We start from the raw sequence: 144,179 nt of genomic DNA on the forward strand, positions 1-144,179 counted from the left end.
CAAGTAAATACCACCAAAAAAAGCTCTATTTGTGGCAGCTGGGTGAATCTGAGGTGGGCAGGGAGAGTGATTAGCATGGTGGGGGGGGGGGGCAATTACTGCAACAGATCTCCTGTATGGAGATGGCTTCTTCTCCTCTCCCTCCTGCTGTCTTTCAGCTGCTGCATAGAGCCATACAGGGGATTGGTTCCAGTAATTTTCCCCTCTACCACATAACATACGTGCAGCCCAGGCCCCCCTGTGTCCCCACCCCTGTGGTGCTGCTGGCTTCCCTCCTCTCCTTCCCATTGGAGGCTGCAAGCACACGATAGGATCCTTCAGGATGGAGAGTGGGGAGAAAATCCAGTAAATATGTCACATTTACCAAACCCTTCAATTCATGAATGAACACAATGAGTGGTCGGTACCAAACACTCACTGTGTACATTCTGAAGCACAGGGTCCTCCCCAAATAAACACCGTATACTAACAGCAGCCCTGAATGCACTCCATGATATTTCACACTCTCACTGGGATGTGATCTCTCGTATAAAGAGGTCCCTTCCCTTCATCAGCTAACGAATCCAAAAAAATAGAACATTCAACTTCATCACTATAGGAAACAGTAGTGACGTAGAGCTTAGTGAGAGGAATCAGTGCCCAATGGATAAAACTTTCTGATACAGCCAAAACTGTTAGATAACAGCTACAGTAACCACATTTATAAAGAGCATACTAAAAAAGTTGTAATCAATTATGAAGTGTTTTTGCATGGCAAGACCACTTACTGTTATCTCACATATATATTCTTATTATTAAAGCCAAATTTACCACCCTAACTCCTCCCACAATTTTTACACTACATAGACAGTAATATACCGAAACATGCGGATTGTTCCCGATTGGTTTGCTATTACTTTGTGGAACATTTCGCCGAATGGTTCGCGAAATATCAGAGTTTTTGTGGTGAAATTGGTCTCATAGGAATGAATGGCGGAATGTTCAAAACTAGAGTGGGAGCTGACAAAAGCTAGAGTGTGAGCTGAAAAATCAGGACATGATTTCTAAACTGCCATCACTCCCTCATTTTCAAGCCCACCTACACAAATCTTATATCAAAACGTTCAGCTATCCCTGCTGCCACTAAAAATGTACACGGCTAAGCCATAGTCCTGATAGCTTTCACAATATGACCATTTCTTTGTAACTCACGCCGCCCATTGACATTCCTTGAAACTCCACTCTAGCCACCTCAAATTTGAAGGGCAATTTCTAAACTGCGACTGTGCCTTCATTTTTAATATTTCAGAGACATACTCATCAAAATGTAGGTCTTGGTCTTGTGATTCTCACAATATAAAGCTCTTCGGTGTAGGATTTATAATTTTTAAACTACAACCGTTTGAAGATGGCAACCGCCAGTGAAGTGAGCAAGTTGGAGCAGTTTGTTTTTAACCGCTCTTCTCTGCCCTTGCTGTAGAGTGAGTTGCCATAGGAACCCAGGTGTGTGAGCAGGCAGCAGAGTGACAAGCCACTCCACCCAGTTACTCCGCCCACTCCAGTTGTAGACTACTGGTGGAGGCAAGAACACTTCACACAATTTCCCCAGAAATTGTAGCTTTTCTAGTTATTTTTATTCCTGCTTGGAGTTCAGCATTAAGGTAACCCTTCGGTAAGAACAGGTGGTCTGCCAATGATGACCTGTACTTCTAAAAATACAAGCTGCCCATGGGCGATCCTTATATTCCCGTCATGGCATGTTTTCTGCTTTATCAGCTCATTCACTTATAAAGTTGGCATGAAAAACAATCATTAAATGTCTACATTTTCTATCATATGCTAGAACAACTATAACTGTAATGAGATTTTTTTTACTGTAGGAGACATTAAAGTTCTAGTAGATGTTTTTCTTTAATATTTCAGATGGAAAGACTTGGATTCATTGGAGTGATGGAGATAGTGAATGAGGTGTATACGATCCCTGTGTTAATATCCAAGTGGATGTTACAGCTCTATTCCAGTCACATGGAGATCTTGGGTGCGGTCGGAGTGTGTTTCATCATGTGGAATGTTTTCAGCCTACTTTGTTTCTGGTATTCAGTGATACAACAGTATGTCATTCCTTGTTTTGTAAGCCGGAACAAGCATATCAGACAATATGGAGAATGGGCTATAGTTACTGGTGAGTGAGAACATCTGAAACATAAAAGCACAGAACTGAACTATGAAATGTCCATGACAACTCTTATAATAGGATTCTCCAGTCTAATAGAAAAGTGTTCATTTACTTCTAATCTCCTCCTTCCTCAGGTAACAGGAGCTATGATTCTATATTTAAAGATTTAGGGCTCATGTATGTAGCAACCGTGCACACAGAGATGGATGCAAACCTCCATTTTGGCAAAGGCCTCCATCTTCGATCATTTTCTACTCCCAATTCAGCTTCCCTCATCGCCCCTCCCTCTCTGTTGAGTGACATGTGGTCTGTTTGATGCAGAGATCAAAAGGCAGCAAACTCATTGGGAGGGCGTTATGGTTATAAACCCCAATTAGCCTGGCTCCTCTATTTCTGCGAGACTCTTGCTGGAGAAGGATCGTAAAGCCATAAACCAAGTCCTTCACTAGTTCAAAGACATTCCAGCTAGCTGTGAAACAGACTTACATTTAAAAACCCAGTTTTCCACATAATTTTATATCTCCAAATAGTAAATAATTACACAAACATGGAGCACATATTCGGATGGCTCACTTTAATACAAATCGCCTGATATATTACACCCCCTAGCTGACAGCTCCAGGAAAGCAGAAAATGATATCTTCTTAACCGTTACAACAGGTATGTCATATTTCATACCTAGACGTTCAGCAAATGCGTCTTCATATTAATCTGCTAGTGGCAAGGCTGCTAAAATGCACCAAGGGTAAGTTATGGGCCATTATATAAGCTAGGAGGGATTTTTGTTCTAGCTGGGGTCTCCACCTACACCTCCCTCCCCAAATGAGGCAATTGGTTCTCTGCTTCAAGGAGACACCCTGCTGAGTTGCTAGAAAAGCTGTTATGCTTGGAGCAGAAAGCTAAGCTAAGCTGAGTCGAGCTAAGTTGAAGATTCTCCCTTGTAACATCGGAACCAACTCTGGGAGACGGCCCCTTTGCTCTGAAACTTGAAAGCTGCTTAACCCAAGGCTTTTGGCAAGTACTTTTATCTATCTAAATTCCTTTCCGTTATCTCTTTGCTGTGCTATTGCTCTTTGTGTATATATATATATATATATATATATATATATATATATTGGCTACATCTTTTCTGTAAATATTTTTATTGCACCCTTTTGACCTTTTAGTAATAAATCTTACTTTCTGAAAGTGTTAAACTGTTTCTAAAGCTCTTTAATGCAAACTAAGAACCCCTGCCTCTGAAGAGCGCTACTGTGTGTGTTTTAAACTTTGGTATATCTCTGCCTGCGGTGACAGTGGTATACCGATGCTTATGCAAACATCATAGTGTTATTGCTGATATTGCAGAGTTTCCTCTTTCTCTGTACAAAAGGGAGGTGGTGGCAGTGTGAAGGGTTAATTGCGTAATTAACCTGACCCAGTAACAATCGCTGCCAGGCTGCAAGTACACAGATTGTGGTCCATTAGCTGGAAAATCTTTGTGCAGCAGGGCGTTGCATTGTTACGCATGTGACAGCACGGTTTTAGATTGGCTAGTCCTTTCGGTCATGAGTTTGGTGAGAAGGGCTGGGGTCTGCCGCTGCGATCGTCACAATGTACACTGCAGCTGATAAATTCATGTTTAGAAGCTGTTCAGCTATTTTTTTTTTTTTCAGCAGCCCCTGAACTCACCCTAATGTTTCCCTATGTGTCCATGTACACAACTTCATTTACAGGCAGTTGAGTTTACAGTTGTTTTTTTGAACGCCGAAAAATTGCGTTCAGAAGTCGATTTTAGCAGTGTTTCAAATGCAAAAGGTTTGTAAGCGCGGCAAACCGCGTTTTATAAGCATTTGCGTCTGAAATTTTTTGTTTAACTCTTCCAGTTCCCAAGGCTGTCCAGAGCCTTTTTTCATCATGAAAAATGCATGCAAAGCATTTTCAAGGTACTCAGATGGACAAAACACTGAACACAGGATGTTCCTACCAAGCTTGTCACACATTGTAATGATCAATTCACACTTTAGACCTCTCCCACCCTTGGAAACAAAATATAGATTAATGACCATTCACACTTCAAATTCCTCATGAAGACCCCCTGCAAGGTGACCTTAATGACTCCCTCCACCAGACACCTTTCCCACCCTTGGAAACAAAAGAAATGTTAATAAGAAACTCACACCTAATTATCTCAACACATACTGCTGTCTCTTCTACTCTTTGTATTTCTCTGAAACAGTCTGAAATAGTTAATAGTTTACCACTTTTCAGTGCATTCTGGGCATTTGGGAGGTTCTCCTGTGCTTATCTTTATAAGTTTCCAAACGCACATATACGCGGTATGCTTACGCGACTAAACAGACGTTTTTTAACCTATGTTTTCCAGCAGTCAGTTTCCATTGTTCAGAAGTGTCCCGTGTACATGGAGCCTTCTAATCATATATTGTTTTACTGTTCTGTCCCCTATAGAACAAACTACATGCAGTACTTTATCCCAAGCTGCTGGATGCTTCCTAACCCAGCTCTGAAGTCTGAACTGCACTTCCTTCTTTCCAACCACAGCTAGGAAGGAAATGGCTGCCTCCACTCTGAATACTTTCCCAAGAAAAGCAATGGCAAGAAGAATTCAGAGAAGGCACACATCAGCCTCTGCATTACTCTTGCCTCTGCTTATCTCAGGAAAGTACTCAAAGTGGAGACAAGCTGTCATCATGAAGCAGCTGTCTCCTTGGTTTTTGTCAGATATGCCGCTGCAGGAGGTAAGGGGTGCAGTTATGAGTTCATAGCTAGGGTTAGGAAGCATCTAACAACATGGGGCAGCAGAGCGGACTGCCCTTTGCCAGGGGAGCAGAGGCTTAAGTAAGTAAAAGTGCTTTTCACATCCCCTAAACCAGGGTTAGGCAACCTTAAAGAGGTGGAGATCTACCTGAACAACATGGGAGAAGTCAAAGATCACTGGGCACAGTGTCACCTCCTCACACCTGCTTTAATCCTTTAATTGCCATACTACTGTCTCGCAAACACGTGCACTGCATGGCAATCATTGGTATCAATCAAATGGTGAGGTGGTCTCATTCACTTGAATGGTTCACGCTTGGCAGGTGCTACACCCACCAACTATGACAGGGAGCATACAGTAACTGCGGAATGTGTACACCCCTGGCCATTGCAGCTACAGAGGGTGTGGTTGGGGTAGTAAAAATACATCTTAACTATGGGGATTAACCACCCTCCAAATCTAAATGAACCCTTACTGTTCTTAGCCCCCTATAAGGCTGCTTTCGCACGGATGTGCTGTAGTTTACCTGCACCGCGGGTGCAGTACATCTGCGACTTTCCTTGGTTAGCTGTGCTTTGCCATAGACTTCTATTATATCCTGCAGGTGTGGTACACTCCTGCATTCAGGAGTTTTGGTGCACTTTCAGAAAGTGCATCAAACCCGCAGGAAAGCTGCAGGTACACTGCACCCACATTGTGGGTAAATCGCAGCACATCAGCAGCCTTATATTATTATGGCCAGTGTATTGCTTCACACTGACCTGAAGATCTCTTCTTTCCTGCTGCTGGCACTACCCTGGAGACTGCTAGCCAGGATAAGAGATGGAGTGCAGTTGGTATCACTCCGCATGGGACAGGAGCCAGTACTATAGAGGAGGTATCAGCTTATGCAGCTCTTGCTCCCTACTACAGCTCCAGTTTTACAATTAGTTCCTCTATATTGCACCCCATTTGATGCTCTGGGATGGCAGCTCAGCTAGCCTAGACCGTGATCTACTAGTCACTTAGCCATGATCTACTGGCTGACCCCCACTCTAGACTAATTGTCTAATTAACCCTTACAGTGCAGGCACAGCTCAACTACAAGGGAGGACTTTTTAGTTTTCCACAATCTAGCCTCTAATATTCATTTTCCTATTTTCATTAATATTATCTTTAAAAGACTATCTTAAGAATATCTTTTCAGTGTAGCATCAATGTGTCCAGCAGACCAATTTTGTTTATTCTATCACACTTAGGCTGGCCATACACTATACAATTTTTTGCCCAATTTCCTTTAGATTTACCTTCAACTATGTAGTGCAAGGGCCTTCCTAATTGGATACATTTGAAAGTGTTGTTTAGGTTTGACCTCATATTATATGGTTTTTGGTAAATCTTAAGCAAAATTTTCAAGAAAATTGTATAATGTATGGTCAGCCTAAGGCTGTATGCACACGGGGCATTTTAATAACACTGGTAAGGTTGGCTGTATAAAGTCATATTAAAAACATGAGCTATTCAGCGTTTCTTAGGTTTTTGCATTAGTGTTTTGTCGCGTCTTTTCACGTTTGGATTGTTTTGTTTTGCTAAAAAAAATCTAAAAACGCCGCTTTACCATATTTTTTCACGTTTTACTGCGTTTTTCAGTGTTAGAGCGGTTTTCCTCCTCTAGAAACCCAGTAGTTCTGGGGTTTTTTTCCAGCCAAAAAACGCCACTGCCAAAAAATGCTGATTGCAGTTTATGTGTGCATGGACACCTAGGATAGCATGCTGGAGAGTTTACTGGCTGTAGAAAAAAACACCAAAAGCAAAAAACAGCTGCTGTAAAAAACGTCCCGTGTGCATGAAGACTAAAGCACAGCTTAACGCAGCCTTTTTCTAATAACTGTTGTTCATAATTTCTTTTCCACAGGAGCCACAAGTGGCATTGGTAAAGCTTATGCAGAGGAACTGGCAAGTCATGGGATGAACATCATCTTGGTCAGTCGCAACCCTGAGAAGCTTCAGAAAGTATCTGAAGCCATTGCTGCAACCTACAAAGTAAAAACTCGTTTCATAGTGGCTGATTTCAGCTTGGGACGTGAAGTCTATCCTCATATTAAGGAGGCTCTGAGAAATGTGGAAGTGGGTATTTTAGTTAACAATGTTGGAACATTCTATGATTATCCACAGATCATCACAGACGCTCCAGAGGACAAATTATGGGAAATTATTCATGTCAATATTGGAGCAGCTGTCATGATGGCTCATATAGTTCTCCCAGGGATGGTACAGAGGAAGAGAGGAGCCATTGTCAATGTGTCCTCTGCGACTTGTTGCAAACCCACACCTCTAATAACCATGTATGCAGCTTCCAAGGTAATGTATCTACTTGACTATCTGTGAGCGCACTGCTGGAAAATCAGTATAACTTACTTTTCTAACCTTGATTTAAAGTATATGTAAACTCAATAATTGTGCTCTCAAATTTGCTTTGCCATGATCGTTTCACAAGTTATTTTATTTTAACCACTTGCCTACCGGGCACTTATACCCCCTTCTTTACCAGGCCAATTTTCAGCTTTCAGCGCTGTCGCACTTTGACAATTGCACGGTCATGCAAGATTGTACCCATATGAAATTTTTATCATTTTTTTCTCACAAATAGAGCTTTCTTTTGGTGGTATTTAATCACCGCTAGGCACTTTACTTTTTGCGCTATAAACAAAAAGTGTGCAAATAATTTGGAAAAAAAAAAAGTTTCTTTGTTTCTATTATAACATTTTTCAAACAGGTAATTTTTCTCCTTCACTGATATGATGAGGCAGCACTGATAGGCAGCACTGAAGGGCACTGATAGGCGGCACTGATAGGCAGCACTAATGAGGTGTCACGGATAGGCGGCACTGATGATGGGAACTGATAGACAGCACTGATAGGTGGCACTGACTGGCATCACTGCTGGACACTGACTGGCGGCACTGCTAGGCATTGACTGGCACAACCGCTAGGCACTGACTGGCAGCACTGCTGGGCTGCATTGATGGGCACGGGTGGGTGGCACTGGTGGGCACAGGTGGCTGGGCACAGGTGAATGGCACTGCTGGGCACAGGTAGGTGGCACTGCTGGGCACAGGTGGTGCACTGCTGGGCACAGGTGGGTGGAGCTAGTGGCGGCACTGCTGGGCACAGATCGGCAGAACTGGTGCGTGGCGATGCTGGGCACCGATCATCAGGGCACTAATCATCATTGCCCTGATGATCGGTGCCGATCCCCGCTCTGACAGCTGCCGGTTCTCGGCAGTACTTTCCTCACGCTCTGACAGCGTGAGGAAAGTGCAGCCGAGAACCAACAATTGCATTTCCTGGTGATCAGCGTGTCATTGGACATGGCTGATCACGTGGTAAAAGGCCGCTGTGATTGGCCTTTTACCACATCACGTGTTCAGCTGTGTCCTATGAACACAGCAATCACGGAGATCACCGGGTGCGTGCCCCCGGGGGCGCGCAGGAGAGCACGTTCTGGGAGGACGTCATATGACGCCCTCCCAGGACTAGCCGGCCGCAGTGTAGCCATCATTCAGCTATCTGCAGTTGGCAAGTAGTTAAGGAAACACACACTGTGCTTAGTGTTAAATAAATAAAATCTCTGTAAAGATACAAGATAAAAGCAGCACTCACAGATATCACAATACTATGATACCTAAATTACTACATATAAACAATGTGTTTCGCTATTTTATACTCCATCAATACTATGATAAATACAATAAACAACCTCCACATCCACTGCTTGTGCGTGCTCCCTGGGAGCGTGCAGCACCGCGATACGGTGCCCGCTCTGTCCGAACACCGATCGCTGTATGGGACCTCTGTGTGAGGTCCTGATCATGTGATCACTGACTGGCCAATGAGTGATCACATGAACAGTAGTAAACATGATGTCACTTCCTGACATTGCTTACTACATGTTAAATCTGTGAATGATCACAGAGCTCACATGGTACAGGGCCATTCACAACAGCCCTGTACCATGTGACAAACTGATCAATCACAGCTCTCACAGTATTTCTCAATGGCTGCAGCAATGCAGCCAGAGAGGAGAAATGATTGCTTTTACACCTATAAAGGCTGTAAAAGCAATCAGTGTAAAGAAAAAAAAAAAAAGGAAAAATAATCTTCATCACCCCCCCACAAGTAGTACAGTGTCACTATGGTGATACTGTACTGCTAGGGTGACGGTATGTTAAAACAACAAAAAACAAATAATATGAAATTGTAGAATTTTTTTTTTTTTAAAAAATCATAATTTTTGGTTCTAAACTAATTAGTTTTTTTTTGTTTTGTTTTTTACTAAAAAGATAACTGAATACATTTTGGCCAAGAAGAAAGATTATTTGCAAAATTTTAAGAAAAACACTTTTTTTTTTTCAAAATGTTTGGAATTTTTCATTCTTATAGCAAAAAAATAAAAATCTGAGTGGTGAATAAATACCACCAAAATAAAGTTTTATCTGTCTCAAAAAAATGCTAAAAAATTCATATGGGTACAGTGTTGCATGACCGCGTAATTGTCATTCAAAGTGTGATAGCACTGAAGGCTGAAAATTGGCCTGGGCAGAAAGGAGGTGAAAGTGTCTGGACTTGAAGTGGTTAATAAAGCAAGTCCACATAAGCAGTCCAAAGGTGATTATAAAGTGCATCGACTTGTGAAACTCAGCTATTTGAATCACCTTTACCAACTCCAGTGCTCCACCGACCACAACATAAACATGCTCACCAGAGCTCAAGACAACACAAGAGGTCTAAGATCTCTTTAAATCTCTCACAGGGGGATAGATGGCTTCACCTGTGCAGGATATCGGTCAAACGAAAGCCCAGTCTCACAAAAAAAAGAGAGGGGGAACCACATAGTGTAATAAATTTTTTCCCGCTTCTATTAATTGCCCTCCTGAGGATTTATGCAGACGATAGACAAGTTAAAAACTGGACGTTTTTTTTTTTTTTAAAACGAAAAATCGGTTAATTTTTACCAACAACGGTAAAAAAATCGGCCGATTTTCGTCCCGTCTACGGCTGGCATTTTTACTTCTGTCCCGTGCAGAGAGCTCTGCTATTATATTTTACATGAAAAAGTCTTGCGGTTGCAACAATGTATCCATTTGTATCCATTTCGGATACAGATGTTTTTATTTGGATACAAATAGACACATTGTTGCAACCGCAAGACTTTTCATATAAAATATTATAGAGGACTGGAATCTCCCTCCTCCTCCATTTTTTTTTTTATCGGTAAAACAATCTGCCAATCGTCAAAATCGGCCGCGATTTTTCCAACCGATAAAAAAAATGTTCCAAAACCCCTAAAAATGGCCAACCAATTAACCCACTAATGGTGCAAAAATCGGCCAATTTTTGACCCGTCTGTACCCCCATTCCTGACCAGGCCACTTTTTGCGTTACAGCACTGCGTAACCTTAACTGACAATTGCGGTGACATGCAACGCTGCACCCAAATGAAATTTACATCCTTTTTTTCCCATGAATTGAGCTTTTTTCAGTGGTATTTGATCGCCTGTGCATTTTTTTGTTTTGTTTTTTGAGCTATAAAAAAAGACAAATTTTGGGAAAAAAGCTATATTTTTGACTTTTGCTATTAAACATGTCCAGTAAAAGAATTAAAAAAAATCAAATTTCATCATAAATTTAAGCCAAAATGTATTCTGCTCCATGTCTTTACTAAAAAAAAATTCCACTACATGTAAATGAATTGGTTTACGTGAAAGTTATAGCATTTAATGGCTGTATATATACTGGGTTTTTTAAAATATATTTTTAATAGTAATGGCAGCAATCCGTGATTTATAGCGAGACTGCGGGACAGTATTCTGACATGGGGGAAACTGACTTGGTGTCACTGACATCCCCAGTGACACCAATACAGTGATCAGTGCTAAAAAAAAGCACTGACACTGTACTAATGGCACTGGGCAGGAAGGGGTTAACATGAGGGGCGATCAAAGGGTTAACTGTGTTCTGTTTTACACTGTGTCCATGTGCTTCACTGCAATCACACTGCTTTGCATGGCTGTGCTGTGCACAGCCATCTAATTCAGTGTGCATGAGCCGACAGGGAGGAGAATTGTTTTGTTTACCAACAGTTCTCCTCCCCGTTAGATCCTTGGAAATCACCAGCGCCAGCGAGTAATCACTGGCCGGGACCTGATGATTGACAGCCGCGGCCTCCTACCCGGAAATGCAAAATCACGTATGTATACGTGATTTTGCGCACCCGTGCTGCCCTGTAGCAGTATTTCTGCTATAAGGCGGTTGGAAAGTGGCTAAAATCCAGATTGCATACTCACACAGCAAAAGGGCAGCCAGGTGTTAACAAGAAACAGCTGCCGCTCATCCAAGCTGGCGTGATGACTTCATCGCTTGACCCTGCCCTTACGTGCTATATTACACAGAATATCATCCGAAGGATGCCAGAGTAGCTACTGTGGCATCCCTCAGATGATGTTCTGTGGAATGAAACCAGTAGGGGCAGGGTCAAGCAGTGGCATCATCATGCTGGCTTTCATGAGCGGCAGCTGTTTCTTGCTAATGCCTGGCACATGCATGTTCCACAATGGTCATGATTAGAAAACTCGCAAAAAATTACGTGCAGCAGATGCTGTTAGCATGCATTTAGGCAAGAAGTGGTTGTAAAGAGGCTGCCGGAAATCATCAGTGATTGTTTTCTCTCTCCAATCTAAGCATTGAAAGTGTGATCTCTGTAACTTACAGTTGTGATGAGATAACAATAACTTGAATCTCAGTTGGATACCACAGTCAGTGACTCAATCAAGGTGATATCTTGTAGATCTTGTGAAGTTTATTCAATAAACTGAGAGAATCTTACAACAATGAACATCTGATAGGTCAAAAGATCATAATGTATAAAATGGAATAAAATCAGTGAGCGCTTTAGAACTAGCTGCTGAAGCACACAAAGGTAACCTAGTAAAACCTCATAGAAACTAGTAATAAAAAAGTGCAGCGCTAGAATAATAAACACTGATAAAAGAGCAAATAAATAAATAATGTGACAGTTCGTGGTAAAAAGTGCTTGGTACAAAGGTTGATAGTGACTTCAAACTTCAGTGGCGTGTGAGAAGTGTGGTAAAAATACGCACTCACCAGATGCGTATTTTAAATACACATGTAAATAATATAGCCAGAGGTGCAACTCTCAGGATGCATGAGCACTTTTTACCACGAACTGTCACATTATTTATTTGCTCTTTTATCAGTATTTATTATTCTAGTGCTGCACTTTGTTATTAAAAGATCATAATGTTCCCGGCTGAGACATGAGGCTTGCTGCAATGCCTTACTGGGAAAAGGGGTGGGCTATCTATACAGCATTAACTAAACCAAAGGAAAGGGAGGAGCACAGACAAAATATAGAAAATACTTAAAGGCATATGTGAAACATGACAGTGATGATATGCAACAAAGGATGAAATAAATCGCATGTAAATAAGGAAATGACGGTTATCAGCATTCCTCTCCTCACGAGCTGTCGCACTGACAGCTCATGAGGAGAGGTAAACCGGTATTCGGCATTCCTCAGAGGGGACCTGTACGCTGATCATCAGGGCACTGATCATCAGTGCCCTGATGATCAGTGTAGCCCCATCAGTGCCACCTGTCAGTGCCCATCAATGCCACCTGCCAGTGCCACATCAATGCCACATATCAGTGCCTACCAGTGTATATCAATGCCACATATCAGTGCCCATCTGAGCTACCTTTCAGTGCCGCCTATCAGTTCCAGTCAGTGCCATATGAGTACTGCCTTTCAGTGCCCATCAGTGATGCCTGTCAATGCCCATCAGTGCCACCTACCAGTGCCTCCTCATCAGTGCCCATCAGTGCAGCCTCATTTAGAGCACATCAGTGAAGGAAAAAAATCACTTATTTATAAAATTTTACAACAGAAATTAAGAAACTTTTTTTTTCAAAATTTTCAGTTGTTTTTAGTTTGTTTAGGAAAAAAAAACAGAGGTGATTAAATACCACCATAAGAAAGCTCTATCTGTCTCCAAAAAATTATAAAAATGTCATATGAGTACAGTCCTGCATGACCGCGCAATTGTCATTCAAAGTGCTACAGCACTGAAAATTGGCCTGGACAGGAAGGGGGTGAAAGTTCCTGGTAGACAAGTGATTAACAAACTTTAGATTTTAAGTACAGGGCCGTTTTAGCATATGTGACCCATAGTAGACCTATAAAGGCCCCTTAAAGATTTATAGTTTTGGATAGAGTAAGTTGAAGATAACATCCTAATTAATTTATTTTTTGCTGTCCTTGGGGAAATTTCACTTTCAGTCTCAGGTACATAATAGGAAATAAGATAAATTCTCTACAAAGAAAGGGAACTCCTCTCTTAGACAATAGAACATTTATCATCATGTCCTGTTCTGGTGACAAATCAAATTTTTTGGGATTTCTAATCTTCTTTCTCAAAGACAATGGTCAACAGGACTAACAGAGAAAGTTAATCCAGCTTTGATACAGACAGCAATAAAAATATGACAGAAGTCATAATCTTTCCCTTTCCTTGAAAAAAATGTTTTTACTATTTATACACTTTATTTCCACTGAATGCAGCCTTTTTGTTTTTGCATTTGACATACTTGTGACTGAGTATAAGTTTTATTTATACAATATATACCAAATCAGATTAATGTTCTCTCTTTACAGTCTTTTATGGATCAGTTTTCGCGAGCACTACATTATGAATATGCTTCCAAAGGAATCTTTATTCAGAGCTTAGTCACATATTTTGTAAAGACCAATTTGACAGATTTTAGTACATTCTTGAAGACAAAGCCATTCATTGTTCTTGACGCTAAGGATTATGCTCGTCAAGCTGTAAGAACCATTGGAATATCATCAAGAACAGCAGGACACTTGTCTCATTCTATCCAGGTGAGGATTATTGGAAGTACAAATATGGGTAATGGTAGTGGTGTATTTTAGTTTTGTGCTGCCCTAAGCCGGTCTAAAAAAATCGGGCGCCCCCCATCTAAATTTGTCCCACCCCTTCCTGTTCAAGATCCATCTCTTCATCTGTAAACTCTGACCCTTCCTCTTCAGGCACCAGCTCTTCCTATTAGAGCTCCACCTGAGGAGTTGGTCAGAGACTGCAGACAGGATACAGGGGAAGGTCAGAAACTGTGGACATGATACAGGAGAGGGTCAAAGACTGCAGACAGGATATAGGAGAAGGTCAGAGAATCCAGACAGGATACAGAAGATGGTCAGAGACTGCGGACATACTACAGGAGATGGTCAGAGACTGCGGACATACTACAGGAGATGGTCAGAGACTGCAAACATGGTACAGGAAATGGTCAGAGACTGAAGACATACTACGGGAATGGTCAGAAACTGCGGACATACTACGGGAGAAGGTCAGAAACTGTGGACATGCTACAGCAGATGGTCAGACCTGAGGACGCATGGCAGTAGTTGCCTCGGAGGGCAACATGCCCTCTCCCAGGCTGGAACAATCCTATACAGGAAAGACCCAGAACTTAGTGTGCTCACAGAATATATACAGTTACCCAGCATGCCATCAGAGCCAGTCTCTCTGGGATAGGCTGGGGCTGTATCAATATTAACACTGCCATCTGCATAGCTCCACACTTATCATCCAGAAATCTCTCATGTTTCCTGGATAAAGAGGAAGCTATAGGCAGACTGGCAGCAGCTGGGCACACAGAGCAGACCTAACTAAATAAACACAGCTCACCAAGTACAGTGATCTAAGTAAGCTTTTACCTAACAAGTAATTACAGCCACTACAGAATGACATCTAAATTTACCTATCTAAACCCAGCGGAAAAGTGGTGGAGCGCAGTTCCGGCACCTCCAGCACTGAATATATGCAATGGCAAAAGGTGTGCTGGAGGGTCTGTTGATGCTGGCTGCTGGGGCATCTATTGTTGCTGGAGGGGATTTAATTTGGAGTGGAGTCTATTGTTTCTGGGAGGCATCTACAATTGAGGGAGAGGTCTATTGATGATGGATGCTGGGAGACCTGTTGTTGCTGCTGGGGGTTTACTGTTGCTGGGGTGGTATGTTGTAGAGGGGATCTATTGTTGCTGAGGAGTCTATTGTTGTGGGGGAATCTTTTGTTGCTGGCTGAAGGGGATTTATTTTACTTTATTTTCTTGTTATCATTAACAAATTGCATAGAAATTACTTAGCACCACAAAATTATACTTAGATCTGTATTCTCTAAAAAGGGTGGTACTGGGAAGTGGATACGGGTGGAACCAAGGAACGGTGAGGTAAGGGGGTGGAGACAAGGGGTGATTCAAAAAGGGGGAGTTCCTTCACCTATTCTCTGAGGAAAAAAAAGCCCTGTCTAAACACCTATCTAGGACGGTGCTACATATGTATTTCAAATGTGTATTTAGCTTTTTCTTTAGGCTACGTTCACACTAGCCTTGTGTGCAGGCGGCAGAGAGGCGTTTGGGAAGCGTTTTTACCGCTTTCCAAACGCCTCTGCCAATTCTGCACATTACAGCACATGGTGCTGTTCTAACGGGAGCGTTTGCGTCACGTCGCGTTGCGTCGCGGCAAAACGGACGCCTCTGGACGAGTCAGGAGGCTTTGAAGCCTCCTATTCTCGTCTATGGTGCCGCTCCGCAAACGCCCGGCCGGCGTTTGCGGTGCGGTTGCGACGCGGTTGCGGGGCGTTTGCGGAGCGGTAACACCACTCAAACTGCATTATAGGCGTTTGTGGGGCGTTATTAACGCTCGGCAAACGCCTAGCAACCGCCGCTAAACCGCGCATGCGGCGTTTGCGGAGCGTTTGCCGAGCGTTAAAAACGCTCCACAAATACCGGACCAACGCTTGCCAAACGCTATAGGGGCGTTTGGCAAGCGTTGGCAAAACAGCCTAGTGTGAACGAGCCCTTAGAGTTCAGCTTTCTAGCAGTAGTAAACTCTGCTTTTCAATTTGTACCTAAAGATAATAAGAGTGACCTGTAGGTAAGGTGAATGCCTCCTAAACTTGCTGTGTTGTTTAGGAGATATTCACACTTGAAGCAGCATTGCCTGCACATGTGTACTGAATTGACAGCACATTGAGTGTGCCATCAATTCAGAGTGATGTACTGCAGCCGTAACTCCATTGCTCATGTGTGGAAGTAACGTCATCATGGCCGGGCGATTCAAACAGCCGGAGAGTGTGAACCTTGATGGAAGACCAGGTGAAGATGGAAGCGTCGACAGCAGTGATCGAACACCGATTAGAGTATTAACCACTTGAGCTCCAGAGGATTTACCCCCCTTAATGACCAGGCCTCTTTTTGCTACTCGGCGCTGCACTAATTCAACTGATAATTGCGCAGTCATGCAATGCTGCACCCAAACAAAATTTATGTCCTTTTTTTCACACAAATAGAGCTTTCTTTCGGTGTAATTTGATCACCTGTGCGCTTTTTATTTTTCACGCTATAAACAAAAAAAGGCCAAAAATTTTGAAGAAAAACAATATTTTTTACTTTTAGCTATAAAAAATATATAGTAAACACAAAGTTGGTTATAAATTTAGGCCAAAATGTATTCTGCTACATGTTTTTGGTAAAAAAAATCCCAATAAGTGTATATTGATTGCTTTGTGTGGAAGTTATAGCGTCTACAAACTATGGTATAAATACTGCAATTTACGCCATTTTTCTGCTATACAGCGCTGCGCTAGTTTAATGGACAATTGCGCGATCATGCAATGTGGTACATAAATTAAATTTATATCCTTTTTTTCCCCACAAATTGAGCTCTCTTTCGGTGGTATTTGATTGCCTGTGCGGTTTTTATTTTTTGCGCTATAAAAAAAGGCTGACAATTTTGAGGAAAAAAAAAAACAATATTTTGGACTTTTTGCTATAAAACATGTCCAGTAAAAAAAAAATGCAAAAATCAAATTTAGTCATAAATTTCTGCCAAAATGCATTCTGCGACATGTCTTTGCTAAAAAAAAAAACCCAATACGTGTAAATTAATTGGTTTACGTGAAAGTTATAGCGTTTACAAATGGTGGGAAAGGTACTGGGATTTTTAGGGGTTTTTTTATACTAATAATGGCGGCGATCAGCGAATTATGGCGGCGATCAGGGACTTATGGCAGTGACCAGCGACTTATGGCGGGACTGCGGCGGACATTCTGACATTGGGGGGTACTGACTTGGGGTCACTGACATCTCCAAAAACACTAACACAGTGATCAGTGCAAAAAAAAAAAACACTGACACTACTAATGGCAATGGGGAGGAAGGGGTTAACTTTATTTTGCAGGGAAGGGTTATAGGAGTGAGGGGAGTGTTTTACTAGGGGGCGGGGGTGTGTACTGGACGGGATAAGGCTGATCAAGAAAGAGAAACTGTTCTTTCTCAATCAGCTCATCCTCGAGCTGACAGGGAAGTGACAGACAGCACAGCTACTGCAGCTGTGCTCTCTGTCACTGTTTGCCGCCGATCGCCGGGACATAGCCGCTAAGGAGCGGCTGTAACCCGGCGACTGACATCTGCGGCGGTGATCCGCGGGACAGATAGGGCAGCGGCGCGCCTATTTGTTTACAAAACACACATTTTAAAACGTGGTTTTCCCTGCGAGTGCCGCCCTGCCGCCGTATATGTACAGTGGCTGGGCGGCATGTAGTTAAGGTAAGTCTGTCATAATGTGCTAGTATGCAGTGCAAACTAGCACATTATAGCTTAAACTGCCTAGGGGACCTTTTTTTTTTTTTTTTTTAATTTTACTACTTTACTTATAAAAGAGTATAAGACTTTCCATCAGATGCACATACAAAATATAAAAAATAGATGAGCTTGCAGTGCTGAGGAGAAGCTGTTCTAGTAGAAGGTTGATTTTTGTTACCTTTTTCCCCACAGCTATCATTAACTTATTGGATTCCGGAACGGTTCTGGGTTTCCATATTTATCTTTCTCAGCAACATCTTTCGCAAAGAGAAAAATCAAAAACCAGTGAAGTTATAAGAATCCACCACTCCAATTTCTCTACTGTTGTATATGTCAAAAAGACGTGTAAAAGAGATCTTATTCTATTTCTCATTTAATTGCACAAATTATATTGTAAAAAAGGGACCCTCACATCCCAAAATTATAGCACCAATAGGAAACAAAAATGTTTAAAAAAAGCACACTTTAAAAGCACAACACAAGGCGAACGCATTCAAATCCAATAGTTTATTGTACATATTAAAATATTTTACACATAAAACCTGTCACTAGTGTGAGATACATTATATTTCCCAACTCTATAATAGAGGCGAGGGACACCTAATTATCATTAATGATACAACTCTGCTTAAGTATAATAATGTATATACTAATATATTATCCGCGCTTATGGATCTGTGAATATGAAAGTGTAGCTGCCTCCCACTCTTCTTATATCCTGAAATGGATATAGATAACTAAAACTATGAAAATTTTAGTGTGGTGCTACCCAATGTTTTAAGGTTAGTGATAAAAGGTGTGCTAAGAAATATACATATAAAGTGCTATAAAACAAAAGCACTTTATATGTATATATAAAGTGCTATTGTTTTATAGCACTCTTAACGGAAGAGTTAAGGAAACAGTGGAAGTTGTATCAAGTGCATATCACTTGCCTGTAAAAAGGGAGTCTTGGAGTTCTAGTGAGTGAACCAAAAAAAGGAGGGAGTACGAGTGTCACACGGAGGAACGAAGAACCTATTTATCATTTTAAGAGCACTTTATGTGGACTGCACCATAAGAGCACATTCTTTCAAGGATTCGCTGCTGGGATTGCATAAACTGTGTAATTTGCATAAGTGGATGATTTAAATATTTATAATTGTATAAATTTCACACAGGAGTATGTGTTTAGGTAGAGGGAGGTGTTCTGTATTACATTTTATACCAATTTGGAGGAGGATGCACTTGTAATGTAATGCACATATACATTTTAGTTTGAAGAGGATGCACTTAAAATGGAGGGAGGTGTTTTCCTCTTAATAGCCTTCAGCACTTTATATTTATATTTCTTAGCACACATTTTAGCACTAATCTTAAAGCACTGGGTAGTGCCACACTAAAAGTTTCGTAATAATAATGTATATGACAGTCACAAGGGTGCCACAAGTCTCTCCACATGCAGATGTCAACGCATTTTGTGTGTATTATCACTTCTTCAGGACTGGTTGGGTATGTATATCATTAAAGTTAAGAACAAAATACATAAATATATAAATACATATAACATATATACTGTACATTATAATATCAAATAGTACAATATAATATTCAAAAGATGCTTGCCTATTCAGACACTATGGTTCATACTTGATGGGCAGCATAGAAATTGGCCTTGAGGGCGCACACAGGAGCCAAACAGGAAAGGGCGCAAAACACACCGAGACCCCACTAGGAATACCTCACATAGAGCTCAATACCTATGTAGATAAATGAACAGACAAAATGGAGTACCATAATAAATCCCAGGTATATATCCCCTCACCAAACTACCATTATGTCCAAAGACAAAAACGAGCATGCACTTACCAGCCACGTAACCCAAAACAGCAGAGCTCGATGTTGCCAATGTGGTTATTAGGAGACTAGAAAATGGAGAAGCTAAAAGCCTAACGACCCCCAAAAGGCCGAAGGTGAAGTCTAAGAGGAATTGCTGTACTTTTAAATATTCCCAGGATATGAAACATAAATGCTGTTCCACAAAAATAGGCCCTAAAGAATAAACTGTAGGTAACACAGCAAACAAAGATTGTACAAACAATTGACTCTATAAATTGGGATAAGGAATATTACATCGTACAAAATATTGTAATTCCGCATTACATTTTCGATATTCTGTTCAGGCCACTAGCAAAATATATTGCATTTATATTTTTCCTTTTTACACTTATTATTATTATAGGCTCTATTCACTTACTTTTATCAAGTATTGCACGTATTTTACTCTTCTTTTGTCATTATTACTAACATGACCATTGGCCACATTTAAAATGGATATAAACCCCTAGGCCCCGTTCACACTTGCACATTCTGGAAATGCATGCAGAAACATGTGGTTCTGTTCGTGTTCCCGAAAACATGTGTAGCGCTACCTTCTTGATGGCCACTGAGTTTTGGGTCCCCTCTAAGCTCTGCACAGCCAGGCAAGAAGCATTTTCCATACTTCCATCCACAGTCAGTTAACAGTCCTCAAGCTTTTTTTTTGTTATTTTATTAGGGGAAATAACTTGGATAGGGTAATAGGGATTATGGGATGCCCAGCTTGATTAAACCTAGGCACAGGGACAACTTCCTTCCTATGTACAGAGAAAGATCCTGGACTGTTCTCCTCCCTGAATACGATCAGTCTTTATGGATCAGAAGCAAAGATCCTTTATGGACTAAGGACTCTCAGCCCCTCTTTGAAGGTTAGCACTGATTGTTGCAAACTACATGCTGAAGTATCTCCTCTCCCCTGTGGAAGTGCTCCCAGCTCCCCATCCTGCTGGCACTACCATCCCTCTGGCTGCTCTGAAGATCTTCAAAGACAAGGATAAAGGGTTAAGCACAGTGCCATCCCTTGAAAGCTTGCTGCACATTGAAATCTCTTCCCTTTGAATCCTTGGGTGTGCTGATGTATTTACTTGGTCCTCTTTGCTCCTTGCTACTCTTTAGGCGAGATTCCTCCTCAAACTGCACCATTGCTGAGATCTTGCCAAGCCTGCCTGAGCCTAGCCTGGAGGTAAAGACCTCCTAGACCAGGGGTAGGCAACCTGCGGCTCTCCAGCTGTTGCAGGACTACAAGTTCCATCATGCCTCTGCAAGTCATAGCAGTAACTGTCAATTTTTCAATGTCTCTAGAGAGGTGCAGGATGCCTACCCCTGCCCTAGACCTAAGGGATCCCTCCAAGGCTACCGACAGCCTCCTCAACACTCCATCTTTCACTCGAGTTCCCAGCTAGTATGACTCTCTCATATTTATGAGCTAGTCTTATCACACTACCAGGGCCTCTTAGCCTGGTCAGAATCCCATAAATATCCAGATTTATGTCTCCACCCATTCTGATCACTGGCTTCTGTAAGCTTCCATGGGCCTCCAGAACAATGTGGAAGCAATAGAGTCCCAACCTGCTGAACCACCGCACCTGACTTGCAGTAACCTGCCCTAATTACAGCCTCACACAGTTACCATGAGTCATACCACAATAAATGTACCTACACTAACACTAGCAACACACTAGACAGGGTGCTACAAATGTGAAAAATGTGGCAAAATGTGCATTGCCCCCACATCACATGACAAGACCCGTGGGAAATATGTGGTGCTCACCACCAAAAAAGGTGTAGGAGCTGCTTTGGTAGGTTTGTTGTGTGCATGCTGTCACACAACAAAGGTGCAAAAAAACCACACATAAGCATGATGCGCAGGTGTGAATAAGGCTTTACATATACCCACTTAAGTAACTAGTCTAAGGTGATATACAGAAATTAAACAAAACCCACTACATAAGTTGTACATGTTTTTCTGCGGCCCTCTCTCCTCCAGATCCAAAGTAAAGAGATCAAAGGCTATTTCATAACCATAGAAGGCAAGAGGTGGGGATCTGCCATTGCACACTGCACTGCTAGAGCACAGGACTTCAGTGTAATCTGAGAGCTGAGTAGAGAGAATGGACACACCCACCCCCTATACACTGATTTATAGGGAAACATACACAACTGAGGCTGTCAGTCACCTGTTGTGTACTAGAGGGGGGTGGGACTGTCACCTGGGATTCTTTTGTGTCAGCATAGATTATTATAAGTGAATCAGAGGGAAGAGAGTTCAGAGAGAAATGACACCTGGCTATTTGAATTGAGCAAGTACATACTATAGAAGGATATGCTTGGGTTAATTTTCACCAGGGGTTTATTTCCACTTTAAACAGTTTTTATCACAATTGCAAATACATTACCTTTTATTTTCACAATCTTTTTCTGGATTACTTTTTGGTTAATGTTGAAAACTGCCTTTGTTTTATTTTACTAACCCTTCTTTAAAATGCTGGTTAATTTGCAATATGGGTTAAATTACAATAAAATAAAAAAATATATAAATGATCAAATGGCCTGGGGTTGCTTTATGGCTGTGATAATGATCACCTACATGTTGTATGGCTGTCTGCAGACCTACAAGTATAGTTGGACGTATATTAACACATTGACTATTCCTAGGCAGAAACGACCATCAATAATATTTACCAACTATGTAGTATGAGAATCAAAGCAATTCTTTCTATTCATATCCAGTGTGACAACGCAGTATAGGAGATCAGGATTAGAGTTTAGGGCTCCACCCTCCTGAGGAGTCTATGTGTGTGCAAAGGGATAGAGAGGTGTGCATGTCTGCCCAGGGCTGTCAGGGACAGGACAGACAGAGGCCAAGACTAGGGAGACAGACCAGCAGAGAGCTCCAGGAATGTGACAGAGAGCTGACAGAGGTACAGCATTTGGGCACGAGCACTGGGACATTGTGTTAGATGGTCAGAAGGACTGAGGCATGAAGCCTAAGCAGCGGTGCTGTTTGAAGATCATTCATTTTTAATTGATAATGGAAACCCCTGCAAGGGAAGCTGATTGCTGTGAGCTTTTCTTTATGTTTTAAATAAAAGTGGGCAGAAAAAAGCCCTGAAAAGGTATATATGGCATGGACGTAACGCACTGGTGAGCAAAACATTTGAGCTAAACAATCCCCAAATTGTCACACCAGGGAAGGTAGGCTGTAACAGTGAGTCGAAGCATGCATTCATAGTATGGTGATACCCCTGAAGGTGGCAGAAAGTACCTGGCACCTAGTTATTACTGTTGGCCGGCTTTCAGTGGGGCCCTTTTTAGATGGTGCACTGTCCCTTTAAGAGTATTAGTAAAAAAGACATAGTGGGTGCGCTGCTAAGTAGGACCAGTCTCTACTTGGACTAACAGTGAGGTCTCGGTTTTTAAGATGTGTAGTTCAGCTCACCACTTCCTGGCAGGTGACTAATCCAATCCCAATGGTTAGGCAATCAGCAGTTCCCACTGATGAGATCTTGGACCCTCACACAGACCATTCTCTAAAATGGTAAAACATTTCAGGTTTTTGAAACAAATGTAATAACAGTCAATGTACTGATTGCTACAGAATTAGAAATGTCTGCTTATTTGATTGGCTTAGTGTGTCTTTACAGAGCCTAAGATATCATTTCAGGCACACCAAATACTTTCATTAGGTGTTTGTGAACAGCAGCAGCGCTTAGAATACAATGGGGTTGATTCACTAAAACTGGAGAGTGCAAATTCTGGTGCAGCTTTGCAGAGAGACCAATCAGCTTCCAGGTTTTTTTGTCAAAGCTTAACCGAACAAGCTGATGTTAGAAGCTGATTGGCTGCCATGCACAGCTGCACCAGAATTTGCACTCTCCGATTTTAGTAAATCAACCCCAAAGTCAACAAGCCATCAGCTGCTGAGACTCTAATTCGGAATCTCTCCAGTCCTTGATAGACAAATCTATCTTTTTCCTTCCCTCAGAAACAGAAAGTGACTGTTTTGGCCACTTTAATATTTAATGTTGAGTCTGAAGCATTTATCACAGCTGTCTTTCTATCTAAGATCCCTTAGAGGTCTTAAAACTCTCAAGATCTTTGCAGTGCACCCACTTTTCCTTTATGGAGACCAAAAACATCCTGACAAGTTTTTGTACCTCCTGCATGCCTATCAGTCCTGTACCTAATTGAGGAGAACTTTGTTAAAGTTGGCTTCAGTCCTGGATTCTCCCAACTCTTCACTTCTGCATGAAAGTCCTAGGGCTGATGGCAGTGTAACTCAGACTGCTGTAGAATTTCTTCCTTTGTGGCTGCTGTTTATAGATTGTCTGCAGTGCAGAAGACAGCCATCCTGGCTGATTCTGGTTCAGTTCGTAAGGACAGTGATTGGCTGATGCAACGGAGCACGGATGGGGTGTCTGCAGGCTGCTGAGAAAAAAAGGGAGGACAGTCTTAAAGCTATCAGGGGTGTTAGAAAAGACTGGGCTGCTGCTGGTGGATGAATGGAACCCTGCCATAGATGACCACAAACAGGAGAGACTGCTCATTACACACGACCTTGTCTCAGAGACGGGAGCTTTCTTCCTGGGAAGGTATGAGGTGTGACTTGGATAAGGAACATAGAGAGCAGAGCACAAAAGACCAGCAATGGCTGGCAATGAGTCCAGATCTCAATCCCATAATGCTCCTCTGGAGAGATCTCAAAACAGCAGATGGGAAAAGGAACCCTTCCAATCTAAGAGACCTGGAGCAGTTGGCAAGAGAAGAGTGGTCCAAAATTCCAGTAGAAAGGTGTAAGAAACTCATTGATGGTTACAGGAAGCCATTGATTTCAGTTATTTTTTCCAAGGGGTGTGCTACCAAATATCAAATTGAGGATGCCAATAATTGGATCCAGGTCAGTTTTGGGGTTTTGTGTGGAATGTATCGGATTTGGCTTTTTGTTTCTTCACTATTTTTTTTCAAACCAATACACACAAAAGAAATAAACATGAGAATTGCTAAACATTTGTAATTGCAATAATTTTCTGGGCATTATCTGACAGTAATTAAGGGGGGCAATATTTTTGGCCAGGACTGTATATATACAGTGTATACGCTATATTTCCAAATGTTTTGGGCCAGCCCTCCAAATCATTGGATTCCGGTGTTCCAATCACCTCCATAGCTACAAGTGTATAAAATCAAGCACCTAGGAATGGAGACTGCTTCTACAAACATTGTGAAAGAATGGGTCGCTTTCAGGAGCTCAGTTAATTCAAGCGTGATATTGTGAACCTGTGGACAGGCGGAAGGTCAGCAGTGGCCGGTGAAGTGCATCGGAGTGACGGGATCACGAGGAGGGAGCAGGAGGCGGTGGCATTGGAGGAGAGGGGGACGGTCAGAGAGCCCAGGTGACTGCTCATTTAACAACCCATGTGACTGTGATGGTGACAGGAAGTCCCAAAGGTATGGGAGAGCAGTGAGGCTCTGTGGATGAATAGGAGGCAGAGCACTGGAGGTGTCCGTCCCCTGTATCGAGACAGCGTCCGCGGGTGCCCGAGATACCCAAGGTCACCTGAGTTTGAGAGACCCCCCACTAATACTGCGGGAAGTTTGGTGCGGAGGCCACAACTGGGACCAAAAAGTGTGAACTGGAACAGAACAAGATATCGTATGTACTCTCCAGCGCCTCAGGATATGCACAGCCAAAAGGGAAGCCAAGGGTACCAGGACAGTGACAACCAAAGGAAATGCTCCAGGGGTGCAGCCCTCCTCAGACGGGGAAATCAGCCACTAGATAGAGAGAAAACAGGTGGCGCACACACCTAGTGCATTATCCAAGGTTTATTGTAGGAGTGAAATAATAAAAACATACTCACAGACGAAGCATGTATCTAAAAATCATAGAAAAATGACAATGGCCACAACGGCAGGCAAGGTGTTCTCACTGTCAGTGCGGTCAAATGGCTGACGCGTTTCGGGGACGAATCCCTTTCCTCAGAGCTGATGACCAACCTCTGATGCTGATGTATGATGAATGGAAAGTAAGAGCCTCGCTGTTGATGCCTCTGGAACAGAACAAGCCTAACCTGCAGGAGGGCGGTGGTGAGTTGCCATGGGTAACGGCAGGACATTTACATTTATTTTGTTCACGATGTAGGTGTTGTAATCTAAAGCATACCTGAGTAGTGGGGGGGATGAAGGACTGTATTGCCGGGGTACTCCGTGGCTGGAAGAACAATTCAAATAACTCCTGCTCCCAAAGTAACACAGTAGGGGTTGTAAAGGTCACTAGAAGGAAAAGAAAAAGGGATTTTCCCTGCGGATGATAATATAGCATCCGTGTTTCAATAGACAACTCAGTGGCAAAGCCTAAAGAGATGAAGAGTAGATCAGCTAAAGGGGGGAGGGAGCAAAAACACCCCAATCAAACACAAACACTAGTACAATGAGGAAATATTTGCCCCTGCAAGAGAAATATTTGCCCCTGCAAGTCCGGAGAATTTACCCCCCAATAAGCAACAGGCGAGAACTAGAAAATGTGCTGGAGACCAATCTAGAATGTCATTCGGGACAGGAGAAGTGAACCAGACTAATGCATCGATAAATGTGGATAGTGTAACAGAACAAAGTGTCACGGAACAACAGGGAGCTATGTCACAAATACCTACAAAATCCAAAATGGCGGAAACGTTTGTGAAACTGGAGATGTCCATGAAAAGTGAAATGGCGACAATTTGAAATGATTTGGGTCAAATGTTGACACGAGTGGAAGAAGTAGAGGGGAAAATGGAGACATACAGTATGTGCAAGTAATCACTAAATTGGAAATGCAAGTAGGAGATATGCAAAGAGAACACAGAAATCTCTCCTTTAAACTGGAAAAACCAAGAGAATAGAGAGAGAAGAAATAATTTAAGGATCTAGCAGAAGAGTCCGAAAGGGAGAACTTGCGAGATAAAATAAAGAGAGTGTTTAATCCATTGATGGAGAGAGTACATAGGATTAGGCAACCGCAAGGAGTGGCGGCAGATTCTCCCAGAGATGTGATCGTTTGATTCTACCACTATAAGGACAGAGAAAGAATATGGTAAAAACTGAGTGAGACCACTGAAATAAAATATGGAAAAACAAAGCTGCAAATTTACACTGACATGGCATCCGAGCCATTAGCCAGAAAAAGATCTCTGAAACCTTTGTTGGAAAAGATGAGGGAGAAAAATGTTTGATATAATTGGGGCTTCCCGGCATGTTCGATATAACTGGGGCTTCCTGGCATGTTTAATTGGGCAGTAAGATGGGAAATCGGCAAGACTGAGATTCCCAGAAGAATTAAGTGACTTCTGTGAAAAATGAGACTTACAAGAAATACACATTGCAGGGTGGACAGGGGGGCTAAAGAGTGCTCAAGGTTTGGAAAAGAAAAGTGGCAGAGGGTGACTAAAAGGAGAATGTGAACTGGTGTGGGACGGGGAGAGGACAGGGGGGAGAGGGGTGGGAGGGGGATTTCCCCAGTCACTCCTAGGCCTCCTTTTTTTTTCTTCTTTTCCCCTCTTCTTCTCTCTTTACCTCTCCCCTCTCTCTTTTTCCCACCAGTGTTACGATTCCCTCGTTTGATAACGTAGGAGGGCTAGATAAGCATTAGGAACTACGAGGAAGCTTAGTAGTAATGGCGGGAAGTTTGAATGCCAAACTTGCTCCTAAACTCTAGATACCCTATGCTTTGAGATAGGGGGCTGAGTAGGTGTGTGTGTTCAGAGCCACACCTTAACATAGGAATCGATAGTGGGAATGACCCACAACAGATTCTAGGGCAATATCTAGGCCAGGGGTTGTTTAACCTCCCTAGCGGTATGATTATTTCAGATTTTTGGTGCTGAAAGCGGTACCATTTTTTTGCATGGAAATATGTAATTTTTTTTATTATAGGCATGTAATTTAGAAATAACTCACTGAAATCTGTCCGAACAAGAGTCTAGTAAACATTCCGGATATGATAAAACTTGAAACATGAAATCATAAATTATAATTTAATAAATAATCATAAAAAATAATAACATAATAATAAATTGAATTCAATAATATAATCAATCCAAAAACACTGAAATTTGAAATATAGCGCCAAGTTCGCACATTGCTGAGCAAAGTCGCAGAATCGTTTTCAGTGTCTGATGACGAATTTCCCCACGAATCATTATCACTCAATTATGCAAGTAGTTCTGATTTACTATCGCTGTTCTCTAGCTGGCCTAAAACCGCTTTTGACCTAAAGGGACGCTTTTTGGATGCCATGGAATTGAGTGATGATTCATGGGGAAATTCGTCATCGGACACTGGAAACGATTTTGCGACTTTGCTCAGTGATGTGCGAACTTGGCGCTCTATTTCAAATTTCAGTGTTTTTGGTTTGATTATATTATTGAATTAGATTTATTATTATTATATTATTATTTTTTAATGATTATTTATTAAATTATAATTTATGGTTTCGTGTTTCAAATTTTAACATACCTGGGATGTTTACTAGACTCTTGTTCGGACAGATTTCAGTGAGTTATAAAATTACAGGCCTACAATAAAAAAAATACATATTTCCATGCACAAAAATGTACCGCTTTGAGCACAGAAATATGGACATAATCAGACCGCTAGGGAGGTTAATAGGGTCTCAAAAGATTACTATCAGTGGGGGAATCAACCAGGGAAATACCTAATGAAAAGATTAAAGGAAAATAAATCAAAGAATTATGTAGAAAAAAAATAAAGATGTAAAAGGATAATTGGTATATTCCACCACTGATATTGCTTATACGTTTCCAAAATATTATAGTAGGTTGTACGATGTAAAGTTTTGGGGCCAGAAAGGAACAGAGGATGAAAGGAAGGGAAAAGGGCAGAAATATTTAAAAGAGGTTGGCCTACCAAGAATCCCAGAAGAAAAGCTAGAGGCCCTAGAGAGAGCTATCTCCCAGGAGGAAATTATTTTGGCATTGAAGAGTATGGCAGCAGGAAAGAGCCTAGGCCCTGATGGATATACGGTGAACTACTACAAGAAATTTAAAGATATACTGGTTCCTAGGATATGCACATATATGAATGCATTAGGAGAGTGGCTGGGAATGAGAGAAGAATCACTGAAAGCATATATAACAATCATACTTAAAGAAGGGAAAGAAGGGACTCAATGCGCCTGCTACAGATCTATATCACTACTGAATAGACACAAAATTATATGTGAAAGTTTTGGCAACTAGGATGAAAGAACGGATATACTTGGACCAAGTGGGATTCATTCCTGGCAAAGGGAGGGACAATGGCCTGAGATCACTGTTCCTCTTACAAAAAGTAAAGAGAGAGAAGCTGCCGACAATAATTTTGTCGATTGATGCTGAAAAAGCCTTTGATAGGGTAGATTGGGGATTTATGATGTATATGTTAGAGGTTCTGGGATTGGGGCCCAAAATGTTAACATTGATGAAAGGGCTTTATAATGGCCCGTCAGCTGCTGTAAAGATTAACAAGTCCCTTTCACGGTTCTTTAAAATGTTTAATGATACAAGACAGGGATGTCCACTTTCTCCTTTATTTGTAAAATCCCTGGAACCCTTACCAGCGATGGTAAGAAAGAGTGTAGATATAACAGGAATTAAGATAGGCAAAGTGGAACATAAGGTAGCACCTTACGCAGATGATCTGTTGTTCTATATTGTGAATCCCAGATTATCATTACCAAACTTAATAAGACTACTAAAACAATACAGAGAGTTATCAAATCTGAAGATAAACCCCTCAAAGTCGAAGATCTTGAACATCAGTCTCTCAAAGATAGAGAAGCAGGCTATACAAAAAGAATTCCCATTCTCATGGAGGGAAAGGGAATTAAGCTATTTGGGAAAAAAATTAACACCATCAATCAGGCAAATTATATCCCATTAATAAATGAAATAAGGTGAATTGGTGAGACTTTCTAGGGGTTGGGCCTCTTGGATAGGCCGTATAAACTTGGTAAAGATGGTGATAGTGCCAAAAATCCTATATACGTTTCACATTCTCCCATTACATATACCAGGGTCTTTTTATACTTAGGTTTATATGGGCAAATAAGAAACCAAGAATTAAATATGAGGTCTTGTGCAATAAAAAGGAAAATGGGGGGTTAAACTTGCCTAATTTTAGTAAATATTATGACTCAGTGATTTTGTATTTTAGATGGATACACGAGCACTTTGGCACGTAAGGTTCTAAGAGTGTGGGATGCATTGCACAAGCCAATGGGTTGGAAATATAACTCAGTATTGATTTCTCTGGTGGGAACGGAGTATTTCCCACAAGGGAAAGATAATATTTCGGGGAAATGAATTAAATATAGAAATGCATGTCTGAAGGACATAGTAGAGAAGGGGAAACTGTACACTTTTCAAGATTTAAAGAAAAAAAAAAAGATTTATTTTTCACATTAAACGAATGGCGGTACTATCAACCAGGAGATTTTGTTTTGGCGCTTCCACAACCACTGAGAACGTTGGAGGATATATATCTATTTGAAAAAATGTTGAGTTCAAACACAGTACAGAAATATGTTACCTCCGGGATTTATAAGATCCTTATTGATTTGGAGGGTTCTGATCCTCCTCCATTCTCAGAGAAATGGGAAAAGGGGCTGGGAACAAAATTGAATGAGCAATAAAAAAATAAGATATTTAAATTAACACACGAGGTGATGAATATGAATACAGTTGAAATGAACTGTAAGTGCTTAGCAAGAAGGTATATCACATCGAATGTGGCACATAAACAACAAGTACATGTTTCGCCATTATGCTGGAGAGGGTGCGGCAATAAGGGAACAATGGCACATATATGGTGGGTATGCCCTAAAATTCAGAACTTCTGGCAGGAAATAATCCAATATACACAGGAGATATCAGACTGTACAGAGGGACCCGTGGGTTTGTATATTTTATAATACAGAGACTTTTGTGAAACAATACAAAAATAGCGTATTATGTGGAGTGACAGTTGACTAACAAAAAAGAATGCCCATGGAGAATAATGGGAAGCAACATGTGACCTGGAATCAGAACCAACAGACATATCACATAAATCCTTAGCATTAGTCATTAGGTGTATAAGAAAAAAACGTTAGCAGACATACTCTCTACATTCAGTGACAATGTATAAAATTGAGATTATGCAGGATTATCATTGTATTCTATGGAATGACAAAGGTGAATGACAGAAGGAAATGCCCATAGATTATAATGAAAAGCAAAATATAATTTATTATATATATAATATATCATGCATTTTTACTACCCCCCAAGTTTTCCCCCTTGAAGAAATGAAGGAAGGGAGGGGTGGAAGGAAGGAAGGGGTGGATGGAAGGAAGGGTTGGTGGAGGGGAGGGGTGGATGGAAGGAAGGGTGGGTGGAAGGAAGGGGTGGATGGAAGGAAGGAAGGGAAGGGTGGATTGAAGGAAGGGTTGGTGGAGGGGAGGGGTGGATGGAAGGAAGGGTGGGTGGAAGGAAGGGGTGGGTGGGTGGAAGGAAGGAAGGAAGGAAGGGGTGGGCAGAAGGAGGGGTGGGTGGAAGGAAAGAAGGGGTGAGTGGAAGGAAGGAAGGAAGGAAGGGGAGGGTGGAAGGAAGGATAGGAGAGGTGGGTGGAAGGAAGGAAGGGAGGGGTGGGTGGAAGGGAGAAAGAGAGGGGCGAGTGGGGGGAAGGAAGGGTGGGTGGATGGAAGGGGTGGGTAGAAGGAAGGGAGGGGTGGGTAGAAGGAAGGAAGGGGTGGGTAGAAGGAAGGGGTGGATGGAAGGAAAGATGGGTGGAAGGGAGGGGTGGGTGGAAGGAAGGAGTGGATGGAAGGAAAGGAGGGGTGGGTGGAAGGAAGAGGTGGGTGGAGGGAAGGAAGGGTGGAAGGAAGGAAGGAAGGAAGGAAGGGAGGAGTGGCAGGAAGGGAGGGGTGGAAGGAAGGGTGGGTGGAAGGAAGGAAAGGAAGGGTGGGTGGAAGGAAGGAATGTGTGGGTGGAAGGAAGGGGTGGATGGAAGGAAGGGAGGGAGGGGTGTAAGGAAGGGTGGGTGGAAGGAAGGAAAGGAGGGGTGGGTGGAAGGAAAGGCTGGAAGAAGGGAAGGGGTGGATGGAAGGAAGGAAAGAAGAGGTGGATGGAAGGGAGGGGTTGGTGGAAGGAAGTAAGGGTGTGTGAAAGGAAGGGGTGGGTGGAAGGGAGGAAGGAAGGAATGGGTGGGTGGAAGGAAGGAAGGGAAGAGAGGGGTGGAAGGGAGGGGTGGGTAGAAGGAAGGAGAGGAGGGAGGGGTGGGTAGAAGGAAGGAAGGGGTGGATGGAAGGAAGGAAAGGAGGGGTGGGTGGAAGGAAGGAAAAGAGGGGTGGGTGAAAGGCAGGGTGGGTGGGTGGAAGGGAGGGGTGGGTGAAAGGCAGGGTGGGTGGGTGGAAGGAAGGAAGGAAGGATGAGTGGAAGGGAGGGGTGGTGGAAGGATGGAAGGGAGGGGGGGGGGTGGAAGGAAAGAAGGTTAGGTTAAACTCACCAAGACTCCTTCAGAGGCATCAGAGCTGTGACTGTCGGTTGCTGTGTTCAGTTTCCCGCCCACACCTCCTCTGAAGCTGCACAGACTGGCGTGTGGGTGGGCACAGGGGGAGGCAGAGCAGATCCAGCCTCTCTCCCCTCTTCTCCTATTTGTGCGAAGGATGGAGGGAGGGGCTGGGCACTGAGAAGAACACTGCTAGTTGGGGGGCAGAAAGAACACTGAACCATTTTGTGCAGCAGTGGGGGGCAGCGAGCAGTGTCAGGACTAGGGGTGTGTGAGAGGGGTGGCGGTGACTGTGGTGACAAGCAGCGATCTCCTGTATGGCTTTCAGTGAAACAGCTGGAAGCCACATCTCCTCCTCTCGCGGCTTTCAGCAGGTTCATTGAAAGCCATACAGGAGATCGCTGCTTGTTAACACACCCCTAGTCCCGGCACTGCTCGCCGCCTCCACCTTATTTCCACTCACCAGCAAGTGGAAATTTTGAGGGCTGCAGCCCGCAAGGATGGTTGGCAACTCTCCTCTGGAGGGGTCAGACCCCCCCCTTATCTATGGTCCTGGCTGATATATACTGTATATATATTCACAATTGGTATGTCAGATCCATCAGCACCACGTCCAAATATAACCATATACACATATAAACAAAGGAGTGTAGGACTTTAAAGGTGCTTATATACCCTCAGGATGAAAATAAATGTATAAAAATATGTTTTTATTACACATAAAAAAATGGAATATTTGTTTGTTTCTATATATATATATTATATATCTATATATAGTCATGGCCAAAAATATTGGCACCCCTGCATTTCTGTCACGTAATGCACCACCTCTGTCAGATGTCTTGCAAATCACACCTCGAATCGGCATGTCATTCCACTTTGAAATGGTTCGACTTCACTGTAAGTCGCACGATTTCAAAGTCAGGATCGGTGTGGCCGGAGTGTAAAAGTTCTGATGTCAAATCGCATCTTACTTCCCATTACACTCTGTGGGCATTCCATTCTGTCATTTACTTTTGTCATTCCATAGAAATGAGCTATAATCCCATATAATTTCAATCTTCCAATCTGATACTCTATTTGGGGGTCACCTGTGGTAAATGGCAAATTGCTATGGTTCTCAGATTTGCCTGCAAATGAGTTTATATTTTGTGTTCCATTGTGTCCTATGGGCATTCCACCGCCCTGGTAAAGTTTATGGACATTCCATTTAGTCATTCCTCTTAGTATGTCCCGTTAAGAATACATGCTTGAACTTTGTCTTTCTACACAGTGCCACATTCTGTAGGTGTTATACAGAGGTAGGCCCCTTTCACACGGGTGTTCTGTATGTCCATTTTTCATCTGTCCATTTACAGATGAAAGACGGACACCCATGTGTTTCTATGGACTAGCAGATGTAAACGGATGACCAACATCCGTTTTTTTGAACTAAAGAAAACCCTATTTTTTTTCTGTAAACAGACCCAGAGCGGCCGAAAAATGGATGTAAACGGGCAGAAACTGATGTAAACGGACAAAAATGAATGTATACGTACAAAAACGGATATATAAGGAAGAAAAAAAACAAAAAACGGATGTAAATTGATGAAAAAAAGTATGTAAACTGATGAAAAACTGATTTAAACTGATGTAAATGGACAAAAATGTATATAAATGAATGATAAAAAGGATGAAAAAAGGATGTAAACTGATAAAAAAAATGGATAAAAAACAGATGTAAATGGGCAAACTGATGTAAATGGATGAAAACAGATGTAAACCGATGAAAAATGAACGAAAAACGGATGTAAAAAGTTGGAAAAACAGATGTAAACTGATGAAAAACTGATGTAAATGGACGAAAATGGATGTAAATGAATGGGAAAAAAAGGTGAAAAAAAGGATATAAACTGATGAAAAGCAGATGTGAACTGATGTAAACGGACAGAAACTGATGTAAATTGATGAAAAATGTATGAAAACCGGATGTAAATTGATGAAAAAACAGATGTAAACTTATGAAAAACTGATGTAAACTGATTACAAAAAGGATGAAAAACAGATGTAAACTGATGTAAATGGACAGAAACTGATGTAAATGGATGAAAAACGGATGTAAATGGATGAAAAGTGAACAAAAAACGGATGGAAATTCATGAAAAAACTGATGTATATTGATGAAAAACTGACGTAAACTGATGTAAATGGACGAAAATGGATATAAACGAACGATAAAAAGGATGAAACAGTTGTAAACAGATGAAACAATAGATGAAAAACAGATGTAAACAGACAGAAACTGATGTAAATGGATGAAAAATGGATGTACATGAATGAAAACTGAACGATTAGAGATGTAAACTGATGAAAAACTGACATAAACTGATGTAAATGGACGAAAACAGGTGTAAAAGAATAGGAAAAAAAGGATGCAAAACGGATATAAACTGATGAAAAACAGATGTAAACTGATGTAAACGGACAGAAACTGATGTAAATTGATGTAAAAGGCATGTAAACGGATAAAAAATTATGAAAAACCGATGTAAATTGATAAAAAACAGATGTAAACTGATGTAAATGGACAGAAACTGATGTAAACGGATGGAAAACGGATGGAAATGGATGAAAAGTGAACAAAAAACTGATGTAAATTGATGAAAAAACTGATGTATACTGATGTAAATGGACGAAAATGGATGTAAACGAACGATAAAAAGGATGAAAACAGATGTAAATGGATGGAACAATAGATGAAAAACAGATGTAAACAGACAGAAACTGATGTAAACGGATGAAAAATGGACGAAAAAGAGATGTAAACTGATGAAAAACTGACATAAACAGATGTAAATGAACGAAAAAAAGGATAAAAAACGCATGTGAACTGATGAAAAAATGGATGAAAAACAGATGTAAACTGACAAAAAAAGGATGTAAATGGCCGCAAAACTGATGTAAACAGATGTAAAACATGTAAACAGACAAAAAAGGATATAAACGGACAAACTGATGTAAACGGATAAAAACGTATGTAAATGAACAAAAATAAGAATGTAAATTGATGCATAACTGACGTAAACAAATGCAAAACAGAGGTAAACTGATGCATAACTGATATGCACTGATCCGTTTTTTTCTTCGAAAACTTTTGAAAAAAACGGAACGCCCGTGTGAGAGGGACCGTATATCAGACTCTGGGCCGGGAAGGAACATCCGGGTACTGTGGCTTCACACTATAGAAGGGTGCAAAGAACCTTTTCCAATGAAGAGTAGAGATCTCAGCAGTTCCAGTTCTTCCCCTCTGGGTGGCAGCAGATGACCCAAGCCAACATTGAGTTCTCTCCTCAGCACTCCCACACTTCTAAGGCGCCCATAGATCGCGGGGAAATCTCCAGACCGCGCTGCATTCTGGGTCCGATGGTTGCTGGTTTCTATGGTGACAGTAGACGCACTGCTCCGTGGACGGTGCTCAGTGTGTGTGGAAGCGGCGTGCGGTCTGTTTACATTGTGTTTTTCTCTCTCTTACCCACCTGTTTGTGGCAGCAGAATGCGGTGACTGTACTTTTCTTTTCAGGTGTTATAATGCTGCTGTGTGCGGGAAAGTGTACAGGTGAGGAGGGACTACAGGCTGCACTGGGGGCGCCCCCACATGGCCAGATCCAGGACATCACTCCAGGTAAGGCGCTGCAGCTGCTCTCAGGCCATGCTGGTATTTGTAGTCCAGCTGGTTAGCCCCACACTGTCCTACTATTGGTTCTATTACTGTCGCAGAAAATACTGGGATACATTCACATGGCTGTAAAAGAAAAAAAAACATAAATGAGTGTGTTTCAACCCCTTGCCCTCCAGAGGATTTCCCCCCTTCCTGACCTGTCATTTTTTGCGATATGGCGCTGCGTTACTTTAGCTGACAATTGCGCAGTCATGCAACGCTGGACAAAAATGAAATTTATGTCCTTTTTTCCCCACAAATGGAGCTTTGTTTCGGTGGTATTTGATCACCTGAGCATTTTTTATTTTCTGCACTATAAACAAAAACAGACGGGCAATTTGGGAAAAAAATATTTTTGCTATAAAACATGTCCAGTAAAAATTAAAAAATAATTTCATCATAAATTTAGGCCAAAATGTATTCTGCTACAGATATGTGTAAATTGTGTGTAAATTAATTGGTTATAGCATCTACAAATGGCGATATAGATACTGGAATTTTAGCAAAACATTTTTTATACTAGTAATGGCTGCGATCAGCAACTTATAACGGGACTACCGGTGCTGGGATTTCTGCCACTGGGGAAGGGGGGACTGACTAAATGTCACTGACATCCCCAGTGACACCAATACAGTGATCAGTGCTAATAAAAAGCACTGACACTGTACTAATGGCACTGGGCAGGAAGGGGTTAACATCTGGGGTGATCAAAGGGTTAACTGTGTGCTGTGTGTGTTTTAATGCATGTGTTGTGTGTGTTTTACTATGTAAACATGCTACTGTGTATTTCTGTTCTGTGCTGTGCAGAGAAGTACACAGCAACATGTTACTGCTGGCAGGAGAGAGACCTGTGTTGTTTACACACAGGTCTCTCCTCTGTCAGTGTTATTCATTGATTTCTGGGTGCTGGCTGGGAATCTCTGGCCGGGACCCGGTGATCGACTTATGTAGCTGCCAATGGCAGAGCTGGTAGGTCGGCACGCGCTCCCCCTACCTGGAGAGGTAAATCACGTATATTATTATTATACAGGATTTATATAGTGCCAACAGTTTGCTCAGCGCTTTACAATATAACGGGAGACAATACAGCAACAATACAGTTCAATACAAGAGGGTTAGGAGGGCCCTGCTCCTTGGAGCTTACAATCTAGGAGAATGTATATATACGTGCTTTTGCACAGCCTTCCGCCCTGTAGCAGTATTTCTGCTATAGGTTGGCAGGGAAGCTGTTAAAGTGGTATTAAACCCACAACAGTAAAATCAGTCTGTATATGCAGTAAAGCATGCTTGTTATACTCACTGTGGAACCTAAGGGGTTAATCATCTGCATTGTGTAAACGTACTATTTGATCCTGGCTTCTCTGATCTTCCCCTTCTTCCAGTGCACTCCTCTTATCTTCTCACAAGACATAGTGTGGGGACACTCTGCACAGTCTTATATGCTTTATATTTAATGGTATACCTTATCTAGATTTACTATATGCTATCAGGTCTCTGTGGACTATGAGATCTGATTTATGAGCGCTGCATAATTCTATGACACTCTGCACATGCTCAGTTTGGTGTGCATTGCTAGAGAGGTTTTTTTATTTCTTGGGAGATTGCTTTTTTCACCTAATGGCTTGTATACAAGTTTTGGGCAATTTTTAGACATTTTGACAAGGCACCCCTGAAGAAACCTCAAGGCACCCAGGTTGAGAAAGACTGGCCTAGAACAACTGGTTCCTCCATAGCTATTCCAAATATTTCTGAGAATGAGACTTTTCATCTATCATTCATAATTGTTTCTTCAATTTACCTCAACAGAATGCGGTAATCAGATTTCAGGAAAAACATCAACACACACCAAGATGGAGAATGATAAGGACAGTGGCTCCAGGTAATTATGATAACCCTGTCAAAGAATGAACTGTATTCGCACTGCAAGGATTCACATCCAGGATGCAATAATACGTTACTTTGTAATTGTACTATGTACTAAAGGTGCCTACAGGTATAAGAGAATGTTCACCCAAATTGGCTGTTTACATTTGGATTGGTGAATGGTCATGTGTTTGCAGTTTTCTTCTTGAAGCTGACAGATGTTCACTGGTTGACCTACTTGGGATAAAGTTGAATAGCCAGCATAGATTTTCCCAGCTAAATTATTTTGTTATCCTTGAGAAAACCAGTGTCCTCAGCACTTTTCTGCCTTCCTTTAGTTCCTGAGCCTGTCTTTGCACAGACGTTTCACCACATTATCACATTCAGCTTTGTGACAAACAGACTGCCCAACTTGGGCTACACAGGCTCCTGCCTAGTTACACACAGGGGGGTATTTACTAAAACTGTAGAGTATAAAATGTGGTACAACTCTGCATAGACACCAATCATCTTCCAAAGCTTAACTGAACAATCTGAATTTAGAAGCTGATTGGCTCCCATGCACAGCTGCACTTGATTCTGAGTGCACCAGTTTTAGTAAAACTCCCCCCCCCCCCCTTCCTTTCCCATCTCCTAGTATCTCTTCAGACGACAACTTGGTCAGATCAGATTGATCAGATTGCCTCTCCTTGAGGCCAGAAGACACTTTCCCAGTGCCTGTGCACACATGCTGCTACTTCAGTAGCTTGTTTCCAGTGGAAGAAGCCCTGACCCATAGACTGCTCCATGACTTAAAGTACTGAACACAATGAGCATGCTGGTTTCCTTTTAAATGTGGACCCAAATTAGGAATGATCAATCCTGGATAAAACTGCAAAACCTGTTTTCTCCACTCAGAACAGACATCCCAGAGCCCCTCAAACTCCATATGTTGGAACCCTGGATGACATCTAACACATCTGACACCGTGACAAGGTGCAGCACTGTCACAAGATACATAGATAGATATGTGATTTTTGCTCTCTCCTAACTGGAACCTGGAATCCACACCACCAATATGTTGTATGTGACTTACAAAACCTTATAACCCCTAATTGTTGGCTTTCTCCTATTTTTTCCTCTTATGATCGCTACGAGTAAGTACAGAGATTCCAAATAAACTGTTCTGAAATCTGAACAACTCAAAAGCCAGAGGTGTGCCTTATCAAATTGTGAGTGATGCTCGAATCAAAATAAATATGGAGCTGGTAATAGGACCCATAGATTTTTTAAAGTAGACATGATCTGACCATCCTCAGCCTGTCTTAAAAGTTTCTATTAATACAGACAGGGGAAGCAAAAAACATGACACCAACTGTTAGAGGGGGACAGTTGTGATTGGAATGGGCTTTGTAACCCGTCTGTTTTCTAGTCTCCCATCAACTGCTAGTCCGCATTATTTTTTCCCAGGTATGTCTGAAATTGCCCCTACTCCAGCCCCTGTAGGCATGACTCTGGGTGATGTTCAAGGACCGTCTAAAAAGAAATCTTTGCCCAGGCACGGTCTGATCGTTCTTCAGTGTCTGTAGTTAGCTTTCGATATGAAGCTTACAGAAATCTCCATCCTTCTCTTATGGGTTCATATGGGTTCAGCTAGATTAGCAAGGTTACTGAGGTGAACTGTAAATTGGACCTCTGTAGATTGAGTCCCCAGAGTAAATAAATCAGATTTTTGATTGGATGCACAGATTACCTAAAACTCAGTGGGGGAGATTTACTAAATCTGGAGCACTCAGAATCTGGTGCAGCTGTACATGGTAGCCAATCAGCTTCTAACTACAGCTTCTTCAATTATAGGACAAGTATAGTCAAAGCTTTTTTGGCTGTACTTCTCCTATGGATCACAGACATGCAGTGCTGAAGCCCGCTGTCGGCTGATGTCACAGAGCCACTCTCGGCTCTCTGCTCAGACCAGAGGGGAGAACCGAGTGATCAGCGGTGTTTGATCTCACTACAGAGATGGCGGGGAACAGATACATCATTGGATTAATAGTGCATCCACCCAGGTGAGTGTAAATGTTTTGTTTTTTTCACAAAACCATACTTCTGTTTTAGGCTGTGACAATAAAACCTGGAAGCTGATTGGTTTCTATGCACCAGATTTAGCACGCTCCACTTGTAGTAAATCTCTCCCAGTGCGTACCCTGATTGAACTGTTTTATGTGATATTAATGAATTTTTATGGTATGTAACTAAGATTAATTACATGAATACAAATTATTTATTAAATTGTTCAAATATGTTTATTACTGGTATTGTATCTATTCTTGTCTCAGATTAACCAAAAAGTACCTGCGAGATCTATGCAAGCAGCAAAAGCTTTATATAACTCCATATCTAAATGACACTCTATATTTACATTATAAAGGTAAGTGATATCACTAATCAAGCTATTATTTCTGAAAATATCTAATATATAAATTGACGTAAACCCAAAACCCACAACTACAGTGATAAATCAAGTCCCAAAGGAATTACCCAAAAAATTGTTATGCAAACATAAAACAATCTCAAAATAAAAAAATATGCATAAATACAATAAAGTCCCAATACATAAAGTGTCCAAATAATATGTCCAAACTAAGAACAATTCTTGATATAGTTTGGACATATTATTTGGACACTTTATGTATTGGGACTTTATTGTATTTATGCATATTTTTTTATTTTGAGATTGTTTTATGTTTGCATAACAATTTTTTGGGTAATTCCTTTGGGACTTGATTTATCACTGTAATTGTGGGTTTTGGGTTTAAGTCAATTTATATATTAGTTATTGGTACTTAAGGGAAGGATATTGATATGACTTTAAGGGATTTTTGAGGATTTTATGTTTCTATGTGTGTTGATTTATACTTATTTCTGAAAATATGTTTAGCACTTCCAGTAGTACAACAGTAAAGAAATAGGCCTTGGTTTAAAGAAAAGTGAGGAGTGAGGACTGAGCCATAAGTAAGCTTGGTTTAACTAAGGATCCATTCACACCAGATGCACTGACATGCATTGATCAATGCATGCTAGTGCATATATATAGGAAAAATAATGTACATTTCAATAGGAGCAGTTCACACCAGTGCATTTCTCTGCTGTGCGCATCCCTGCGCTGAAAAAAGTAGAATTGACACTTTTTTTTCAGCGCAATCCAACACAATCTGTGTAAATGCATTGCACATAAACGCAAGAGTAAAAATAGTTAATTGAAGTTTTCTTCACAAATAGCTCTTAGTGAAGTTTAAAAAAAAAATAGAAAAAGAAGTATAGCAGCGTGCTTTAAAATGCAACAAGCTTGCAAATGCATGTCAATGCATGTGCGTTTACATGTGCATAACGCACACTTTGCGGTGTGAATGATCCCTAAAGTGCTATTATCTATGGGCTAATGCAGCTTGCTTTCAGGTGCATTCAGCCTGCATTTCAGATTAATTTGAGACGTTTCTGTAATCATTCACAGTTTGTTGACAGCTACAGTTAACCTCCTTCTGACCTGTTGTCCCCATCAATCTAAGCTGTTTTTGCCTTCTCATTGACTTTAATGGGAAGAGAAACAGTTCAGACAAACAAAAGCCTGTTGACACAGGCCCTAAGTTGCTTTCACATGGATATGTTATCATAGTGAGGTAGCTTGTTAGAAATAAGTGCCTGGCAAACGCATACGAAAACGTCCAAGTTTGTCTATGCCAACTGGTATGATTTCTTTATTAACCATATTTAAAGTGATTCTAAAGGTTGGAATTAAATAAACATGTTATACTTACTTTAATAGAATAGTTATTTGTGAGCCACCAGGAGTTAACTTACTCTATTATTAGTGTTAATTGTGTGCTTAAGTGAATATTTATTAAATATTGGATCGCCAGGCACTAATTACACCCTCTCTAGGTGTATGAAATTAAACTATGAATTCTGATACTGTACCGCGCTCCAATATTATCAACCTTTTGTGATTAACCTTTTTTGGTTGTGTGAATTTCTTAATATACCACCTATAATCCTATCATTACTTACTTCTATGGTGCTTAAATATACAATTAACATAAATTAATTTATAAATATGAATTAAAAAATTATATGTGATTATAACAAATATTAATAAAAAATTAATGAAAAATTGGAATGTCAATTCTATGTGAATAAAATAATAAAAAATTAATAAAACATTAAAAAAAAAAAAAAAGGGAATGTCAATTATTTTCTTTAAATTTGAGATGGTGTTGTTATTCAATTTAGTTAATGTGAGAAGTCTGTGTTGGCAGCGAGTATATTTACTGCAAGCAAACACATCAGCCAGGCTGTCTGAAGCATGATCTTGATACATTGTATGCAAAGCGTTATTTACATTTACACAATGTGAGTGGGAGATCAAAGAGCAATAAATCACTTATATCCCGGATAAGACACTATGTTTCTTTTCCCTTCTCTGCATGTTCCATATATGGAGGAATAAACAAAGCAGCCAGTGAAGAAAGCACAATTGAGAAAGCTGAGCTGAGGAGAGAGGAGAGGAGACGAGGGAGAGGTTCAAGCTGCCAACACAGACTTATCACATTAACTAAATTGAATAACAACACCATCTCAAATTTAAAGAAAATAATTGACATTCCCTTTTTTTTTTTTTTAATGTTTTATTAATTTTTTATTATTTTATTCACATAGAATTGACATTCCAATTTTTCATTAATTTTTTATTAATATTTGTTATAATCACATATAATTTTTTAATTCATATTTATAAATTAATTTATGTTAATTGTATATTTAAGCACCATAGAAGTAAGTAATGATTGGATTATAGGTGGTATATTAAGAAATTCACACAACCAAAAAAGGTTAATCACAAAAGGTTGATAATATTGGAGCGCGGTACAGTATAAGAATTCATATGTTATACTTACTTGCTCTGTGCAACGGTTTTGTATAGAGCAGCCTCAATCCTCTCCTTTTTGGGTTTCCCTCCAGCGGTCCCGGTTCCTCCCCCCTGCCAAGTGCCCCAACAGCAGGCCTCTTGCTGTGCGGACACTTGGACAGGCTCGCTTCCGAGTCACATTGCTGTGATAGGACATTGTCCATTCACACACAGAGCATGGCTCGTCCCCGCCCCTCCACCCAATGGCTCCCAAAGCTGTGTGAGCCAACAAGGAGAGAGAGACCCCAGAGAGCTGCTGCTCTCATGCACATCACCTGAACGAGATGGAGCTCATGTAAGTATAAGGGGAGCTGAGGGGGGAGCTGCAACCAGAAGGTTAGGAATCATTGTGACTTTCAGGTGTGTAGATTTCCCCTCCATGACTAGATGATTTTAAAGGTGAAATGGATGAAGCAGAAGGCATAATTGTAAAGAGCTGTAGAGAAGGGGGGGGGGGGGGGGGTTCACTTACCTGGAGATTTAAAGTAGAACTATAGGAAAAACTTTTTTTTTTTTTTCATTTTTCATTTTGTCAGATGTTTTTTTTTTTTTTTTGCCATCTGTGTTCCATTGCAGAGATTTCTCTTCATTTCCTGCCCCATAACAGGAAGTGAGAGGAAATCCCTGCAAATTAAGAGAGTTTCTTGGGGACCCCCAGGTCACCAGAACTATTGTCCCAGTTGGAAGATTTCCTCTCTATTACTTTTCTGGGAACAATCCAAAATGTGGGATTTTCTTTTACTTTCAATGATAATGGTAAACAGGACAAATAGGATGACAGACAACAATAAAAACTGACAAGAATTTTAATGCATCTCCACCGTCGGAACTATTCTGGTCTCACAGAATTAAACTGGAAGGCCTGAACTAATCTCTATGTAATGTAACATGGTCATGCTGGAAGCCAATTTGTTCTTTATATTCTATTTTCATGGTTTCTGAATGTTTAAAGTTCTGACACCACTGTATCCAAAACTAAAAAAAGAAGTTTTGCCTTTAGTTATACTTTAAGGCAGTAAACAAGACTGTCATTCCTAGGGTATCCCTGATAAAAGCAGTATAGTGTGGTGTAACATTTTAATGGATAATTCTGTAGGGGCTCATCTGGAATCTTCCTTTGCATAGAATAGTACACCATTCATACTATTTATGTAAGGATAGTTCTGACCCTGTGGCATCCTTCTGAAGTTTTATCAAGGCTCTGGAAAGATGCCATATGGTCGGGAACCATGTGTTGGGTAACTTGTTTAAAGTAGAATTTAAAGCAGAGCTCCACCCAAAAGGGAAAGTTCCCTTTTAAGGACTGCTCCCCCACTCCCCATTAAGAATTGGCACCTTTGCGGAGCTGGTACCCGAATTTGACAGGTACTCGCTCCCACTTCTGGGCCGATCACCTAGGTGATCGGAAACGGAAGGTGTCCTCCCTCCCTCCCTGTAGTCTTTTGGGACATGTGACAGGTCCCAGAAGACTACAGGACCATTCATGAAGCGCAGCTCTACTCGCGCATGCGCAGTGGGTACCCGGCCGCAAGCTATCACAGCCGGGTGCCCACACTGAAGATGCTGGCCTCCTGGAATACAGGGACGGCTGGTGAATTGGGCTGTTGGGCACACACCACGGGACCGAGGGACAGGTAAGTGGCTGTTTTTTAAAGGTCAGCAGCTACAGTTTTTGTAGCTGCTGACTTTTATTTTTTGACAGGGTGAGTGGAACTCCGCTTTAAGGTTATATGACAGAACAATATGGCCAAAAAAAAAATATTTGCCATTGTGAGAAAAAGGTATTTTTAGGACATATAGCTGGATCTCAAGAATTGGATGATCTTCTGTAATATTTAGAAGTGGCGGTAAGAATTTATCCTACATATTCTGTAAAGTACACAAATAGTCAAAATCTACAGTAAGGTTCAAGTGTTTTAATATGATACATATAAACCACTTAACACCTGTATACGGAGAATGTGTTGGAATGCAGGATTTTAATTTTGCCAGGACTAGATATAAGCTTATGATTGAAACCTTTTGGATCTTCACAGTGTAGGAAAGTTGTACTATATAGAGAGTGTGACTGTCATGCATCCAAGTAATATTGGTGTTTCAATAGTGTGGGCCTGAGAAAGGTGTGTAGCTATTGCTACTTCACAATTAATTTGTACACTAGGTACAGAGCATCTCCCAGGTTGTTTTGTATACAAAATATTTTTCCTTATTAGTGGTATAAAATAAAACATACCAGGAGTTCCATTTAATATAATCTATAAGTGCCAGTGCTATGAGAATGACCTCTAGGTAGTTTCAGTGCTCATCCTTTTAATTTGCAGTTTTGCTGTCTAGTAGTAAGGTGGAAGGAGCAGGGCCAAGTCAACCATTGCAGCTGTTTGAAATATGCATACCAGAGCACCCTTGGATTCAAACCAACTGGGGGCAGAACACAGAGAAACTAAACAAATATGCAACTACCTGGAGATACTGGCCAGTAGTGCCTTACAAATGTGAGCGGACTGGCCTTGTGAAGTGAGCACTTCAGTTTTATTATATCAAAGTTCAAAAATACCCACAGGTAAAGATTAAACCAAACATATCTGTTATTTGTAAAGTAAATCCTCCATTATACCCTTGACAATGTAATGTTTCCATGAGCTGACACATGGATGTACACGCCAACGTGTTTCTGGTGCGGAACCCCTTTCATCAGACCCACTAAGTTGCTAAGCATTACACCATTTTACAAATTGTTCCTTGTTTAATTAAATAAGCTTGATTGTTAGTAGTGCAAAATTGACTTTTGACTTGAACTTGAAGGTGATGGTCAAAGAAACAATTGTAGTATTATTTGAAAACTTTGTTTGGGAGAATATTCATGCAGGAGTTAAAGACTTAAAGCCATTAGTAAGCACTTAGTGATCAACAGCTTTTAAAAGCAGTAGTAAACTGCCACAAAAAAAAAAAAAATATATATATTTTCCCCAGCAGGTTTGTCCCATAATGTGCTAATATGCACCGCATGCTAGCATATTATGACAGACTTCCCTGTAAACGGAGGCCTCCAGTGCAGTGCTGTCACTTCTTCCTCGATGTTTCCATCTTCACCCTGTCTTTCTTCTGGGTTCGCCGGCTCTGGCTGTTTGAGAGGCTGGGGCCATGATGGCGGCATGGCGCTCTGCATTCCATGGCATACTCTGTGCCCTGAATGCAGAGTATCACTGTGCATGCATGGGTGATGTCATCGGCTATTGCCGATGTGAAAACTTTCCCAAACGGTACACATTATTCATTGTATCTACAGGTAAGCCTGATTGTAAGCTTACCTGTAGGTACAAATTCAAAAAGAGAGTTTACTCCTGTTTTAACACATTCTGTCATCTCTCATCTTTTTCTTGTAAAACATTTTTCATCCCTAACCTTTTGGATTTCAGCTTATTTAGCTACTTTGAGATAGAATATTATGAAATGTTTTACTGAAAAGTTAAAAGTCACGTATGGTCATTCTGAGCTTGCACTGCAAGTGCTACATTGGTTAAATTAAAGTGAAATAATACCCTTTTGCAGCACCCCACCATTTACTCTCATTGTTAAAGGTTTGTGAATGTACACAGATAACCTGCATGCTGGTGGAGGAATTATAATATTGGAACTAGATGACGGGAATAAAATATTTTGGTCTCAAACATAACCAACATCTAAACCATTTACCTACCACTTAGATGTAAAATTCCTGCTCCATATGAGCTGCCAATGCCCCCCTTCCCAATTAGATTATTCAGATGTCTCAACATCAATGCCTACCAGATACTACAAACATTACCCATTTATTAAGATGCTCTAAAAAGATATTAAAGATATTAAGTTGTTATGTTTCTTATAGGATCCAGTTCTATTATTCTTTTTTTTAATAAGTAGGCTAGCTCTTTTACAAATAAAAATTGCAGTTCTGTCTGCAATATTTGCCATTTCACCATTGTCTATTATCATGCATTATTCCTCCTGGAAAGGCAAACTGGAGTAAATGTATATTGTATATTGATTTCTTTACTGTGCATTTGTCATTTCTATTGACTTTTGTATTTAAAAACTATTTTTACTTTTTGTTGTTTTTAAGGAATTACATTTATTGAGAATCTTGAGGAGTATACAGGCTTGAAATGTCTTTGGCTGGAATGTAATGGTCTGCAAAAAATAGAGAATCTGGATGCTCAGACAGAGTTATGTTGCCTTTTCTTACACCAGAACATTATCAATAAAATTGAAAATCTTGAACACCTGCAGAAACTTGATTCGCTTAACCTTTCAAACAACTACATCAGGACAATAGAAAACCTGTGTGAGTAGCTTCAAGCACAGCAAGTACTATTGATAAGTGAGAAATGAAATTGTATGTCTGGGGCTCAGTGAATAATTTTACACAGTTCAATAGGACCTCTTAAAGTGTATGTAAAGCCAATACTATTTTTTAGCCAAGTTAAAACCCTTGTCAGGTTGTTTTTTTGGGGTTTTTTTTGCAGTCTGCGTCCAATTAGGGAGATCACCTTTCACTTCTGGTCCTGGAATTGCAACAGGAAATTAGGGAAAATCTCCAATTTGAGAGTATTTCCTGCATAGACAGTGTCACCATTGGAAAATGTACCTCTTTTTGCAGGTGACATCTCTAAAATTAAGTATTGTCCTCACTTCTTTCTTAGTGACAAAGATCAAAAGGACAAATAGAAGGGTCAATTTCTCCAGCAATTAAAAAATGTTGTTTCTCCATATACTTTAAATAGAAGTATCTGATAGAAAATATTTAACAAACTACACTTAGCTTTCTAGTCTGCCCTGAAAACAGGAACGAACAATAATGGATTTTCCAAGAAGCATAAGCAGTCTTTCTTTTAGCCATTTTTTACTAGCAAAACTTATAATATGAAGATCCTTGTATGGGATGATCTACCTATCTTTTTCTCTAATTGTGCTCCTGCATTGTTATTCTGCCCTGTGCTCTTCCAATGCGGACTAGAGGTGGCCATACCACATTGTCAGACATATTGCGCCTGTACTGAGCAAAGACATACAGGCAGTGCTGGAACAAGTGATTGTAGAAAGGGAGTGGCTGCAAGATGGTTGCAGAAGATCAGCAATGTCGGGATACAAAAGGTGTAAACACCATGTTATAAAACACTAAAACATAATCGCTGTTTAGGATACAGATTGATTTAGCAGACTAAATGTCATATAGTTAGAGTTTAGATCTACTTTAAGCACAATGAATACAGGCATTGTCTAAGATGAAGGAAGATCTATAAAAACCTGGAGTGCCTATTGGTTATAATTGATGATTAGAACATTTGATGTATGTTAGGAATTTAATAGCCTCATTTTTTTTTTTGTATTCCAGCTTGTCTCCCAGTTTTGTCAACCTTGCAAATTGCACACAACCATTTGCAAACCATGGAAGATGTAAATCACCTTCAAGAATGCTTTAATATCAGCGTTCTAGATCTATCCCATAATAAGTTAGATGATCCTGCTGTAATTGATGTCCTTGAGAAAATGCCAAAACTGGTATGTATATAAAAGTAGATATACATTGTATCCAAACCTAGCCACAACACCATAGCATTTTTGGCACATACAGTATGCACATTACCTTAGGCAGTGCTAGGCATATCACATGTTCTGAAACTTGGTAACGTATAAATGTAGCAGTAACATAAACCTGTCCTGGGAAAATTAATGCAAATAAATCTGCCCTGTATAGAAGACTCTGTATAGGGGAATCTCTCTTCAGGGGGCACACAGCAATAAAAGTTCTTTAGAATCATAAAGAAGGGATATCCATTTTTTTAATGCTTTTTTTTACTGTTTATGACCTGTTGAAGCTATTTCCTCTTACTTCCTGTCCAAATCAAAGGGATAGGAAGTAAGGAGAAATCATACCAACAGCTGCTAAACCACAATAAAAAAGTGTTCCTATTCCAACTGTACAAGAAGAAAAAAAGTCAGAAAGCAATGTTTTGGAATAATGCCAGATCTTTAAAGTGGTTCTAAAGGCACAAGGTTTTTTAGCTGCACTCAGAAGGTAAAACACCTTCTAGGTGCAGCTCCCCTCCCAGCCCCCTTTATACTTACCTGAGCCCCATCTTGATCCAGTGATGTACATGAGAGCAGCGGCTCTCCTGGGTATTTCTCTCCTCATTGGCTCACACAGCAGCGGGAACCATTGGCTCCTGCTGTTGTCATTCTCAACCAGTGAGCCAATGAGAAGAGATTCGGGCGGGGCTGAGCCACACTGTGTGTGAATGGACAGTGCCCATTCTCAGGAGTGTGGCTTGGGACTGAGCCTACCTGAGCACCCCTATAGCAAGAGGCTTGCTATTGGGGGCACTCTGCAGGGGGGAGGAGCTAGGACCGCTGGTGGGAGACCCAAAAAAGAAGAGGATTGGGGCTGCTCTGTGCAAAACCATTACACAGAGCAAGTAAGTATAACATGTTTGGCATTTAAAAATTAAAAAAAAATGCAACCTTTAGAATCACTTTAAGGCAGTAGGAATGAGCTTGCACTTGTTTGGGCCTGAACCCAGGAGCCAGCTTTCATTCTTGGTCTGATGAGCTGCGGGCAAAGGATTTCCTGTCACACAGCTGATGTAACAAAGGGGTAGGAATGCTTGTGACATCATTCACCAGGTGGTCATAATAGGTCAATGATCTCATGAGCATCCATGCCCTTTTTTAACGTCAGCTGCTCTGTGGGGATGCTCTTAACATCACTGACCATGTGGCCATATTAGACCAATGATCTCATGAGCATCCCTGCCTCTTTGAAATGTTAGCTGGACCTGTGCCCAAACAAATGCAACCTCATTCCTACTAGGCTCCTACCTGTATGCTAACTCACTGCTGTTAAAGGATAACTCCACTTTTGTAGGAAAAAATAGCAATAAAAAAATAATATAGCATATACATTTGCTACATAAGTCATATTGTAATTGAATGTTAAATAAAAATTGCCTTTCTTTTTTTTAATCTGCAGCACTGTAATTTTCTGTAAAGTGCAGTGCAATATGACAACCTGGAGCCAATCGCACCAATGGTGTACGGTGCACCCCTAGAAATATAATTTCCTGCTTGTGCGATTGGCTTACTGACTTTCCCAAAAGGCTGACCTAAGATACAAGCAGGGTTTAGGCACCTTTTGAAACTAAAATTTCATTTTTGTTTACTCCCAAAGGGTTAATCATTTCTAAAGAGATGCAGACCCTTCACTTTCCTCATTAGAACACTGCAAGAGCATAAGCCGATTACTAATAAAAAAGCCAGTCCTACTCAGAAACAGGTAGGACTATGCTACAAAATTTGTTAAAATCCCCACAGTGTACATTGACCACCCAGAGGAGATTGCTTTTTCTCATAAAAAGTGGAGTTACACTTTAAGTAAAATCAGCACAGGTAAGCCTAAAAGAGTGTATATGTTTATATACCTGTTTCTACAAAGAGTGTGTACACCACATAACAAGTTGCATCTTTTCATGGTGTGTCAGAACTATAATGTGTCTGTATTTCTTTGTAGCATGTCTTAAACCTGATTGGAAACGAACTCATTAAGAAGATTCCCAATTATAGAAAAATAGTGACTGTCCGCCTAAGAGGGCTAACTTACCTGGATGATAGGCCAGTGTTTCCTAAAGACAGGTAGAAATACCGCATACATTATCTTCTCTGTAATAAGATTCCTTTTTATTCATTTCTGTGTTGGATGGTGGTTATTATTTTGCCTAGGAAAATCATAAAATCACAATAATCTGGATTTACTTTATTGTGATAACCTATGGCCTATTATACTCAAATATTTATTTTGATTTTCCTGCATAAACATTTTGGTTTAAAACAGAACCTACATGAAAATACAAGGTCCCGCTATTTACAGGCCCGTAACCTATTATGTAAAGTGACACCTAAAATAAAAAAAGGAATGCAAAGCAATTCAGTGCAATGCGATTTTCAGCCCATTCATTTAAACGGGCTGAAATCGCACTGGATAGCAAAATGCAGTGCAACTGGATCGCATGATATTGCAGTACCATGCGATCCGGTGCAAGCAAACGCCCTGCTTTTGGAATGTCCTTTGGAATACATTGACACACACCCATACCAGATCACACACTCAGTGCGTTTTGAACATGGTGCTGGAAACATGCATTGAACCACCGTACTGGTGTCAACAGGCCCTAAAAGGAAAAAAAAAAATTATCGAAGACCCTGCATTTTGGCTAAGCATGAGTGGCATCACTCAGCTTCCCGGGAAATATAGGTACCCCAAATATTGCAGGAATGCATCCTAGTATTCTTCTGTAGAGCACTCTCACAAGGTTTGAGATCTTCAGATTTTCCAGGATCTCACAGGAAAGTTTAATCAGGCCTAGCCAAAGTGGCCAGAAGTCAGGACCTAAGGTAAGCTTTTTGCTTTTTCCCTTTCTATAGATGTGACTTATGCAGGCCATAGACGAGGGGAAAATCGGCCGTTTTTAAATAAAAAAAAATCGTAAATCGGTCGTTAAGACGGCCGACGTTGCCACTAATTAAAGAAAAGTTGGCGGGTTTTAGTCCCGTCTACGGCCGTCAATTAATATAATAGCGGTGTCCCTCCATAGAGACCCACTATTATATTTGACAGAAGAAATAGATTATGCAGAAGAAGAAGAAGAGAAACAACATTATATTTATTTGTACTTGAATAGAAACATTTGTATCCGAAATGCACACAAATAGATACAATGTTGCAACTTTTTTTCTTCTCCGTCTTCTTCTGCAAAATCTATTTCATCTTCTCCTCTTTTCTTCTATTCCTCTTGATATTCTATTTCTTCTTCTCCTGCAAAATCTATTTTTTCTATTACTTCTTTTTCTTCATAGTCAATTTATTGTGAAATCGGCCAGAAGAACGGCCGATTTGACCATAAATTACCGCGAAAATCGGCCGATCTAATAAATCGTCCCAGGATTTTCCAGCATGGCCGATTTTCAAAATCTCTTAAAATTAAGAAAAACGGCCGACATTTTTCCCCACTAACGGTACGAATATCGGCCAATTTTTTTATCGGCCGATAATTCTGCAAGAAAATCGGAAATCTATGGCCTGCATTAGTGTTTTTGCATGAAATTTGGGGCTTGTAAATTACGTGTGTGTATTTATTTCCACTTCAGATTAATTTAGTGTTTGACAGGCAGTGGGCTGAGATGCCCACCTGCTCCTTTTTATTTCTTGGAAAAACTCTGGTATAAAGACCTTGAGTTCCCAGCTACATCCATCCTGTAAAATAGTGAAATTAGTGTCTTCTTGTCCTACTACAAACAAAAAAAATCTTGAGTATTTTGTATTGTAGAGCTTGTGCAGAGGCTTGGGCCAGAGGGGGAAGAGAGGCTGAGACAGAAGAAAGAGAAAAGTGGGAGACCAGAGAGAGAAAAAAGATTCAAGACAGTATTGATGCTTTATCTGAAATCAGAAGGAAGGCTGAAGAAAAGAAAAGAAAAGAGACGGAAGAGGAAGGTAATGGGACTCTGTCAAGTGTGTACATAACTTATTTTTAAATGGAATACATAGAGATTGATTTGCTAAAGACAAATAGGCTGGTCATTTTGCAAGGAAATTTTCAATTTGATAGGTAATTTTTCCTAATCTTGGTAAATGCGGTTAAAAGTTCTTTGCAAATACCGAATCATGTGCAAGAAAAAAAAAAACAGTATTTTTACTGGCACAGAATTAGATGATGAAAGTCAGAAGAACTTCAATTAATTTGTTTAACTAGGCGAGAATCCCCTTGCAAAGTGGAAAGACTATTTGCTTTTAGTAAGTCAACCCCATAGTATTTTACACACAATTTATTACGTATAAAGTTAATTGCTAAAAATGATCAAATTTTTACATTTTATTTTAGACAACTAAATCTGAAATATATAAAGATTTCAAATATAGTATTTGCTTGTGTACTCTTTTTACCATCTCATGTGGCTCCTTTTTCTGAATTGCTGTGATTGTTGTGTTGTCTGTAAAACGAAATATCTAAAGCTCGAAGTACACACACTGCTAAATTATAGGAGGAGGGATGTTATGCCATCTTTCATTGCTTCATTCATAAGGCTCTGCAAGGCATTTCAATTTGGAGAGACAGTCAGAAAAGGAGCAGCTAGTGATTAGTTTTCAGTTTACAAAACCCAGAATGCTGTGCAAAATCATGCCATGTGTGCACCCCTTATTAAAGTGTATGTTATCCTAAATATTTTTTTTTCTGTGTGTGTTCACATCTTTGTATTTTATAAATCATAGGGGTTATTTACTAAAACTGCATGGTTCTAAATAAAAACCAAACAGCTTCCAGGTTTTCTTGCCAAAGCTTTATTGAAAAAGCTGAAGTTAAAAGCTGATTGGCTGTCATGCACAGCTGCACCAGATTCCGAGTGGATCAGTTTTAGTAAATCTCCCCCATAGTCTGTATCATTTTCATGTACTTTTATCTGAAGTACCTGGTTGATCCTGCCAGTCACCTTTCTTCCTTTCCAAATTGACCACACAAAGTAGAGACGTTAATCTGTGTTGGCATAGTCAGTTTTAATCCTTTTGCCTACCTTCAAAGGTACAGGACAGTGTGCAGACATACAGCATGAATGACAGCCAGTGCAACACATAGTAGAAATTTATTTGATCCTCTAGGCCGGGTGTCGGCAACCCGCGGCTCCAGAGCCGCATGCGGCTCTTTTTCACCTTGGCTGCGGCTCCGGAGCACACTGCCCACCAGGTGACAGGCAATAGGGCAGCAATGGGCAAACTACGGCCCGGCGGACCTTTTAATCCGGCCCGCGGAGCTAGGCTCCCGCTAGGCTCCTCTCACAGTCCGCCCTGAAGACCGGTGTAGCATGAAAATCTGTCTCCTATGAGGATCTGTCCCCCTCGACGTATCTGCGCATGTGCCGGAGATCGCCGATCGGCTGCTAATGCCTGAAACTGGCACATGCGCAGATACGTCGAGGGGGGACATCCTCATAGGAGACAAGATTTTCATGCTACACCGGAACGGCGCGGGAACACGGCGAGAGGAACGCGCGGAGCAAAGGTAAGTGAATTGACACAGGGGGGACTTGGGGACTTAATATGGGGGATTAATTACTATAGGGGGGATGAATTACTATAGGGGGGAAGAATTACTATAGGGGGGAAGAATTACTATATGGGGGATGAATTACTATATGGGGGATGAATTACTATATGGGGGATGAATTACTATATGGGGGATGAATTTTCAGTTTTAAAAATGTGGCTCTCAAAATAAATTTCAATCGTGGTTTTGGCGAGATTTGGCTCAGTTGAAAAAAAAGGTTGCCCACCACTGAACTAAGGCTATGATTGTGATTAGGACGATACACTGTGGCCCTGATTAACCCTTTGCTTACTGGGCCCTTAAACCCCCTTCATGACCAGAGCGCTTTTTGCAATATATGCAGTGTCGGATTTGTTTTAAATGTTGCAATGGTTTTGCGGCTCCCAGTCTTTTTTTCCCTCTCGGAAACGGGTCCAAGTGGCTCTTTATGTCTTAAAGGTTGCAGACCCCTGCTCTAGGCCAATATATTCGAAATTTGCAATTGTAGTGCATTTTAAGCCAGCAATGATTAGTTGACAAACAGCAAGGTAAAGAGTAATGTTGTCTGCTGTCAGTTGCGTTAAAGCCTAAATGTAGCTAAAAATAAAAACATACAAATCAGCACCAGGGACATAACTTACAGTTAGTATGGTGTGTCCCTTGTGTTAATTCTTCTCCTTTCAGTGGAAATCTACTTCTGTCCTACTCCATCCACCCCGCTACCATAATTTTCTGGTGTGGCAGGGATTAATACAGCTAAGGGGCTGTCAGAAACTCTCATGAAGACTGCCTGCCCCTTTCCTGCCAAATCCGCCATTCATAGAATCCATACAAGCCCTTCTATGACTGACACAGTATCTATGAATGGAGGACAGACAAATGACTGATAGCTCCGCCCCTCCATTCAGAGATTCTGTCTCATTCAAAGAAGCTGTAGTACACTTGTATGCTTTGTAGGAATGGCATATCTGGCAGGAAAGGGCAGGCATAATCAAGCAATCTTGATGAGAGCTCCAGAGAGCCCCTTAATTGTATTAACCCCCATCATGCACTGAAAGATTGAGGGGGGTGGGGTAGGACAGAGGAAGATTTCTACTGATAGGAAGAATCAACACAAGGGACACATTATACTAACTGTGCTGATTTTTATGCTTTTTTTCTTTGGCTAAACTAAGGCTTTATTACCTGTCATGACTTCTTGTTGACTCACTGTTTAGGTGCCATTCCACAAGATATCACTGTACCTTGTGAGGGACAGATAAACCATTGCAGAAATGAAGAGTCTCGAGAGACGATCCAGAAGTTTGTTGAAGAGACTATGGAGCCTTGTGATGAGTTATATCCTGAGACAGTTAACACGGAAACCTTTCTTCCCAAGAGTCCACTTGTACAGTTCATGGATGCAGACAAGAAGACACAGTATGAGGTTCCAGGCCAGAGGAAACCAGAATCCCCATCTATTTCTGCATCTGACATTCCTCACAATGAAGACAAATTGTTGTCTCAGGAGACACATTTAACAAAGAACAATGAAACCACAAATCAGGGTAATTTAATGGTGAAAGAGCTCTACCTTATGATGAAATTGATAAACATGATGCATAACATATGGTTTACAATTTCTCTTTATAATTGCTTCTTTTTGAGGCAAACAAATGCACTAGTTCCTATAAGCATAGCAGTCTAAACATATATTCTATACATATTAAATGAAATAACTCTGCAGGATATAATTTATTATATAAAATGCTGCCTTTCAATGCCTACCTTCACCCTACCATGAGCCTATTTCACATAATTTACTATGTGGACATGCCAGCATTATAAAAACATGGTCTGACAAGTCTGATATGGAAAATCCCAAGTGGCCAACACAGAGCCACTCAACCCTACCAACCACCTTTGGGTTAAATTGGAATACCAATTGCAAACAAATTCATCACATCCAACAGCAGTGTCTCATCTCACAAATGCTATTTTTTGCTGAACAGGCTTAAATTCCTATGGATACACTCTACAATTTTGTGGAAAGCTGCTTAAGAGAGGTGGATTTTGTTATAGCTGCAAAGGGTATGTCTCGTTAATTCCCATGGTTTTAAAAAGGGATCTTCAAAAAGTCAAACATTTGGCCATATAGTGTACATTTTGGTGACTTCATTTTAAACTGCAAATCTGTGTCATGACTCAGATAATATGTTTAGTCTTTCAAGACAGGCCACGGGTCAGTGTATTTGTGAGACAAACGTGACACTCAAATGGTAGGGGCCCCCAGCTTTAAATGTGGAGATGAGCCAAGGACAAGCAACCCAAAACTTGACATGTAGGCGGTGCAGCCGTCTTCGAATAGGGGAATTCCAGTACTACAAGAACAGAAAGGACACAAAAGCCTAATGCATTATGTTTGGGTACTTTATAGGTGAATTAGATAAAAACATACTCACAAGCCCAATAGTCAAAAGGCATTAAAGTACACAAGCACGAAATGTATTTGTGCGCCTAAGGAAACGAATGCAGTTTAACATTGCATAACAGTGGACTTTAGTATTTTCCACCTGAAGCTTCAGATAATTTAATTGTATCCCACTTTGTTCATAGCTTCATACAAAGACATGAACGTGGAAGGCTCCCTGACTACTAGTCTTGTTGATGCTGAAGATATTGAAACTGTCCCTCTGAAAGTTACAGAAAAGCTTTACCTTGATGTAAGTGTGAATGAATTATATGTTATTTTTTTGTTTTGACTGATGTATAAAAGATGGTTCCGTAGGTTATTTTTGTCCATTTATGATTTTCAAAAGGACACACTGTTATCACAATGCTGATTTTTCTTGTCTAATCAAATTGAGAAATGACATGGCATAATACATCAGATGTTAAAAGTACACACACATAAGCAAATCTACAAACTGTGAGCAAGATAAAAAAAAGTTTAACACAGAGACACTTTGGCTGATTTACTTAAAGCAAACAGGCTGCAAGGGAATTTTTCCTTAGTTTAGTGAATGAAGTGAAGCTCTGCTAACTTCCATAATCTAGTCATGTGCAAACAATATACTGATTTTTTTTTTTTGCACATAATTGGGTATTCTTTGCTTTGCATTCCTTTGCAAAGTGAACAACAGCCTATATGCCTTTAGTAAACCCTATTAAGTTCCTGAAGTAAATGTTACAGTAGATCAGTCCAGTTGTTACTGTGTGATTAACTAGCGGTGAAATTAATATAAAATGCTTCCTTGTGGTAACATAAAAGAAAACACACAATGGACATGGAGTGTTGGCACAACAACAAATGGCCTAGAAAAATGTTTAGCTTTTAACTCCGTTTAATAAAGTGTCCAGTCTCCAATAAATCTGTGAGAGATTTCCACATTACAGCACTTTCAACAATCTTAAAATCATATGTCTGCAGCATGGAACCAACTCAATGAGGTTGATTTACAAAAGGCAAATGGGCTGTTCACTTTGTAAGTGATGTTGCACTTTGCATATGAATTATCCCCAGAGCTTAGTGAATGTGGTGAAATTTCGCTTTGCAAAGAATACTCAATCACATGCAAGGAAAATAAACACAACAGCATTTTTGCTTGAACATGACTGATTACTGTATAGTGCTTTTCCTGTGATCCCCCAATCCTTACCTTGTCCTGTGATCCTGCGATGCCCTCCAGCCGATGCCAGCATCCGTCTTCGGGGTTCCATTCCCTGCGAGCGTCAGTACGAAGGGGGCAGAACCAGCGGGAGATTCAAAAAAGTAAAAATATGACATACACACAATACATTGTAATCTGTTAGTATTACATTACTGTATCAAACCATTTCACCTAAATTTTGTCCCTAGTGCTTTGTCCTGTGCCCTGCCTGCACTTTTACCTTTCTTTCTGCCTGGAAACTTGAGAACGTTCATGGCATCCAAAAAGCGTCCCTTTAGCTCAAAAGCGGTTTTAGACCAGCTAGAAAACAGAGATAGTGAATTAGAATCACTTGCAGAATTGAGCGATGATTAGTGGGGAAATTCGTCATCAGACACTGAAAACGATTCTGCAACTGAGCTCAGTGATGTGCAAACTTGGTGCTCTATTTCAAATTTCAGTGTTTTTGGTTTGATTACATTATTGAATTAAATGTATTATTATTATTTTTTATAATTATTTATTATATTATAATTTATGATTTCGTGTTTCAAACTTCATCATGCCCGGGATGTTTACTTAGACTCTTGTTTGGACAGATTTAAGTGAGTTATTCCTAAGAATTACAGGCCTACAATAAAAAAACAACAAATTTCCATGCAAAATAATGTACCGCTTTGACGTTCAAAAATATAGATTAGTTAAACCGCCAGGGAGGTTAAAGTCTATAGAACCAAAAACACAACTTTTTGCGTTTAAGAAAGTCCCTGACCCTTTCCAAAAAATGCACTGGGTGACCGGGTGAAAACACGGAGATGTGAACGAGTCTCATAGGAAATCATGGTTAAATGGACTGTAAAACCCAGAACGCTGTGGAAAACGCTTAAGTGTGAAGCTAGGGTTATAGTGATTGGATTGGCTAAATTTCTCTAACATGCTGGGTAATATCAATTGTTAATAGCTTTGAAAATAGTAGGTAAGAATAACTGCTAATGCTTTTTATAATTTAGGATTTGCCTGATTTGGAAGATGTGGAAGATGATGAACTCTCTGGAGATCTACAAAATAACACTGGACATAACAAGGTAAATACCTCAACTATTTTAAATATAGTTATTTTTTTATTACCAGAATTTATAACAAATATTTAGCATTGCAAATTTGTTAGTTATTGCTGGCTTGATGCTGCTAAATCTGGCTTAAGCATCTAAACATCATTGACTTCAATGCATGACTGGGTTAATTAAGGTGTTGGCCAGTCACCTTATGTGAGCTCACAATTGCTTCAACTAATGTACTTAACGCCCTCCTATAGATCTATGAAAAGACCTATGTCGAAAAGGAGGTCAGTTGCAGGTCAGATTCACCTGTCAATGAATTCAAAAGTTTTCCAAACTGATGTAATTGACTTAAGCCCAAAATTCTTGGTCACACTCCTTTAGACGTGCAGAGATGGTCTTGTGGCTGCAAATCAAACCCACAAAGCTGCAGAAAACATGGCTATGAAAAGTGTATTTTCTGTCATGATTACCTGGGCACTATGAACTTGGAAGTATTTAGATTTAGCATAATACTAATCAAAAAATATAGGTGTGGCAAGCATTTTGAAAAGTGTGTGTCTCCACAGATCTCCATGGTAAGAAAATACAGTGCCTTGAAAAAATATTCCTACCCCTTGAAATTTTCCACATTTTGTCATGTTAATGCCCTGCTTACCTTTTGTATCTTCAGCAATCACTGATATTGAAATATTTATACCAAATTTTACATAATTTATGAAAAAATTAAACAGAACTGGTCCCAGGACAGAGCCTTAGGGTACCCCCACTTACAGCTCTAGAACATCCAGAAGATATTTATCACTACCCTCTGGATGCACTCCTGTAATCAGTTTTCTATCTAAGTACATACACTCTTGTCAATGCCAACAGACCTCAGTTTGTAAATTAAGCATTTACGGGGTACTGTATCAAATGTTGTAGTGAAATCTAGATACACCACATCCACAGGACTTCCACTACCCATATTAAAGCTCACTTCCTCATAGAATGTTAACGGGATGGGCTCGCGAAGTCAGTCTTTCATAAATTCATGCTGGTTAATACTAATGATACCATTGTCATCAGCAAATTCTTGGATATTATTATTGTGGTTACTGACACCAATGCTCGGGCTTATTATTGCAGCCACTGTCACTAATGTTGGGGGTCTTTTATTAAGGTCACCAGCACCAATGATCAGTCAAACTTTCTCTTCAAAATGCATTGCTGTTTGTTTGAAAAATATGCAGCAGGCCCAAAATTTTCAGGCAATAGGGTGTGTTACAGCTCACCAATTTTAAATTGGGCTGCCTAAGTGTCCATAATGCACCTGAACATTCAAGCATTTGCTGCTTTTGTTTAGCCCACTTGAAGTGTCTGGTCCATTTACTATTTTTAAGTCAGTCACCATTGGTGTAAAAAGTATGGTTTCACTCTGTCCAGTAATTTCTGTTTTAAAACAACCCTGTCCAGTTATTTTATGTTAGACTGAAAAATTTGTAAAAATTTTTTTTTTTTTTTTTAACAATCTAATATGATAATTACAGCATTAAACTGAAGGCACTGAAGAGAAGCCCTCCAACTGAATGTGACCACTATGACTTAGCTGACATACTCTGATTCCAGATTGTCAGTGGGGATCCAGGCTGTCAGTGCCAGGATTGAGAGCCACCAGCTGCATTAGGTGTTGACTGCTGGCTCTTACAAGGAAAGAAAAAATAAATGCGTCACCAGCATGGGACATTATGCTGGGGACCATTTATACACAGTGGGTAGGAAGGGGTTCAACAAAGTCACTCTGCTAGCTGATATTGTGTTTTCATTATAGATTATTGGTGTTTACAAAGAAATGGTTTAGTCAGGTATGCTATAGAAAATGCTTTTATTGTAGATATTGAATTCTCCAGGGATATCTGTGGGCTTTAAGAGAATAAGTCACCCACATCACTTTGTTAAAGGTGACTGAACGTTCAATAGAATGTGATTTTTTTTTTTTCCCTAGGGGGAGGGGGGGAGGCCCTTATTCAGTTACACCATTGGCATGCACATCACCTTTACTTTGTTCATGTCTTGTGGGTTTTTTCTTTAATTTTACATTTTTATCTCTGTTTGTAGAAGACATATCGACCAAAGATCGAAGTGATATCTGGGGACAGTGATGACAGTGAAGGTGACTGGGAGAGAAATGATGTGAAGCCAGAGGTTTATGAAAATGTCCAGCCAATGCATCCTGTGCTAAATATATTCAGTAAGCCCAGTGATGAGCTACCCCTGAGGGAAGTCCATCAGCAAAAACACAGAGGGGTGGATATTGGGCATTTGAAACCAAGAGACAGACCTCTTATTCAGGAGCTGGACGACAGGCATTCGAAAGAGGATGATAGAGCACAAGATAATATTGTGGATTGCAGCTCTTGCATAGAATCATTGAGTGCACTAATTTCAGGTTAGTATAGGAATAATTTATAATTATTTACAGATATAAAGAAACTGTAGTCCTTATATTTTTTAAAGAAACATATACTGGCAGCTACTTCTAATATGAATACCATAACCTGGCTGTTAGACTTTGTAATCCTAGGGGCTTAGATGACAGTTTCACTGCCAAGTTCTGTTCCATGTATCAAGAGCCCTGACAGTGGCTCATGTATGAAGGAAGTCTGTCAGTTCTAGCAAAATAGGATTGGTAGAAAAAAATCACCAGATGCAACAACAAATTCTGGTCTGTTCTGTCTTGGTATTCCCTACTTTATAAATTCCACTGGGAAGGTGTTGGTGCTTTTTTTGTATAATGGAGTTTTGATTTTCGCTTTGCCTATGTCTCTCTTGATATGACTCACTTTTTGGATTCAGCTCAAAGAATGTCTGTCCTCTATAAATGCTGGATTTAGGATAGTCACAGCTCATCTTAAAAGTAAACAGGGAAATAATAAAACTACCTTTGCAGTGGGTCCCCCACGCTGCACTGAAAGGATCTAAAGATCATTTTTGTCTAGGGTACCAGCAGTGGCTTCCCTAGGGTTGGTGTCACCCGGTGCGGTAACACTTGGTGACACCCCCTCCGATGATCCCCGCAGGATGGGTCGGATCTGCGGATTGAGCATAATGGATCAGAGTCTGATCCATTATCCTCCCCAATCCGCAGATCCGATCCATCCTGTGGGGATTGTCGGCTTGCAACCTATACGGGGTTTGCTGATCTCTCCACAAAAAGGTAAGTTTTAAAGCAAGACCCCCTCTCTCTCTGTCTCTGTCTCTCTCTCTCTTCTCTCTCTCTCTCTTTCTCTCTCTCTGTCGTTCTCTCTCTCTGCCTGCCCTTTTTCTCTCCCCCCCCCTCTCCCCCCTACCTACTACATGAAGCTGCAGTGCTGTCACTAGGGTCGGGGATTACACACTGACCTTCTGCATACTCTGCCTGTCCCTCCAGCTCTCCGACTTCAGCACCCATGGCAGGGATGTGGACCCGCCCCTCTGCTGAAACTCCGAGGAGGAGAGGTGTCCGAAGTGCCTGCCTCACTGTCTGTCCCATCAATGCTTGCTTATTTCGGAAGCGGCACTTACAGGGACTGAGCCTCTCATGGGGCCCTGTAGTGACCCTGGGCCCTCGGGCAGTGCCCAAATGGTCAGTCCACCCCTGTCAGCCTGTGGAAAAGGTGTCACCCGGTGCGGCATGCACCCTCCACACCTTCCTAGGGACGCCCCTGGGTACCAGTATAAAGCAGTCCTCCTCCCTGGGCAACCAGTGGCACTGATGTTATCACATACAGTTCAGGACCAGCAGTCCTACATTGTAAGTGAGGATGGCGAGTGCTGTCCACAACCTGGAGTATCAAGGAAAGAGTAGAGCATTGGCTTCCAGAAGAGTAAGTAGTTAAAAAGTAAGTAAAACAGCTTTTTATTGGTAGACTAGGTAAAAACTACCATTTCACCCATATCAATATATTACTATTTGATAGTGAACACTTGTGTTTCCTTCTGGTACCTTTTACTTTCACTCTTTTGTTTTTAATAATAATTAAAAAAGAATTATAAAGCATATGGACTTTTTCAATTATTGTATTTTGCTTTTTTGTAACAGGAGATTTCAACAGACAGGCCAAGACAAAAGGTGGCTGCACTTCAATGTTTACATGCAAGGAAGATGAAGACATTGATTATGGATTGGACTGAGATAATAAATAGTTTATTATTTTCCAAAATAGGTTACGGGCAAGAGGCTCCCCCAACTGCAGCTAATCTGTAGTACAAAAAAACCTAAATTTTAAAAGTAAACCAGTTACAAAAGAATGGCTTTCAGTGCAGTACTGGTCACCTTACCGTTGTCAGGAGCCCCAATAAGTGCCTGGATATGAACACATGGACATACCTCTGCCGCAGCCTAGTTGCTGTCACATGAAAGTTTATGGGCATACAACAACAGCAAGCTATGATCTGGAATCATTTGGTGTAATCTGGAATCTTTCAATGCTTATTTTACTTTCACACTGTGTTCTTTTGCAATACAGGTACTTTTTACAATCATTTAAAAGTTCCCACAGTACTTTTTCTTGCTCTGTTAGGAGCCGATTTCATTTTTTTTCTTTTCCCATTTTCTATAAGAGAATTACATGTGACAAACCTCCTTCCACTAACAGAACGGTTCCCCATTTGACACAGAAGTCATTATTATGTGTCAGTGCAATGGATGTGCATTTTACTTGATGGCAAAAAAAATCAATATCACCTTAAGCCCTGATTCACACTGGTGCAACTTGTCATGTGATTTGACTGTTCCAAATCGCAGGACAAGTCACACCCTATTGTCGGCAATGGAACCGTTCAAATCGGTAAATTGTCGCACCGATTTTGAAAATAGTTTCTGCGCTATTTTCAGCGATTTCAGGTATGACTTGCATAGACATCTGTCCATAAAGTTGCATAGATGTCAGGCAATTCGCACCTAAAATTGCACTGACCTGCGGCTTCGAAATCACTCTACCTCAAGTGAAGTAGCGCAATTTCAAGTCTCATTTAGTTTGAACCAAGGCTTAATTTGTTGAGAGATCCTGTTACATAAGCATTGGAACTGCAGAGATGGCATCTGGTTCTGTAATGTAATTTCATCAGGAGCCTCCTCCAACACATGTATGGAAGTTCCAATCAAGGAGCCTCCTCCAGTACCTGCATGGAAGTTCCAATCAGTGGTAACGCTTTTGTTTCTATACTGACAGTTTCTCTCAGTTTCAGAGCCTCCTATTGCTCTGCGTAACTAGGCCATCTAATAGGCAGATTGTGACCAGAGTCTATGGTTAAAGGCCAACTCTACTCCCTCATGCTTTTGCATCTCACTTTTGGCTGCTGGAAATTGCCCATCATATTGATGAATGAATAATTAGGGCTGGAGGAGCAGGAGCCAGGCACTTGACCATGGGGACTAGTCACAATTTGCATATCATAGCAACCCAGATTTGGAAAAATATAGATCGCTACTATGATATACTAATAACAGTGTTGTGGTGGTTGCAAAAACTGCCTGATCTTATTTTTAACCTTTCCACTAAAGTGACTCTGTTGCTTCACCGAACAGATGTGTAGAACTTCTCCCCATAAGAGAAATCAGATTTTTTTTTTTTTACCTTACTAGCAGTGGGTGAGTCTAAACTCTTATGTTTTTAAATGGTACAAACCCCAACAAAGTGGGCAGCATTCAAAATGTTTGAAAATATCTAATGCCTACACCGCCCCCTCCCCCCATTGCATGCTGTGTTTTTTCCCAGTGGCCTCTATACTACTGCTGTGTCCTGTAAATATATTAACACTTGGTTCAATTCTAACAAACCAAGATAAGGTTCCTTGTATTAAAGCTTCATCAATTGAGCCATTCGTGAGATAAATTACTGATTCAGTAAACTTAAAGACTTAATAAAATAAATAAATTTTCATAAAAGTTCACGTGAAAGTTAATTCAGCGAAATTGTTAGAAATTGTGATCGTGAGTTTGTGAATTGATACAATGACAAAAAAAGGGAGTGATGTGAAATATCACCATTAGGTGGGGATAACAGAACAAAGGTGGAGTGTGTATGTGTGGCAGCAAATTATTTGAAATGTTTTAAGCTTGTAAGGGCGTATGCCTTATACCCATTTAAAACATATGATCAGCGCACAACAAAGCATATGACCTGTCCAACAACCATAGTATCTAAATAGAGTCCATAGTAAGCCTATTATATGCCATATGGAAACAGAGAAAAGTGATGGCAGAAAAAGACCCAGTGGTCCATGGAGTCTGCCATGGGGTGTTTTTGTACCTTTTTTTGTTTGTTTTTGCTTTGTAAACTTTTTTTGTCTGAGTATAGATCTTTGCTTGTCCCAAGCATGTTTGAAGCTATTTACTGTTGACTGGCTCACTACCTCTGCTGAAAGTTTTTTGCAAGCATCAACTACTTTTTTCAGTAAAATAGTACTTTCTGAGATTGGTTTTGAACTTTTCTCCAGTTAGTTTAAGGTCATGACCCTGTGTTCTTGGTTTTGGTTTCATGTTGAAAAAATACTGCCCTCCTGAACCTTATTCACCCCCTTGATGTATTTAAAGGTTTCAATTATGTCTCCCCTTTCCCTTCTTTTCTCCAGACTGTACATGTTAAGTTCCTGAAGTCCCTCCTTTCACCATTTTTGTTACCCATCTCTGGATTCGTTCTATCTTATCAATATCTTTTTGTAAGTGAGGCCTCCAGAACTGGACACAGTATTCTAAATGAGGTCTAACTAAAGATATATATATATATATATATATATATATATATGAGTCAGGACCTCTTTCTTTCTGCTGGTGACCCCTCTAGTGATGCATCCTAGAATATATATGTAGCACGAATGGCAGCCATCCCAGGGTAAGCCAATCCTACGAAAATCAGAAGAAAAACGGTGGGGAGAGAGGTGCCTTCTAAGTGCTGTATCCAAATGATGTTTAACCACTGTGGAAAAGCTTTGCTGATTTCCCTCATCCAATCATGGTCAAGACAAGTATCATAATCTGGGGCTGCATGAGTGCTGCCAGTACTGGAGAGCTACAGTTCATTGAGGGAACCATGAATGCCAACATGTACTGTGACATACTGAAGCAAAGCATGATCCCCTCCCTTCAGAGACTGGCCCGCAGGGCAGTATTCCATAATAATGACCCCAAACCTATGACACCTCCAAGATAATCACACAAACAGTGACCTGATCCTCCAGGAAAGTGCCTATATGTGATGGGTTGGTGGACCAGGAATCCACAGAAGATTGGTTTAATTTTTTCCATGAGAAAGGTTTGGATTTAATTAAATTTTTATTAAAAAGAAAATGAGAAACCTGGAAACACAAATTGTAGACATCAAAGGAAAATTAGAACCATTTAAGGAATCCCCAGAAATGGGCAATCTCAATAAGAGACTGAACAAGGATCTTGAAAAAGTGGATCAGGAAGTGAAAAATAGAAAGATAAGAAAATATCAGCGAGATTTTAATGATTTTAAAAGAAATCAAGTGTTTAAGTGGCAGTCCTCAGTTGAAGATATACAGTTGTGTTCAAAATAATAGCAGTCAGACATCACTAACCTGATCAATCACTGTTTTTGGGAGAAATGATATCTCTACATGGCAAATAATTTACTAGCAGGTGTAGTAGAGTAATAGAAATCCAACAGACCCAACTGACTGACATGCATGCTGCTGATTCTGTGTAATTGAATCACTAATTGAAAGGGGCATGTTCAAAATAATAGCAGTGTGGAGTTCTATTAGTGAGGTCATTCATTCTTTGAAAAACAGGTGGCAATTATTGCCCTTATTTAAGGAAGGAAGGCAGCAAATGTTGTACATGCTGGTTACAGTGCATTTCTCTCTGAAATTCTGAGGAAAACGGGTCGTTCCAGACACTGTTCAGAAGAACAGCGTACCTTGATTAAAAAGTTGATTGGAGAGGGGAAAACATATAAAGAAGTGCAGAAAATGATAGGCTGCTCAGCTAAAATGATCGCAAATGCTTTAAAATGGCAACCAAAACCTGAAAGACGTGGAAGAAAGCAAAAAACTACCATTCGAATGGATAGAAGAATAGCCAAAATGGCAAGGACTCAGCCAATAATCAGCTCCAGGAAGATCAAAGAAGGTCTAAAGTTACCTGTGAGTACTGTTACAATTAGAAGATGCCTATGTGAAGCCAAGCTATCTGCAAGAAGCCCCCGCAAAGTCCCACTGTTGAAAAAAAGATGTGAAGAGGTAACAATTTGCCAAAGAGCACATTGACTGGCCTAAAGAGAAATTTTGTGGACTGATGAAAGTAAGATTGTTCTTTGTGGGTTTAGTGGCCAGAGACAGTTTGTCAGGCGACCCCCAAACACTGAATTCAAGCCACAGTACACTGTGAAGACAGTGAAGAATGGTTGCGCAAGCATCATGATATGGGGATGTTTCTCATACTACGGTGTTGGGCCTATTTATCACATACCAGGGATCATGGATCAGTTTGAATACATCAGAATAGTTGAAGAGGTCATGCTGCCTTATGCTGAAGAGGAAATGCCCTTGAAATGGGTGTTCCAACAAGACAACAACCCCAAACACACCAGTAAACGTGCAACATCTTGGTTCCAGACCAACAAGATTGACGTTATGGAGTGGCCAGCCCAATCCCCGGATCTTAATTCAATAGAAAACTTGTGGGGTGACATCAAAAATGCAGTTTCTGAGGCAAAACCAAGAAATAGAGAAGAACTGTGGAATGTAGTCCAATCATCCTGGGCTGGAATACCTGTTCACAGGTGCCAGAAGTTGGTTGACTCCATGCAACACAGATGTACAGCAGTTCTCAGAAACAGTGCTTATACAACTAAATACTAATTAAGTGATTCAAAGGAAAGCAAAATCTTCAAACATTTTCCAGTTTATATAGTGTATGTTTGAGTTTGTAAAGAAGAATACAAACACTGCTATTTTTTTGAACAGTCTAATATTCACTTTTCTTCAATTTGTTTTAGAGGAACAACACAAATTTGATATATTTTTTTTCATGTTTTGATTTGGAATAGAATGTGTAGTGTTCCCAATGCATTTGTGTGTATGGAAATAAAAGCTATTAGAAGGATTTTGAGCTTTATTCACTTTTTTCAACACACTGCTATTATTTTGAACACAACTGTAGGTATGGCATCAGCCAATACCACACCTATTCAAAAGTCAGAATTGAGTCCCAGGAAGACCCTCGAGATAAAGTAAAAGAATTGCATAAAGGCCTAAACAAAGGGAAATTTCAAGCGAGACATCCTAATGAAGGACAGGGTTTCCAAACACCACATATTGGATGGAGGCCCAGACATGGGGGCTCCATCCACAAGAGAACACAGGGAGGAGGTAATAGGAATTGGAAACCCTATTATCCACCATATAAACATCCTTGTCCCAGACCTGATTTTTACCCGCCACAGAGACCGTTTCAACCTAGGCCAGAAAATAGGCCATATTATGGTCCTAGACAATATCAAGGGGGATGAAATGGACCAAGATTCGAAGGGTGAGGTACGCTACCCGTATATAACAGATATGAGCCGCTTAGGAATGAATATGACTATCCCCAGAGGGATTTATTAGGGAGAAGCCAAATGGAGAGGAGTCCAGGCGGAGAGGGATGGAACAAGAGAAGCCCATTAAGAGAAGAGGATGCATAGCTGGATTTAAGGTCCAAAAGAAAAAGAGAGTAGTGGGAGAGGGAGTCTTTATCCTCAGTGGTTTAACCCTAACAAATGAAGAGATTATGGTTCTAGACAAAGGTCTGAAATTTGCCCCACCGAAACCGGCTAACAAGTTTAACATTTATGTGGATATACAAAAATTCATCAGAAAAGTTAATACTAAAAAACATTTTTTAAATTTACCAGGAGCCAAAAAGGTAATTGATAGTGCCCCTAGTAGCAATATTTTACATACATCATTACGCAAAAAATCTTTCTTCAATCCTCAGCTGAGTAATAATAGTCAAGTTGAAGCATTTAGGAAAATGGTTAACCAAGAGTTGGAGACAGAATACACAGCAATACTGGATTATTAACAGGCATGAGACAACTAAGCAAGAGGGAAAATATAGTAATTAGACAAGCAGATAAGGGAGGGAGAATAGTGGTTATGACCAAAGAATATTACTTGAAGGAATTAGAGACACAATTGGCAGACCGCAACACTTATCAAGTATTGACAAAGGACCCTAAGTACAAAAAGGAATTAGAAAAACTCATTAAAAGAGGAGTAGATAAAGAATTACTAAACAAAAAAGAATCAAGGTATTTAGTTCCGGACCCATGTAGAATCCCGATAATATACACAGTCCCAAAGTTACATATAGATAATCTTAACCCCCCCGGACGTCCCATAGTAAATGGTATCCAATCTATACCAGCTAGATTGGGACAATATGTTGATCTCTTCTTACAACCATTGGTCAAGAAGACGAGACACGAAGCACCTTATCCAATTACTTGAGAAGATAAAAGGAGACTGTAGTAACATTATTTTGGCCAGTTCCGATGTGTCATCATTGTACACCATCATTGGACATAAGGAGGGCATAAGGGCCACTGATTGGGGAATCAAAGAGTTTGGAAATATGACACAAGTACAGAAGAACTTTCTATTGGAATGCTTAAAGTTTTGTCTAACACATAATTATTTCTGGCACAACAATACGTTTTATAGCACAAATTAGAGGGGTAGCAATGGGGGCACGTTTCGTCCCGAGTGTGTCTAATTTATTTATGGCCCATTGGGAAAGAGAAGCAGTATACAAGAATCCCCCCAAAGAATTATTATTGTTTAAGAGATACATAGATTATGTTATCATACTATGGGAAGGAAAAGAAGATGACCTTTTGATTTTTTTAGATCACCTTAATAAAAATGACAAGAACATCCATTTTTCGTGGGAATTTGATCATGCACAAATCAATTTTTTGGATCTTAATATTAAAATAGAAAAGGGTAGGATTAGCACAAAAACATTCTTTAAGGGTGTGGATAGAAATGGGTATATCCCAACTGACAGTTGTCACTATCCACCGTGGCTACTAAATATACCTAAGGGCCAATGCGTTAGGTTAAGGAGAAACTGCACTACCCAAAAAGATTATAATGACCAGGTCAAAATTATTTGGCAGAGGTTTATAGATAAAGGTTACCCTAAAAGTGATATAGAGAAAGTAATACAGGAAGTGGGAAATAAAGACAGAATTTCACTGTTAAAAGATAAAACTCAGAAAGAGGAATATGGAGATAAAGTATCTATTATTCTGGATTATAATGTTCACTATAGAAAGATTGAGAATATCTTCAAGAAACATTGGCCACTCCTGAGAGCAGATCCTACCTTGACGAATATAATACCAGAGTATCCCAAATTTATATATAGAAAAGCCCCAACCTTGAGAAATAAATTAGTTAGAAATGTTCTTGATCCCCCATTAGAAACAAAAAATTGACATTTTTAGATCAGAAGGGTTTCTTCCCTTGTAAGTTGTGTTATGTCTGTAAGGCCACAGGAGGAAAGAATATAAAGAGGAAAAAGTTTGTCGCAAGAACGAATGGAATAGAATATAACACAGACGATTTTATCTCCTGTAGAACTGAGGGGGTAGTATACGCATTACAATGTGGTTGTGGATTACAATATGTGGGAAGGACAAAAAGGCCCCTATGGGTATGCCTTAGAGAGCATGTGCAAAACATTAAGAAAGGGTTCCCCAAACATAGCATCTCAAGACATTTTTTAAAGCATCACTATAAAGATCCCTCATGTCCTATGTTTTGGGGGATAGAAAGATATAATAAGCACTGGAGAGGAAGCCATAAGGTGCGCTCCCTTAGTAAGACAGTCTAAATGGATTTTTAATATGCAGACGCAGGCCCCCAAAGGATTGAACATAGATTTTGATCTTAATTGTTTTTTATCTCAGATTATTAGGAATGTGCATATTGATTTAGTTATTTATGTTAGTATTTCTGGTCTACTGTTTACTCACTTTGATACACTACAGATTGTATCATGGTAGGTCATGCAGGGAGGTTTCCCTGTGTGAATTCAGGGTCAAAGTCATTATGTCAAGCCTGGGTTCACACAGGAGCTATGCGCAAAACCGCATGTGATTCAGACAGGAATTGCACCACATTCCTGTTCAGATTGCATGCAATTCTTCGCAGTGCAATTTGAGCTATTCATTTTGTATGGCCTCAGATTGCACCACAAAGGTACCAGTTTCAGTATCAAGAGCATTTGCACAAGTACAAGTATTTGTGCAAGTACTCAGTATAGGTGCAACCCTAGTTTTGGAAATGGTTTATGCAACCATGCTGCATGTTGCACACTAAATATACATGGTCTAAGGCACGCCATACTTTTACCATGGGTTGAAGGAAAGGAAATTGCTTGATTTCCCTATCAACACAGTCAGTGTTGGGGGAATCCCTTCCACTGCGCTATTGTATTCTGACGGGAGAAGGTTTCCCCGCTGTCAGAATACATTGATCAATGCTGATGCCTATAGTGATCGAACAAAAGAAAAAAAAAAGAAAAAACACAGGCTGGTTGCACTGAAGTCAATCAATGGATAGCTCGACTTCAGTTCTACCAGCCTGATCATAGATGGATTGAAATTCGGCTGGTTCCTGCTGAATCGGACGGATTTAGATTTGTCTATGGCTGGCTTAAATGTGGCCTATAAACTGTTCAGATGTCATGACAGTGTCTCAGTCTAAAATTATATAAATTTTAAAACGTAAAAAAAACCCTTGTGTATGGACTTGTAACTGATACAAAAGTAAAAAAGAAAAACGACTGGGAATTTTAGGGCCGGTTCACACCTGAATAGCACACATTCCTACACCATTCAGAGCGGTGCGAGTTTCAGCCCATTCATTTAAATAGGCTGAAATTGCACTAGATTGCACATAAAGTAAAGCGTGCACTACTTTTCAAAAACGCACAGCACCAAATCACATGGTACTGCGGTACCATGCGATCTGGTGCAGGCAAATGCACTGCGTTTGCAATCTGTGTTTGGGGTGCCATTAACAAATTATTGGCACCCACAGCAGATCTCGAAATCAGTGGGTTTTGGATGCGGTGCGAGAAACGTGTACGGAACGAGGAAGCAAGGGGCTGTATGAGGAGAAAGAGGAAAACAGACAGCTAGGAGACCCAGATTATGGACCTGCCAGCATACCCATCGACACTAGAGTGTATGGTTGTACCCATGCAGTGTCAAACAAAACACCCAAGATTCTGAGTCAGAGCAGCTGCAATCTAGTAAATTCCTGCAAGCCAGAGGCATAACTACAACCTTAAGGGCCCTGGTGCAAAAAACCTCACATGTTCTGCACGTGCCCCCTTCCTGTCATTACATTAGAATCCCCTCATACATCAGAGTTCCCAGCCTTCCCAGAGACCCCTTTACATCAGAGTTCCCCTTTACAGTACATCAGAGTCTGCAGGATTTGCCTTATAGTGCAAGGAGAAACTCTACGGACCCCAATGTAAAGGGGAACTCTGCGGACCCCGATGTAAAGGGGAACTCTGCGGACCCTGATGTAAAGGGGAACTCTCCGGACCCTGATGTAAAGTGGAACTCTCCGGACCCTGATGAAAAGGGGAACTCTCCGGACCCTGATGTAAAGGGGAACTCACTGGACCCTGATGTAAAGGGGAATGTTGCTGACTTGGTGTAAAGGGGAACTCTGGTGTAAGAGGTTCCCTGGTCACTAGAGCCCCCCTTACATCAGAGTTTGCAGAGTTCCTCCTTACCTCCGTAGAGCTCCCCTTTACATCAGGGTCCACAGATTTCCCCTAAAGCAGGGGTCTCCAAACCTTTCAGTATGAGGACTATATTGTTTATTTTACAAATATTTGTGGGCCAAAACAAACATTTTTTTATAAAGAAATGAGTTCCCTTTTACATCAGAATCCCCCCTTACATCACAGTCCCCCTTACATCAAAGTATCCACTTATATCAGGGTCCCCCTTTCATCTGGGTTCCCATCAGAGTCCCCTCTTACATCAAGTCAAAGCAGAGACCATAGGCAGCCTCTGTTGGCCTGAATCCCAGATCTGTGCACATTGATATGTCACTGCCACTAGTCGTTGGCTGGAAAAAATCTTGCAGTAGGCTGGGTATAGTGACCCCATTCTAGACAAACATTTCTGGAAAAATAGAGGAAAGGTTAAGTACAACTCATGTCTCAATCTTTATTGCAATCTTGATTCAAACTGCTTAAAATCTTAATTTAGATATAAGATTCAGGCATGTAGATTGATCAGATAGGGAGCTGGGTTATCACTGTGAGAGAATGTGATGGGAAATCTTAGAAAAGGAAGGCCCAGTCCTGTGTTTGGGCACCCAGGCAAATTGCTAAATGTAGTGTTCCCTCTACAGCTCGGAGAACAATGCATCTAGTAGGGGTGGTGAGGAGATTACAGGAAGGTCTAGACCAGGCTTTTTCTAACGTAAATCCTCTAACAGTATAAAAAAAAAATAATTTTCAGGTTTTCGGGAACCTTTACTTACGAGTTTAATCAGGGTCAATTGCAAAAGTGTCCCTCACATTGGTGGTCAGTAGGAAGAATGCACCCCTTACCTAATGTCATGCTGTAGTCTGGTGTCACACATGGAACTAACCAGGCACCATCAAATGGGAGAACAATTAATGGAAAATTTGGGAGTTCTCAAAAAACAAACATCCATACTCCCCGCCACAATGCAGCTTCAGTCTGAGATGTATGTACTAAAAAAAAAACATACCTACTTCTATGCTGCAGCATCACTGTGATGCTGCAGCTGTCCGCAACCAACTCTAAGACAGAGAACTGAGCGATCACATGACTGCTGATTGCTTAGTTCTCGGTCTCCTCAAAGCAGCCAGCAGTTTCAGCCGTGTGCTGAGAGCTGAAGCCAGCTGTCAATAGACAGCTGGGCGGATCCCAACAATATGGTTGGGATCCTTCCACAGCTTGGAGCCACTCTGTGACATCAGCCCACGGAGGACCTTTAGCCCACTTTTGGCTGATTCTGGGTCACAGGAGAACACAAGTGCACTCTTGTGACCCAGAAGAGAGGTATGTCCAAAAGAGCTTCTGGTTCTTAAAGTGGTTGTAAAGACAGAAGGTTTATTACTTTGATGCATTCTCTGCATTAAGTTAAAAAAATCTTCTGTGATTAGCTCCCCCCAGACCCCCCTAAATACTTTCCTTTGCCTGATCTCGATCCAGCGCTGTGCCTAAGAGCAGCAGTGCTACTCTCTCTCTCCTCACTGGATATGGAAGCAGCAGCAGGAGCCATTGGCTCCTGTTGCTGTCACTCAAGGGAGCAGGGGCGTGGCTGAACTGCAGTGTGTGTATCAATAGACGCACACAACTCAGCTCGGGATCAAACCCGTGCGAGTGCCCCCATAGCAAGCAGCTTGTAGTGGTGGCACTTGGAAGGGAGAAGGAGCCAGGAGTGCTGGCGGGGGACCCCAGAAGAGGAGGATCCTGGTCTGCTGTGCACAGAGCAGGTAAGTATAACATGTTTATTATATGAAAAAAATAATCAAACCTTTACAATCACTTTAATTGCATCAGAGAAAAGCCCAGCTAGACTGTGTTGTGCTGTGTGTGAGAGCTGTGTAACTATCACCAGTGTACGGACAGAAGCACAAATCCTTTGGCAGGTAAGACGGCTCCCTTGTATGGATCTCATTTGTGGATTTAGCCATGTTCCTGAAGGTCACTTTTAAATAACTGAAGTAAATCTATGAGTAGCCCATCAATTCTTACCTCTGTGCAGTATGCTGGAATGTTGATTACAGATGAAGTATTATTCTGTAAAGGCGATTTATCGATCTGGCCCCTTACTATGTGCTCTGCTGGGAGCTTCACTGGGATACCTGTTTAAAAAATACTTTTAGTAACATTTTTCAAACACAATATATTGGCTAAAAAAGGCATCCTTATTTTCAGGTTTACAGCTGAACTCCGAGCACAAACACTTTAAAACATATAATTCCTAATAGCCACAAAGGATGTCCACTTTGGGAGCACCATATGCCTTTGCAAAACCAGGTATTATCTTGTAAACATAGCAGTGACATCTTCACTGTTCTAAACATAGCCTGTGCAGAGAGCAGAGCTGTGGGCGGGACCAGGCAGGACCCACCCATTGCAAGCTGCCTTCAGAAAACCACCAGAGGGGCAGAGACAAGGCCAGTCACCCTGCGCAAGGAGAGAGAGCAGCAGTTGAGCGGTCTTTATTACAGGAAGCTCCTGCACAGAGGGAAAAGTTCACACTGGATTACTGCACAGATCTAGAAGAAATAAACAAAACACACCGAGATTCAAGAAGAATACACAGGACTCTTGCATTTAGACAATATTTGCTTATCCTGGGATTCACCTTTAAACCTTCATAGAACAGCTGCCCCATCTGAGTACCCCCATAGATCAGGTGCTCCCATCTGAGTACCCCCATAGATCAGGTGCTCCTGTCTGAGTACCCCTATAGATCAGGTGCTCTCATCAGAGTATCCCATAGATCAGAGTACCCCCACAGATCAGTTGCCCTCACCAGAGAACCTCCATAGATCAGGTGCCCAAATCAGAGTACTCCCATAGATCAGAGTACCCCCACAGATCAGGTGCCTCAGAGTACACCCATAGATTAGAGTGTCCCCATATAGTAGAGAACCCCCACAGATCAGTTGCCTTCATCAGAGTACCCTCATAGGTCAGAGTGCCCCATATATCAGAGTACTCCCACAGATCAGGTGCCTGAGAGTACCCCCCATAGATAAGAGTGCCCCCATAGATCAGTTGCTGTCATCAGCGTTTATCCATAGATCAGAGTTCCTTCATAGATCAGAGTAGACCCACAGATCAGGTGCCCCAATCAGAGTACCCCCATAGATTATAGTGCCTACATACATCAGAGTACCCCCACAGATCAGTTGCAGTCATCAGAGTACCCCCTCATACAGCAGAGTTCCCTCATAGATCAGAGTAGCCCCATAGATCAGTAGAGCCCATCACAGTGCCCAGTGCCTGATCAATATGTCCCTGAAGAAGGGCACTGGGAGGAGGTGTGATACATGGAACAAGGCATAAGCATGACATCATTGGTTGCTAAGAAGTTGCTAAGTACACTGGCGTTCCTAGCAATCATTGACTGCTGCAGACTGGCGGGCTGACGGTCCAGGTCTGCCATTTCCTGAAGAGCTTTCAGTAAGTTTGAAGGATTACAGAGCCTGAGTGAGAGGTGGAGCCAAGGATGGGAGGTGCAGCCAAGGATGGGAGGTGGAGCTGAGCACTCCAGCGGCCATCTCTTTTATGGTAAAGTGACCCTTTCAGTCCGATGTCTGGTGTTGGCAGCAGGGAATGTAGTACAGAGCAGTAATAGCCACAATACACCCCAGAGGGACCCCTGATGGCTGTTGCCATCATCCATACACCTCCATGAATAGCAGTTTTGGTACAAAGCTGTCATAATCTGCCAGCCCAGCACAATGTTGCGGGGTGGAGCTGAGCGCTCAGAGCTCTTTGTTCTGGTAAAAGAATGTCTTCCTTTATCATTTTTTTGTAAGCTATAAAGTACATTCCATGAACGCATGCAAAATCACATTCATTTCAGTAGGCGGCCCTACGCATGACACACGTGCCAAAGTAGCATTAAGCTTTGTGCGTTTTGACACGTCTGCCACGTGGAACAACGCTTGTCTGCTTGCTGTTTGTGATGTCATTAACAATGAATGGCACCACAACGTTTCATAAATGCACATAAAAACATGTGATTTTGCTGCGCTCACGAAACAGTCAGGTGTTTTGGTACATCATTAAGGGGCCGCTGTCTCTCCCGGGTTCTCGTAGCCGTCCCCCTGATGGCACGCATTGGCCACAGTGCAGCATCGTGGCTACAGCTGCAAGAACCAGGAAGTGACAGCCAGAGCCCCGATGATGCACAGCAGCGCATGCGTTGTACAGGACCCCGAGGCTTCCTGGGATACATGACATCAATATTCCAGGAGGATGTCGGAGAGTCCTGCCAGTGGTGGGAGGTGACAAGGAAAATGGTATTACAAAAATAAATGCAAAAAAGGCGAATAATCCATAAAAGAAATAAAAAGAAATGTCCATCGGTGACAGCGGAGGGGGAGGAGTGCAATGATACAAAGTGGGGGGGGGGGCTCACTTTAATGAAAACTGACAAACAAAAGTAGAAAAGTGTCCATAGAAAGCAGAGTGTGATGTCATGATCACCTGTAAATGTGACGGGAGGGGACAAGAAAAAAAGATATTACAGCAAAAAACAAATTTAACAAAAAAGGCCAAAAAATGTAGAATAATAAATACAATAAAGAAATAAAATGTCCATCTGTGACAGCGGAGGGGGAGGAGTGCAATGATACAAAGTGGGGGGAGGGGGAAGGGTGACTTTATATATAACCTCTGACAACAAAGTAGTAAAGTGTCCATAGAAAGCAGTGTGATGTCATGATCACCTGCACATGAGATGACAGACATTTCTATAGCAATGCTTGTGTATACAGAGCTAGATCCCCTCTGAGGTCCCCCATAGATCACAGTCCCCCTCCCTATAGCTCTACACAGCTCCTATCACAGCCCCCATTATACCTGACAAGTCCCAGAAGTCAGCCAATCAGTGGGAGGGAACTGGGAGGAGTCACACACAGCAGGGGGCGGGGCAAACCTCGGTTGCTAAGCACTCTGGAATCCCTAGCAACTATTCATTCACTGCTTTCTAGTAGAGAGGAGAGGACTGCTGGGCTGAAGCTCCACCTCCGTCAGTTGTGAAGAGACCACAGACTCGGCTATATGAGAGGTGGAGCCAAGGAGAGGCGGAGACGAGTACTACGATGGCCATCTTTGTTATGGTACAGTGACCTATTCTCTTCTATATACAGTGTGGGCAGCCATGAATGTCATTCAGAGTAGTAATCGCCACAGTACACTCTGGAGGGACAGTTCATGCATTTTGTAATGTTTATACATGTTTGAATGCGGAATTTGATTCAAGTTTCAAAGCCGTCATTAGTTGCTAACCCAGCATCTGAGTGGGCGGAACTGAGGACTTCGGTGACCATCTTTGTTATGGTAAAGTAACTCATTCCTTTCTATGCACAGTGTGGGCAGCCGGGAATGTAATTCAGAGCAGAAATAGCAACCGCACACCCCAGAGGGACATCTCATGGCTTTTGGACTGATTATTTATGTACGAATGCTGATTTTGTTTCCAGTTTTAAAGCTGTCATTACTTGCGAAGTAGCTAAATGGGGCGGACCTGAGGACTCCGGCGGCCATATTTGTTATGGTGAAGGGACCTATTCCCTTCTAGGTGCAGTGTGGGCAGCTGGGGATGTAATTCAGAGCAGTAGTAGCCACAGAACACCCCAGATGGACAGCCAATGGCTTCTGGGCTGATAATACATGTATGAATGGTGATTTTGGGTATAGATTCCAAACTGTCATTAGCAGCTAAGCCAGCATGTGAGTGGGCGGAGCTGAGCAGTCCACATCTCTTTATCCTGGTAAAGTGCCCCCTTCCTACCATGTATGGTGTGGGCAGCTGGGACTGTAGTACAGACAAATAATGACACATACTACACCCCAGTGGCCACCCTCATAATTGTAAAAGATTTTTTTCCTGTGTAATTTTTTTTTATCCTGTATCTATAACTGCATTTTGTGGATGTAAAAAGAGCACTTTGTGTGCGTATTTTTGTACTACACGCATAGGGCAGCCCATTCATTTCAATGGGCTTCCCTACGCACAACACACGCGCCAAAGTAGTTCATGTAGCTTTTTCAGCATTGAACTTTGTGCGTTTTGACACGATTGTTGTGCACTTTTCCACATGCAGAAACATGTCTGCTTACTGCGTTTGAAGTGCCATTACCAGTGAATGGCACCACAAGCGTAACATGCATGTTATGCGCATTTTGTAAATGCATGTACATACTTGGGATTTTGTGTGCATTTACAAAAAGCTCAGGTGTGAATGGGACCGACTGAATATGCTGGATACTGAAGATCCTAATGGCTCTGTAACCCTGGAAGAGAGTGGTGATTCCACTCCATAATAAGTATAATACATAGATTTTAACCCTTTGCCTACCGGGCACTTATATCCCCTTCCTGCCCAGGCCAATTTTCAGCTTTCAGCGCTGTGGCACTTTGAATGACAATTGCGCGGTCATGCAACATTGTACCCATATGACATTTTTATCAAGTTTTTCACACAAATAGTGCTTTTTTTTGGAGGTATTTAATCGCCACTGGATGTTTTTTTTTTGTGCTATAAACAAACATAGAGCAAAAATATTGAAAAAAAAAGTTTTTCTTTGTTTCTATTATACAATTTTGAAAACAGGTATTTGTTCTCCTTCACTAATGTGCGTTGATGAGGCTTCACTGATAGGCAGCACTGATAGGCAGGTGGCACTGATGAGGTGGCACAGATAGCCAACACTGATGGGCACTGATAAGCAGCACTGATAGGCGGCACTGATGAGGCAGCATTGTTATGCAACAATGATGGGCACAGATAGGCAGCACATTGGCTAAATGGTTAGCACTTCTGCCTGGTAGTACTAGGGTCGTTGGTTCGAATCCCAGCCACGGCACCTGCTGCCTGGAGTTTGCATGTTCTCCCTGTGCCTGCGTGGGTTTCCTCCGGGTTGTCCCTAGTATGTGTATGCATGAATGTAAGTTAGGGACCTTAGATTGCACGCTGCTTAAGGGTTAGGGACTGATGTGAATGTACAATATATATGTAAAGTGCTGCGTAAATTGAGGGCGCTATATAAGTACCTAAAATAAATACATTTTGAAAAAAAAAGTTTTTCTTTTATAAAATTTTGAAAACAGGTAATTGTTCTCCTTCACTAATATGCGTTGATGAGGCTGCACTGATAGGCAGCACTGATAGGCAGCACTGATGGGCACTGATAAGCAGCACTGATAGGTGGCACTGATGAGGCGGCACTGTTATGCAACAATGATGGGCACAGATAGGCGACACTGATGAGCAGCACTGATGGGTGACACTGACTGACAGCACTGATGGGCACAGGTGGGCAGCACTGCTAGGCACTGATGGGCACAGCTGGGTGGCACTGATGGGCACTGGTGGGTGGCATTGAGCATCAGGGCACTGATGATCGGTGCCAATCCGTCCTCTGACAATTACCAATCATTGGCAGTACTTTCCTCACGCTGTGACAACTGCATTTACCGGTGATCTGCTGTGTCATTGGACACGGCTAATCACGAGGTGAAAGGCCACTGTGATTGGCCTTTTACCACATCACGTGATCAGCTGTGTATTTAGGACACAGCGCTCACGGAGATCGCCGGGTGGCGCGCCCCTGGGGACACCAGGGAGGGCGGGTTCCGGGAGGACGTCATATGACGCCCTCCCAGAACTGGCCAGCCGCAGTGAAGCCGTCATTCGCCTATCTGCGGTTGGCAAGTGGTTAAACAGATACTTGTGCTTTCTGTGTGTTTCTGCGCGTCATGTTTGGGCAGCCCATTCTGTATCGGTTGCCATGAGTGAATCTAGTTTGAGATTGTAGATCGCCGGGGCGCACACCTGGGGGCGTGCGGGAGGGCACGTTCTGAGAGGACGTCTTATGACGCTCTCCCAAAACTGGCCGGCCGCAGTCTGCGCGTCATATTTGGGCAGCCCATTCATTTCAATGGACTGCGCTATGCACAAGAAATGCACAAAATAATTCCCTGGTCTCTATTAAAAATCGCACCACACTAAAATGTAATAAAGTACCATATGTTTTGGCGCACATGAATGTACACGCATTAGTGTGACGCATGGAGGTGCCATTAAAAATTATTAGCAATGCTGTGCATCTGATAAAGGGCTGCAAAGTGCGCAATTGTGCATGTGTTCCCACAATGCACAAGTGGGAACATAGCCTTTGGATACATGAACACACTTGGACTGCAGGCTTCCCATTTGCACTTGGGAGTAATGCATAGATTTCTGTATCGGTTGCCATTAGTGAATCTGGTTTACCTATATAGAGAACTGACACTACTTGTTGAACCAAAGCTCAGGGAGACCCAACCAGATTCGCTGCAATTATTGATGCATGCGATGGCTACTGCCCAGCCGCTGCAGCTCCAAGACACTTGATGCGGATTGCCATAGAGCTTGCTCTTTACACTGCAGAGGGGTTTTCTAATTATACCACCTCTCCAGCTGCAATCCGCTGCAAGCTGTTCACCATGCCTCCATCTTGTTTACTTACATCGAGGGGCCGCTGTGTCTTCCGGGTTCTTGTAGCCGTCCCTCTGATGGCATGCACGTGCCACAGTGTAACATCAGGGATACAGCTGCAAGAACCAGGAAGAGACAGCCAGAGCCCCGATGATGCACAGCAGCGCATGCGTTGTACAGGACCCCAGGCTTCCTGGAATGCTGTGGGAGAATCCTGGCAGTGGTGGGAAAGGACAAGAAAAAAGGTATTACCACAAAAAATTTTCATACAAAATGCAAAAAAAGTAGAATAAGAAATGAAGAAATATTCAATTGTGACAGTGGAGTGGGTAGGAGTGCAATTATACAAAGTGGGTGGGGAGGGTGAAGATTCCCTTTAAACAGAACATTTAACAAAAAAAGTTACAAACTGTCCATAGAAAGCAGAGTTTATTATCATTATTACTTGTCAATGTACATTTCTATAGGAATGCTTGTGTATACAGAGCTAGATTCCCTCTGAGTTCCCCCATAGATCAGAGTCCCCCTGCACCTCTATGCTGCAGAATTGCAGGTGCCCCATTCAGAGCACCCCCATAGATCAGAGTACCCCCAAAGATCAGTTGCCCTCATCAGAGTACCCCCACAGATCAGGTGCCCCAATCAGAGTACCCCCCTCAGAGTATCCCCATAGATTAGAGTGCCCACATACATCAGAGTACCCCCACAGATCATTTGCGTCATCAGAATACCCCCCATAGATCAGAGTTCCCTCATAGATCAGAGTAGCCCCATAGATCAGTAGAGCCCATCACAGTGCCCAGTGCCTGATCAATATGTCCCTGAAGAAGGGCAGACAGGAGACGGGAACTGGGAGTAGGTGTGCTACAGGGGACAAGGCATACACATGACATCATTGGTTGCTAAGTACGCTGGCTTTCCTAGCAATCATTGACTGCTGCTCAGTGGGGATCCAGCACTGCAGACTGGCGGGCTGACGGTCCAGGTCTGCCATTTCCTGAAGAGCTTTCAGTAAGTTTGAAGGATTACAGAGCCTGAGTGGGAGGTGGAGCCAATGATGGGAGGTGAAGCCAATGATGGGAGGTGAAGCTGAGCACTCCAGCGGCCATCTCTTTTATGGTAAAGTGACCCTTTCAGTCCGATATCTGGTGTTGGCAGCAGGGAATGTAGTACAGAGCAGTAATAGCCGCAATACACCCCAGAGGGACCCCTGATGGCTATTGCCATCATCCATACACCTCCATGAATAGCAGTTTTGATACAAAGCTGTCATAATCTGCCAGCCCAGCACAATGTTGCGGGGTGGAGCTGAGCGCTCAGAGCTCTTTATTCTGGTAAAAGAATGTCTTCCTTTATAATTTTTTTGTAAGCTATAAAGTACATTCCATGAACGCATGCAAAATCACATTCATTTCAGTAGGCGGCCCTACGCATGACACTCGTGCCAAAGTAGCATTAAGCTTTGTGCGTTTTGACACGTCTGCCACTTGGAACAACGCTTGTCTGCTTGCTGTGTTTGTGATGTCATTAACAATGAATGGCACCACAACGTTTCATAAATGCACATAAAAACATGTGATTTTGCTGCGCTCACGAAACAGTCAGGTGTTTTGGTACATCATTAAGGGGCCGCTGTCTCTCCCGGGTTCTCGTAGCCGTCCCCCTGATGGCACGCATTGGCCACAGTGCAGCATCGTGGCTACAGCTGCAAGAACCAGGAAGTGACAGCCAGAGCCCCGATGATGCACAGCAGCGCATGCGTTGTACAGGACCCCGAGGCTTCCTGGGATACATGACATCAATATTCCAGGAGGATGTCGGAGAGTCCTGCCAGTGGTGGGAGGGGACAAGGAAAATGGTATTACAAAAATCAATAAATAAATGCAAAAAAGGCGAATAATCCATAAAAGAAATACAAAGATATGTCCATCGGTGACAGCGGAGGGGGAGGAGTGCAATGATACAAAGTGGGGGGGAGGCTCACTTTAATGAAAACTGACAAACAAAAGTAGAAAAGTGTCCATAGAAAGCAGAGTGTGATGTCATGATCACCTGTAAATGTGAGGGGAGGGGACAAGAAAAAAAGATATTACAGCAAAAAACAAATTTAACAAAAAATGCCAAAAAATGTAGAATAATAAATACAATAAAGAAATAAAATGTCCATCTGTGACAGCGGAGGGGGAGGAGTGCAATGATGCAAAGTGGGGGGAGGGGGAAGGGTGACTTTATATAAAACCTCTGACAACAAAGTAGTAAAGTGTCCATAGAAAGCAGTGTGATGTCATGATCACCTGCACATGAGATGACAGACATTTCTATAGCAATGCTTGTGTATACAGAGCTAGATCCCCTCTGAGGTTCCCCATAGATCACAGTCCCCCTCCCCATAGCTCTACACAGCTCCTATCACAGCCCCCATTATACCTGACAAGTCCCAGAAGTCAACCAATCAGGGGGCGGGAACTGGGAGGAGTCACACACAGCAGGGGCGGAGCAAACCTCGGTTGCTAAGCACTCTGGAATCCCTAGCAACTATTCATTCACTGCCTTCTAGTAGAGAGGAGAGGACTGCTGGGCTGAAGCTCCACCTCCGTCAGTTATGAAGAGACCACAGACTCGGCTATATGAGAGGTGGAGCCAAGGAGAGGCGGAGACGAGTACTACGATGGCCATCTTTGATATGGTACAGTGACCTATTCTCCTCTATATACAGTGTGGGCAGCCATGAATGTCATTCAGAGTAGTAATCGCCACAGTACACTCTGGAGGGACAGTTCATGCATTTTGTAATGTTTATACATGTTTGAATGCGGAATTTGATTCAAGTTTCAAAGCCGTCATTAGTTGCTAACCCAGCATCTGAGTGGCCGTAACTGAGGACTTCAGTGGCCATCTTTGTTATGATAAAGTAACTCATTCCTTTCTATGCAAAGTGTGGGCAGCCGGGAATGTAATTCAGAGCAGAAATAGCAACCGCACACCCCAGAGGGACATCTCATGGCTTTTGGACTGATTATTTATGTACGAATGCTGATTTTGTTTCCAGTTTTAAAGCTGTCATTACTTGCGAAGTAGCTAAATGGGGCAGAGCTGAGGACTCCGGCAGCCATATTTGTTATGGTGAAGGGACCTATTCCCTTCTAGGTGCAGTGTGGGCAGCTGGGGATGTAATTCAGAGCAGTAGTAGCCACAGAACACCCCAGATGGACAGCCAATGGCTTCTGGGCTGATAATACATGTATGAATGGCGATTTTGGGTGTAGATTCCAAATTGTCATTAGCAGCTAAGCCAGCATGTGAGTGGGCGGAGCTGAGCAGTCCACATCTCTTTATCCTGGTAAAGTGCCCCCTTCCTACCATGTATGGTGTGGGCAGCTGGGACTGTAGTACAGACAAATAATGACACATACTACACCCCAGTGGCCACCCTCATAATTGTAAAATATATTTTTCCTTTGTAATTTTTTTTTATCCTGTATCTATAAACGGCATTTTGTGGATGCATGTAAAAAAAGACGAATTTTGTGTGCGTATTTTTGTACTACACGCATAGGGCAGCCCATTCATTTCAATGGGCTTCCCTACGCACAACACACGCGCCAAAGTAGTTCATGTAGCTTTTTCAGCATTGAACTTTGTGCGTTTTGACACGATTGTTGTGCACTTTTCCACATGCAGAAACATGTCTGCTTACTGAGTTTGAGGTGCCATTATCAGTGAATGGCACCACAAGCGTAACATGCATGTTATGCGCATTTTGTAAATGCATGTACACACTTGGGATTTTGTGTGCATTTACAAAAAGCTCAGGTGTGAATGGGACCGACTGAATATGCTGGATACTGAAGATCCTAATGGCTCTGTAACCCTGGAAGAGAGTGGTGATTCCACTCCATAATAAGTATAATACATAGATTTTAACCCCTTGCCTACCGGGCACTTATACCCCCTTCCTGCCCAGGCCAATTTTCAGCTTTCAGCGCTGTGGCACTTTGAATGACAATTGCGTGGTGATGCAACATTGTACCCATATGAAATTTTTATCACGTTTTTCACACAAATAGTGCTTTCTTTTAGTGGTATTTAATCGCCACTGGGTGTTTTATTCTTTGTGCTACAAACAAAAATAGAGCAAAAATATTGAAAAAAAAAGTTTTTCTTTGTTTCTATTATACAATTTTGAAAACAGGTATTTGTTCTCCTTCACTAATAAGCGTTGATGAGGATGCACTAATGGGCAGCACTGATAGGCAGGTGGCACTGATGAGGTGGCACAGATAGGCAACACTGATGGGCACTGATAAGCAGCACTGATAGGCGGCACTGATATGCAACAATGATGGGCACAGATAGGCAGCACATTGGCTAAATGGTTAGCACTTCCGCCTGGCAGTACTAGGGTCGTTGGTTCGAATCCCAGCCACGGCACCTCCTGCCTGGAGTTTGCATTTTCTCCCTGTGCCTGCGTGGGTTTCCTCCGGGTTGTCCCTAGTATGTGTCTGTATGAATGTAAGTTAGGGACCTTAGATTGTACGCCCCTTGAGGGTTAGGGACTGATGTAAATGTACAATATATATGTAAAGTGCTGCGTAAATTGACGGCGCTATATAAGTACCTAAAATAAATAAATAAGTACATTTTGAAAACAGGTAATTGTTCTCCTTCACTAATATGCGCTGATGAGGCTGCACTGATAGGCAGCACTGATAGGTGGCACGATAGGCGGCACTGATAAGCGGCACTGATGAGGCGGCACTGTTATGCAACAATGATGGGCACAGATAGGCGACACTGATGAGCAGCACTGATGGGTGACACTGACTGACAGCACTGATGGGCACAGGTGGGCAGCACTGCTAGGCACAGGTGGGTGGCACTGATGGGCACTGGTGGGTGGCATTGAGCATCAGGGCACTGATGATCGGTGCCAATCCGTCATCTGACAATTGCCAATCATTGGCAGTACTTTCCTCACGCTGTGACAGTGTGAGGAAAGTGCAGCCAATAACCGACAACTGCATTTACCGGTGATCTGCTGTGTCATTGGACACGGCTAATCACGAGGTAAAAGGCCACCGTGAGTGGCCTTTTACTACATCACGTGATCAGCTGTGTCCTTAGGACACAGCGCTCACGGAGATCGCCGGGTGGCGCGCCCCTGGGGACACCAGGGAGGGCGGGTTCCGGGAGGACGTCATATGACGCCCTCCCAGAACTGGCCAGCCACAGTGAAGCCGTCATTTGCCTATCTGCGGTTGGCAAGTGGTTAAACAGAAACTTGTGCTTTCTGTGTGTTTCTGCGCGTCATGTTTGGGCAGCCCATTCTGTATCGGTTGCCATGAGTGAATCTAGTTTGAGATTGTAGATCGCCGGGGCGCACACCTGGGGGCGTGCGGGAGGGCATGTTCTGAGAGGACGTCTTATGACGCCCTCCCATAACTGGCCGGCCGCAGTCTGCGCGTCATATTTGGGCAGCCCATTCATTTCAATGGACTGCGCTATGCACAAGAAATGCACAAAATAATTCCCTGGTCTCTATTAAAAATCGCACCACATTAAAATGTAATAAAGTACCACACGTTTTGGCGCACATGAATGTACACGCATTAGTGTGACGCATGGAGGTGCCATTAAAAATTATTAGCAATGCTGTGCATCTGATAAAGGGCTGCAAAGTGCACAATTGTGCATGTGTTCCCAGAAAGCACAAGTGAGAACATAGCCTTTGGATACATGAACACACTTGGACTGCAGGCTCCCATTTGCACTTGGGAGTAATACATAGATTTCTGTATTGGTTGCCATGAGTGAATCTGGTTTACCTATATAGAGAACTGACACTACTTGTTGAACCAAAGCTCAGAGAGACCCAACCAGATTCGCTGCAATTATTGATGCATGCGATGGCTACTGCCCAGCCGCTGCAGCTCCAAGACACTTGATGCGGATTGCCATAGAGCTTGCTCTTTACACTGCAGAGGGGTTTTCTAATTATACTGCCTCTCCAGCTGCAATCCGCTGCAAGCTGTTCACCATGCCTCCATCTTGTTTACTTACATCGAGGGGCCGCTGTGTCTTCCGAGTTCTTGTAGCCATACCCCTGATGGCATGCACGTGCCACAGTGTAACATCAGGGATACAGCTGCAAGAACCAGGAAGAGACAGCCAGAGCCCCGATGATGCACAGCAGCGCATGCATTGTACATGACCCCAGGCTTCCTGGAATGCTGTGGGAGAATCCTGGCAGTGGTGGGAAAGGACAAGAAAAAAGGTATTACCACAAAAAATTTTCATACAAAATGCAAAAAAAGTAGAATAAGAAATGAAGAAATATTCAATTGTGACAGTGGAGTGGGTAGGAGTGCAATTATACAAAGTGGGTGTGGAGGGTGAAGATTCCCTTTAAACAGAACTTTTAACAAAAAAAGTTACAAACTGTCCATAGAAAGCAGAGTTTATTATCATTATTATTTGTAAATGTACATTTCTATAGGAATGCTTGTGTATACAGAGCTAGATTCCCTCTGAGTTCCCCCATAGATCAGAGTCCCCCTCCCCATAGATCAGCACAGCTCCTATCACGGCACCCATTATACCTGAAAAGTCCCTGTAGCCAGCCACGCAGGGGGTGGGAACTGTAGGACAGACGCGCGCCGCAGAGGGAGAAGCAAATGTGGCTTCATCAATTGCTAAAGAAACCCCTAGCAACCATTCACTGCTGCTTAGCGGGAATCCAGTGCTGCTGATTTGCAGGCTGACAGTCTAGGTCTTCCCTTTTAATGAAGAATCTTCAGGAAATTTATTGGTCAACAGAGCCTGAGTGACAGGTGGAGCCAAGGACAACTTACGAGTTTAATCAGGGTCAATTGCAAAAGTGTCCCTCACATTGGTGGTCAGTAGGAAGAATGCACCCCTTACCTAATGTCATGCTGTAGTCTGGTGTCACACTTGGAACTAACTAGGCACCATCAAGCAGGAGGTCAATTAAAGGAGAATTTTGGGGTTCTCAAAAAACAAACATCCATACTCCCCACCACACTGCAGCATAAGTCTGAGATGTATGGGGTTACTAAAAAAAACATACCAACATCTATGCTGCAGAATTGCAGGTGCCCCATTCAGAGCACCCCCATAGATCAGAGTACCCCCAAAGATCAGTTGCCCTCATCAGAGTACCCCCACAGATCAGGTGCCCCAATCAGAGTACCCCCATCAGAGTATCCACATAGATTAGAGTGCCCACATACATCAGAGTACCCCCACAGATCATTTGCGTCATCAGAATACCCCCCATAGATCAGAGTTCCCGCATAGATCAGACTAGCCCCATAGATCAGTAGAGCCCATCACAGTGCCCAGTGCCTGATCAATATGACCCTGAAGAAGGGCAGACAGGAGACGGGAACTGGGAGTAGGTGTGCTACAGGGGACAAGGCATACACATGACATCATTGGTTGCTAAGAAGTTTCTAAGTACGCTGGCGTTCCTAGCAATCATTGACTGCTGCTCAGTAGGGATCCAGCGCTGCAGACTGGTGGGCTGATGGTCCAGGTCTGCAAATTCCTGAAGAGCTTTCAGTAAGTTTGAAGGGTTACAGAGCCTGAGTGAGAGGTGGAGCAAAGGATGGGAGGTGAAGCTGAGCACTCCTGCGGCCATCTCTTTTATGGTAAAGTGACCCTTTCAGTCCGATGTCTGGCGTTGGCAGCAGGGAATGTAGTACAGAGCAGTAATAGCCGCAATACACCCCAGAGGGACCCCTAATGGCTGTTGCCATCATCCATAGACATCCATACATCCAGGGGCGGACTGACAACTCATGGGGCCCCCGGGCAATAAGGGATCATGGGGCCCCTGTGTCCTTGTCCAAACTCAAAAAACCTATGAAAAAGGTAAAAGGGGCATCTCATTGGGCCCCCGGCCCTCGGGCAGTGCCCGAGTTTCCAAATGGTCAGTCGGCCCCTGCATACCTCCATGAAAAGCAGTTTTGGTACAAAGCTGTCATAATCTGCCAGCCCAGCACAATGTTGCGGGGTGGAGCCGAGAGCTCAGAGCTCTTTGTTCTGGTAAAAGAATGACTTCCTTTATCATTTTTTGTAAGCTATAAAGTACATTCCATGAACGCATGCAAAATCACATTCATTTCAGTAGGTGGCCCTATGCATGACACACATGCCAAAGTAGCATTAAGCTTTGTGCGTTTTGACACGTTTGCCACATGGAACAACGCATGGCTGCTTGCTGTGTTTGTGATGTCATTAACAACAGATGGCACCACAACGTTTCATAGATGCACATAAAAACTTGTGATTTTGCTGCGCTCACGAAACAGGCAGGTGTTTTGGTACATCATCAAGGGGCCACTGACTCTCCCGGATTCTCATAGCTGTTCCCCTGATGGAACGCATTGGCCACAGTGCAGCATCATGGCTACAGCTGCAAGAATCAGGAAGTGACAGCCAGAGCCCTAATAATGCAGCGCATGCGTTGTACAGGACCCCTTATTCACAATCAAAGTAAAAAACTTAAGACCGACAAACACTAACTGTGTACTCTAAACAGTATATGTTACTCCTGGCCCCTTCTCTGCATTGTCTATGCTGTGCATTAAACTCCTCCCTTTTCTTTCTATAGTCTATGTTACACTGTACATTATACTTTTGACCCATTCTCTCTATAGTTTATGTTGTACGTTGTACTCCTGACCTTTTTTCTGTATAGTCTTTATTGTACATTAAAAAGCTATGTTTCACATTACACTTCTGAGCTCTTCACAGCATATTCTGATTCTTTGATATGAAGGGCTTATGGAGCTTCTATACTGTTCGCAAGTACGTCTCCTAGAGGCCCTCTTGGCTGATCCCTCTCCTAGGTCGATCGCTGTGTAAAGAGATAGATCGCTTCTTAGAGTTCGAAAGCGAATAGTTGGAACTCTGCACTGCTGTCCCGTCGGTGTGCCCAGTCTCGACTGTAAAATGGGGAAGAAGGTATACCCCTTTACGGAGGATAGACAGCAGGACCTTTTTGCCCGGAGTATCAGCTTTACAGCCAATCAGCCCTTTTATCCTTGATCCATAGAAAAATAGACAGACAAATATATAGATAGATAGATCCCCACCGGGCATCTGCTTTTACCACAGAGTAAACTCTGACCAAATAATGTGCCAGACAAGTAATCCACTCTGGCCAGAGCACAACACATGTAAAAAACACACAATACTGAGAAGAACATTACACGACACACGCTCAACATGTTTTTGGCTCACATATTTTTCATTGCTTATTCACAATCAAAGTAAAAAACTTAAGACCGACAAACACTAACTGTGTACTCTAAACAGTATATGTTATTTCTGGCCCCTTCTCTGCATTCTCTATTCTGTGCATTAAACTCCTCCCTTTTCTTTCTATAGTCTATGTTACACTGTACATTATACTTTTTACCCATTCTCTGTATAGTGTATGTTGTACGTTGTACTCCTGACCTTTTTTCTGTATAGTCTTTATTGTACATTAGAAAGTTATGTTTCACATTACACTTCTGAGCTCTTCTCAGCATATTCTGATTCTTTGATATGAAGGGCTTATGGAGCTTCTATACTGTTCGCAAGTACGTCTCTTAGAGGCCCTCTTGGCTGACCCCTCTCCTAGGTCGATCGCTGTGTAAAGAGGTAGATCGCTTCGTAGAGTTCGAAAACGAAGAGTTGGAACTCTGCACTGCTGTCCCGTCGGTGTGCCCAGTCTTGACTGTAAAATGGGGAAGAAGGTATACCCCTTTACGGAGGATTGACAGCAGGACCTTTTTGCCCGGAGTATCAGCTTTACAGTCAATCAGCCCTTTTATCCTTGATCCATAGAAAAACAGACAGACAAATATATAGATAGATAGATCCCTACCGGGCATCCGCTTTTACCACAGAGTAAACTCTGACCAAATAATGTGCCAGACAAGTAATCCACTCTGGCCAGAGCACAACACATGTAAAAAACACACTATACTTACAAGAACATTACACGACACACGCTCAACATGTTTTTGGCTCACATATTTTTCATTGCTTATTCACAATCAAAGTAAAAAACATAAGACCGACAAACACTAACTGTGTACTCTAAACAGTATATGTTACTCCTGGACCCTTCTCTGCATTGTCTATGCTGTGCATTAAACTCCTCCCTTTTCTTTCTATAGTCTATGTTACACTGTACATTATACTTTTGACCCATTCTATCTATAGTTTGTGTTGTACGTTGTACTCCTGACCTTTTTTCTGTGTAGTCTCTATTGTACATTAAAAAGCTATGTTTCACATTACACTTCTGAGCTCTTCTCAGCATATTCTGATTCTTTGATATGAAGGGCTTATGGAGCTTCTATACTGTTCGCAAGTACGTCTCTTAGAGGCCCTCTTGGCTGATCCCTCTCCTAGGTCGATCGCTGTGTAAAGAGATAGATCGCTTTTTAGAGTTCGAAAACGAAGAGTTGGAACTCTGCACTGCTGTCCCGTCGGTGTGCCCAGTCTCGACTGTAAAATGGGGAAGAAGCTATACCCCTTTACGGAGGATAGACAGCAGGACCTTTTTGCCCGGAGTATAAGCTTTACAGCCAATCAGCCCTTTTATCCTTGATCCATAGAAAAATAGACAGACAAATATATAGATAGATAGATCCCAACCGGGGATCTGCTTTTACCACAGAGTAAACTCTGACCAAATAATGTGCCAGACAAGTAATCCACTCTGGCCAGAGCACAACACATGTAAAAAACACACAATACTGACAAGAACATTACACAACACACGCTCAACATGTTTTTGGCTCACATATTTTTCATTGCTTATTCACAATCAAAGTAAAAAACTTAAGACCGACAAACACTAACTGTGTACTCGAAACAGTATATGTTACTCCTGGCCCCTTCTCTGCATTGTCTATGGTGTGCATTAAACTCCTCCCTTTTCTTTCTATAGTCTATGTTACACTGTACATTATACTTTTGACCCATTCTCTCTATAGTTTATGTTGTACGTTGTACTCCTGACCTTTTTTCTGTATAGTCTTTATTGTACATTAAAAAGCTATGTTTCACATTACACTTCTGAGCTCTTCTCAGCATATTCTGATTCTTTGATATGAAGGGCTTATGGAGCTTCTATACTGTTCGCAAGTACGTCTCTTAGAGGCCCTCTTGGCTGATCCCTCTCCTAGGTCGATTGCTGTGTAAAGAGGTAGATCGCTTCGTAGAGTTCTAAAACGAATAGTTGAAACTCTGCACTGCTGTCCCGTCGGTGTGCCCAGTCTCGACTGTAAAATGGGGAAGAAGGTATACCCCTTTACGGAGGATAGACAGCAGGACCTTTTTGCCCAGAGTATCAGCTTTACAGTCAGTCAGCCCTTTTATCCTTGATCCATAGAAAAAAAGACAGACAAATATATAGATAGATAGATCCCTACCGGGCATCCGCTTTTACCACAGAGTAAACTCTGACCAAATAATGTGCCAGACAAGTAATCCACTCTGGCCAGAGCACAACACATGTAAAAAGCACACAATACTGACAAGAACATTACATGACACACGCTCAACATGTTTTTGGCTCACATATTTTTCATTGCTTATTCACAATCAAAGTAAAAAACTTAAGACCGACAAACACTAACTGTGTACTCTAAACAGTATATGTTACTCCTGGCCCCTTCTCTGCATTGTCTATGCTGTGCATTAAACTCCTCCCTTTTCTTTCTATAGTCTATGTTACACTGTACATTATACTTTTGACCCATTCTCTCTATAGTTTATGTTGTACGTTGTACTCCTGACCTTTTTTCTGTATAGTCTTTATTGTACATTAAAAAGCTATGTTTCACATTACACTTCTGAGCTCTTCTCAGCATATTCTGATTCTTTGATATGAAGGGCTTATGGAGCTTCTATACTGTTCGCAAGTACGTCTCTTAGAGGCCCTCTTGGCTGATCCCTCTCCTAGGTCGATCGCTGTGTAAAGAGATAGATCGCTTTTTAGAGTTCGAAAACGAAGAGTTGGAACTCTGCACTGCTGTCCCGTCGGTGTGCCCAGTCTCGACTGTAAAATGGGGAAGAAGGTATACCCCTTTACGGAGGATAGACAGCAGGACCTTTTTGCCCAGAGTATCAGCTTTACAGCCAATCAGCCCTTTTATCCTTGATCCATAGAAAAATAGACAGACAAATATATAGATAGATAGATCCCCACCGGGCATCTGCTTTTACCACAAAGTAAACTCTGACCAAATAATGTGCCAGACAAGTAATCCACTCTGGCCGGAGCACAACACATGTAAAAAACACACAATACTGACAAGAACATTACATGACACACGCTCAACATGTTTTTGGCTCACATATTTTTGATTGCTTATTCACAATCAAAGTAAAAAACTTAAGACCGACAAACACTAACTGTGTACTCTAAACAGTATATGTTACTCCTGGCCCCTTCTCTGCATTGTCTATGCTGTGCATTTAACTCCTCCCTTTTCTTTCTATAGTCTATGTTACACTGTACATTATACTTTTGACCCATTCTCTCTATAGTTTATGTTGTACGTTGTACTCCTGACCTTTTTTCTGTATAGTCTTTATTGTACATTAAAAAGCTATGTTTCACATTACACTTCTGAGCTCTTCTCAGCATATTCTGATTCTTTGATATGAAGGGCTTATGGAGCTTCTATACTGTTCGCAAGTACGTCTCTTAGAGGCCCTCTTGGCTGATCCCTCTCCTAGGTCGATCGCTGTGTAAAGAGATAGATCGCTTCTTAGAGTTCGAAAACGAATAGTTGGAACTCTGCACTGCTGTCCCGTCGGTGTGCCCAGTCTCGACTGTAAAATGGGGAAGAAGGTTTACCCCTTTACGGAGGATAGACAGCAGGACCTTTTTGCCCGGAGTATCAGCTTTACAGTCAATCAGCCCTTTTATCCTTGATCCATAGAAAAATAGACAGACAAATATATAGATAGATAGATCCCAACCGGGCATCCGCTTTTACCACAGAGTAAACTCTGACCAAATAATGTGCCAGACAAGTAATCCACTCTGGCAAGAGCACAACACATGTAAAAAACACACAATACTGACAAGAACATTACATGACACACGCTCAACATGTTTTTGGCTCACATATTTTTCATTGCTTATTCACAATCAAAGTAAAAAACTTAAGACCGACAAACACTAACTGTGTGCTCTAAACAGTATATGTTACTCCTGGCCCCTTCGCTGCATTGTCTATGCTGTGCATTAAACTCCTCCCTTTTCTTTCTATAGTCTATGTTACACTGTATATTATACTTTTGACCCATTCTCTCTATAGTTTATGTTGTACGTTGTACTCCTGACCTTTTTTCTGTATAGTCTTTATTGTACATTAAAAAGCTATGTTTCACATTACACTTCTGAGCTCTTCTCAGCATATTCTGATTCTTTGATATGAAAGGCTTATGGAGCTTCTATACTGTTCGCAAGTACGTCTCTTAGAGGCCCTCTTGGCTGATCCCTCTCCTAGGTCGATCGCTGTGTAAAGAGATAGATCGCTTCTTAGAGTTCGAAAACGAATAGTTGGAACTCTGCACTGCTGTCCCGTCGGTGTGCCCAGTCTCGACTGTAAAATGGGGAAGAAGGTATACCCCTTTACGGAGGATAGACAGCAGGACCTTTTTGCCCGGAGTATCAGCTTTACAGTCAATCAGCCCTTTTATCCTTGATCCATAGAAAAATAGACAGACAAATATATAGATAGATCCCCACCGGGCATCTGCTTTTACCACAGAGTAAACTCTGACCAAATAATGTGCCAGACAAGTAATCCACTCTGGCCAGAGCACAACACATGTAAAAAACACACAATACTTACAAGAACATTACAAGACACACGCTCAACATGTTTTTGGCTCACATATTTTTCATTGCTTATTCACAATCAAAGTAAAAAACTTAAGACCGACAAACACTAACTGTGTACTCTAAACAGTATATGTTAATTCTGGCCCCTTCTCTGCATTCTCTATGCTGTGCATTAAACTCCTCCCTTTTCTTTCTATAGTCTATGTTACACTGTACATTATACTTTTACCCATTCTCTGTATAGTGTATGTTGTACGTTGTACTCCTGACCTTTTTTCTGTATAGTCTTTATTGTACATTAGAAAGTTATGTTTCACATTACACTTCTGAGCTCTTCTCAGCATATTCTGATTCTTTGATATGAAGGGCTTATGGAGCTTCTATACTGTTCGCAAGTACGTCTCTTAGAGGCCCTCTTGGCTGATCCCTCTCCTAGGTCGATCGCTGTGTAAAGAGGTAGATCGCTTCGTAGAGTTCGAAAACGAAGAGTTGGAACTCTGCACTGCTGTCCCGTCGGTGTGCCCAGTCTCGACTGTAAAATGGGGAAGAAGGTATACCCCTTTACGGAGGATAGACAGCAGGACCTTTTTGCCCAGAGTATCAGCTTTACAGTCAATCAGCCCTTTTATCCTTGATCCATAGAAAAAAAGACAGACAAATATATAGATAGATAGATCCCAACCGGGCATCCGCTTTTACCACAGAGTAAACTCTGACCAAATAATGTGCCAGACAAGTAATCCACTCTGGCCAGAGCACAACACATGTAAAAAACACACAATACTGACAAGAACATTACATGACACACGCTCAACATGTTTTTGGCTCACATATTTTTCATTGCTTATTCACAATCAAAGTAAAAAACTTAAGACCGACAAACACTAACTGTGTACTCTAAACAGTATATGTTACTCCTGGCCCCTTCTCTGCATTGTCTATGCTGTGCATTAAACTCCTCCCTTTTCTTTCTATAGTCTATGTTACACTGTACATTATACTTTTGACCCATTCTCTCTATAGTTTATGTTGTACGTTGTACTCCTGACCTTTTTTCTGTATAGTCTTTATTGTACATTAAAAAGCTATGTTTCACATTACACTTCTGAGCTCTTCTCAGCATATTCTGATTCTTTGATATGAAGGGCTTATGGAGCTTCTATACTGTTCGCAAGTACGTCTCTTAGAGGCCCTCTTGGCTGATCCCTCTCCTAGGTCGATCGCTGTGTAAAGAGATAGATCGCTTCTTAGAGTTCAAAAACGAATAGTTGGATCTCTGCACTGCTGTCCGGTCGGTGTGCCCAGTCTCGACTGTAAAATGGGGAAGAAGGTATACCCCTTTACGGAGGATAGACAGCAGGACCTTTTTGACCGGAGTATCAGCTTTATAGCCAATCAGCCCTTTTATCCTTGATCCATAGAAAAATAGACAGGCAAATATATAGATAGATAGATCCCCAACGGGCATCTTCTTTTACCACAGAGTAAACTCTGACCAAATAATGTGCCAGACAAGTAATCCACTCTGGCCAGAGCACAACACATGTAAAAAACACACAATACTGAGAAGAACATTACACAACACACGCTCAACATGTTTTTGGCTCACATATTTTTCATTGCTTATTCACAATCAAAGTAAAAAACTTAAGACCGACAAACACTAACTGTGTACTCTAAACAGTATATGTTATTTCTGGCCCCTTCTCTGCATTCTCTATTCTGTGCATTAAACTCCTCCCTTTTCTTTCTATAGTCTATGTTACACTGTACATTATACTTTTGACCCATTCTCTCTATAGTTTATCTTGTACGTTGTACTCCTGACCTTTTTTCTGTATAGTCTTTATTGTACATTAAAAAGCTATGTTTCACATTACACTTCTGAGCTCTTCTCAGCATATTCTGATTCTTTGATATGAAGGGCTTATGGAGCTTCTATACTGTTCGCAAGTACGTCTCTTAGAGGCCCTCTTGGCTGATCCCTCTCCTAGGTCGATCGCTGTGTAAAGAGATAGATCGCTTCTTAGAGTTCGAAAATGAATAGTTGGAACTCTGCACTGCTGTCCCGTCGGTGTGCCCAGTCTCGACTGTAAAATGGGGAAGAAGGTTTACCCCTTTACGGAGGAAAGACAGCAGGACCTTTTTGCCCGGAGTATCAGCTTTACAGTCAATCAGCCCTTTTATCCTTGATCCATAGAAAAATAGACAGACAAATATATAGATAGATAGATCCCAACCGGGCATCCGCTTTTACCACAGAGTAAACTCTGACCAAATAATGTGCCAGACAAGTAATCCACTCTGGCCAGAGCACAACACATGTAAAAAACACACAATACTGACAAGAACATTACATGACACACGCTCAACATGTTTTTGGCTCACATTTTTTTCATTGCTTATTCACAATCAAAGTAAAAAACTTAAGACCGACAAACACTAACTGTGTACTCTAAACAGTATATGTTACTCCTGGCCCCTTCTCTGCATTGTCTATGCTATGCATTAAACTCCTCCCTTTTCTTTCTATAGTCTATGTTACACTGTACATTATACTTTTGACCCATTCTCTCTATAGTTTATGTTGTACGTTGTACTCCTGACCTTTTTTCTGTATAGTCTTTATTGTACGTTAAAAAGCTATGTTTCACATTACACTTCTGAGCTCTTCTCAGCATATTCTGATTCTTTGATATGAAGGGCTTATGGAGCTTCTATACTGTTCGCAAGTACGTCTCTTAGAGGCCCTCTTGGCTGATCCCTCTCCTAGGTCGATCGCTGTGTAAAGAGATAGATCGCTTCTTAGAGTTCGAAAACGAATAGTTGGAACTCTGCACTGCTGTCCCGTCGGTGTGCCCAGTCTCGACTGTAAAATGGGGAAGAAGGTATACCCCTTTACGGAGGATAGACAGCAGGACCTTTTTGCCCGGAGTATCAGCTTTACAGTCAATCAGCCCTTTTATCCTTGATCCATAGAAAAATAGACAGACAAATATATAGATAGATAGATAGATCCCAACCGGGCATCTGCTTTTACCACAGAGTAAACTCTGACCAAACAATGTGCCAGACAAGTAATCCACTCTGGCCAGAGCACAACACATGTAAAAAACACACAATACTTACAAGAACATTGCACGACACACGCTCCACATGTTTTTGGCTCACATATTTTTCATTGCTTATTCACAATCAAAGTAAAAAACTTAAGACCGACAAACACTAACTGTGTACTCTAAACAGTATATGTTAATTCTGGCCCCTTCTCTGCATTCTCTATGCTGTGCATTAAACTCCTCCCTTTTCTTTCTATAGTCTATGTTACACTGTACTTTATACTTTTACCCATTCTCTGTATAGTGTATGTTGTACGTTGTACTCCTGACCTTTTTTCTGTATAGTCTTTATTGTACATTAGAAAGTTATTTTTCACATTACACTTCTGAGCTCTTCTCAGCATATTCTGATTCTTTGATATGAAGGGCTTATGGAGCTTCTATACTGTTCGCAAGTACGTCTCTTAGAGGCCCTCTTGGCTGATCCCTCTCCTAGGTCGATCGCTGTGTAAAGAGGTAGATCGCTTCGTAGAGTTCGAAAACGAAGAGTTGGAACTCTGCACTGCTGTCCCGTCGGTGTGCCCAGTCTCGACTGTAAAATGGGGAAGAAGGTATACCCCTTTACGGAGGATAGACAGCAGGACCTTTTTGCCCAGAGTATCAGCTTTACAGTCAATCAGCCATTTTATCCTTGATCCATAGAAAAATAGACAGACAAATATATAGATAGATAGATCCCAACCGGGCATCCGCTTTTACCACAGAGTAAACTCTGACCAAATAATGTGCCAGACAAGTAATCCACTCTGGCCAGAGCACAACGCATGTAAAAAACACACAATACTGACAAGAACATTACATGACACACGCTCAACATGTTTTTGGCTCACATATTTTTCATTGCTTATTCACAATCAAAGTAAAAAACTTAAGACCGACAAACACTAACTGTGTACTCTAAACAGTATATGTTACTCCTGGCCCCTTCTCTGCATTGTCTATGCTGTGCATTAAACTCCTCCCTTTTCTTTCTATAGTCTATGTTACACTGTACATTATACTTTTGACCCATTCTCTCTATAGTTTATGTTGTACGTTGTACTCCTGACCTTTTTTCTGTATAGTCTTTATTGTACATTAAAAAGCTATGTTTCACATTACACTTCTGAGCTCTTCTCAGCATATTCTGATTCTTTGATATGAAGGGCTTATGGAGCTTCTATACTGTTCGCAAGTACGTCTCTTAGAGGCCCTCTTGGCTGATCCCTCTCCTAGGTCGATCGCTGTGTAAAGAGATAGATTGCTTCTGAGAGTTCAAAAACGAATAGTTGGATCTCTGCACTGCTGTCCGGTTGGTGTGCCCAGTCTCGACTGTAAAATGGGGAAGAAGGTATACCCCTTTACAGAGGATAGACAGCAGGACCTTTTTGCCTGGAGTATCAGCTTTATAGCCAATCAGCCCTTTTATCCTTGATCCATAGAAAAATAGACAGGCAAATATATAGATAGATAGATCCCCACCGAGCATCTGCTTTTACCACAGAGTAAACTCTGACCAAATAATGTGCCAGACAAGTAATCCACTCTGGCCAGAGCACAACACATGTAAAAAACACACTATACTTACAAGAACATTACACGACACACGCTCAACATGTTTTTGGCTCACATATTTTTCATTGCTTATTCACAATCAAAGTAAAAAACATAAGACCGACAAACACTAACTGTGTACTCTAAACAGTATATGTTACTCCTGGCCCCTTCTCTGCATTGTCTATGCTGTGCATTAAACTCCTCCCTTTTCTTTCTATAGTCTATGTTACACTGTACATTATACTTTTGACCCATTCTCTCTATAGTTTATGTTGTACGTTGTACTCCTGACCTTTTTTCTGTATAGTCTCTATTGTACATTAAAAAGCTATGTTTCACATTACACTTCTCAGCTCTTCTCAGCATATTCTGATTCTTTGATATGAAGGGCTTATGGAGCTTCTATACTGTTCGCAAGTACGTCTCTTAGAGGCCCTCTTGGCTGATCCCTCTCCTAGGTCGATCGCTGTGTAAAGAGATAGATCGCTTTTTAGAGTTCGAAAACGAAGAGTTGGAACTCTGCACTGCTGTCCCGTCGGTGTGCCCAGTCTCGACTGTAAAATGGGGAAGAAGGTATACCCCTTTACGGAGGATAGACAGCAGGACCTTTTTGCCCAGAGTATCAGCTTTACAGCCAATCAGCCCTTTTATCCTTGATCCATAGAAAAATAGACAGACAAATATATAGATAGATAGATCCCCACCGGGCATCTGCTTTTACCACAAAGTAAACTCTGACCAAATAATGTGCCAGACAAGTAATCCACTCTGGCCAGAGCACAACACATGTAAAAAACACACAATACTGACAAGAACATTACATGACACACACTCAACATGTTTTTGTCTCACATATTTTTCGTTGCTTATTCACAATCAAAGTAAAAACTTAAGACCGACAAACACTAACTGTGTACTCTAAACAGTATATGTTACTCCTGGCCCCTTCTCTGCATTGTCTATGCTGTGCATTAAACTCCTCCCTTTTCTTTCTATAGTCTATGTTACACTGTACATTATACTTTTGACCCATTCTCTCTATAGTTTATCTTGTACGTTGTACTCCTGACCTTTTTTCTGTATAGTCTTTATTGTACATTAAAAAGCTATGTTTCACATTACACTTCTGAGCTCTTCTCAGCATATTCTGATTCTTTGATATGAATGGCTTATGGAGCTTCTATACTGTTCGCAAGTACGTCTCTTAGAGGCCCTCTTGGCTGATCCCTCTCCTAGGTCGATCGCTGTGTAAAGAGATAGATCGCTTCTTAGAGTTCGAAAACGAATAGTTGGAACTCTGCACTGCTGTCCCGTCGGTGTGCCCAGTCTCGACTGTAAAATGGGGAAGAAGGTTTACCCCTTTACGGAGGAAAGACAGCAGGACCTTTTTGCCCGGAGTATCAGCTTTATAGTCAATCAGCCCTTTTATCCTTGATCCATAGAAAAATAGACAGACAAATATATAGATAGATAGATCCCAACCGGGCATCCGCTTTTACCACAGAGTAAACTCTGACCAAATAATGTGCCAGACAAGTAATCCACTCTGGCCAGAGCACAACACATGTAAAAAACACACAATACTTACAAGAACATTGCACGACACACGCTCCACATGTTTTTGGCTCACATATTTTTCATTGCTTATTCACAATCAAAGTAAAAAACTTAAGACCGACAAACACTAACTGTGTACTCTAAACAGTATATGTTAATTCTGGCCCCTTCTCTGCATTCTCTATGCTGTGCATTAAACTCCTCCCTTTTCTTTCTATAGTCTATGTTACACTGTACTTTATACTTTTACCCATTCTCTGTATAGTGTATGTTGTACGTTGTACTCCTGACCTTTTTTCTGTATAGTCTTTATTGTACATTAGAAAGTTATTTTTCACATTACACTTCTGAGCTCTTCTCAGCATATTCTGATTCGTTAATATGAAGGGCTTATGGAGCTTCTATACTGTTCGCAAGTACGTCTCTTAGAGGCCCTCTTGGCTGATCCCTCTCCTAGGTCGATCGCTGTGTAAAGAGGTAGATCGCTTCGTAGAGTTCGAAAACGAAGAGTTGGAACTCTGCACTGTTGTCCCGTCGGTGTGCCCAGTCTCGACTGTAAAATGGGGAAGAAGGTATACCCCTTTACAGAGGATAGACAGCAGGACCTTTTTGCCCAGAGTATCAGCTTTACAGTCAATCAGCCGTTTTATCCTTGATCCATAGAAAAATAGACAGACAAATATATAGATAGATAGATCCCAACCGGGCATCCGCTTTTACCACAGAGTAAACTCTGACCAAATAATGTGCCAGACAAGTAATCCACTCTGGCCAGAGCACAACGCATGTAAAAAACACACAATACTGACAAGAACATTACATGACACACGCTCAACATGTTTTTGGCTCACATATTTTTCATTTCTTATTCACAATCAAAGTAAAAAACTTAAGACCGACAAACACTAACTGTGTACTCTAAACAGTATATGTTACTCCTGGCCCCTTCTCTGCATTGTCTATGCTGTGCATTAAACTCCTCCCTTTTCTTTCTATAGTCTATGTTACACTGTACATTATACTTTTGACCCATTCTCTCTATAGTTTATCTTGTACGTTGTACTCCTGACCTTTTTTCTGTATAGTCTTTATTGTACATTAAAAAGCTATGTTTCACATTACACTTCTGAGCTCTTCTCAGCATATTCTGATTCTTTGATATGAAGGGCTTATGGAGCTTCTATACTGTTCGCAAGTACGTCTCTTAGAGGCCCTCTTGGCTGATCCCTCTCCTAGGTCGATCGCTGTGTAAAGAGATAGATCGCTTCTGAGAGTTCAAAAACGAATAGTTGGATCTCTGCACTGCTGTCCGGTTGGTGTGCCCAGTCTCGACTGTAAAATGGGGAAGAAGGTATACCCCTTTACGGAGGATAGACAGCAGGACCTTTTTGCCTGGAGTATCAGCTTTATAGCCAATCAGCCCTTTTATCCTTGATCCATAGAAAAATAGACAGGCAAATATATAGATAGATAGATCCCCACCGGGCATCTGCTTTTACCACAGAGTAAACTCTGACCAAATAATGTGCCAGACAAGTAATCCACTCTGGCCAGAGCACAACACATGTAAAAAACACACTATACTTACAAGAACATTACACGACACACGCTCAACATGTTTTTGGCTCACATATTTTTCATTGCTTATTCACAATCAAAGTAAAAAACATAAGACCGACAAACACTAACTGTGTACTCTAAACAGTATATGTTACTCCTGGCCCCTTCTCTGCATTGTCTATGCTGTGCATTAAACTCCTCCCTTTTCTTTCTATAGTCTATGTTACACTGTACATTATACTTTTGACCCATTCTTTCTATAGTTTATGTTGTACGTTGTACTCCTGACCTTTTTTTCTGTATAGTCTTTATTGTACATTAAAAAGCTATGTTTCACATTACACTTCTGAGCTCTTCTCAGCATATTCTGATTCTTTGATATGAAGGGCTTATGGAGCTTCTATACTGTTCGCAAGTACGTCTCTTAGAGGCCCTCTTGGCTGATCCCTCTCCTAGGTCGATCGCTGTGTAAAGAGATAGATCGCTTCTTAGAGTTCGAAAACGAATAGTTGGAACTCTGCACTGCTGTCCCGTCGGTGTGCCCAGTCTCGACTGTAAAATGGGGAAGAAGGTATACCCCTTTACGGAGGATAGACAGCAGGACCTTTTTGCCCGGAGTATCAGCTTTACAGTCAATCAGCCCTTTTATCCTTCATCCATAGAAAAATAGACAGACAAATATATAGATAGATAGATCCCCACCGGGCATCTGCTTTTACCACAGAGTAAACTCTGACCAAATAATGTGCCAGACAAGTAATCCACTCTGGCCAGAGCACAACACATGTAAAAAACACACAATACTTACAAGAACATTACACGACACACGCTCAACATGTTTTTGGCTCACATATTTTTCATTGCTTATTCACAATCAAAGTAAAAAACTTAAGACCGACAAACACTAACTGTGTACTCTAAACAGTATATGTTAATTCTGGCCCCTTCTCTGCATTCTCTATGCTGTGCATTAAACTCCTCCCTTTTCTTTCTATAGTCTATGTTACACTGTACATTATACTTTTACCCATTCTCTGTATAGTGTATGTTGTACGTTGTACTCTTGACCTTTTTTCTGTATAGTCTTTATTGTACATTAGAAAGTTATGTTTCACATTACACTTCTGAGCTCTTCTCAGCATATTCTGATTCTTTGATATGAAGGGCTTTTGGAGCTTCTATACTGTTTGCAAGTACGTCTCTTAGAGGCCCTCTTGGCTGATCCCTTTCCTAGGTCGATCGCTGTGTAAAGAGGTAGATCGCTTCTTAGAGTTCGAAAACGAAGAGTTGGAACTCTGCACTGCTGTCCCGTCGGTGTGCCCAGTCTCGACTGTAAAATGGGGAAGAAGGTATACCCCTTTACGGAGGATAGACAGCAGGACCATTTTGCCCAGAGTATCAGCTTTACAGTCAATCAGCCCTTTATCCTTGATCCATAGAAAAATAGACAGACAAATATATAGATAGATAGATCCCAACCGGGCATCCGCTTTTACCACAGAGTAAACTCTGACCAAATAATGTGCCAGACAAGTAATCCACTCTGGCCAGAGCACAACACATGTAAAAAACACACAATACTGACAAGAACATTACACTACACACGCTCAACATGTTTTTGGCTCACATATTTTTCATTGCTTATTCACAATCAAAGTAAAAAACTTAAGACCGACAAACACTAACTGTGTACTCTAAACAGTATATGTTACTTCTGGCTCCTTCTCTGCATTCTCTATGCTGTGCATTAAACTCCTCCCTTTTCTTTCTATAGTCTATGTTACACTGTACATTATACTTTTGACCCATTCTCTGTATAGTGTATGTTGTACGTTGTACTCCTGACCTTTTTTCTGTATAGTCTTTATTGTACATTAGAAAGTTATGTTTCACATTACACTTCTGAGCTCTAATCTGCATATTCTAATTCTTTGATATGAAGGGCTTATGGAGCTTCTATACTGTTCGCAAGTACGTCTCTTAGAGGCCCTCTTGGCTAATCCCTCTCCTAGGTCGATCGCTGTGTAAAGAGGTAGATCGCTTCGTAGAGTTCGAAAACGAAGAATTGGAACTCTGCACTGCTGTCCCGTCGGTGTGCCCAGTCTCGACTGTAAAATGGAGAAGAAGGTATACCCCTTTACGGAGGATAGACAGCAGGACCATTTTGCCCAGAGTATCAGCTTTACAGTCAATCAGCCCTTTTATCCTTGATCCATAGAAAAATAGACAGACAAATATATAGATAGATAGATCCCAACCGGGCATCCGCTTTTACCACAGAGTAAACTCTGACCAAATAATGTGCCAGACAAGTAATCCACTCTGGCCAGAGCACAACACATGTAAAAAACACACAATACTGACAAGAACATTACACGACACACGCTCAACATGTTTTTGGCTCACACATTTTTCATTGCTTATTCACAATCAAAGTAAAAAACTTAAGACCGACAAACACTAACTGTGTACTCTAAACAGTATATGTTACTTCTGGCTCCTTCTCTGCATTCTCTATGCTGTGCATTAAACTCCTCCCTTTTCTTTCTATAGTCTATGTTACACTGTACATTATACTTTTGACCCATTCTCTGTATAGTGTATGTTGTACGTTGTACTCCTGACCTTTTTTCTGTATAGTCTTTATTGTACATTAGAAAGTTATGTTTCACATTACACTTCTGAGCTCTAATCTGCATATTCTAATTCTTTGATATGAAGGGCTTATGGAGCTTCTATACTGTTGGCAAGTACGTCTCTTAGAGGCCCTCTTGGCTGATCCCTCTCCTAGGTCGATCGCTGTGTAAAGAGGTAGATCGCTTTGTAGAGTTCGAAAACGAAGAGTTGGAACTCTGCACTGCTGTCCCGTCGGTGTGCCCAGTCTCGACTGTAAAATGGGGAAGAAGGTATACCCCTTTACGGAGGATAGACAGCAGGACCTTTTTGCCCGGAATATCAGCTTTACAGCCAATCAGCCCTTTTATCCTTGATCCATAGAAAAATAGATAGACAAATATATAGATAGATAAATCCCCACCGGGCATCTGCTTTTACCACAGAGTAAACTCTGACCAGATAATGTGCCAGACAAGTAATCCACTCTGGCCAGAGCACAACACATGTAAAAAACACACAATACTGACAAGAACATTACATGACACACGCTCAACATGTTTTTGGCTCACATTTTTTTCATTGCTTATTCACAATCAAAGTAAAAAACATAAGACCGACAAACACTAACCGTGTACTCTAAACAGTATATGTTACTCCTGGCCCCTTCTTTGCATTGTCTATGCTGTGCATTAAACTCCTCCCTTTTCTTTCTATAGTCTATGTTACACTGTACATTATACTTTTGACCCATTCTCTCTATAGTTTATGTTGTACGTTGTACTCCTGACCTTTTTTCTGTATAGTCTTTATTGTGCATTAGAAAGTTATGTTTCACATTACACTTCTGAGCTCTTCTCAGCATATTCTGATTCTTTGATATGAAGGGCTTTTGGAGCTTCTATACTGTTTGCAAGTACGTCTCTTAGAGGCCCTCTTGGCTGATCCCCCTCCTAGGTCGATCGCTGTGTAAAGAGGTAGATCGCTTCTTAGAGTTCGAAAACGAAGAGTTGGAACTCTGCACTGCTGTCCCGTCGGTGTGCCCTGTCTCGACTGTAAAATGGGGAAGAAGGTATACCCTTTTACGGAGGATAGACAGCAGGACCTTTTTGCCCAGAGTATCAGCTTTACAGTCAATCAGCCCTTTTATCCTTCATCCATAGAAAAATAGACAGACAAATATATAGATAGATAGATCCCCACCGGGCATCTGCTTTTACCACAGAGTAAACTCTGACCAAATAATGTGCCAGACAAGTAATCCACTCTGGCCAGAGCACAACACATGTAAAAAACACACAATACTTACAAGAACATTACACGACACACGCTCAACATGTTTTTGGCTCACATATTTTTCATTGCTTATTCACAATCAAAGTAAAAAACTTAAGACCGACAAACACTAACTGTGTACTCTAAACAGTATATGTTAATTCTGGCCCCTTCTCTGCATTCTCTATGCTGTGCATTAAACTCCTCCCTTTTCTTTCTATAGTCTATGTTACACTGTACATTATACTTTTACCCATTCTCTGTATAGTGTATGTTGTACGTTGTACTCTTGACCTTTTTTCTGTATAGTCTTTATTGTACATTAGAAAGTTATGTTTCACATTACACTTCTGAGCTCTTCTCAGCATATTCTGATTCTTTGATATGAAGGGCTTTTGGAGCTTCTATACTGTTTGCAAGTACGTCTCTTAGAGGCCCTCTTGGCTGATCCCTTTCCTAGGTCGATCGCTGTGTAAAGAGGTAGATCGCTTCTTAGAGTTCGAAAACGAAGAGTTGGAACTCTGCACTGCTGTCCCGTCGGTGTGCCCAGTCTCGACTGTAAAATGGGGAAGAAGGTATACCCCTTTACGGAGGATAGACAGCAGGACCATTTTGCCCAGAGTATCAGCTTTACAGTCAATCAGCCCTTTATCCTTGATCCATAGAAAAATAGACAGACAAATATATAGATAGATAGATCCCAACCGGGCATCCGCTTTTACCACAGAGTAAACTCTGACCAAATAATGTGCCAGACAAGTAATCCACTCTGGCCAGAGCACAACACATGTAAAAAACACACAATACTGACAAGAACATTACACTACACACGCTCAACATGTTTTTGGCTCACATATTTTTCATTGCTTATTCACAATCAAAGTAAAAAACTTAAGACCGACAAACACTAACTGTGTACTCTAAACAGTATATGTTACTTCTGGCTCCTTCTCTGCATTCTCTATGCTGTGCATTAAACTCCTCCCTTTTCTTTCTATAGTCTATGTTACACTGTACATTATACTTTTGACCCATTCTCTGTATAGTGTATGTTGTACGTTGTACTCCTGACCTTTTTTCTGTATAGTCTTTATTGTACATTAGAAAGTTATGTTTCACATTACACTTCTGAGCTCTAATCTGCATATTCTAATTCTTTGATATGAAGGGCTTATGGAGCTTCTATACTGTTCGCAAGTACGTCTCTTAGAGGCCCTCTTGGCTAATCCCTCTCCTAGGTCGATCGCTGTGTAAAGAGGTAGATCGCTTCGTAGAGTTCGAAAACGAAGAATTGGAACTCTGCACTGCTGTCCCGTCGGTGTGCCCAGTCTCGACTGTAAAATGGAGAAGAAGGTATACCCCTTTACGGAGGATAGACAGCAGGACCATTTTGCCCAGAGTATCAGCTTTACAGTCAATCAGCCCTTTTATCCTTGATCCATAGAAAAATAGACAGACAAATATATAGATAGATAGATCCCAACCGGGCATCCGCTTTTACCACAGAGTAAACTCTGACCAAATAATGTGCCAGACAAGTAATCCACTCTGGCCAGAGCACAACACATGTAAAAAACACACAATACTGACAAGAACATTACACGACACACGCTCAACATGTTTTTGGCTCACACATTTTTCATTGCTTATTCACAATCAAAGTAAAAAACTTAAGACCGACAAACACTAACTGTGTACTCTAAACAGTATATGTTACTTCTGGCTCCTTCTCTGCATTCTCTATGCTGTGCATTAAACTCCTCCCTTTTCTTTCTATAGTCTATGTTACACTGTACATTATACTTTTGACCCATTCTCTGTATAGTGTATGTTGTACGTTGTACTCCTGACCTTTTTTCTGTATAGTCTTTATTGTACATTAGAAAGTTATGTTTCACATTACACTTCTGAGCTCTAATCTGCATATTCTAATTCTTTGATATGAAGGGCTTATGGAGCTTCTATACTGTTGGCAAGTACGTCTCTTAGAGGCCCTCTTGGCTGATCCCTCTCCTAGGTCGATCGCTGTGTAAAGAGGTAGATCGCTTTGTAGAGTTCGAAAACGAAGAGTTGGAACTCTGCACTGCTGTCCCGTCGGTGTGCCCAGTCTCGACTGTAAAATGGGGAAGAAGGTATACCCCTTTACGGAGGATAGACAGCAGGACCTTTTTGCCCGGAATATCAGCTTTACAGCCAATCAGCCCTTTTATCCTTGATCCATAGAAAAATAGATAGACAAATATATAGATAGATAAATCCCCACCGGGCATCTGCTTTTACCACAGAGTAAACTCTGACCAGATAATGTGCCAGACAAGTAATCCACTCTGGCCAGAGCACAACACATGTAAAAAACACACAATACTGACAAGAACATTACATGACACACGCTCAACATGTTTTTGGCTCACATTTTTTTCATTGCTTATTCACAATCAAAGTAAAAAACATAAGACCGACAAACACTAACCGTGTACTCTAAACAGTATATGTTACTCCTGGCCCCTTCTTTGCATTGTCTATGCTGTGCATTAAACTCCTCCCTTTTCTTTCTATAGTCTATGTTACACTGTACATTATACTTTTGACCCATTCTCTCTATAGTTTATGTTGTACGTTGTACTCCTGACCTTTTTTCTGTATAGTCTTTATTGTGCATTAGAAAGTTATGTTTCACATTACACTTCTGAGCTCTTCTCAGCATATTCTGATTCTTTGATATGAAGGGCTTTTGGAGCTTCTATACTGTTTGCAAGTACGTCTCTTAGAGGCCCTCTTGGCTGATCCCCCTCCTAGGTCGATCGCTGTGTAAAGAGGTAGATCGCTTCTTAGAGTTCGAAAACGAAGAGTTGGAACTCTGCACTGCTGTCCCGTCGGTGTGCCCTGTCTCGACTGTAAAATGGGGAAGAAGGTATACCCTTTTACGGAGGATAGACAGCAGGACCTTTTTGCCCAGAGTATCAGCTTTACAGTCAATCAGCCCTTTTATCCTTGATCCATAGAAAAATAGACAGACAAATATATAGATAGATAGATCCCCACCGGGTATCTGCTTTTACCACAGAGTAAACTCTGACCAAATAATGTGCCAGACAAGTAATCCACTCTGGCCAGAGCACAACACATGTAAAAAACACACAATACTGACAAGAACATTACACTACACACGCTCAACATGTTTTTGGCTCACATATTTTTCATTGCTTATTCACAATCGAAGTAAAAAACTTAAGACCGACAAACACTAACTGTGTACTCTAAACAGTATATGTTACTTCTGGCTCCTTCTCTGCATTCTCTATGCTGTGCATTAAACTCCTCCCTTTTCTTTCTATAGTCTATGTTACACTGTACATTATACTTTTGACCCATTCTCTGTATAGTGTATGTTGTACGTTGTACTCCTGACCTTTTTTCTGTATAGTCTTTATTGTACATTAGAAAGTTATGTTTCACATTACACTTCTGAGCTCTAATCTGCATATTCTAATTCTTTGATATGAAGGGCTTATGGAGCTTCTATACTGTTCGCAAGTACGTCTCTTAGAGGCCCTCTTGGCTAATCCCTCTCCTAGGTCGATCGCTGTGTAAAGAGGTAGATCGCTTCGTAGAGTTCGAAAACGAAGAATTGGAACTCTGCACTGCTGTCCCGTCGGTGTGCCCAGTCTCGACTGTAAAATGGGGAAGAAGGTATACCCCTTTACGGAGGATAGACAGCAGGACCATTTTGCCCAGAGTATCAGCTTTACAGTCAATCAGCCCTTTTATCCTTGATCCATAGAAAAATAGACAGACAAATATATAGATAGATAGATCCCAACCAGGCATCCGCTTTTACCACAGAGTAAACTCTGACCAAATAATGTGCCAGACAAGTAATCCACTCTGGCCAGAGCACAACACATGTAAAAAACACACAATACTGACAAGAACATTACACGACACACGCTCAACATGTTTTTGGCTCACACATTTTTCATTGCTTATTCACAATCAAAGTAAAAAACTTAAGACCGACAAACACTAACTGTGTACTCTAAACAGTATATGTTACTTCTGGCTCCTTCTTTGCATTGTCTATGCTGTGCATTAAACTCCTCCCTTTTCTTTCTATAGTCTATGTTACACTGCACATTATACTTTTGACCCATTCTCTCTATTGTTTATGTTGTACGTTGTACGCCTGACCTTTTTTCTGTATAGTCTTTATTGTACATTAAAAAGCTATGTTTCACATTACACTTCTGAGCTCTTCTCAGCATATTCTGATTCTTTGATATGAAGGGCTTATGGAGCTTCTATACTGTTCGCAAGTACGTCTCTTAGAGGCCCTCTTGGCTGATCCCTCTCCTAGGTCGATCACTGTGTAAAGAGATAGATCGCTTCTTAGAGTTCGAAAACGAATAGTTTGAACTCTGCACTGCTGTCCCGTCGGTGTGCCCAGTCTCGACTGTAAAATGGGGAAGAAGGTATACCCCTTTACGGAGGATAGACAGCAGGACCTTTTTGCCCGGAGTATCAGCTTTACAGCCAATCAGCCCTTTTATCCTTGATCCATAGAAAAATAGACAGACAAATATATAGATAGATAGATCCCCACCGGGCATCTGCTTTTACCACAAAGTAAACTCTGACCAAATAATGTGCCAGACAAGTAATCCACTCTGGCCAGAGCACAACACATGTAAAAAACACACAATACTGACAAGGACATTACACGACACATGCTCAACATGTTTTTGGCTCACATATTTTTCATTGCTTATTCACAATCAAAGTAAAAAACTTAAGACCGACAAACACTAACTGTGTACTCTAAACAGTATATGTTACTCCTGGCCCCTTCTTTGCATTGTCTATGCTGTGCATTAAACTCCTCCCTTTTCTTTCTATAGTTTATGTTACACTGTACATTATACTTTTGACCCATTTTCTGTATAGTTTATGTTGTACGTTGTACTCCTGACCTTTTTTCTGTATAGTCTTTATTGTACATTAGAAAGCTATGTTTCACATTACACTTCTGAGCTCTTCTCAGCATATTCTGATTCTTTGATATGAAGGGCTTATGGAGCTTCTATACTGTTCGCAAGTACGTCTCTTAGAGGCCCTCTTGGCTGATCCCTCTCCTAGGTCGATCGCTGTGTAAAGAGATAGATCGCTTCTTAGAGTTTGAAAACGAAGAGTTGGAACTCTGCACTGCTTTCTTGTTGGTGTGCCCAGTCTCGACTGTAAAATGGGGAAGAAGGTATACCCCTTTACGGAGGATAGACAGCAGGACCTTTTTGCCCGGAGTATCAGCTTTACAGTCAATCAGCCCTTTTATCCTTCATCCATAGAAAACTAGATAGACAAATATATAGATAGATAGATCCCAACCGGGCATCCGCTTTTACCACAGAGTAAGCTCTGACCAAATAATGTGCCAGACAAGTAATCCACTCTGGCCAGAGCACAACACATGTAAAAAACACACAATACTGACAAGAACATTACACTACACACGCTCAACATGTTTTTGGCTCACATATTTTTCATTGCTTATTTACAATCATAGTAAAAAACTTAAGACCGACAAACACTAACTGTGTACTCTAAACAGTATATGTTACTCCTGGCCCCTTCTTTGCATTGTCTATGCTGTGCATTAAACTCCTCCCTTTTCTTTCTATAGTCTATGTTACACTGTACATTATACTTTTGACCCATTCTCTGTATAGTGTAAGTTGTACGTTGTACTCCTGAACTTTTTTCTGTATAGTCTTTATTTTACATTAGAAAGCTATGTTTCACATTACACTTCTGAGCTCTTCTCAGCATATTCTGATTCTTTGATACGAAGGGTTTATGGAGCTTCTATACTGTTCGCAAGTACGTCTCTTAGAGGCCCTCTTGGCTGATCCCTCTCCTAGGTCGATCGCTGTGTAAAGAGATAGATCGCTTCTTAGAGGTTGAAAACGAAGAGTTGGAACTCTGCACTGCTGTCCCGTCAGTGTGCCCAGTCTCGACTGTAAAATGGGGAAGATGGTATACCACTTTACGGAGGATAGACAACTGGACCTTTTTGCCCGGAGTATCAGCTTTACAGTCAATCAGCCCTTTTATCCTTGATCCATAGAAAAATAGACAGACAAATATATAGATAGTTAGATCCCAACCGGGTTTACCACAGAGTAAACTCAGACCAAATAATGTGCCAGAAAAGTAATCCACTCTGGCCAGAGCACAACACATGTAAAAAATACACAATACCGACAAGAACATTAGACGACACACGCGCAACATGTTTTTGGCTCACATATTTTTCATTGCTTATTTACAATCAAAGTAAAAAACTTAAGACCGACAAACACTAACTGTGTACTCTAAACTGTATATGTTACTCCTGTCCCCTTCTCTGCATTGTCTATGCTGTGCATTAAACTCCTCCCTTTTCTTTCTATAGTCTATGTTACACTGTACATTATACTTTTGACCCATTCTCTCTATAGTTTATCTTGTACGTTGTACTCCTGACCTTTTTTCTGTATAGTCTTTATTGTACATTAAAAAGCTATGTTTCACATTACACTTCTGAGCTCTTCTCAGCATATTCTGATTCTTTGATATGAAGGGCTTATGGAGCTTCTATACTGTTCGGAAGTACATCTCTTAGGGGCCCTCTTTGCTGAATCCTCTCCTAGGTCGATCGCTGTGTAAAGAGGTAGATCGCTTCTTAGGGTTCAAAAACGAAGAATTGGAACTCTGCACTTCTGTCCCGTTGGTGTGCCCAGTCTCGACTGTAAAATGGGGAAGAAGGTATACCCCTTTACGGAGGATAGACAGCAGGACCTTTTTGCCCGGAGTATCAGCTTTACTGCCAATCAGCCCTTTTATCCTTGATCCATACAAAAATATACAGACAAATATATAGATAGATAGATCCCAACTGGGCATCCGCTTTTACCACAGAGTAAACTCTGACCAAATAATGTGCCAGAGAAGTAATCCACTCTTGCCAGGGCACAACAACAAAACACACAATACTGACAAGAACATTACACGACACACGCTCAACATGTTTTTTGCTCAGATATTTTTCATTGCAAAACACAAAATAGTCAATAATTTGAACCATTGGCGCTCAACATGTACTCCCACTATCCGTGAATGGTTTGCTAGGATCAATAAAATTGAGGAAATGGAGGAAGTGATATCTGTTGCTAAGGATCAACCCGAGAGATTCAGGGAAACCTTGGCTTGTTGGAGGCATTTTAAAACCACCCCTTCTTACCACATACTAATACTAGGACTGAATGATTGGACATATTGTGACACTGGGGAGTACCCTGTTGTCCGAGATACCTTTGGATAGACGGCTGGACGTACCTTGGTCTTTCACCATCGCTTATTCTCTTGACTCTCAATCCACGTTCTACCCTGTTGACTGTTTTGATACACACCACTTCTTAAGCTATAGGTCTATAATTCTAGTGTGATTCTCTCAACATGCAGTGAGCCACTTATCCTTTTTGTCTCTCTCTCTCTCTTCTTCTTTTCTGCCCTATACTCCTACCTTTACCACTATACTACAGTACATACCCATTTCTATTTAACCTCCTCTCTGTCCAATCTTTAGTTCACACCTGTATTCAACTCTTTTTATTTTTATATCAGAAACGACACAGAGCATCAACTTTCCAACAAGTGTGCTATGTTCCACATAACTCACATTTCCAATTCATAGACACATGAAACAGAATAAAAGCTGCTTCATATGCTGTTCTTACTCAACACTCCACGCTTCACACTCCCTTGATATAGAATCCGGCTCATAGGAAAGAAGACAATCTCTTTGCTTATCTCCTATACTCTGTATATATACTGGATTGTAATATTATGTTGTCATAATGTCTTATACCGTATTGATCTGTATTGCCTTTTAAGCTTCGACCCGTCTGTGAAACGGGAGGCGAATGGCTATGTTGTGTCTGTCACGGATCGCACGATCGCCACCCTCAACATGCGACCATCGCAGAACCGCGACGTCCAATATGTCAGGATCGCGGCGTTGGACCTCAGACCTTCTCACCAAACTCGTGACCGAAGGACTGGCCGATCTAAAACCGCAATGTGACGTGCGTAACAATGCCACACCTAGCTGCACCCTGCACAGCGATTTTCCAGCTAATGGACAACAGATCGATGTGCTGTCAGCCTGAGCGATTGTTACTGGGTCGGGTTAATTACGCAACTCACCCTTTCACACTGCCACCACCTCCTTTTTGTACAGAAAAAGGGGAAACTCGCGTTATCAGTTATAACACTATAATGATTGAATTAATCGTCTGTATAAAACGTTCCCCAGGGCGGTTATACGGAGGTTTAAACAAACAGTAGCGTCTGTTCAAAGGCATGGATTCGTAAATTGCAATTAAGAACTATAGGAACAGTTCAACACTTTCAGAAAGAGAGATTTATTACTAAAAGGGTGAAACAGGTGCAATAAAAATATTTACAGAAAAGATGTAACTAAGATATATACATACATATATAAAGAACCATAGCACAGCAAAGAGATAATAGGAAAGAAGTTAAAGGGTTAAGTTACTTGCCAGTACGCCTTGGCTTGTAAGCAGATCCAAGTTGCAGAGCGAAAGGGTCTCACCAGGTGGTATTTATGTTAAAAATGGGAGATGTGTTTAACTTACTTTTTAGGCCTGCTAACCTGTTTTTTAAAGTCCCCCAGTAGGGGGGCGGCACTGAGTAACTGACCAATACTCTGTTAAGGGAGGGATTGGCAGGCGGAGCCCAAAATTAGAACCAGCATCTTTCATAATTCGTATTCTGGCCTATAACTTCCCAGCTGCACAAGCGACAATCTCTCCGCTGGTATTTTATTATGCAGATAAGTCTAAGGATCATGTATATATGAATTATGAAATTTTACGTTACACGTTGTACGAGTTCTATGTTTTGGCTCCCCTGATGATCTGAGGTGGACGAGTGACCAATCAAAATGTTCGTCTGCACATTGGCCATCTGACGATGTGCCCGGTTTTTGTGTAAGTCTTCCATATTCCAAGATATGAGACATAGGGGAAAAATTGATTTGAGAAGTGTTCATCTAATTCTTTCACCTATGCTGTGCTAGGTTCATCAGGTTAGCATTTCTTTCAACTTCTGGGAAGGCTCCTTATCTGTTTTACGATGTATGAAACTACACAAGTTCTCCAGGCAGTGTGGCACCACGTGGCTCCCTGCTGGGATCTGGCCTGTGACACTTTTAACACACACACATCTGTCACTGTGCCTCTCAGGAAGGGAGGGGAAGGAGAGAAATGGATACCCTTAGCAAGATGGAGTCTGAAACCAAAATGGTTGAACCGTGTCTATCTCGGATTCGCACGTTTGCGACAGTGTCCAGATTTGGATTCATAACTGCATGTGCACTGTTATGCCTTCTTTCTTCTAATAAAAATATTTTTTGGGAAAAAAAAAAAATTATTTGAAGAAATAAAAAAAATCTTCAAATTTATTAATTGTACAAGTATTTGGCTCCTTTGATATGAAACACCAAAGTGGGCTTTTGTAGCCCTGTACCCTTTAGAAATTGAATATCTGGTTGCATGGGGTCTATCAAAGTGCAATTTTTCATCACATAATCACAAAATAAATATAGCTGTTTCTGGAAAACCCTAAAGTTGTTATATTTTTTTATTTTATGTATTTATTACAGGTACTTGTATAGCGCTGTCAATTTATGCAGCACTTTACATACAGTGGGGCAAAAAAGTATTTAGTCAGCCACCAATTGTGCACATTCTCCCACTTAAAAAGATGAGAGAGGCCTGTAATTTTCATCATAGGTAGACCTCAACTATGAGAGACAAAATGAGAAAAAAAATCCAGACAATCACATTGGCTGATTTGGAAAGAATTTATTTACAAATTATGGTGGAAAATAAGTATTTGGTCAATATCAAAAGTTCATCTCAATACTTTGTTATATATCCTTTGTTAGCAATGACAGAAGTCAAACGTTTCCTGTAAGTCTTCACAAGGTTTGTACACACTGTTGCTGGTATGTTGGCCCATTCCTCCATGCAGATCTCCTCTAGAGCAGTGATGTTTTGGGGCTGTCGCTGGGCAACACGGACTTTCAACTCCCTCCAAAGGTTTTCTATGGGGTTGAGATCTGGAGACTGGCTAGGCCACTCCAGGACCATGAAATGCTTCTTACGAAGCCACTCCTTCGTTGCCCGGGCGGTATGTTTGGGATCATTGTCATGTTGGAAGACCCAGCCACGTTTCATCTTCAAGCCCTTGCTGATGGAAGGAGGTTTGCACTCAAAATCTCATGATATATGGCCCCATTCAGCCTGTCCTGTACATGGATCAGTCGTCCTGGTCCCTTTGCGGAGAAACAGCCCCAAAGCATGATGTTGCCACCCCCATGCTTCACAGTAGGTAAGGTGTTCTTTAGATGCAACTCAGCATTCTCTCTTCTCCAAACACGACGAGTTGTGTTTCTACCAAAAGTTCTATTTTGGTTTCATCTGACCATATGACATTCTCCCAATCCTCTTCTAGATCATCCAAATGCTCTCTAGCAAACTTCAGACAGGCCCGGACATGTACTGGCTTAAGCAGGGGGACACGTCTGTCACTGCTGGATCTGAGTCCCTGGCGGCGTAGTGTGTTACTGATGGTAGCCTTTGTTACGTTGGTCCCAGCTCTCTGCAGGTCAATCACTAGGTCCCCCTGTGTGGTCCTGGGATTTTTGCTCACCGTTCTTGTGATCATTTTGACCCCACGGGGTGAGATCTTGCGTAGAGCCCCAGATCGAGGGAGATTATCAGTGGTCTTGTATGTCTTCCATTTTCTATTTAATGCTCCCACAGTTGATTTGTTCAAACCAAGCTGCTTGCCTATTACAGATTCAGTCTTCCCAGCCTGGTGCAGGTCTACAATTTTGTTTCTGGTGTCCTTCGACAGCTCTTTTCTTCACAATAGTGGTGTTTGGAGTGTGACTATTTGAGGTTGTGGACCGGTGTCTTTTATACTGAAAACAAGTTCAAACAAGTGCCATTGATACAGGTAATGAGTGCAGGACAGAGGAGCCTCTTAAAGAAGAAGGTACAGGTCTGTGAGAGCCAAAAATCTTGCTTGTTTGTAGGTGACCAAATACTTATTTTCCACCATAATTTGCAAATAAATTCTTTCCAAATCAGCCAATGTGCTTGCTTGATTTTTTTTCTCATTTTGTCTCTCATAGTTGAGGTCTACCTATGATGCCAATTACAGGCCACTCTCATCATTTTAAGTGAGAGAACTTGCACAATTGGTGGCTGACTAAATACTTTTTGCCCCACTCTATATATTGTACATTCACATCAGTCCCTAACCCTCAAGGGGCGTACAATCTAAGGTCCCTAGCTCACACTCATGCATACTAGAACCAATTTAGACAGGGTCCAATTAACCTACCAGCATGTCTTTGGAGTGTGGGAGGAAACCCACGCAGGCACAGGGAGAACATGCAAACTCCAGGCAGGTGGTGCCGTGGCTGGGATTTTAACCAATGACCCTGGTACTGCCAGGCAGGAGTGTTAACCATTTAGCCACTGTGGTGCCCTGTTATAGAATATAACTGTCAGGAATAAGCAGCAGGGATGACCAGATCTGCATGGCTACACTCAGGAAAATTAGATCAAACTATACTGTATATGGTTTAAAGTGTTACTAAACCCAGGACAAATTTGTTGTTTGGTCTCAGTGAAGGGAGAAGGCAGTTTCTGGAGTACACATTATTATCTTTCTAATCATCACTAGGAACATCCCGAGGAGGGCATATGACCCTTGATTTATACAACTAAGCACTGCTTACTAAAGTCCAACCCTTTGATATACTTGCAGTGGATACTAGTGTGGAGCTTGGTGAGGAGGAGTTTATGTGCCCGAGTTTGGGAGCGTTTATCCTGGGATTCCAAGGTTTTAAGAATAAAGAATAAAACATCCCAGTGACCTGATTTGGTCCTTGGAGATATCATCTACTTAAGCTGAGTGTGCCAACTATGAGAGCGGGAGGCAACATTTTTTGGTGAGTGCAGGGGAGCACTGCACGCATATGTATGCATTTAATTTCTTCACAAGTTTTCTTCACATGGTGATTGCTTTGTGGACTGATTCATTTGGACTTTTCTTTTTGAATATATTAATTTTTTTGCTATTTTATTAATTTGTATTTTTATATTATTTATATATTGAATAGGAGGGTTTTTTTGGCACTATTAATTTATTTTATGCACCCCGAGATTAATTTTGATGTGTATCTTTGCTAATTCAATTTAGTATTATATTCAACTAATGCATTTTGATCATACAGTTTTTTTCCAATTTACACTCGTACTATATATTATCTACCACTAAGTCACAAGTTAGAACATCATCAAAATGATAGCAGGGTAATTAGAGAGCAATATGGGAGTAAGGTCCTTTATTTATATAAGTAGAAAAGAAATGATGTATTATAAGCATTGTTTCATTATTCTTTAAGTGAAATGTTATCAACAGGGATGAGCTAAGGCTTGTTCGTATTCTAATTAGAGATGAGCGAATTATTCAAAAATTCGATTCGGCTGATTCGCCGAATTTGCGGAATAAATTCGATTCGATGCGAATTTATTCGCTGCGAATTTAACTTATTAAAAGGGTTTCTAGGCTTCAGAGAGCCTTTATATTAGTGCAGAACACTGTACCTATAATTTAATACCCTTGGAGTCTGCTGGGGAAGAGAAATAATACTGTCAGTCAGTATGACATGCAGATGAGTGCCGTCGATCTTAGAATCACCGCACACTTCACTCATTTGGGCAGTCACGGGGCCAAAACCAGAGTGTGGAGCCACAGTGTGGCGGTGGAGGCAGCAGCAATGGGAGGCCATACAGCACCCTATGACAAAATGGAACCCACCAGCAGTGTGAGGAGACCTGAAAGTGGCACATGGCAGAGTGTGGCGATGGAGACAGCAGCAATGGGAGGCCGTACAGGGACCCATGACACACTCTGGACCTGGCAGCAGCATGAGGAGGCGGTACAGGGGCCCATGGCAGAGTGGCGAAGCGTAAGCAGCTTAAATTGAAGGCCATACAGAGGCCTATGTTAAAAAGTCCCCCCAGCAGCAGTGTGGGGAGACGACTATCAAGAGTCCAATGGCAGAGTGGCGGAGCAGAAGCAGCTTCAATTGAAGGCCATACACAGGCCTAGGTTAAAAAGTCCCCCCAGCAGCAGCGTGGGGAGACGACTATCAAGAGTCCAATGGCAGAGTGGCGGAGCGGAAGCAGCTTCAATTGAAGGCCAATAGTGGTTGTGAAGCAGAAAGTCAGTTTATTGTACACAATCGGTCAATTGCAGCTTGCCGTTGGCTGGAAACTGTACGTTTGTGTCACTGGAATGCACTAATCACCCAAAAAATATTACCGCCAGCCGGCGTGTAAATGGATTTAACTCTTTGAATGTACAATAGTGGTTGTGAAGCAGAAAGTCCGTTTATTTTGCACAATCGGCAAACTGCAGCACCAACTGTGCACGACAGCCACCAAAAAAAAAAGGGTGTATGTCACTTTAAATTTTCGATTCTTTGATAGCTGTGGCCCTAAGTAACGATTCTGTGTCCCTGAGTAACGATTCTGTGTCCCTGAGTAACGATTCTGTGTCCCTGAGTAACAATTCTGTGTCCCTGAGTAATGATTCTGTGTCCCTGAGTAACGATTCTGTGGCCCTAAAGTCTCTGTGGCCCTAATGCAGGCCATAGATGGGTCAAAAATCGGCCGATTTTTCGGCCGAAAATAAAATCGGCCGATTTTCGGATCGTTAGTGGGCTATTTGGTCGGCCGTTTTTCGGTATTTTGGCCGGTTTTTTTTTCTGTAAAGTTGGAAAAAAAATCGGCCGATTTTGCCGATCGGCCGATTTTCGCGGCAATAGTGGGCAAATCGGACGATTTTTTCCGATAAAAAATCTGCGCATGAGCAGTGACCTGCAAGAGGAAGACAAAAAGAAGAAAAAGAAGAAGAGGAAGAGGATGAAGAAGAGGATGAAGAAGAAGAAGAGGAAGAAGAGGATGAAAAAGAAGAGGATGAGGAAGAGGAAGAAGAAGAAGAAGAAGAGGATGAGGATGAAGAAGAAGAAGAGGATGAGGATGAAGAAGAAGAAGAGGAGGATGAGGATGAAGAAGAAGAAGAAGAGGATGAGGATGAGGAAGAAGAAGAAGAGGATGAGGATGATGAAGAAGAAGAGGATGAGGATGAAGAAGAGGATGAGGATGAAGAAGAAGAAGAAGAGGATGATGGTGAGGAAGAAGAAGAAGAAGAAGAAGAAGAAGAAGAAGAAGAAGAAGAGGATGATGAAGAAGAAGAAGAAGAGGAGGAGGATGAGGATGAAGAAGAAGAAAAAGAAGAGGATGAGGATGAAGAAGAAGAAGAGGATGAGGATGAAGAAGAAGAGGATGAGGATGAAGAAGAAGAAGAAGAAGAAGAGGATGAGGATGATGAAGAAGAAGAGGATGAGGATGAAGAAGAAGAAGAAGAGGATGAGGATGAAGAAGAAGAAGAAGAGGATGAGGATGATGAAGAAGAAGAAGAGGATGAGGATGAAGAAGAGGATGAGGATGAAGAAGAAGAAGAGGATGATGGTGAGGATGAGGATGAGGATGAAGAAGAAGAAGAAGAAGAGGATGAGGATGATGAAGAAGAAAAAGAAGAAGAGGATGAGGATGAAGAAGAACGTACTCTTTGAACGTACAATAGTGGTTGTGAAGCAGAAAGTCAGTTTATTTTGCACAATCGGCAAACTGCAGCACCAACTGTGCACGACAGCCACCAAAAAAAAAAGGGTGTATGTCACTTTAAATTTTCGATTCTTTGATAGCTGTGGCCCTAAGTAACGATTCTGTGTCCCTGAGTAACGATTCTGTGTCCCTGAGTAACGATTCTGTGTCCCTGAGTAACAATTCTGTGTCCCTGAGTAACGATTCTGTGTCCCTGAGTAACGATTCTGTGGCCCTAAAGTCTCTGTGGCCCTAATGCAGGCCATAGATGGGTCGAAAATCGGCCAATTTTTCGGCCGAAAATAAAATCGGCCGATTTTCGGATCGTTAGTGGGCTATTTGGTCGGCCGTTTTTCGGTATTTTGGCCGTTTTTTTTCTGTAAAGTTGGAGAAAAAATCGGCCGATTTTGCCGATCGGCCGATTTTCGCGGCAATAATGGGCAAATCGGACGATTTTTTCCGATAAAAAATCTGCGCATGAGCAGTGACCTGCAAGAGGAAGACAAAAAGAAGAAAAAGAAGAAGAGGAAGAGGATGAAGAAGAGGATGAAGAAGAAGAAGAGGAAGAAGAGGATGAAAAAGAAGAGGATGAGGAAGAGGAAGAAGAAGAAGAAGAGGATGAGGATGAAGAAGAAGAAGAGGAGGATGAGGATGAAGAAGAAGAAGAAGAAGAGGCTGAGGATGAGGAAGAAGAAGAAGAAGAAGAAGAGGATGAGGATGAGGATGAAGAAGAAGAAGAGGATGAGGATGAAGAAGAGGATGAGGATGAAGAAGAAGAAGAGGATGATGGTGAGGAAGAAGAAGAAGAAGAAGAAGAAGAGGATGATGAAGAAGAAGAAGAAGAAGAAGAAGAAGAGGATGATGAAGAAGAAGAAGAAAAAGAAGAGGATGAGGATGAAGAAGAAGAAGAGGATGAGGATGAAGAAGAAGAGGATGAGGATGATGAAGAAGAAGAGGATGAGGATGATGAAGAAGAAGAGGATGAGGATGAAGAAGAAGAAGAAGAGGATGAGGATGAAGAAGAAGAGGATGAAGAAGAAGAAGAAGAAGAGGATGAGGATGAAGAAGAAGAGGATGAGGATGAAGAAGAAGAGGATGATGGTGAGGATGAGGATGAAGAAGAAGAAGAAGAAGAAGAAGAGGATGAGGATGATGAAGAAGAAAAAGAGGATGAGGATGAAGAAGAAGAGGACGAGGAAGAAGAAGAAGAGGATGAGGATGAGGAAGAAGAAGAAGAAGAAGAGGATGAGGATGAAGAAGAAGAGGATGATGGTGAGGATGAGGATGATGAAGAAGAAGAAGAAGAGGATGAGGATGATGAAGAAGAAGAGGATGAGGATGAAGAAGAAGAAGAAGAAGAAGAAGAGGATGAGGATGAAGAATAAGAAGAAGAAGAAGAGGATGAGGATGAAGAAGAAGAAGAGGATGAGGATGATGAAGAAGAAGAGGATGAAGAAGAAGAAGAGGATGAGGATGAGGAAGAAGAAGAGGAAGAAGAGGATGAGGATGAGGAAGAAGAAGAAGAAGAAGAGGATGAGGAAGAAGAAGAAGAAGAAGAAGAGGATGAAGAAGAAGAGGAAGAAGAAGAAGAAGAAGAAGAAGAAGAAGAAGAAGAAGAAGAGGATGAGGATGAGGAAGAAGAAGAGGATGTGGATGAAGAAGAAGAAGAAGAAGAAGAAGAAGAAGAAGAGGATGAGGATGAAGAAGAGGATGAGGATGATGAAGAAGAAGAGGATGATGGTGAGGAAGAAGAAGAAGAAGAAGAAGAAGAAGAGGAGGAGGATGAGGAAGAAGAAGAAGAAGAAGAAGAAGAAGAAGAGGATGAGGATGAAGAAGAAGAAGAGGATGAGGATGAAGAAGAAGAGAATGAGGATGAAGAAGAAGATGAGGATGAAGAAGAAGAAGAGGAAGAGGATGAGGATGAAGAAGAGGATGAGGAAGAAGAAGAGGATGAGGATGATGAAGAAGAAGAGGATGAGGATGATGAAGAAGAAGAAGAGGATGAGGATGATGAAGAAGAAGAGGATGAGAATGAAGAAGAAGAAGAAGAAGAAGAAGAAGAAGAGGATGAGGATGAGGAAGAAGAAGAAGAGGATGAGGATGAAGAAGAAGATGAGGATGAAGAAGAAGAAGAAGAGGATGAGGATGAAGAAGAAGAAGAAGAAGAAGAGGAGGATGAGGATGAGGAAGAAGAAGAAGAAGAAGAAGAAGAGGAGGATGAGGATGAAGAAGAAGAAGAAGAAGAGGATGAGGATGAAGAAGAAGAGAATGAGGATGAAGAAGAGGATGAGGATGAAGAAGAAGAAGAAGAAGAAGAAGAAGAAGAGGAAGAGGATGAGGATGAAGAAGAAGAAGAAGAGGATGAGGATGAAGAAGAAGAAGAAGAAGAAGAGGATGAGGATGAGGATGAAGAAGAAGTAGGATGAAAATAAGAATTCCAGTCCAGCAAAAAGTGTATCTGCAGAGAGCTCCGCTATTTCTGACAGTTCTCTGACAGTTCCTTCACATTTACAGCGGTTGAAACATTGTATCTATTTGTTTCCGAATAAAAACATCTGTATCCTAAATGGAAACAAATAGATACAATGTTTCAACCGCTGTAAATGTGAAGGAACTGTCAGAGAACTGTCAGAAATAGCGGAGCTCTCTGCAGGGACACTTTTTGCCGGCTGTAGAAGGGATGAAAATTGGCCGATCGGGGAAAATTCGATTCGTGCATCCGAAGTTTGCTAATTTTCGGATTCGGCGCGAATCGAATTTTTCCTAATATTCGAAACGAATTCCACTTCGCCAAGTTCGATTCGCTCATCTCTAATTCTAATCCAAAACGCCTGTATGAGTCTGCCAGCAAACTGTCTTTATACTTGCCCAATCACCAGGACTAAGATTTAAACATGCCTTAGCTCATTCCTAGTTGTGAATAATATAATTGTGTATAATTTATATCTTACAGAGAAAGGTCTGGACACTTCAAAAGAATTAATAGCTATAAGTACATGGCTAGATTTATTGTATAGACTTTTTATATAAAACGTTCTGTTTTAGCTAAAATAAAGCATTTTATTTTGTTCATATGCATATTTGCAGCCTAAAAATAATTTTTGTTAGAATAAGAATTTGAACCATGTGCATCAATACCCATTTCACAAAAGAGGATGCCTTCCTGTTGTGGGAACAACCACCCTTCAAAATCGTATTTTCTGCATGTAGCAAACTTGGGGCCCTTCATGAGTTTGCAGGTCAGAAATAGCTGATATATTCAATTGCTTGTATGGAGGAGTTATTTGGTGTTGTGCGTGTGACAGTAATGACATCTGATGAGCCCCAAACTGTGTTGACAGAAAAGGTAGGTCATACTAGGCACATTGCTACCCTTATTTTTCCATAATTTGAAAGTCTGTGACAAAATGTCAGATTTAAATCTCATTTCTGCACTAGGCAGTCATGTAAGATGACAATTTTGATAAAACCAGGGGCGTCCCTAGGCAGGTGCAGGGGGGTGCGCGCCGCACCGGGTGACACAAGGTAAATTGTAAAGCAAGCTGACGATCCCCGCAGGATGGATCGGATCTGCGGATTGAGCATAATGGATCGGAGTCCGATCCATTATGCTCCCCAATCCGCAGATCTGATCCATCCTGCGGGGATCGTTGGCTTGCTTTACAACTTACCTTTTCGTGGAGCGGGTCCAGTGTCACCTCGTATAGGTTGCATGCCGACGATCCCCGCAGGATGGATTGGATCTGCGGATTGGGGAGCATATTGGATCGGACTCCAATCCATTAATTTCAATCCGCAGATCCGATCCATTCTGCAGGGATCATCGGAGGGGGTGTCACCAAGTGTTATCGCACCAAGTGACACCAACCCTAGGGATAAAACAACATTCTATCTTAAGGTACAAATTGCCAGAAAATTGTTTTTATTTAATATTGTTTTTTTAACTAAACCTGAACTTTATGACATCTCTAGCTTTCCACACTGGTTCATATTCTATAACTACAGCGTTAATTATTACAATATTTAAACATCATTACACTAAATCTATCATTTCTCTAATTAGATATTTAAAGAACATTTGCCTCTGTAGGCAGCTACTGTACTGTAAACTATGTTACATTTCTGGTTAGAATTGCAGCAACAGATGCAGTGAAATCCACGGGTGGCAGCTTCTCTGTCTATGTGTAATGGGTTAACTGTGTATGTATGCTGTCCTGGTGACAATCACTTTTGATCTTCTGGTGCTTTCATTGTTGTTGCAGAGCAGGAAAATCTGTGCAAAGCGTGGAATCTGACAGAGTATTAATCACATTTCGTTTTCCAATATGGTGACATAATTCTACATAGAGCTTCAGTGCACATGTTAAGTAATTGAACCTGCGCTAAAGAACTGTACCTTTTGTGGCAGTTCTTGGAGAAAAGCCAATGAAAAAAATAATTAAATAAATATATTTACAATAAGGGTGTGGCCTTCCTGTGACGTCACTACTCATGCTGATGCACGTGTCCGGATCACGTGATTGCACTATTACCATCCTAAATGCAGGCTGGCTGGTGAGACACAGGATACAGAGACTGGAGCTCTGATATAACAAAATGCCTTGTTTTTATTTGCTCATTGTGAGTGTGATTTTAACGGGGGTTTGTTTGGCAATACATTTTTTGGATGATACTGCACTATGGCGAGTATTTTCTTTACCCACATGTGCTAATCTGGATATGAGAGGATCTTCTCTGGAGTTTGTTTGGTGATATGCTGGATACACAGTAGTATGCTGAGTAATTACCAACACATGAGGATTGTCCTTTGAAGTCTGGTGAATGCTGGATATATACACTGACATGCTGGTTAATTACTAGCACATGGTGAGTGTGCATTTTGATGGGGTGTTTCTGAGCACAGAATGCCACATTGCTTATGAAGGAGGATCTCATTACTTCATTTACTGAGGACTTTTCTGAATGGACTATATTGAGATTCCCTATTTATTGATTTTTTGTTTGCACTATTAATATGCACTTATTTGGTGGTGGTTATATTTAGTTGTGTGATTTGGTTTGTGCTATTATTTGTGATTTGTATATTTTTCACATTTTTATTATTATTTTGAGTTTTTTAATAATAGCAGCATCCAGTGAGTGTATTTCCTCTCTTTATTACATTGGCGCAATGATGTTGGTATAATAGAAGTGTTGTATTTATTGGAACATTTCTTTGGTAACTAACTGTAGCAGGCTCCTTGTACAAGAGGATTAAAAACGGAATCACATGTTCAGCAGTCAGTCCCTCCTCTCTCTCCCCTATTTGTAAAACCTGGGCATTCTGCCAAGTTCATGACTCATCCACTACACAGCAAAGTACGCTGGGAAGGGGAAGAAGCAGGAAGTGAAGGGGAGAACAGAGAGACACGAGGCTGGAGAAAAGACAGGGACATGTGGAGCCCGTCCAATTAGAGGAGGAGGCACTACAGCACCCAGCGCGGATAGAGGGACCCTGCTGTGTGTTCAGAGTCTGGTGAGCTGTCCCCCTGGAGAGAGTAAGACACACCATTTACACTTTGCATACAGACTGGGACATCCGCACCCCACTGCTGGGATCTCGCCCATCTGGGGGCCTGTGCAAGCCACAGATCCCCCTGCCTGCTTTGCCCCTCACCACCAGTGTAATTGAGACTGTCTGCCCCGGGGACTGACACATACTGGGAGATTGCATCCTGCGACTGCCCCTGGTCTTGGGGTGCTTTGTGTTGCTTTTAGACACTGAGGTTGGACCCTCTCAGCCCAGAAACCTAGTGAAATCTGATGTAACCCACACCAGCTGAAACTCCAAAAAAGCCTTCAGCTGCTATTTACTTCATTGTAAGGACTAAACGTGCACCAACTAGAGCTCCACCGTTACAAGGACTGAAGTGGGGGAATCTGGCTTAGTAGCTTTATTAGAGGTACCTCTTTATTGCATTCTGTTCTGACTCTGAGGTGATTTTTGGCTAACGCCCCTCAGAAGCAGAATCATACACCGGTGTGGGTAATACATTTTATTGATAGAGCATAAGTAAGTTTATTTGTTTGATATCAGTTGTATTCTGCTTAAAGTGCGGCTCTGCCATCCGGAGACTCTTGGCTGTGAAGCCCTCTAGTGGCAGACCAAATTTACTGCATTGCATAAAAGAAGAAAAGTAAGTTTTGAAGTTGAAAGGGGAACCCCACCCCTCTACACTGCATTTCATTCTCCATAAAATTGTTCTTGTTTCATTTAACCCTGTGTCAGCAAATTTCTTGGCGGGGTATTTGCTATTCATTACCAGTTGTGCCAGAGGGATTGGGTTTGCTTAGGGTTGGATCTATTGAGCGCAGGACCCATAATATATTCCAGCTTGTCCCAAGGGGCAGTGCTACACGTGGGGGCTCGTCCGGGATTCTTGCTGCTCAATTACCCAACAACCACTCAAGCAGTGCCCTATACCAACTCCTAAGATGGACGTCGCAGCCGCGACCAAGTGGTGCAGCAGGGAAAATGCTTGCCCAGAACGGAGTGTAGTGGTCAAGTTCCCCAGAGAAATGGGGACCGAAGAACAGATTACCAAGATAGTGAATGCACTACCCACAGAGGGAAAGAAAACGTGGGTGATAGATGTGATACCCGCCTCAGACACCACCCTGGCATATGCCCTGCTAGAGTGGAAGAAGGGGATCCCTGACAGTTTCCAAGGAGCCAATATCCAAATAGAGGATGGGACAAGGCTCCAGTTACTTCAGTTACTTACCCCCGGGCCTAGTTGTGCAAAACCTGAGAGGGAAGAACCCCTGTCCCAGACATCTCTAGCCACCATAGGCCCGGAATTCCTCACTGCATTGGGGGACTTCATGTTAAAATGCCGCAAAGACCCCTCTCCATACACAGGGATGTATCGGAAGCTCCGATTCTTCTCGGGTAGGCAACCAATACCTACCGAGGAGGATGGCTTTGAAGAGTGGCTAGATCAAGCCATGCAAGCACTAAGTGAATGGGACATTCCTGAGGCCCACAAGAAACAGAGGATTACGGAGAGCCTAAGGGGCCCTGCATTGGAGGCCATTCGCAACCTAAAACTTAGCAAACAGGATTGCACTGCTCAATGCTATCTAGATATTTTACAAGATGTATTTGGGCGTACTGAAAAGGCTTCAGACCTCATCTATCAGCTAGAGCATACCTACCAAAATGAAGGGGAGAAACTCTCCAGTTACATGGGACGTCTAGACAAGATAATACACCAAATTCTGCTAAAAAGGGGAATAGGCCCTGAAAGAGTAGATGAGGTTCGGGCGCAACAAGTCCTACGGGGAGCCAGGCCCCTAGACCCTATTGCCATTCTATTACGAACTCGGCGAGATGGTGGCCTCTTGAACTATCCAGACTTAATCCGAACAGTGAGAGAGGAGGAAGCCATGTTGGATGACAAAGAGAGACAGTCAGACTCTGTTGTAGGGGTCCGGGTAGTCAATGTGGGAGGTGACACCCCTGAAGTTGAACTCCTTAAGACTCAGGTGTCCCAATTAATGGAGATGGTGACCTTACTAATGGCGGGACAGTCGGGTTTAGCAAGAGAGACAAGAGCAGTTTCTGAAAACCTGTCAGGAGTTGCCCCAACGCAAGCAACTAGTCCCACCATTCAAATGACCTGCTTTAATTGTGGAGGGACCGGACATGTCAGGAGAGTCTGTCCGAGCCCCAGGAAGCCTGAAGCTAAGCGCAAAAAACCAGCGGAAAACTTCAGAGGGCCCTGGTGAAGGAGCAACCCAGGGACCCCACCACCGCAGCTAGCTCCACTCAACCAAGTAAAAGGGGGGCGAGGAGAAAATCTGGTCCTATCCAGACGGACCCCACCATCCCTTATAAACAGCCTAGGGAAAATGCCACTTCACCTCAGGGAGTCAGTGCACACCTCAAACCTGGGAGTCAACCACGGCTTAGGCCGAGCCAAAACTCCCCCAGGAGGGGAGTAAGGATAAGAATTGCAGAACAGAGGAAGACGGCTACCTGTTCACCACTCCCTGAGAATTTAGTGGGACCCTCCCCTGTCGTCCCGATTCAGGTAGAAGGGATTTATACCAGGGCTCTTCTGGACACCGGAGCCCAAGTAACCCTTCTGTACCGAGACTTCTATGACAAGCATCTGAAGCATTTGCCCTTGCAGAAGCTGGAAGATCTGGAAATATGGGGCATAGGAACCCAGAAGTTTCCCTATGATGGTTACCTATCGGTCAGACTAACTTTTGATCCTTCCATGACAGGGAAGGCTGAGACTTTCGAAGCCTTAGCCGTCATCTGTCCCCAGCCGCCTGGGGCCAATAGGAGTCCCCTAATCATAGGGACCAACACCAATCTTGTCAGAAGGCTGTTGGCGCCATTGGCCGAAAAGCCCAATGATCAACCCACTTCTGTACATCCCATGCTGAGGCAAGCATATCAGCGCCTGGTACAAGAGAGGAGAGCCCCAGCAGAAAGAATAGGGAAGATATGGCGCCTGGATCAACATGAGAAGGTGCTACAACCCAGAGAGGTGGCGTGTTTACAGGCATCAGTCAAACTGACCTGGAAGCAGCCAGGCCCCTTCATTGTCCTTGAGGCTGGTGGCTGTGAAGAGAACACAGGAGTGGAGATCTTCCCGGAGGTAGTGTCAACAAAAGCGCTACAGAGGAGCCACGGAAAGGTTTCGATCAGTGTTCATAACCCAACTGCTGCCCCAGTGAAAATCCCAGCTTGGGTGCTGTTAGGACATGTGGATCCTGCAACCCCAATCTTGCCCACTAAGCTAGGGGACGGAGGAGAGAAAGAAATCCCTGTCGATGCGTTTTACCCAAGGAACACCCCCCTTTCCCCGGAATGGAGAGAGAGAGCGAAGAATCAACTCCTAAGGTGGTGGGCTGCATTCTCCAGAAGTGAGTTCGATGTGGGGTGTGCAGAGAGTGCCCATCATCGGATTCGGCTTCGAGAAGACGCCCCATTCAGGGAAAGGGTTGACGAGTTCCATTGGGAGATTTGGAAGACCTGCGTGAGCAACTGGCAGAGTTGAAGAGGACAGGCATCATCAGAGAGTCCCGAAGCCCATACACCTCTCCGATAGTGGTGGTCCGGAAGAAGAACGGATCTTTAAGATTGTGCATCGCCTACCGGACGCTAAACCGAAGAACTGTTCCTGATCAGTATACCACCCCCAGGATAGAGGATGCTTTGCAGAGCCTATCAGGGGCAAAGTGGTTCAGTGTGCTGGACCTGAAGAATGGGTATTACCAGATCCCCATGCACCCGGAAGACCGAGAAAAGACGGCGTTCATAACCCCAATAGGGTTCTTTGAATTTGACCGGATGCCTCAAGGTTTGTGCAACTCTCCAGCCACTTTTCAAAGGCTGATGGAGAAGACGGTGGGTGACATGAATTTAATTGAAGTACTGGTATACTTGGACGACATCATTGTGTTCGGGAAGACCCTGGAGGAACATGAGGAGAGGTTGGAGAAGGTGCTCAAGAGACTTCATGATGAGGGACTGAAGTTGTCTTTGGAGAAGTGCCAGTTTTACCAACCCTCGGTCAATTACCTGGGTCATACCGTATCTGCCGACGGAGTGGCCACTGACCCCAAGAAGCTGGAAGCTGTCACCTCATGGCCGAGGCCCACAAATGTCACAGAGCTCAGATCTTTCCTGGGGTTTTGCTCCTATTATCACAGATTCGTCCAGGGCTTCGCTCGGATAGCTCGCCCACTCAATGAACTGCTCAGAAACGAAGAAGACAATGATGATGCAGATCTTTCTAGACCTGCGAAGCCAGTAGTTGGACCCAGGAGGCCTAGGGAATCTATTCAAGGACAATGGACAACCCAGTGTGAAGAGGCCTTTGAACGGCTGAAAAAGAGTCTAACCACCGCCCCAATCCTGGCCTATGCAGACCCAGCCAAGCCGTACAAATTGCATGTGGATGCAAGTAGAGATGGGTTAGGGGGAGTCCTCTATCAAGAACAGAATGGATACTTGCGACCTGTCGCCTATGTGAGCCGGGGTTTGGCGTCCGCTGAGAGGAACTACCCCACCCACAAGCTTGAATTCTTGGCCTTGAAGTGGGCAGTAGTGGACAAACTTCGAGATTACCTATATGGAGCAGAATTCGTGATAAAAACAGATAATAACCCCCTCACATACATTCTCACTACAGCTAAGCTGGATGCTACTGGCCACAGGTGGTTAGCTGCCTTATCGGAGTTCACTTTCAGCCTCAGTTATCGGCCAGGGATTGGGAATAGGTATGCAGATGCCTTATCCCGAAGACCTCACTGTTCCAAGGATTCCCCAGAAGAGTGGACTCAGGTGCCCTCTGAAGGGGTACGAGCCTTATGCCAAGGAGTGGAACACCGAACAAGAGGTGGGTCCAGGGCAGAAGACATTGGGATTTCGGCATCTGGCGTTCCCAGGTGTTATTGCAATGTCACCCAGGTTGGGGGTGAAGGCCTGCCCAAGCTTTCCAGGAAGGATCTGCGAAGAGATCAGTTGGAAGACCCCCTCTGCGGCCTAGTATTGAAGGCTTTAGAAAGCAAAAGCCCTGATTTGCTTCTTGCATCGTCAAGGGAGGCCCGGTGGCTACATCGTGAGTGGGATCGGCTACAGTTACGCCACGGAGTGGTCTACCGAAGGGGCCCCTCTGATGATCCTGAAGAGAAATGGCAGCTATTTTTGCCCACAAAACACAGAGAAACGGTGCTGACCGCTCTCCATGATGACCATGGCCATCTGGGACCAGAAAGAACCTTTTGTTTGCTAAGAGACCGCTTCTACTGGCCCTGCATGCGGACAGAAGTTGAAAGTTACTGTCACTCCTGCATCCGATGTATTCAGAGGAAGACTCTGCCTCATCGAGCTGCCCCAATGGGCCACCTTCAAAGTCAGGGACCCATGGAGTTGGTGTGCATTGACTTCCTGTGCCTGGAGTCGGATCAGAGTGGACAGGGAAATATCCTGGTAGTGACTGACCATTTTACCAGGTATGCCCAGGCTTTTCCTGCTAGAGATCAGTTAGCATCAACTGTGGCAAAGATTTTAGTAGAAAAGTTCTTTGTGCATTACGGACTACCACAACGTATCCACTCAGACCAAGGGAGAGATTTCGAGAACAATCTCATCAAGAGACTCTTGAGTCTACTAGGCATCCAAAAGTCGAGGACTACTCCATACCATCCTCAGGGAGATCCTCAACCAGAGAGATTCAATCGTACCCTCCTGAATATGCTCGGGACTTTGACTTCAGTGCAAAAACAACACTGGAGTAAGCATGTAGCAGCCATCGTACATGCCTACAATAGCACTGCCAACGGCGCTACAGGATACTCTCCTTACCGGCTGATGTTCGGCCGGGAAGCCCAGCTGCCAGTTGACTTGGCTTTTGGAACCTCTGTAGACCATACCTCTGCAGCTTCCCATAGAGGATATGTGGACCGCCTAAGGAAAAGCCTGAAGATTGCTTATGAGAAGGCTCAAGCCACCTCAGACGCCAGGGGACAGAGAAACAAAGAGAACTTTGATCTCAGAGTGCGAGTACAGGACTTACAATCTGGAGACAGAGTCTTACTGAGAAATCTGGGTATCCCTGGAAAACACAAGTTGGCGGATAGGTGGCGATCAGAGCCCTATGTCATCTGCAAACAATTGCCTGGATTGCCAGTTTACCAGATTCGACCGGAAAGGGTGTTGGCCCACTCAAAACCTGGCACCGCAACCACCTTTTGCCTTTGTCAGATGCAGTCCGTCTACCATCACAATCTGATCCACAGTCTACCCCCTCAACTTCTCAGAGGACTAGACCTGTGACCAGGTCTCAACCCACACCACCTCCTGCAGATGAAGAGGACAGTGAGAGTGAGGAGGTGGGGACAGATTTGCTGTGGCCATCTGACATTTCCGAACCCACCATTCCTTCTTCCACTGGAGTGACTGACGTAGTTCCTCTTAGGCCAGAGGCTCCTGAATTTGTGCCTCAGGCCCAACCTACAGAAGACTTACAAGAGCCTGAGCCTTCTCTATCTGAGTTAGAACCTGAAGACTGGTAGTCCATTGTTGATGAGGGAGAAGATGTGGAGAAAGCTGAATTGGGAGAGACAGAGAGCGTCGAGCAAGAAGCAAGGGTTGATGAGTCAGTAGTGTCAGAACCAACATCGGAAGCAACGCCAGAACCATTGCTAGAGCCCAGGGAACAGAGAGAGCGTAGAGTTATTCAACCCCCAAAAAGACTGACATATGATGTGTTGGGTGAAAACTCTGAGGAAGTAGTACATGCTTCTCAAAGGAATCTTGTGACGCCTGGTTCTCCTACAGCAGTTTTGGTAGAGAACAGCCCCAACTCACCCCCTGGCACATCTGGTTGGGCCATTCCCATTAGTGTGGCTTATGGGCAGGACACCCCTCACTCTGCTACATGGTGGGAGGTTCCTCTGCCAGATTCTTATGCAAGTGTGAATAATTTAATTTCCTGTGTGTACTAACCTTGCTTTTTCTCCCTGTGTATATAAAAAGCATGTAACAGGTTGCTTTTACTGCTGTCTTTGGAGGACCAAAGCTTCTCTGGTGGGGGGAGTGTGTAGCAGGCTCCTTGTACAAGAGGATTAAAAACGGAATCACATGTTCAGCATTCAGTCCCTCCTCTCTCTCCCCTATTTGTAAAACCTGGGCATTCTGCCAAGTTCATGACTCATCCACTACACAGCAAAGTACGCTGGGAAGGGGAAGAAGCAGGAAGTGAAGGGGAGAACAGAGAGACACGAGGCTGGAGAAAAGACAGGGACATGTGGAGCCCGTCCAAGGAGAGGAGGAGGCACTACAGCACCCAGCGTGGATAGAGGGACCCTGCTGTGTGTTCAGAGTCTGGTGAGCTGTCCCCCTGGAGAGAGTAAGACACACCATTTACACTTTGCATATAGACTGGGACATCCGCACCCCACTGCTGGGTTCTCACCCATCCGGGGGCCTGTGCAAGCCACAGATCCCCCTGCCTGCTTTGCCCCTCACCACCAGTGTAATTGAGACTGTTTTCCCCCGGGGACTGACACATACTGGGAGATTGCATCCTGCGACTGCCCCTGGTCTTGGGGTGCTTTGTGTTGCTTTTAGACACTGAGGTTGGACCCTCTCAGCCCAGAAACCTAGTGAAATCTGATGTAACCCACACCAGCTGAAACTCCAAAGAAGCCTTCAGCTGCTATTTACTTCATTGTAAGGACTAAACGTGCACCAACTAGAGCTCTGCCGTTACAAGGACTGAAGTGGGGGAATCTGGCTTAGTAGCTTTATTAGAGGTACCTCTTTATTGCATTCTGTTCTGACTCTGAGGTGATTTTGGCTAACGCCCCTCAGAAGCAGAATCATACACCGGTGTGGGTAATACATTTCATTGATAGAGCATAAGTAAGTTTATTTGTTTGATATCAGTTGTATTCTGCTTAAAGTGCGGCTCTGCCATCCGGAGACTCTTGGCTGTGAAGCCCTCTAGTGGCAGACCAAATTTACTGCATTGCATAAAAGAAGAAAAGTAAGTTTTGAAGTTGAAAGGGGAACCCCACCCCTCTACACTGCATTTCATTCTCCATAAAATTGTTCTTGTTTCATTTAACCCTGTGTCAGCAAATTTCTTGGCGGGGTATTTGCTATTCATTACCAGTTGTGCCAGAGGGATTGGGTTTGCTTAGGGTTGGATCTATTGAGCGCAGGACCCATAATATATTCCAGCTTGTCCCAAGGGGCAGTGCTACATAACTTTTTAGTGAAATATATATACAGTCAGGTAGATAAATATTGGGACATCGACACAATTCTGACATTTTTGGCTCTATACACCACCACAACGGATTTGAAATGAAACTAACAAGATGCGCTTTAACTGCAGACTGTCAGCTTTAATTTTAGGGTATTTACATCCAAATCAGGTGAACGGTGTAGGAATTACAACAGTTTGCATATGTGCCTCCCACTTGTTAAGGGACCAAAAGTAATGGGACAATTGGCTTCTCAGCTGTTCCATGGCCAGGTGTGTGTTATTCCCTCATTATCCCAATTACAATGAGCAGATAAAAGGTGCAGAGTTCATTTCAAGTGTGCTATTTGCATTTGGAATCTGTTGCTGTCAACTCTCAAGATGAGATCCAAAGAGCTGTCACTATCAGTGAAGCAAGCCATCATTAGGTTGAAAAGACAAAACAAACCCATCAGAGAGATAGGAAAAACATTAGGCGTGGCCAAAACAACTGTTTGGAACATTTTTAAAAAGAAGGAACACACCGGTGAGCTCAGCAACACCAAAAGACCCGGAAGACCACGGAAAACAACTGTGGTGGATGACCGAAGAATTCTTTCCCTGGTAAGGAAAACACCCATCACAACAGTTGGCCAGATCAAGAACACTCTCCAGGAGGTAGGTGTATGTGTGTCAAAGTCAACAATCAAGAGAAGACTTCACCAGAGTAAATACAGAGGGTTCACCACAAGATGTAAACTATTGGTGAGCCTCAAAAACAGGAAGGCCAGATTAGAGTTTGCCAAACGACATCTAAAAAAGCCTTTACAGTTCTGGAACAACATCCTATGGACAGATGAGACCAAGATCAACTTGTACCAGAGTGATGGGAAGAGAAGAGTATGAAGAAGGAAAGGAGCTGCTCATGATCCTAAGCATACCACCTCATCAGTGAAGCATGGTGGTGGTAGTGTCATGGCGTGGGCATGTATGGCTGCCAATGGAACTGGTTCCCAATATTTATGGACCTGACTGTATATATATTGTGACAGTAGGCAGGTGAAATCACCTGGTTGCGTCCTGGATGGACGATATATTTGTCCGAGGTTCAGGGTTTATGGGGATTTGTACCACTAGAGGGAAGTGCTGAGTCCTTCAGCACTGAGATAATGAGCCCAGCTGAAGGTAGTGGGCTCATTAACACCTGTATAAAGCTTCCCAGAGTGCTTAGGGAGTGGCTCCACCCTGGAACCAGATCTGTGCCTGAACTGTCTGGGGAGCTGACCTGTTATCTGTGTGCAGAGAGACCAAAGCCTGTGTGGCTAACCTCCCAGTGCTAGCAACTAGGTATAGCAGCAGGCTGTACCTGGTGGGTAGCTAGGGAAAAGCTGTTGTTGCAGTAAGTAGCCAAGTTGGCCAGGATTTATTTTGATGTTTCTTTTTGGTTTTTCATTTTTTCTGTAAATATTGTAAATAAATTGCACCTGTTTGTTTTCACCTCCACTATTGTTGTGCTGTGCCTATCTTTTTGTGTTGTGCACCCATCCAGGGGGTCACACACACCTGCTGCCGAGCTAACCTTGTTACATATGGTGGAGGACGGCGGGCAGTTGTGGTAACTAAAGGCCAGCATGGAGGAGATAATCAGACAGTTGGCTCTGGCAAATGCCAATCAACAACAGGCAAATGCCAATCAACAGCAGGCAAATGCAAGTTTCCAGCAGAGCATTGCAGCCCAGCAGAAGGCCTTGGAACAAGCAGAGGTCCGCCATAGGGAATTGCTGGTGCAACAGGACCAGAAACACCAGAAACAAATTGAGGCTGTTTTGAAGCAGCTCCAGCAGAGGCAGCAGACTGAGGCTGGTGATGATTCTGGTAAAACACCATCATTTTCTGTGGGCCGTTTATTGCCAAAAATGACTGGAGAGGATGATCCGGAGGTGTTTCTAACCACCTTTGAAAGGACTGCTGAAAGGGAAAAGTGGCCTAAAGAACAGTGGGCTGGATTGATGGCCCCATTATTAACTGGAGAATCGCAAAAAGCTTACTATGACCTGGAGCCGGACCAAGCCAAAAACTATGATGTGCTAAAAGTGGAAATTTTGGCCCGGTTGGGTGTTACCCTCGCTGTCCGTGCTCAGCGGGTACATAATTGGACTTTTCAGCTTGGGAAACCTCCCAGGTCACAGATGTATGATCTCATTCACCTGAGCAGGAAGTGGCTGCAGCCAGAGACTTTGACCACCCCAAAAATTGTGGAACGTGTCGTCATGGATCGGTTCCTAAGGTCTCTGCCTAATACTATTCAAAAGTGGGTCAGCCATGGAGACCCAGAAACTGCAGACAAGCTGGTGGATCTAGTGGAGAGATACTTGGCTACTGAGAACCTGACCTCTTCTTCCAGAGACTCACGGACTTTCCACCCTAAGACCAGACCATCCCCAGCGGCGGGTAAGATGACTACAAGGGGTGAGGGTGGAGAGAGTGAGAGGGTGGGAGTATTACCCAATGTCTGGCAAGAGCGGCCAGGAAGGCCAAGGCCGCAAGAAGCGGTGAAAAAAATTATTTGTTACCGCTGCCGGCAAGAGGGACACATTGCAGCCAATTGCCCAGTGGTGGATGAGCCTATGCAGTGTGACTTTCTGAGCAATAGACGTCAGTCGCTGTTTGCGACAGTGGTATGCACGGCCAGCCCGGGCACTGAGAAACATTTGTGCAAAATGACTGTTAATGGAAATAATATTGTGGGGTTGCTGGATTCAGGTAGCCTGGTAACCTTGATAAGAGAGGAGATGGTCACTACAAAGGTCTCTGGGCATAAAAAGGTGGCAGTGATTTGTGTGCATGGGGACACTAGGGAGTATCCCGTGGCTACTGTGTTTTTTGAGACCCCCAAAGGTAACCTGTCTCATCAGGTAGGATTGGTACCTCATTTACCACATGATGCCATTGTGGGGAGGGATTTTCCAAAATTCTGGGAACTCTGGGATTGTTCTGACCCCCCCACTGTCTCCCCTGCAGACCAGGAAGGTGAATCCCAGAAAGCGTCTGAGTGTGGTGAGGTCTCTCCCAAGTTCCCCTTGTCGGTACTAGCTGGGGAGACCCAAGGAACTGGGGAGGAGCCCGCCTCCTCAGATGAAAATCTGCCGGTTGTGGATTTCTCGGACTTAGAGGTGCATAGGGAAAATTTTGCCACCGAACAGCTGAAAGACCCCACGCTGATAAAAGCCCGGGAAAATGTAGTAAAAGTAGATGGCCAACTAGTGAGTCCTGAGAACACTGCTGCTTATCCATACTTCCTTGTGGAAAGGGACCTACTCTATCGAGTTGCTCAGGGGGAAGAAGAAACCATTGAGCAACTGGTGGTGCCCAGACCTTACAGGAAGTTGGTGTTGGAGTTGGCCCATGGACACATCCTTGGGGGTCATTTGGGGGCGGAGAAAACACGGGAAAGAGTACTGCAGCGGTTCTATTGGCCTGGGGTCATTAAGGAGGTGGAAAATTACTGTTCCTCTTGCCCTGTGTGTCAGAAGTCGGCCCCTATGCCCCATTTCCGTAGTCCACTGGTACCTCTTCCCATCATTGAGGTCCCCTTTGAAAGGATTGCCATGGATTTGGTAGGTCCGCTGGTGAAATCCGCTAGGGGGCATCAGTACCTGTTGGTCATACTCGACTATGCCACCCGCTATCCAGAAGCAATTCCACTCCGAAATACCTCTGCCAAGACAATAGCTAAGGAGCTATTTCTCGTTTTCAGCCGAGTGGGTATTTCAAAGGAACTGCTGACGGACCAGGGAACCCCCTTTATGTCCCGGGTGATGAAAGAGCTGTGCAAACTGTTCAAGGTAAAACAGTTGCGCACCTCTGTGTATCATCCCCAAACTGACGGGTTGGTGGAAAGGTTCAACAAAACCCTGAAACAAATGCTAAGGAAGGTGGTAGATAAGGATGGAAGGGGTTGGGATTATTTAGTACCCTATTTGATGTTTGCCATCCGGGAGGTACCCCAGTCCTCCACAGGGTTTTCACCATTTGAGTTGCTCTATGGGAGACACCCAAGGGGGCTGTTAGATATCGCCAAGGAAACTTGGGAAAGTGAGAGTTCTCCCCATCGGAGTGTGATTGAGCACGTCGCCCAAATGCAAGATAGAATTGCCCAGGTCATGCCTATCGTAAAGGAACATTTGTCCCAAGCACAGTTAGCGCAGCAGAGGGTGTACAATCGGGGGGCCCAGACCAGGTCGTTTGCTGAAGGAGATAGAGTGCTAGTGCTAATCCCTACGGTTGAAAGCAAATTCCTGGCCAAATGACATGGCCCATACGAGGTGATTGAGAAAGTGAGTGAGGTGAATTACAGGGTCAGACAACCAGGAAGGCGGAAACCGGAGCAGATCTACCACATTAATCTGCTAAAGGCCTGGAGGGACAGGGAATCCCTAGTTGCTGAGGGTTTGTCACCAGCGCCATCTAACTGCTTGGTTCCGGAGGTTGGAATAGCAGTCACGCTGTCTACAATTCAAAAACAGGAGGCTAAAGAGTTTGTGCTCCGCAACACAGAGGTTTTTTCTGAGCTGCCGGGACAAACCTCGGGGGTGGAGCATGACATTATCACCCCACCGGGTGAAAGAGTAAAACTGAAACCCTATAGAATCCCAGAGGCTCGACGGGAGGCAATACGTGGGGAAGTACAGAGAATGCTAGATTTGGGGGTGATAGAGGAGTCCCAAAGTGACTGGTCCAGCCCCATAGTGTTGGTGCCCAAACCAGATGGGAGCTGGCGATTTTGTAACGACTTTCGACAGTTGAATAAAGTTACAAAATTTGACACCTACCCCATGCCAAGGATAGATGAACTAATCGACCAACTGGGAGCAGCCCGGTACATGACAACACTAGACTTGACGAAAGGTTATTGGCAAATTCCCCTAGCTAAGTCGGCAAAGGAGAAGACTGCATTTGTAACCCCAGAAGGGTCACTCCAGTATAAAAGAATGCCGTTCGGGTTACAGAATGCACCTGCCACCTTTCAGCGAAAAATGGATCAGATTCTTCGTCCCCATCAGAAGTATGCTGCAGCGTACTTGGACGATGTGATTATCCATAGCGCAGACTGGGCCTCACATTTGCCAAAAGTTCAGGCTGTGCTAGACTCAATACGGAAAGCTGGGTTTACGGCCAACCCAAAGAAGTGTACGATTGGACAGGAGGAGGCCAAGTACCTGGGGTACACTATTGGGAGAGGGGTAATAAAACCTCAGATAAACAAAGTGGAAGCAATACAGAATTGGCCACGCCCAAATAACAAAAAGCAGGTACGGGCTTTTCTAGGAATTGCTGGCTACTATCGGCGATTCATTCCCCATTTTGCTTCTATGGCAGTACCCCTAACCAACCTGACAAAAGGGAAGGAGTGTGTCATGGTTAAGTGGTCCCCTGATGCTGAAGCAGCCTTCCTGTCTTTAAAAAGGGCCTTATGTAGCCAGCCAGTCCTATACTCACCAGACTTCTCAAAAGACTTTGTGGTCCAGACGGATGCATCCAATGTTGGCTTAGGAGCAGTGCTGTCCCAGGTTTGGCAGGGGGAGGAGCACCCAGTAATCTATCTCAGCCGAAAGCTAAAGTCTCACGAGGAAAATTACGCCACGATTGAGAAGGAGTGTTTAGCGGTAAAGTGGGCCCTAGATTCCCTTCGGTACTATCTGCTGGGCAGACATTTTGACCTGATCACAGATCACGCTCCCTTGAAATGGATGGCTCAAAATAAGGAGACCAATAGAAGGGTAAATAGGTGGTTTCTGGCTCTACAGGAATTTACCTTCACGGTGAAGCATCGCCCTGGTGTTCAGATGGGAAATGTGGATGCTTTATCCCGGGTACACGCCTGCCTGGCTACGGGTGTTACAACCCCAAGGTTGAAACAAGAGGGGGGGGTATGTGACAGTAGGCAGGTGAAATCACCTGGTTGCGTCCTGGATGGACGATATATTTGTCCGAGGTTCAGGGTTTATGGGGATTTGTACCACTAGAGGGAAGTGCTGAGTCCTTCAGCACTGAGATAATGAGCCCAGCTGAAGGTAGTGGGCTCATTAACACCTGTATAAAGCTTCCCAGAGTGCTTAGGGAGTGGCTCCACCATGGAACCAGATCTGTGCCTGAACTGTCTGGGGAGCTGACCTGTTATCTGTGTGCAGAGAGACCAAAGCCTGTGTGGCTAACCTCCCAGTACTAGCAACTAGGTATAGCAGCAGGCTGTACCTAGTGGGTAGCTAGGGAAAAGCTGTTGTTGCAGTAAGTAACCAAGTTGGCCAGGATTTATTTTGATGTTTCTTTTTGGTTTTTCATTTTTTCTGTAAATATTGTAAATAAATTGCACCTGTTTGTTTTCACCTCCACTATTGTTGTGCTGTGCCTATCTTTTTGTGTTGTGCACCCATCCAGGGGGTCACACACACCCGCTGCCGAGCTAACCTTGTTACAATATATATATATATATATATATATATATTTATATACATATATACACACTGCTCAAAAAATGAAAGGAACACTTTGAAAACACATCAGATCTCAATGGGGAAAAATATCATGCTGGATATCTATACTGATATGGACTGGGTAATGTGTTAGGAAAAAAAGGGTGCCCCATCGTTTGATGAAAATGATCAACCTACAGAGGACTGAATTTAAAGACACCCCAGAAATTAAAGTGAAAAAATTATGCAGCAAGCTAGTCCATTTTGCTGAAAGTTCATTGCAGCAACTCAAAATGGTCCTCAGTAGTTTGCATGGGCCCCATGTGCTTGTATGCATGCCTGACAACATCGGGGCATGCTCCTAATGAGACGACGGATGGTGTCCTGGGGTATCTCCTCCCAGATCTGGAGCAAGGCATCACTGAGCTCCTGAACAGTCTGAGGTGCAACCTGGCGTTGTCAGATGGACTGAAACATGATATCCCAGAGGTGTTCTATTGGATTTAGATCAGGTGAGTGTATCAATTCCTTCATCCTCCAGGAACTGCCTGCATACTCTCACCACATGAGGCCGGGCATTTTCATGCACCAGGAGGAACCAAGGACCCACATCATCAGCGTAGGGTCTGACAACAGGTCCAAGGATTTTATCCTGATACCTAATGGTAGTCAGGATGCCATTGTCTAGCTTGTAGAGATCTGTGCATCCCTCTATGGATATGCCTCCCCAGACCATCACTGACACACCACCAAAATGATCATGCTGAACGATGTTAGAGGCAGCATAACGTTCTTCATGGCTTCTCCAGACCCTTTCCCATCTGTCACATGTGCTCAGGGTGAGCCTGCTCTCATCTGTGAAAAGCATAGTGGCAGACCTGCCAATTCCGGTGTTCAATGGCAAAGGCGAATCGAGCTCTATGGTGCTGGGCAGTGAGCACAGGGCCCAATAGAGGATGTCGGGCTCTCAGGCCACCCTCATGAAGTCTGTTTCTGATTGTTTGGTCAGAGACCTTTACACCAGTGGCCTGCTGGAGGTCATTTTGTAAGGCATTGGCAGTGCTCATCCGGTTCCTACTTGCATAAAGGAGCAGATACCAGTCCTGCAGATGGGTTAAGAACCTTCTACGGCCCTGTCCAGCTCCCCTGGAATAACTGTCTGTCTCCTGTAATCTCCTACATGCTCTTGAGACTGTGCTGGGAGACACAGCAAACCTTCTGGCAATAACACATACTGATGTGCTGTAAGGGACCGCCAGGCGGTACCACTAGCACTCCACTAAATAGGCGTCCCCAGCGCACGGAGTCTAAGTCCCAGGGTGCTTGTTCACCAGGGCCCCTGATGGTGGGGATGGACTTGGAGCCCCCTGAGACCAGGTCGTGGCTACTGGGAGCGTCCGTCAGTGGTAGTGGTATGCGCCAAGGGCTCCCACGGGGAAGAGTCTGATATGAGGAGGTCAGAAGACCCCACTGCAAGGGATGGATGAGCAAGGTCAGACGGGCCGGGTCGGTAACAGAGAGGACGGCAAGGTACAAGGCAGCGGGCATAGAATGGTCGGGTCACACGCCAGGTCAGCAACAGCAGGTCAAATCCAATAGGGGGCATCCAGGAGAGAGGTCAGGCAAAGCAAGGGTCAGAATAGGAGAAAACAGCAAGGTCAGGTATAATCCGGGGTCAATAACTTACAGGGTACAGGTTCGCAGAATCACAGGATGCAGGAAAGACCAGAAGGCACTGAATGACAGCTCAGGGCCATTTAAATATCCCGCCCTGCGCTGCCATTGGTGCCCAGCGGGCGGCCGCGGCTTCTACTGCGCATGCGCGAACTCGAACGCAGCTAGGACCTAGTGCCCGTGTCCCTGCACAGGGCGGTGCACTGCGCCTGCGCCGGGACCATCGCGGCGGGGATCGAGGAGATCCCTGACATGTGCCATCCTAGAGGAGTTGGACTGCCTGTGTAACCTCTGTAGGGTCCAGGTATCGCCTCATGCTACCAGTAATGACACTGACCCTAGCCAAATGCAAAACTATTATTATATATATAAAAATGCAGCGCTTGAAAAAAGTGATAATAAAACACAGTCCAGTGAAAAAAGGTGCTCCGTATATCCTAGTGCAAGTGGTAAGGATGTACACTAACCAGATAGCGTAAAAATATACGCATGTGTATATATATCCTGTAGAGTCCCCTTCTCCCCTCAGATCTGGTCGAGTGAGTAGCCGGAACAGGTAGATATCCTACGCCCTCTTGTGGTAAAAGAGTGGTCCAGCAGATCAGAACGATATCAATCAGAATAAGCCTTCCCCCTTCACAGGAGTTGAAAAGGAAATCCCTTGGGGCTGTAAAAGTTGAGGAAGCTCCTCACTGGGGACACAGGGAAACACTCATAGTGTAGTAGGTAAGGCTTTATTATGAAAACATAAGTGCACAGTAAACATAGGGTATAGGCAGGTATGGATGAACACACTGACCCCTTGGTATTAAAGATGGCCGCCGGGCCTCCTCGTGGCACCGGCGGCTTAGTGTCAACGGCGTCCTAGGTCCCCACTGACGCGTTTCGTGCGCACGCACTTCTTCAGAGCAAAACTATTATTATTATTATTATTTTACAGGATTTATATAGCGCCGACAGTTTGCTCAGCACTTTACATTATGCTGGGAGACAGTACAGTAACAATACAATTCAATACAAAAGGGATTCAGGGGCTCTGCTCCTTGGAGCTTACAATCTAGGAGGAAGGGGATAGTGGTACAAAAGAAAGGTAATAACTGTGGGCGATAGAGTGGTTGGAAGTGTAGAGGATTCCAGTATTAGCTGAGGGCGGGGTAGGCTTCCCTGAAGAGATAGGTTTTCAGAGTGCGCCTAAAGGTGAGCAGGGTAGGCGATAGATTGGGGTAGGGAGTTCCAGAGGATGGGGGAAGCCCTGGAGAAGTCCTGGAGACGAGCATGGGAGGAGGAGACAAGGGAGCTAGAGAGTAGGAGGACTTGTGAGGAGCAGAGAGTACGGTTTGGGTGATA

At 42.4% G+C, this 144,179-nt stretch overlaps 2 protein-coding genes across 2 annotated transcripts; both read left to right on the forward strand.

Moving 5' to 3' along the window:
- Positions 1-1,902: 1,902 nt before the first annotated feature.
- LOC149449713 (inactive hydroxysteroid dehydrogenase-like protein 1) lies at positions 1,903-18,429 on the forward strand. Its single transcript, XM_089692877.1, has 4 exons — positions 1,903-2,161; positions 6,808-7,253; positions 13,627-13,854; positions 17,829-18,429. The coding sequence occupies exons 1-4, from the start codon at positions 1,903-1,905 to the stop codon at positions 17,931-17,933; spliced, it is 1,038 nt and encodes a 345-aa protein (XP_089549003.1). The 3' UTR covers positions 17,934-18,429.
- A 16,959-nt stretch (positions 18,430-35,388) lies between these two features.
- Positions 35,389-64,223, forward strand: DNAAF1 (dynein axonemal assembly factor 1). The gene is made up of 13 exons (XM_089692879.1): positions 35,389-35,497; positions 35,578-35,679; positions 37,522-37,594; positions 39,894-39,985; positions 46,620-46,841; positions 47,892-48,058; positions 50,064-50,185; positions 51,877-52,040; positions 54,843-55,172; positions 56,221-56,327; positions 58,265-58,339; positions 60,410-60,740; positions 62,373-64,223. The coding sequence occupies exons 1-13, from the start codon at positions 35,437-35,439 to the stop codon at positions 62,462-62,464; spliced, it is 1,938 nt and encodes a 645-aa protein (XP_089549005.1). The 5' UTR covers positions 35,389-35,436; the 3' UTR covers positions 62,465-64,223.
- Positions 64,224-144,179: the final 79,956 nt, after the last annotated feature.

This window comes from Staurois parvus, unplaced genomic scaffold (genome assembly GCF_062004578.1).
Source record: "Staurois parvus isolate SC_StPar_1 unplaced genomic scaffold, SC_StPar_1.0 ptg000607l, whole genome shotgun sequence".
NCBI classification, from domain to species: Eukaryota; Metazoa; Chordata; class Amphibia; order Anura; family Ranidae; genus Staurois; species Staurois parvus.

Coding starts and splice junctions, on each gene's coding strand:
- LOC149449713 (XM_089692877.1), top strand. CDS start 1,903: ATGGAAAGACTTGGATTCATTGGAGTGATGGAGATAGTGAATGAGGTG. Junction 7,254..13,626: donor CCATGTATGCAGCTTCCAAG/GTAATGTATCTA, acceptor CTCTCTTTACAG/TCTTTTATGGATCAGTTTTC. Junction 13,855..17,828: donor ACTTGTCTCATTCTATCCAG/GTGAGGATTATT, acceptor TTTTCCCCACAG/CTATCATTAACTTATTGGAT.
- DNAAF1 (XM_089692879.1), top strand. CDS start 35,437: ATGGTGACAGTAGACGCACTGCTCCGTGGACGGTGCTCAGTGTGTGTG. Junction 46,842..47,891: donor CAGGACAATAGAAAACCTGT/GTGAGTAGCTTC, acceptor TTTGTATTCCAG/CTTGTCTCCCAGTTTTGTCA. Junction 56,328..58,264: donor CAGAAAAGCTTTACCTTGAT/GTAAGTGTGAAT, acceptor TTTATAATTTAG/GATTTGCCTGATTTGGAAGA.